General features: G+C 40.8%; 5 protein-coding genes and 1 long non-coding RNA gene across 9 annotated transcripts; 1 reads left to right on the top strand and 5 right to left on the bottom strand.

The window, feature by feature from the left end:
* Positions 1-3,207: 3,207 nt before the first annotated feature.
* On the bottom strand, positions 3,208-4,802 carry LOC145554325 (protein NLRC3-like). The gene has a single exon (XM_081613885.1). The coding sequence runs from the start codon at positions 4,720-4,722 to the stop codon at positions 3,208-3,210; it is 1,515 nt and encodes a 504-aa protein (XP_081470011.1). The 5' UTR covers positions 4,723-4,802.
* A 9,512-nt stretch (positions 4,803-14,314) lies between these two features.
* LOC145554135 (uncharacterized) lies at positions 14,315-41,380 on the bottom strand. The gene is made up of 14 exons (XM_081613524.1): positions 40,720-41,380; positions 39,929-40,060; positions 39,662-39,775; positions 33,544-33,622; positions 33,158-33,386; positions 31,220-33,014; positions 23,330-23,503; positions 22,952-23,125; positions 21,110-21,283; positions 20,732-20,905; positions 20,366-20,539; positions 19,723-19,896; positions 15,534-15,580; positions 14,315-15,386 (listed from the first exon to the last, which is right to left on the bottom strand). Exons 2-14 carry the CDS (start codon positions 40,015-40,017, stop codon positions 14,857-14,859), a joined length of 3,927 nt encoding a protein of 1,308 aa, XP_081469650.1. The 5' UTR covers positions 40,018-40,060; positions 40,720-41,380; the 3' UTR covers positions 14,315-14,856.
* An 18,808-nt stretch (positions 41,381-60,188) lies between these two features.
* Positions 60,189-88,519, bottom strand: LOC145554191 (NLR family CARD domain-containing protein 3-like). Of its 2 annotated transcripts, none has more exons than XM_081613685.1 (10): positions 88,469-88,519; positions 78,119-78,250; positions 77,846-77,965; positions 68,764-68,842; positions 68,375-68,603; positions 66,443-68,231; positions 65,810-65,983; positions 65,152-65,325; positions 63,603-63,649; positions 60,189-63,457 (listed from the first exon to the last, which is right to left on the bottom strand). In XM_081613685.1, the coding sequence occupies exons 2-10, from the start codon at positions 78,205-78,207 to the stop codon at positions 62,931-62,933; spliced, it is 3,228 nt and encodes a 1,075-aa protein (XP_081469811.1). In that variant the 5' UTR covers positions 78,208-78,250; positions 88,469-88,519; the 3' UTR covers positions 60,189-62,930. The 2 variants fall into 2 exon arrangements, with proteins under 2 accessions (XP_081469811.1, XP_081469810.1); XM_081613684.1 differs by lacking the exon at positions 88,469-88,519 and adding an exon at positions 79,991-80,140.
* A 1,632-nt stretch (positions 88,520-90,151) lies between these two features.
* On the bottom strand, positions 90,152-104,220 carry LOC103474020 (actin, cytoplasmic-like). Of its 2 annotated transcripts, XM_081613442.1 has the most exons (10): positions 103,890-104,220; positions 103,460-103,600; positions 93,497-93,621; positions 93,295-93,423; positions 92,923-93,033; positions 92,746-92,830; positions 92,503-92,664; positions 92,224-92,415; positions 91,924-92,105; positions 90,152-91,658 (listed from the first exon to the last, which is right to left on the bottom strand). In XM_081613442.1, the coding sequence occupies exons 3-10, from the start codon at positions 93,617-93,619 to the stop codon at positions 91,515-91,517; spliced, it is 1,128 nt and encodes a 375-aa protein (XP_081469568.1). In that variant the 5' UTR covers positions 93,620-93,621; positions 103,460-103,600; positions 103,890-104,220; the 3' UTR covers positions 90,152-91,514. The 2 variants fall into 2 exon arrangements, with proteins under 2 accessions (XP_081469568.1, XP_081469569.1); XM_081613443.1 differs by lacking the exons at positions 103,460-103,600; positions 103,890-104,220 and adding an exon at positions 97,926-100,950.
* A 3,634-nt stretch (positions 104,221-107,854) lies between these two features.
* On the top strand, positions 107,855-109,702 carry LOC145554102 (uncharacterized). The gene is made up of 3 exons (XR_014090143.1): positions 107,855-107,979; positions 108,907-109,031; positions 109,614-109,702. It is a non-coding gene; the product is annotated as an uncharacterized LOC145554102 (long non-coding RNA).
* LOC103474021 (actin, cytoplasmic-like) lies at positions 108,678-115,568 on the bottom strand. 2 transcript variants are annotated; one of them, XM_081613426.1, is made up of 9 exons: positions 115,458-115,568; positions 113,460-113,584; positions 113,258-113,386; positions 111,118-111,228; positions 110,941-111,025; positions 110,698-110,859; positions 110,419-110,610; positions 110,119-110,300; positions 108,678-109,839 (listed from the first exon to the last, which is right to left on the bottom strand). In XM_081613426.1, exons 2-9 carry the CDS (start codon positions 113,580-113,582, stop codon positions 109,696-109,698), a joined length of 1,128 nt encoding a protein of 375 aa, XP_081469552.1. In that variant the 5' UTR covers positions 113,583-113,584; positions 115,458-115,568; the 3' UTR covers positions 108,678-109,695. The 2 variants fall into 2 exon arrangements, with proteins under 2 accessions (XP_081469552.1, XP_081469553.1); XM_081613427.1 differs by lacking the exon at positions 115,458-115,568 and having other exon boundaries at positions 113,456-113,545.
* Between the last annotated feature and the right edge of the window lie 10,854 nt (positions 115,569-126,422).

Raw genomic sequence — 126,422 nt, 5'->3', positions numbered from 1 at the left:
TCTAAGACTCCAGGAATGATCATTTCCTCCAAATCTACAGTCTATACTGTTTCCTTTCCTCCTGATTTTTCTGTAACTCACTGATAAATAAACTCTTCCTCTCCACTCGACCTCCCAGTAACAGCGACCAGTCAGACCAGTTCTACACAACAGCTGATCCCAGTAATCAAATCTGTCTGGATGATCAGGATATGACTGAAGATCCTTCACATATGTCACCTTCCTGTTGTCTTCAGACAGTTTGAGGTATCTGCTCACTGTATTTGTGTCGATGGTGAGTTGACAGGAATCTGATGGAGAGAACAAACACAATCCAGCTGCAGTTATTGATCATTTATTGATCTTTGATGATGATCCTGAATGAGTGATGTGACAGTTGAAGATGGTTGAATGTGAGCTGCTTTGTTGTCATGAATCAGATGAAAAACACACTTACACTTCCTCAGACCTGGTGTCAAGATGGGACTCCAGCAGGCTCCACCCTGAAAGGAGGAGGGGGTCAGACCATCAGTCTCTTTCAGCAGCAAACATGGACATTACATGTCTCTCAGACACACACTGTCCTCCACTGAGTGAGGAACAGTCCAACATCTGGATTGCAAACTGCAGTGGATGTAGGAAGGACAGTTGTGCTGCTGCAGCACAACTCATTTCTCCAAACACAGGAAAAGCTCCAACAGAGAGGAGAAAGGAAATCCCTCAGTAACAACCTGAAGAAACTCACTGAAGCCTTAAAGGACATCAGGAAACATTTCTGGAAGCTCAACCTGATTTAATAATCAACATTAAATCCAATCAATCTAAACTGATTAACACCTGGATACCTGCTCCATCCTCACTCCCACACACAGATGAAGGAATGAAACATTAAACAGCCCTGCTGCTGAAAACCTGCTGTGGCCTCGCTGTAATATCCAGAAATACAAACATTAAAAAGGAGAAGCTGCATCAGATCAACAAAGAGTTCAACAAGAACCAAAGATTTGATCTCTGAGCTCAGACTCACAAACCAGGGAGAGGCTTCCATCATCACACACCTCTGACAAACACCTCCAACCTTCAGCACTTCATCTTCCAACCAGCACCACCAGGTGGCGCTGCACACATTTACAATGAGACCAAGAAGAAGAAGCAGCTTCCTGAATCAGCAGCTGCAGTAATGACTTGTGAAAGTGTCTAAGGAGAATCTGGAACCAGAACTAGCAGATCCAACGCTCCAACAGTCTCAGATTTCCAAGCTGCTCTGAGAGGAAATGACATAATCATTCTACTGATTATGTCACGCTCTGATGTCACTGACCAGGAGCTGCTGGATTTGTACATTCCAGCATGGATGACAGAGAAAGATTCAGCTCTGATGAGGAGCTGGCCTGCTTCAAACTGATTCAGGTCAAAGAACATTTCCAGATGAAGTCAGATTAAAATGTTGGATGTCCTGCTGCTGCAATCAGACAGAACAAGAAGCTTCAAGTTCTTCTCCTGTTCAGCTCCACATTCCTGTCAGAGACTTCAGCTCCTCATGAGGAGAACAACTAAAGCCTGGAACAGACTGACACCAACATCCTGACATCTCATCCTGAACAAAGCTTTGCAGCATCAAGGTGACTCTTAGCTCCATATATGGACAGATTTCCTCTAAAGGGGGCGGAGCCTGGATTGGAGGAACCAGCAGCAGCTTCCAGGAACAAACTTGGGAACCTCTGGAGGAGAACATGGAGATGAGATTCCTGCTTTAATCAGTGGATTCATTGGTAGAAAACATGATGACTGAAATATCTGAGAGCTGCAGCTCCATTTCTACCTTTTCCTCATCATTCACTGCCGTTATTCCTTCCTTCTGGAAACGGATTTCCATTCTCTCCCGTTCCCCTCATTCATTTCATAATTTTACCAGATGCCCTTCCCCAAATATGAATGGAGCTATATTTGGCCCTTGTTAGTTTCAAACAAAAATTTCAAATATCCATACTTGAGAGCTTCCAGTCTCCAGTCTGGATCCTTCCGTCCAGCCAACAGCAGCTTCACTCCTGAATCTCCTGGATGATTGTAGCTCAGGTCCAACTCTTTCAGATGGGAGGGGTTAAAGTCAGAGCTGAGCCAGACAAGCACAGCCTTCCTCTGAGACCAAACAGCCTGATAAGCTGCAGACACACAATTCACACATGATGAGAACATTGAGGTAGAGCCCAAGGTCTGAACTGGAGATTTATAGGAGAGGAAACTACTCAAGAAACTGGTGCTTAACCTGTTAATATAAAATATTAATAAAACCATATTTAATTTTGTAGGTAACATCAACATCAACATTTTCCAATTGATGGCCAAGAAAGTCTGACAACTGCTGGTTGGAAAGATCTGCAATAATGATCCTATGTTCAACTAGGATGCAAAAGTCTGTCAAGTATGTAGAGTTAAACTATCAGTCGAAGCCTGACCTCCATTTTTCTTAACTCTTCTTGGTTCTTTCAGCCTGCAGGAAATTAAAGTTAGCCTTTATGTGTTGAGATTTAGCAGGTTAACCATGTCACAGTCAGACACCAATTATTATAACGAATAATAATTAAATCATCTTTGAAAGCAGGTAAACAGAAATCTACTTTCACCAGGACTGAACATTTTACCTGAGAGTTTCCAGGTTACAGTTTGGACTCTTCAGTCCAGCAGAGAGAAGCTTCACTCCTGAATCCTGCAGGTTGTTGTTACTCAGGTCCAGTTCTCTGATACTGGAGGACTGGGAGCTGAGAACTGAGGATAGAGCTTCACAGCTTCTGTCTGAGAGGTTACAGACACTCAGTCTGAAGAGACAGGGAGAAAATATTAATTCTTCAAAATGTATGCTTTTTGTTCCAGTCAACAATATTCTTTTTCCACATCTTTATGATACATGTATTGTGAACTGGTTTATGCTATAGTTGGGCCTCCAGCCTTAAGACTGCAATACAGCAGCTAGCAAATAGGCTGGAAAAAGAAACATACATTTCCATAATGAACAGAATTAATCCAGTTTCAGCTTCAGCAGAAAAAAAATGATTTCTGCTGCTTGAACATGTCACCTATGAGAGCCTGTCTCTATTTTACTCATCATCTGGTAGTGGCCAACATTGAGGAGACAATAAACCAGTAAACAAACTGATAAAACATGACTCAATATTTACCTCATCACTAACAAATTTCTATCAAAACTAACAGCAGTAACAATGTGTGCCCTTACAGAGCTTTGTTGGAGGCTTTAACCACTGGCAGCAGCCTCAGAACAACCTCCTCTGAAGCAGAGTATTTCTTCAGGTCAAACACATCCAGATCTTTTCCTGATGACACTAAGATGAAACCCAGAGCTGACCACTGAGCAGGAGACAATTTATCTGTGGAGAGACGTCCTGAACTCAGAGACTGTTGGATCTCCTCCACTAGAGAACGATCATTCAGTTCATTCAGACAGTGGAAAAGATTAATATTTTTCTCTGCAGACACATTCTCACTGATCTTCTCCTTGATGTAGTGAACTGTTTCCTGATTGGTCTGTGAGCTAATTTCTGTCTGTGTCAGCAGACCTTGTAGGAGTCTCTGATTGGTCTGCAGTGAAAGTCCGAGGAGGAAACGGAGGAACAAGTCCAGGTGTCCATTTGGACTCTGTAATGCCTGGTCAACAGCTCTCTGATGTAGAGACTTTAGTTTAGGTTTATTAAATAATGAAGATTTTTTAGATGTTTGTGTTTCTTCCATCAAGTTGACTCCAGAGTTGATGAAGGTCAGATGAACATGAAGAGCAGCCAGAAACTCCTGAACACTCAGATGGACGAAGCAGAACACCTTGTCCTGGTACAGCCCTCTTTCCTCTTTAAAGATCTGTGTGAACACTCCTGAATACACTGAGGCTGCTCTGATATCGATGCCACATTCTGTCAGGTCTGGTTCATAGAAGATCAGGTTTCCTTTCTGCAGCTGATCAAAAGCCAGTTTTCCCAGAGACTCGATCATCTTCCTGCTCTCTGGACTCCAGTGTGGATCTGTTTCAACTCCTCCATCGTACTTGACCTTCTTCACTTTGGTCTGAACCACCAGGAAGTGGATGTACATCTCAGTCAGCGTTCTGGGCAGCTTACATCTCTCTCTGGTCTCCAACACATCCTCCAGAACTGTAGCAGTGATCCAACAGAAGACTGGGATGTGGCACATGATGTGGAGGCTTCGTGATGCCTTCATGTGGGAGATGATCCTGCTGGCCTGCTGCTCATCTCTGAATCTCTTCCTGAAGTACTCCTCCTTCTGGGGGTCATTGAACCCTCTGACCTCTGTCACCATGCCAATACACTTAGGAGGGATCTGACTGGCTGCTGCAGGTCGTGTGGTTAACCAGAGGAGAGCAGAGGGAAGCAGTTTCCCCCTGATGAGGTTTGTCAGCAGAACATCCACTGAGCTGGACTCTGTAGCATCAGTCAGGATTTCCTTGTTGTGGAAGTCCAGTGGAAGTCGACTCTCATCCAGGCCATCAAAGATGAACAGAACCTGGAAGTGTTCAAAGCTGCTGATTTCTTTGGTTTCAGTAAAGAAGTGATGAACAAGTTCCATCAAGCTGAACTTTTTCTCTTTCAGCACATTCAGCTCTCTGAAAGTGAATGGAAATATGAAGTGGATGTTCTGGTGGGCTTTGTCTTCAGCCCAGTCCAGAGTGAACTTCTGTGTTAAGACTGTTTTCCCAATGCCAGCCACTCCCTTTGTCATCACTGTTCTGATTAGTTGATCTCTTCCAGGTGGGACTTTAAAGATGTCTTCTTGTCTGATTATTGTTTCTGGTCTGTGTGGTTTCCTGGATGCTGTTTCAATCTGTCTGACCTCATGTTCATCATTGACCTCTCCAGTCCCTCCCTCTGTGATGTAGAGCTCTGTGTAGATCTGGTTCAGAAGGGTTGGACTTCCTGTTTTAGCGATTCCCTCAAAAACAGACTGGAACTTCTGCTTCAGACCAGATTTAAGACGATGTTGACAAACTGCAGCAGGATGTTCTAAATCAACACAAAAAGTAAAGTGAGAAACTAATTGAAACCGTCTTCTGAAGATGATTTAAATAAATGTGATTCAATTTGTTCAGACATCAGTAAATGTTTCATTTATCCATCAGATCAAATCTTTGTAGAAATCCTCTTACTGCTCTGCAGAAGGTCAGCCAGCTCCTCCTCCTTCATCTTCCTCAGGAAGTTCAATGTGATCTTCATCACTGCCTCTCTGCTGCTCCTCCTCTGCTCTTCATCATCACCTTCCAACACCTCATCATTCTCTCTCTGACTCTCTGAGCAGTCTGGGTTATCTGGACTCAGAACCTTCTGGATCTTCTTCAGCTCGTTCTTCACAAAAGTGACAATGTTTTCCTCCAGCAGCTGGAACAGAATTATAGATGAAGGAAACATCAGACTGAAATCATGGAGCCAAACACCAGATGGATGTTGGACAGACTGACAGTCCTCTGGTCTACAAAGTGCAGCATGGAAAAGACTGTGAACAGAACCATGGAAAAGTAGTTGTTGTTCATGTACAGACCATAAATATGGAGTCCAGCTGTGTTTGATGCTGCTGGGCAGATGGACCACTGGGAACCTCTGAGCTCTGCTGGTCCACTCTGTGGAGGAACCAGGAACAATCAGGAAGTCAGGAAATATTCATCCAGCAATATTTACTAATAAAATAACTAAGAGTGTCTGTGATGGCCAAATCCATGGCCACACTCTGAAGTCGGTAACTCTTTTATGCACAATTTGTTTTTCATTTAAACACAACACTTTTGTTTCAGTAAAACATTTATTAGTTGATTTGGATACATTTGTTCTTTATGTTGGCGCGCACATTTAGTTAGCATGTGTATTTATATCAACTTAAGTTTAATTTGTTTGCTTGAGACTGACCTTTTGTTTGTGTTTTGCCGGTATTTACTTGCCTTGGAGTGGCCAGACAAAAGATGGGGGCCAGGGCTCAGCAGGCTTAAATGCTGATTGGACTACACCACTAGTTCCTGCTGGCAGGGGAAATTTGTAGTTTCTTTGTTTAGATAAGTTTTGTATTTAAGTAAATATTAGTATTTAAACTTTAATATTTTTGATTTTCATTTTGAGAATCTTTGTGTTTGTAATTGTATTCTGTTTAGTTACCCCTATTGTGTCTTAATTGGTCTGATCAGCCAGTATATAAACCCCTGTGTGTCCTTTCTTTGTTAGGTCAGTTATGTTTGTTTGTGCAGCCAGTTTGTTTACATTTTTTGCCTGAGTTCAGTTTTGTTTCTTTGACCTCTTTTATGAGCTCAGTTCATCTTTTTCATTTTATAATCTTTGGGTTAAAATAAAAAACCCTATTTTTCTAATTAATATCCTGTGACTCCTCCTGTTTTAACTCGGTCCATCACAGTGTCACATTAAAAGCAGAAAACAGAGCATCACATGAACACAATACAAAGAAGTTAGAAAGAGGAAGATGAACTACAAGGATGAAGTTCAGTAACACCGCAATCACCAGTAGACATTTTAAAAAGTTGGTGCTGAACTTGGACTTCAAACTGTCCACACTGTCAGCAGCTCTATGATGCTGGTGGAGACAGTGTCCCAGAGCTTGAGGACAGTGGAAGTGAAGGCTCTGTCCACACAGGACTTCAGGACAGTATGGGACATCCATCAGGTTCTGATAAGTGGATCCTAGGTGATGTGGACATGGAGGAGCTCTGAGATATGTGGGTGTGTCCATGTGGGATCCTCTCCTGGATGTTCTAGAGGATTTAAAATGGATCTTGGAGATCCTGGAAGCCAGTGAGCTCACATTATATATGTCCACACAGAGACAATCAGAAGGTAAAGGTCCATGAAGTGATATCTGGATGTGAGCAGTGAACCAGATGATCCAAGTAGCTGAAAGATTTAATGTTCCTGCTGATCCCACTAAGAACCAGCAGAACCTCTGATGGTCCACATCAGCTCAGTCTGGTTGAGTTCCAGCAGATCTCACCAACCACATCATGAAGCTTTCCTTCCTGCTGAACTGATCTCACAATGCACACAGGAACCAAGTCCTGATGGACCAGACTGGTTTACCAGGCATTTCCCAGTGGGTGGTGGAAATGTGTCCCACTGACATGGAGCCAGGAAGCAGCAGAACATCATCAGTTCCACTGTCATCTCCACAGTAAACCAAACCTACTTGTATTACCCTGTTGTAAGTCTCACTTTCTCCTTGCCTCTTGTGATCCAACGCTTACCTGTCTGCCCTCCAATGCAGCCTCTTCGTCGGTCAAACAGTAACCCTGCACCTGAACCCAACCCTTGTAACCACAGTGATTCTTTCCCCCGGACAAGACCTACCACCACCCAAGTACGACACTGCCGTTTTCCACAATCCCTGAACTCACCATCTCTCTTTTTTACATTTCAGTCCTCCAGTGATTCAGATTGCAGGCTTTCCCCAGCACCCAATTGTTCATCATTATTTTGTGTTTACTATGAACTTATTTAACTGATTTCTGTTCTTCTCCTGGGGATGACACTCACACCCCTCCACAGTTCACATTTTATTTACGGAATTTAAGTGCCTGTTATCGCCGGACTCTGCCGTCCGTTTTACCACGGGTATTAGTCAGGCCCTGTCTCCTAAAACAGGACAAGGTCTCAGACCTTGCAGCACCAGGCTCCATCCACCTGTCACACAAAATTTTTGCGCTAGGATTTCGCTGTTCTACATGGATTTTGTGCTTTTGTTACAGAATTTAAGCGGACTCCGTCATCCATTTTACCACGGGTATTAGTCAGGCCCCATTACCTACACTACTTTTACACCCACCCATAAGCTACTCTAAGCAGGTCGGTTTTAAGTCGAGTTTTAAAGGCACTCACTGATTCAGCTTTTTTGTGCATGATGTGGTCCTGTTGGCTTCGTCAGAGCGTGATCTGCATCTCTCGCTGGAACGGTTCGCAGCCGAGTGTGAAGCGGCCGGGACGAGGCCATGGTCTTGAGCCGGAAAAGGGTAGAGTGCCCTCTCCGGATCGGGGGGAATGTCCTGCCCCAAGTGGAGGAGTTAAAGTATCTTGGGATCTTGTTCACGAATGAGGGAAGAAGGGAGAGGGAGATCCACAGGCGGATTGGTGCAGCATCTGCTGTGAAACAGGCGTTGTACCGGTCCATCATGGTGAAGAGAGAGCTGAGTCAAAAAGCTCTCTCTTCACAAACAGCACATGACCTCATCTATGGTCATAAGCTTTGGGTCATGGCTGAAAGAACGAGGTCACGGATATAAGCGGCCAAAATGGGTTTCCTCCGCAGGGTGGCTGGGCTCTCCCTCAGAAATAGGGTGAGAAGCTCGGTCATCCGGGAGGGCCTCAGAGTAGAGCCACTGCTCCTTCACGTCGAGAGGAGCCAATTCAGGTGGTTTGGGCATCTTGTTACCATAGAGACTTATATGTCTATGAATTCTATAGAATTCATATAGAATTCATAGACATGAATTCTATATGATAATTCTGTTATTCATTAGAATGAATAACAGAATTCATTCTAATGTTCAAATGACAACAGAACTTGGTATCATCACATGGCCACAATGACAGATATAAACAGTTACAGCAGTTAGAAACGGCTCACCTCCATGATGGTGGAGATCCAGGAGATTTAAAGTTAATGGGATCATGCTTTGACCTGTTGCTCCTGAAGGACACACAGCTGGGTTCTGGTTCTGGTTCTGGTTTGAGTGTCTGAAGGATCCTGATGGAAAAGCTCTCATTAAAACTTCCTGTAGAGTTTTGCTTTATTATTTTTAATGTGGCTCATTGGTAAATAAATACTTGTGAGATACAATATAACCAGACAGATCATTGATGATTTAAATGATTCCAATCAAAACCAGTCCAATCCCCCAACATGTTTCTCATCATTGATCCTCCTGAATAATCTTCAAGAGAGGTCTGTTTCTGAGACAAACATGTTGGTTTGAAGTGAGAGAACAGTTGGTGATTTCACTGTTGATCTTTGACATTTAGAAGAACCCAGAGTCCTTTCCACTCTGAACATCCAAGAAAAACCTGACGGAGCTTCACTCAGAAGAAAGATGGTCAGTTAGGCTGGGTTCACATTGCAGCCTGAAATTACCCGATTCCAACTTTTTGTCAAATCGGATATTTTTGGTGTGGTCGTTGATACTTCCAAATATATGCAACCTGTATGTGATCTCCATTGTGAACAGCAAATGACCTGAAAGTGTCCCGCATGCGCAGTAAAGGGCGCAATAATGTCTGTTTGCTGAGTGTTTTCCCAACCACAATAAAAAAAGTGCCTAATGTTTGTGGATGTAAACATAAATGCTAATGGTGGAGAATTACTTACACATTTGAAGTTGTTGTCCGAGTAGAGGCATCACATTAATAACATATTTCTCATCATAGTCTGTCATGTTTGTTGTTTTTCTTCCCGCTTTGGCATATCAGGATGCAGAATAGTGAGATTTGTCAAGTATCAATGACTTCAGGTCAGATGAATGCGACCTGACCGCTAGGGCACAGTTGAATTGGATACATATCAGATATGCAACATATGGGAGGCATTCGAAAAGAATTCGACCTGCGTTGTTCACTGTCATGAAAAGATCAGATACATGTCACATCATGTCAAAAAAATTGGAATTGGGTAATTTCAGGTTGCAATGTGAAAACAGCCTTAAACCACTGAGGACCGTTGCTAAATCATATCCACATGACATATTTTTTAGATTAACTGTAGAAATTGTTGATAATCAACCATGTTGAATGAAGTTTGAACATCAGAGATGAAACTGGAATCATTAATTCATAGAAACTTCTTTTTTTCAGCATTAATCTGCCTGTAGTCCAATTTAGAGAATGATTCAGATATCAACCTAGAAATTAGATTAACTTCTGTCTTTGTGTATTTGGGTTAATATTAATATTGTCAGATGGCCACAATGACAAATATAAATGGTTACAACAGTTACAAACAGCTCACCTTCCTGACGACGGGGATCCAGGACATTTAAAGTTAATGGGATCATGCTTTGACCTGTCACTCTTACAGGACACACAGCTGGATTCTGGTTCTGGCTCTGGTCTGAGTCTCTGATGGATCCTGACAGAAACATGATGATTAAAACTGAATCTGTTCAGTCTGGATGAAGCAGCAAAGAGGAGCAGCAGCAGCTTCATCACTACGTCTGTTTTGGCCTGATATAGTGAACGCTGTGTGAAGAGGGCTGTGGACAGTTAGAGATGGTGACCTCACCTCTGACCTTTGCTCTGGCTCTCATCTTCCCCACACAGAGTGGTTTTAGAGGGAGAGACTCCCTCCTCTCTGTCCTCACACTGATCCATGCTGCTGAATTCACATCAGCTCACACACACTTTCTAGCTTCACCTGCAGAGGAAACACACATCATTCATCTGCACATCAACTCTGATCATCCTTTACATCATTAGAGCTGGAAAAAGATCAGCTGCTCCTCCTCTGATTGGCTGTTCTTCTCTGCTTCATATCAGTGTCAGGTGAATGCAGTCAGACAGCAGAGAGGCAGAGGAAGCTGCCATCAGCTGTTGCACTTCTACTATCAGTCCACTAGATGGAGACATGGAGCAACATTTACATTCACTGATTCAACTTGAACAACAGGAAGGATTTTAGTTAGTTAAATATTAATCTCTACAAGTGGATTATCTGCTGCATCAAACTATTATAATAATTTGAACACATTTTAACAATAAGATTTAATAAAAAATAATATATAATAATTCATTTTGAAAGGAAGCAGCAAGAATCTTTTGTATCTGACTTTAACAGTTGAGTGTAGCATTTGATTCCTGGATGCAAGAACATGAAGCAGAGAAGAAAACAAAGAAACATCATCTGTTCACCATGTTGTTTGATTGTATTTCACTAGTAATCTAATGATGTTGTAAATAAACCTTCAAACAGAAGAGAGATTAAATTGAGCACACGCCAGAAATGAATTTGTTCCCTAAACATCAGAAAGCAAAAACATATAAGAAAGTTCCAGTTGACAAAGTTCATGTGGGAAACAAAGCAAACTTACAGTTTCTTCAAAAGGTTGAAAAAGTTGAAGAGCATCTGAACAACAAACTGAGACCCAACAGAAACACAATAGACTCAGACTAATGCCACACCTGTACAGAGACTACAGATGTGGACTTTAACCTGACCTGAACAACTCAAAGTTCAAGATGTTGCATAACTGATTATGTGACGGCTCACCTGGTTTGTAGTTTCTTCTTTCTGCGCAGCAGAAGGTTTGCAGTGAAACCAGAGGCAGATTGATAAAGTTTCCATGAGGAAATGAGTCCAAAGAAAAGAACAGCTGGTTTCTTTCTTCTGCAGTAACTGATCAAACTATAAATACAAACAGAAAATAAACATAAAAATTAAACAATCTAAACTGTAGTTCTTAACATCACTACGTTACTGCAGCTAAAACCACATGTTGTTATAATATAGATTATTAATATAGCTCCTATATAATCATTGATCATCATGTCAGTGAGGTGAGCAGAGTGAGGACAGTCTCTGGTTAAACCAGGATCAGCTGAGCAGGATCTGCAGATCCAGGTTGAAACCCTGATTTCATTTCAATCATCAACCTGAATCTAAAGTCAGATCAGCAGCAGAGAGGTGGCAGCTTGTTCCAGACTCATTATTTACACATGCAGCTGTTTTCCAGCTGTTCTCCACAGCTGGAGGGAGGGAGGGGGGATGTTTGGAGGAGAGAACCTGAACATTCAGCCTCCAGGTTTTACAGCTGGATTCTGACCTCAGCAGCTGGAACAACGACACAGATGAAACCAGAGACTCCTGGAAAATGGATGTTTGGATCTGATCAGGTCTGCAGATTCACTGACTGGGATTTATTCAGAAAATGTCTCAGAGCTGAGAAGAGCTGAGCTTCTTCAGACTGAATGCTGGGAAATCTTCACTCCTCACATTCAGTGATGTTCAGGTTCTGAACTTTAAAAACTAAAATCAGTCGGAATCATCAGGAATTTGGTCCATTAAAGTGTTAATAATAAAATCAAACCCTTCTGTTAGTTGAGTAAAGTCTGTTTTCACTAAGAACTGTGAGCGTTTCCTCCAGTCTGTGTTCGGTTTTAATCTCCTGCAGGAAACCAAACTTCCATGTTTCGACTCGAGTCGCCATGGCAACGCCTTTCAAACATTAGGATAGAGGGTTGAGACTGGATGAAAGTCGATGAGTTGTTTTTATTTAGTGGCAGAGCTGCATTCATCCATTCATCATCCCAGTTTTCCTGCCTGCAGATTAATCTCCACTAATCTGATGCTTGGAGACCAAAATGTCACAAACTGGGATTAAGAGAGTTGAGATGTTGAAATCTGCCACATTTAGAAAAGAAGCTTCATGATGCTGTGATTTGTTCATCTGAAAAGCTTTTTAAAAATATTTACTTTTTATAACAAATCAAACTGATTAGACATGTTATTTGGAACCAATAAGCTTCTGTTTATCTTTTAAATATTTTTAGATTAGCAAACTAATCTAAAAACATTTCTGACAGAGGAAAACTGGTGTATGGAGGAATAAACGTGCCTCAGTCAACATGTAAATAATCACCATTCATATCATAGTTATCGTCATAAGCAGATTAGCTAACGTCTTGTATTCCACATATGAAATGATTGTAATGTTTAGGTTGGAATCTATATTTGTCAGTTTTATTTGCTAGTTTCTGTTGTAGCAGAGGCCATCCTGAGAAAACATATGTAAAAATAAATTTACAAAATAAGTATCTGTCATCATGTGTGTGACATAATCATAATAAGAAAAGAGATAAAATAATTTCTCTGAGAAAATCTACCTGAAAACAACTGAGACGTAAGATGAAACTCAACATGGAGGAAGTTCTGGATGAGATCATTGGGGAGGTCAGAGCTCATCAAAATCCATCCATCCATCCATCCATCCATCCATCCATCCATCCATCCATCCATCCATCCATCCTCCCTCTGTCGCAGGGGCAGCAGCTTCAGAAGGGAGGCCCAGACTTCCCTCTCCCCAGCCACCTCTTCCAGCTCCTCCAGGAACCCCAAGGCGTTCCCAGGCCAGCTGAGAGATATAGTCCCTCTAGCTTGTCCTGGGTCTTCCCCGAGGCCTTCTCCTGGAGGGACGTGCCCGGAACACCTCACCAGGGAGGCGTCCAGGAGGCATCCTGACCAGATGCCCGAGCCTCAACTGGCTCCTCTCAACGTGGAGGAGCAGCGGCTCTACTCTGAGTCCCTCCTGGATGACCAAGCTTCTCACCCTATCTCTAAGGGAGAGCCCAGCCACCCTGTGGAGGAAACCCATTTCGGCCGCTTGTATCCGGGACCTCGTTCTTTCGGTCATGACCCAAAGCTCATGACCATAGATGAGGGTGGGAACGTAGATCGACCGGTAAATCGAGAGCTTCGCTTTATGACTCAGCTCTCTCTTCACCACGACGGACCGGTACAACGCCCGCTTTACGGCAGACGCTGCCGCAGTCTCCCTGTCGATCTCCCGCTCCCTTCTTCCCTGATTCGTAAACAAGATCCCCAGATATTTAAACTCCTCCACTTGAGGCAGGACGACCCCCCTGACATCAAAATGTGCCTCTAACTAAAGTGCAGTGAACCAGCAGGTGAAGTATTCAATGGACCTCATATCATAATAATAATCCATTCGTCCATTATTATCATATAATAATGTATACACCAGGAGCTTACTATAGGCTTTGTACATTGTCAATGCACTTCTACTAAATCACAAAATTTTAATGTTGCACTGTAAGTATTTTTCCCTTTCATGCATAGCAGTCACTACAGTTGACAGCTATATAAAACAGAACTGAACCCATATCTACATCTTCTTATATATGGGTTTTATGTTATAAATGCACACACACCACTAAAGTGGAAACTAGTGCGTCATACAATACACTGCCAACTACTGACCATCCATTGTAAGTTCAAGAAAATTTTGTTAAATCTAATATGGCCGACAGATTGTAAAAAATGCAGGGCAGCTCAGGATTATCCAGTCCTTCCTTCTACTTTAGTAACCCCTAAAGACTAAAACTACTGATGTATATTCCAAATAACTTTGTATTAGGAGAAAATTGCAACTGGTCACCTGATCTACAATATGCACCATTTCCGACAAATATTTTGGCTGTAAATAAACTGACACATTTTAGTTTTCATCTTGAAGACTTTATTTTTAAAAGCACTGTTATTTGAAATCCATCAACTGGTTTCAAGATGGCAATGGTTTAATGTAAATTACGAATTTATGAAAGAGTTGAGATGGGAAGAAAATTCTTTATTGATATTTAAACAGGCACAGAACAGGATGAGCAGCAAATGAAACAAATGCCAAAGAAGAACATGTATTGTTCACTAGAAACATGAAGTATATCTTAAGAAAATATACAAAAGGAACATTTAACATTTGTATACAAGACATATTTCAGACAATAAGAGCTGAGAGAAACAGAAATGTCCAGTATTGAGAAAAACTGGAGTAAATTCAAAGAAATCTGATGGATGAATGGAAGGAAAAGAAATCTAGAGAGAAACATCTTGAGATTCACTGTGAATCTTTGGCTGAAAAAGAAATAGCAAGACATGGATCCTATGAATAATCCTGGAATAATCCCAGCTTCCAAGGACTGGAAAAAGAAGACATTTCAAAAGAATCATGTAGAAGAGCTTCCCCAAGAAACAGTTTGCATACATGAAAACATATTTATGAATGAAACAGACGTATAAAGACTGAAGTATCTTTTAAGCAGTGAGTTTTTTTCTAACATTAGAAAAATCTTTAGACTCTTAAGACTCAAATCAGCACAGAAACACTGAGGAACCAGAACTCCAGAGCCTAAATCCAGGAATAAGAGGTTCAGTGAATGTTGTGTTGAAGGTGTGGAGGAGGATCAGTGAGTCAGAGGAGACTCTGTAGAAGGACAGAATGCCAGCAGGACAGTCCACATACACTGATACTCTGTTAGAGACAGAGAAGGAGGAGGAGAGTCGAGTTTGTCTGTTATTGTGCCAGACAGAGTAACCACGACTATCAGAGCAGTTCAGACTCCAGGACTGATTATTCCTTCCAAACCTACAGTCTTTACCGTTTCCTTTCCTCCTGATTTTTCTGTAACTCACTGATATAAAAACTCCTCCTCTCCACTCGACCTCCCAGTAACAGCGACCAGTCAGACCAGTTCTACACAGCAGCTGATACCAGTGATCAAATCTGTCTGGATGATCAGGATATGACTGAAGCTCCTTTACATATGTCACCTTCCTGTTGTCTTCAGACAGTTTGAGGTTTCTGCTCACTGTGTTTGTGTCGATGGTGAGTTGACAGGAATCTGATGGAGAGAACAAACACAATCCAGCTGCAGTTATTGATCATTTATTGATCTTTGATGATGATCCTGAATGAGTGATGTGACAGTTTGAAGATGGTTGAATGTGAGCTGCTTTGTTGTCATGAATCAGATGAAAAACACACTTACACTTCCTCAGACCTGGTGTCAAGAATCGGCCTCCAGCAGGCTCCACCCTGAAAGGAGGAGGGGGGTCAGACCATCAGTCTCTTTCAGCAGCAAACATGGACATTACATGTCTCTCAGACACACATTGTCCTCCACTGAGACAGGAACAGTCCAACATCTGGATTGCAAACTGCAGTGGATGTAGGAAGGACAGTTGGTGCTGCTGCAGCACAACTCATTTCTCCAAACACAGGAAAAGCTCCAACAGAGAGGAGAAAGGAAATCCCTCAGTAACAACCTGAAGAAACTCACTGAAGCCTAAAAGGACATCAGGAAACTAAGGAAACATTTCTGGAAGCTCAACCTGATTTAATAATCAGCATTAAAATCCAATTAATCTAAACTCTGATATCAACACCTGGATACCTGCTCCATCCACACTCCCACACACAGATGAAGGAATGAAATACTAAACAGCCCTGCTGCTGAAACATTAAAAAGGAGAAGCTGCATCACATTCAACAAAGAGTTCAATAAGAACCAAAGATTTGATCTCTGAGCTCAGACTCACAAACCAGGGAGAGGCTTCCATCATCACACACCTCTGACAAACACCTCCAACCTTTCAGCATGTCCTCTACCAACCAGCACCACCAGGTGGCGCTGCACACATTTACAATGAGACCAAGAAGAAGAAGCAGCTTCCTGAATCCAGCAGCTGCAGTAATGGCTTGTGAAAGTAAACTGGATCAGCACATCCAGAACTTGTGCACATCTGGATATGCTGATCCAGTTTGATCTTGTCTTTTTATCTTTCTCAGTAAATTTATCAGAACCTTTTATCTAAACAAGTATCTGCTCTCATTTCTACTTTTTTCACATCATTTACAGCAATTCTTCCTTCTTTCTGGAAAACAAGGGATTTCCTTACTTTGAAATGTTTAAAATGTTGGATCAATATTGGATTGATTTTAAAACAATACCACATTGTTTTAAAATCTTTTCTGTCCCCTGTAGATCATCATGGAAATCTAACTGCAAATATTGTTACAATGTGTAGTTAAAAACTGTAAATGAGCATTTGCTGCCATTTTAATGTACAAAAGTAATATTTCTCTTCGTTTGTGTATATGTTTTAATCCAATTTGCTGTCGGTGAGCATTAGTCAGCGAGTTGTTTTTTTACTCAGTGCATGGGTGGAACATGTCCAGGAGGTGATCAGACAAAACGAGCAATAGCTGGATAATCGTTGGGCTGGGAACAATAAAAGGTCACCCAAAATGTTACATTTTGTCACAAGTCATAATGCCTCAGATGTTGCAAGTTATGTGGGAGCATCCCATTGGCATTTTGGATGTAGGGATGTCCACTAGAGCATTAGCTGCATGGCTCAATGTCCATTATCGGACCAAACAGAGGACAATGAAGTTCTGGACTGGCCTGCATATTCACAAGAAATGTCCCCAATAGAGCATCTTTGGAGTGTTTTGGATAGGTGTGTCTGGGACCATGTTGCAGTTCCAGCTAATGTGGGTCAGCTCTGTGTGGCACTCTAGGAGGAATGGAATAAAATTCCACAGGCCATCATAGACAAACTGATCAACTCCATGTGAAAATGTGTTGCTCTGAGAGATGCAGTTGAAGGACACACAAGATCCTGGAAAATCTAATTCCTCAACCTGACTCCTATCATGTTCAAAGGACTGTCTATCTGCTACAAATGTCCATACCATCATGTTATCAATGCCAGTATAAAAATCAATAATTAATGAAAATATATTTTGAGTTTCTCTATACACTCCTGATCAAATCTTAAGACCAGTCAAAAAATTTGCAAGAATTTGCATTTTGCACTATTGGCTCTTAAGAAGGTTCTAAGAGCTTCACAATGTTAAAGGAAAAAATCAGTGCAAGAGACAAGAACTTTTGAGCAGGAAATTTTCTGAAAACTGCATTTACACTCAAACATGATTTTTTTCAGCTGATCAAAAGTTTAAGAACATAGTCTTTAAAAGCCAAAAGCTGTGCAAAAATCTGGATTCCATGTCATTTTCTGTCAAGTCTTTACACTGTCAAGACCTCCTGATGGCAAAAGCAAAAAAGCTCACCGACTTTGAACGTGGTAGGATTGCTGAGCTGCATAAGCAAGGCCTCTCACAAAGTGCCATCGCTGCTGAGGTTGGACGCAGTAAGACAGTCATTTTGCATTTTTTAAATGATCCTGAGGGTTATGGAACAAAAAAGTCAAGTGGTAGACCAAAAAAATTTCACCAGCTCTGAGCTGCAGGATCCGATTGGCTGTCCGTCAAGACACGGGATGATCCTCTACCCAAATTAAGGCCATTACTGGTGCTGACTGCAGCCCAATAACCATCAGACGGCATCTGCGAGAGAAGGGCTTCAGAAACAAAAAATGTCTTCAAAGGCCACGTCTTCTTCAACGCCACAAAATTGCCCGTTTGGACTTTGCAAGGGTGCACCAAACATGGGAAATTGAAAGGTGGAAGAAAGTTGTCCTCTCTGATGAGAAAAAAATGTAACCTTGATGGTCCTGATGGCTTCCAACATTACTGGCATGACAAGGAGATCCCACCTAAGATGTTTTCTACACGGCACAGTGGTGGGGGCGCCATCATGATTTGGGGTGCGTTTTTCTTCAATGGAACAATGGAGCTTCAGGTTGTGCAGGGGCGTCAAACAGCAGCTGGCTATGTGGAAATGTTGCAGCGGGCATCCCTCATGACTGAGGGCCCTCGTCTGTGTGGTAATGATTGGGTTTTTCAACAGGACAATGCTGCAGTTCACAATGCCCGTCTGACAAAGGAGTTCTTTCCAAGAGAATAACATCACTCTTTTGGACCATCCTGCATGTTCCCCGGATCTAAACCCAATTGAGAACATTTGGGGATGGATGGCAAGGGAAGTTTACAAAAATGGACATCAGTTCCAGACAGTGGCTGCCCTTTGTGATGCCATCTTCAACACTTGGAGCAACATTCCCACTAGCCTCCTGGAAACACTGGCATCAAGCCTAAACGATTGTTTGAAGTCATCAACAAGAATGGTGGAGCTACTCATTACTGAGTCCTTTTTTTGACACTTTGATTTCTGTTTGTGGGATTTTCAGGGTTTTTTGAACTATGGTCTTAAACTTTTGATCAGCTGAAAAAAATCATGTTTGAGTGTAAATGCAGTTTTCAATTAAATCCCCGCTCAAAAGTTTTTGTCTCTTACGCTGATTTCTTCTTTTAACATTGTGAAGCTCTACAGCATTGTGAAGCTCTTAAGGTTTTCTTATGATCCAATAGTGCAAATTGCAAATTCTTGCAATTTTTTGACTGGTGTTAAGATTTTGATCAGGAGTATGTATTGCGTAACCCAAAAGCTCATAAAATTATTATATTTGACATGGGCCGTTTATATTTTTGATTAGTGTACACAAAAACACAGTCATGCAACACAGAATCAACAACTGAAATATAACATTTAGTCAAGGGCCATTGTTAACTTCTTAATAGATGCCTAAAATGTGCAAGTAGGGGGCCATTTTGGGTCAAAAGGGAAAAATTTGGCCACTTGTTACTTTTAGACACTTCAAACTTTAAAAAACTCCACCTAGGAATTTAGAGCTATTGATTTCATTTTTGTTCAGTATGCAGTTAGGAGGTGGGGCTTTAAAAGTGATCAAAAATGTGACTTTTCATTAAAGGTTATCAAAACAATTTACTTTTTATTTATGTTCAGTGGTGCTACAGAGCTGCGAATTTGGCGTACTTGCCAAAGCAAATGAAACATTGTGGCACTCCAGGAGGAATGGAATAAAATTCCACAGGCCTCCATAGATCAACTCCATGTGAAGATGTGTTGCTCTGAGAGATGCAGCATTATAGAGATCTGTTTTTAATGGAATCATTCTTGCAAAGTTAGACAGTCAAATTCCTGGAAGCAAATGAGCACAGCCAATTATTGACAACAATAAATTGAGTTATTAAGCCGGACATAAAAGAAAATAAGAGGTTTAGAATGTTGTGTCATATTATCACCATGTTATTCATTCATATATAAATGAAATGGTTCCAAATTAAATATTTAATTAGCAAAGAAAACATTTATCTTCAAACTAAACGTTTTCCATCAGACTGACTAAAGTCGTTTCTCCTTTTCCTCCTCTATCAGACCTTCTCTGCTCCTGCAGCAGGTTCCTCCATACCTGAGAGCTTCCAGTCTCCAGTCTGGATCCTTCAGTCCAGCCGACAGCAGCTTCACTCCCGAGTCTCCTGGATGATTGTAGCTCAGGTCCAACTCTTTCAGATGGGAGGGGTTAAAGGTCAGAGCTGAGGCCAGAGAAGCACAGCCTTCCTCCGAGACCAAACAGCCTGACAAGCTGCAGACACACAATTCATCACATGATGAGAAGATGAGAACATTGAGGTAGGTCTGAAGTGGTCATCTATAAAAAAAAAACCTGATGCTTAACCTGGTAATCACATAAAATACTAAAAATAATATTTTATTCTGTAAGTGATGAAAATCAACAATTGTCTCATTTAGAATGGATGAGAAAGTCTAAACGTTTTGAGGAAGGATCTGCAATAATGCTCATTTGTGCACCTACAGCAATCTGTCAGCTACACTATCAGCCAAAGCCTGAGCCCGACCTTTCTAAATATCTCTCTTGTTGATTCTTTCAGCCTGGAGTAAAAAAAAACTACCCATATTTCTGTCAAGAGTTGTGATATGGTGCAGTAAATCATTGGTTGTTATTATTATAATCTAGTAGTGAAATAATACTTACACCATCTCTGAAGGCAACAGAAATAAATCTGGTTTCTCCAGGATTGAGGACATTTTACCTGAGAGACTCCAGTTTGCAGTTTGGACTCTTCAGTCCAGCAGAGAGAAACTTCACTCCTGAATCCTGCAGGTTGTTGTCACTCAGGTCCAGTTCTCTGAGACTGGATGATTGGGAGCTGAGAACTGAGGACAGAGCTTCACAGCTTCTCTCTGAGAGGTTACAGTTACTCAGTCTGAGGAGACAGGGGGAAAAAAAAATCATCATTAATAATTCAAAATACGTTTTTCTTTGCAGTCAACAATGTTCCTCTTGGAAAGGTTGAAAGAATGACCAACTGAATCTACTAATTAAATATAATTGCAATAATCTCTGATAGCAGGCAATGGACAAAAATCTGGTTTCACCCAAATTAAAAACTTTGTACCTGAGAGTTTCCAGGTTGCAGTTCAGACTCTTCAGTCCAGAAGAGAGAAGCTTCACTCCTGAATCCTGCAGGTTGTTGTCACTCAGGTCCAGTTCTCTGAGACTGGAGGACTGGGAGCTGAGAACTGAGGACAGAGCTTCACAGCTTCTTTCAGAGATGTTACAGCCACTCAGTCTGAGGAGTGCCCAGTTATTAATGACAGGGAGAAAAATCTGTCATTAAACCATCAAATGTATGTTTTTCTTTCCAGTCAATGATGTTTTTCTTGGAAAAGTTTAAAGAATCTACAACTACATATGTTACTAAAATAACATTAACATAATCTCTGATAACAGTGAATGGACAGAAATAGTTTCCCAAAAATTAGGAATATTTTACCTGAGAGTCTCCAATTTGCAGTTTGGACTCTTCAGTCCAGTAGAGAGAAGCTTCACTCCTGAATCCTGCAGGTTGTTGTTACTCATGTCCAGTTCTCTGAGACTGGAGGACTGGGAGCTGAGAACTGAGGACAGAGCTTCACAGCTTCTCTCTGAGAGGTTACAGTACCTCACTCTGAGGAGTGCCCAGTTATTAATGACAGAGAGAAAAATCTGTCATTAAACCATTAAGTGTATGTTTTTCTTTTCAGTCTATTATGTTTTTCTTGGAAAAGTTTAAAGAATCTACAACTACATATGTTACTAAAATAATACAGATCGTCAAAAACATTAGCATATTGTGATAAAGTTCATTATTTTCCATAATTTAATGATAAAAATTAAACTGTCATATGTTAGATTCATTGCACACCAACTGAAATATTTCAGGTCTTTTATTGTTTTAATACTGATGATTTTGGCATACAGCTCATGAAAACCACAAATCCCCGTCTCAAACATTAGCATATCATGAGAAGGTTCTCTGAATGAGCAGTTAACCTCATCATCTGAATCAACAAAGTAACTATAAACACCTGCAAAAGATTCCTGAGGCTTTTAAAAACTCCCAGCCTGGTTCATTACTCAAAACCGCAATCATGGGTAAGACTGCTGACCTGACTGTTGTCCAGAAGGTCATCATTGATGCCCTCAAGCAAGAGGGTAAGACACAGAAAGAAATTTCTGAACAAATAGGCTTTTCCCAGAGTGTTGTATCAAGGCACCTCAGAGGGAAGTCTGTGGGAAGGAAAAAGTGTGGCAGAAAACGCTGCACGAGTAGAAGTGACCGGACCCTGAAGAAGAATGTGGAGAAGGGCCGATTCCAGACCTTGGGGGACCTGTGGAAGCAGTGGACTGAGTCTGCAGTAGAAATATCCAGAGCCACCATGCACAGGCGTGTGCAGGAAATGGGCTACAGGTGCTGCATTCCCCAGGTCAAAGGTCAAGCCACTTTTGAACCAGAAACAGCGGGAGGAGGAAATGCCAAAAGGCCAGAAGTCCAGTGTCAAGTACCCACAGTCAGTGATGGTCTGGGGAGCCATGTCAGCTGCTGGTTTTGGTCCACTGTGTTTCATCAAGGGCAGGGTCAATGCAGCAGCTATCAGAAGATTTTGGAGCACTTCATGCTTCCATCTGCTGAAAAGCTTTATGGAGATGAAGATTTCATTTTTCAGCACAACCTGGCACCTGCTCACAGTGCCAAAACCACTGGTATTACTGACAATGGTATTACTGACCATGGTGTTACTGTTGGCCTGCCAACTCTCCTGACCTGAACCTCATAGAGAATCTGTGGGATATTGTGAAGAGAAAGTTGAGAGACGCAAGACCCAAAACTCTGGATGAGCTTAAGGCTATCGAAGCATCCTGGGCCTCCATAACACCTCAGCAGTGCCACAGGCTGATTGCCTCCATGCCACGCCACATTGAAGGCTGCAAAAGCATTCCTGACCAAGTATTGAGTGCATAACTGAACATAATTCTTTGAAGGTTGACTTTTTTGGTATTAAAACGCATTTCTTTTATTGGTCAGATGAAATATGCACATTTTTTTAGAGAAATTTTGGGTTTTCATGAGCTGTATGCCAAAATCATCAGTATTAAAACAATAAAAGACCTTAAATATTTGAGTTGGTGTGCAATGAATCTAAAATATATGACAGTTTAATTTTTATTATTACATTATGGAAAATAATGAACTTTATCACAATATGCTCATTTTTTGAGAAGGACCTGTATTTACATAATCTCTGATAACAGTGAATGGACAGAAATACTTTCCTAAAAATTAGGAATATTTTACCTGAGAGTCTCCAATTTGCAGTTTGGACTCTTCAGTCCAGCAGAGAGAAGCTTCACTCCTGAATCCTGCAGGTTGTTGTTACTCAGGTCCAGTTCTCTGAGACTGGAGGACTGGGAGCTGAGAACTGAGGACAGAGCTTCACCGTTTCTCTCTGAGAGGGTACAGTACCTCAGTCTAAGGAGTGTCCAGTTATTAATGACAGGGAGAAAAATCTGTCAATAAACCATCAAATGTATGTTTTTCTTTCCAGTCAATGATGTTTTTCTTGGAAAAGTTTAAAGAATCTACAACTACATATGTTACTAAAATAATATTGACATAATCTCTGATAACAATGAATGGACAGAAATAGTTTCCCAAAAATTAGGAATATTTTACCTGAGAGTCTCCATTTTGCAATTGGGACTCTTCAGTCCAGCAGAGAGAAGCTTCACTCCTGAATCCTGCAGGTTGTTGTCACTCAGGTCCAGTTCTCTGAGACTGGAGGACTGGGAGCTGAAAACTGAGGACAGAGCTTCACAGCTTCTCTTTGAGAGGTTACAGTTACTCAGTCTGGAGATACATGCAGAAAAATCTGTTAGTAAGCAATTCCTGAACATTTATATTTTTCTTTGCAAAGAACATTTTTCCTAGACAGATTGAATAAAATGTCATATTTTCACAACATTATTGTTAACTGGTTCATTCTATTCTTGGGCCTTCAGGCTTGAGGAATTGCACTACAGGGAACAAGGTGACTGGCAAGAGAACTATTAAATTCTACAATGAACTACATTAATCCAGTTTCAGTTTCAACAGAAAGAAGAGGATTTTTTGCTGCATTAACTTGAAGCATAAAGAATGGTCAACAATAGGCAGTCTCTCTTGTACTCATCACCCACAAAAAACATTGAGGAAACAATGTGTGGCACACAGGCCACTTTATTGAAATAGTCTATGTAAATTAATACTGTTTTGTGGGGTTTTTGTGTGTTATTAACTAGTTCTGTTGCAGTTTGACACAGTTGTGGAGGGGGTCAGTATCACTCAACCATTGCTAGGAGACAGGTTGGAACGAATGTGTCTTTTCCAATGGCGGTGTAGTGATACTGCTAACGGAGTTACTTTGTAACAATTATTAAATTAAAATGTTGCGACCTCAATCACAACATCTCGCTTGATTGTCACCATTACATTTTTGGCCAGCCAGGCCAGCCAGACAGGAGGAGTTTCAAATAAATGTAACTAATCCAAACGAGAAGAAACGAAGACGGAGAAGCTACCAATGGAACACCTTTGTGACGAAGTGAGTAGAACGCTGCTGATGTTAGAGAAGTCAGAGCTGTAAATGCATGAAGAGTAATGAACCTTCAGGAGGGTTTACTAGCCAAACTTGGTGTTCCCTAATCAGACTAGCAGAGAGAACACTGGACGATATCAGAAATGAGGAAGAACCTGAATTGTTTCAACAGTTTCTCCAGAATTTAATCACTTTCATGGAATCTTGGACGTTGGAGGATGCCGGAAAACCAGAAAAGACACAAGCTGATGAAGGTGAATTAAACTCACTAAAAGTCGAGTACAACAAATTACAGGAGGAAAATAACAAAGGCTCCATCACCTCAAATACCAGAAGTGACCCTCAGGTGGGAATTTTGGATTTGTGGACAGATTGGAGAAGCTGGTCAGAGGGATAAATTGTCCTATATGAGCCTTATCAACCAAATTGAATCTGTGCAGAGGAATGGTTATTCAGAAACTGAGATCGTGGAAGCAGTCCTGTGTGCCTTAAGCCCAGGGCTCCATCTGAGAGAGATGCTGGAAATCAAAAGAGGACTGACATTGTCCACTCTGAAAATTATCCTAAGAAGCCATTTTAAAGTTGACTCTTCCTCTGACCTCCCTTATCACCTGATGAACATTTCACAAGATACAGAAGAATCCGCACAGAAATTCTTGGTTAGAGCTATAGAACTGAAAGAACAAATGCTCTGGAAATCAAAAGAAGAGTATGAAAGTGAACAATTCAGCCCAGAACTGATACAAAGGAGATTTCTTCAATCCATTGACACAGGACTACTAAGCGATGCAGTAAAATTCCAACTAAAACCTTACCTGAGTAATCCTGCAGTATCAGATGAGGTACTAATAGAGCGGGCGAGTGAAGCTTCAAACTTGGAGCAAGAAAGACAGAAGAAGCTGAGGAAAGGTGCAGTGAATAGGTTCCCAAAAGTAAATGAACTGAGATCTGAAGGATGTTTATATGAGTTTCAACCTCCTTCCATGGAAGAACCTCCAACGAGAGGTGAGCTAGGGGACACAGTAATAACATAAGATGTACTGAGAGGGGCCAAGAAAAATCGTGAAACAGAACAGGAAGCAGGAACAACTAAACTCATCGAAGGCCTGAAGGCTGAAATGTTAGAGTTAAATAAACTTGTGTTGGAAACAGTGGAATTTACTAAGAAACATCAGACAGAATTTAGACTGGGTAAAGACTCACTCTCAGCAGAACGCCTGCTGGTACCATTGCTTGTGTCAAGTGACCCCAGTGTGGCACAACAACCAATAATTGGCTACAATGTTATAGAGCAGTTGTCCGGTCCGCCTCCACATTTGGTCCGGCCCCCTGAACAATACCAGAGAGCATTCAGATTTTTTTTCATATACCGTATTTTCCGGACTATAAGCTGTTTATATGTGGATTTTTCTTCAACCTCTGTAGCAGGAAGTGAATCACTGGAAGTCAAAATTTGAAATAAAAGAAGAAAGTGCCCATTAAAACGAAATTAGGTTTTAATGGGAATTTGAAATTTGAGAATGTTGATGATCAGTTAAATAGCATTTAGGGGAAAAAGAAGATTTTTCATTTCTTTTTAAATAATACTGGGATCATTATGAGAATTTGAGGTATAGATATTAGGATCCAGTAGATGGCAGTAATGGAACAATAATGGATGCAAGCTGCCATTGAAATCTGAAGAAGCAGAAGAAGAAGAAGCAGAAGAAGAAAGCACCCATTTTCATTTAGCACATGCTAGTAGCAGACACGAAGGATCAACACTTTCACTGTTGCAGTTACCATTCAGAAACTACCGTAATCAGTTCAGTTAATTCTAAACTTGGCAACTTTTCTTTTTCAACCATAATAAATGTGATATTCAATTGAACTGGTATGACTCTAATTTTGGGTGTCCGCCACCCTCTGCTGCTGCATTGTTGTGGAAAACCTGGAGCGCCAGAGATATCTGAGGCTTATATGTGTATGTTTACTGGTTTATTTAAAAAAAAAATTGGGGTTGTGGCTTATAGTCCGGTGGCTCATAGTTGGGGAAATGCAGACTATAATCCTTCCTGGATTTTTTCTGTGAAGAACCCAGAGAGGGTTATTCGGTTAATATTTATTTAATTAATAGTGTTATTATTTATTTCTGACTTGTTCTGTGAAGAACCCAGAGAGGGTTATTTGATTGTGCTTTCTGGAAACAATACATTTTTACATTTAAGCACTCCTGCAATCGTCACACTGTTACAAACTGACTCAGGCCCCCCCACTACAGAAGGGAAAAGTTATGTGGCCCTCACAGGAAAAAGTTTGGGGACCCCTGTTATAGAGGAAGTGCTTGGACAAAACACACCCTACCCTAATAGAAAACCTGAAGTCATCCAAAATGTGTGTGGAGCCTTTGCTGTAACTGTCCAGACTGCCCAGACAATGGTCAGCAACACCAATAAGTATAATGTTACTCTGCATCAGTGTGTAGTCCTGAGCCATCTAACGCAGTAAAGATAGCATATACTGTAAATGCACAACAGTCGAACATTACTGATGATGAACAACAAAAAGATGACACTTCACCCAGAACAAAGCCAGCTCCAACACAGTCTCTGATTAGCAAAAGCAAGGCAGAAAAACAGAAGCCAACACACTGGGATCCTCCAGTTGACCTCAGCCATTTAATGGAAAGCCAAAGACAGACTGTGAGTCAGATAGTGAGAGAAGAGTGTCATGTATTCACTTATGATGAAGATGACATAGGTTTAAATCACTCCCTGAAACTTCATTTTACTTTGCATGACACTATTCCATTGAAGAAAACAAATGTCAGTTCCCAAGCCATTACATCAGGAAGTTAAAGAATACCTTCAAGATCTACTGCATAGAGGCTGGATAACTCAGTCACATTCTCCATATACATCACCAGTGATGTGTGTGAGAAAGAAAGATGGGGCGCTGAGGTTGTGCTGTGACTACTGGGAATTTACCAGAAAATCTGTCCCTGACTGCCACCCCATTCCCCGGATTCGATACATGCTCGATTCTCTCCTGGTTCTCTGTATTAGATCAGGGGAAAGTGTACCATCATGGATTTCTGGATGAAAAAAAGTCAGCCCTTAACTGCTTTCATAATACCATGGCGTCTGTACCAGTGGATCAGAATCCCCTTCGGATTGAGTGCTGCCCCAGCAGAGTTCCAAAAAAGGATGGAGGAATGTCTGGTTGGCATTTCTCCAACCAGGAGGGATGTGATAAGGGATGTGATATGCCAGCCCTAAGGGATGTGATATGCCAGCCCTAAGGGATGCGATATGCCAGCCCTGGATCTGGATAATAATTTATTTCACAGCCCAAGTTTTGAGGATCATCTCAACCACATGAGAACTGTGTTGCAAAGATACCAGAAGCATGGAGTGAAGCTGAGCCCAAATAAGTGTGAGGTGTTCAAAAGAAAAGTGAGATTTCTGGGGCGTCTTGTCTCTGGTGAGGGCTATATGATGGATCCGGCAGAAGTGGCTCCAGTTCAAGCTTTGAAGGAGAGAACCCCCACAACTGTAGGAGATCTGAGAAAAATGCTTGGATTTTTCTCCTATTATTGAACAAACATACCAAACTTCTCCAGAATAGCTAAGCCCCTCTACCAGCTTCTGGTCAGTCCACCTGAAAATCAACCTGAAAATCCACCATCAGGAAAGCATAAGGCCAGGCAGAACATCAGCACTGCAAGAAATAAAGGTAACCTCCCATCAAACACTCCCATTCACTGGACACAGAACCATCAAGAGACAATAAACACACTTTTTGACAAACTCACTGAGCCTCCCATCCTTGGGTATCCCGACCTCACCCAACCATTTATTCTGTATGTTGGTACTTCCCAGGAAGGGTTGTTCTATGTCAAAGACAGAATAACAAAATGGTTGTCATCTAGAATGGTTGTCAAGATCAATATCCAGTGTTGATCTTGATCAAGATCTCACAAGATCAACACTGATCAAGATCAATGTTCTTGATCGGGTACAGATCAAGAACACTGACCCAACCTGAGAAAAATTATCACATGCATTCCGGAGAATTGGAATTTCTAGCCCTTAAGTGGGCAATATGTGAAAGATTCAGAAATTATCTGTATCATGCACCTCACTTTACTGTGTATACAGATAATAACCCCAACCTACATTCTCACCACGGCCAAGTTAAATGCCACAGGTGGGTTGCCCAACTTCCAGATTTCAATTTCATCATTAAATATTAACCAGGCAAACACAATACAGATGCAGATGGCCTCTCTCGCGTGCCACTGGACATAAATGACTTACTGCAGCAATGTACAGAGGAAGTGACTCAGGATGTGATTAGTGCATCAATTCAGGGAGTGACTGTGCTTTCCATCTGTCTGGATAACCACAGCTCACATCAACACACTGGACTTAGTAAGTGCATCTTCACCTACATTGCCTGCCCCACTAACACCAGAACAGATCAGAGAAAGTCAAAAGAAAGACCCCTCTCATTGAGCGAGTCATGTATTTTAAAAGTCAAGATCAATTCCCCCCCAGAGGAGTGGTGAAAATCAAGCCTGTAGATGTCAGGTTGCTCTTGATGCAGTGGCAAAAACTGTATATCAGTGATGATGGGATCTTGTACAGAAAAGCAGGAAATAAGTCTCAGCTAGTTTTTCCAAAAGAACATCATCTGTTAGTGTTTCAAGAATTACACAAAGAGATGGCTCATTTAGGGGTAGAAAGGACTCTGAATCTGCTTTGAGACAAGTTTTATTGGGTCAGAAATGCAGCAAGACACAGAACATTTTGTGACCCACGTGTGTGAGTGTCTAAAGTCAAAACAACCAGAGGGAAGCCAGAGCACCACTGATGCCCATTGTGACAACATGTCCATTTGAACTGTTGATTTTCTGCATCTAGAGGCCTATAAGCATGGTTATGAGTACATATATTCTGGTTATAATGGATCACTACACTCATTTTGCATAGGCCTACTCCACAAAGAGCAAATCTGCAAAAACAGTTGTGGAAAAAAACATTTGATGACTCCGGGAAGTCAAAGCCCTTCGCTTTGACTTCCCGGAGAAAATCCACCACGACATGGGGAAGGAATTTGAAAATCAGTTGATGGCTTAATTGCAGAAGTGTTGTCATGTGCGAGGGTCCCACACTACCACCCACAAAGTAACGGACAAGTGGAGCGCTTTAACAGAACCCTGCTGTCTATCCTCTACATGCTCACAAGTGTGCAAAAGGCTGACTGGCAAAAGTTGTTATGTAAGATGGTGCACGCATATAACTGCACCCGCAATGACACCACAGGCTTTGCTCCGTATTATCTCCTCTATGGACGATTCTCACGTCTGCCAATAGACCTCCTGTTTAACATACAGCAGAATGAAACACAGCAATGCTGAAACAAAGATATGCTGAGTATATTAAAGATTGGCAATGCAGAATGCAGCAGGCCTATGAGATTGCAAACAAAACCATCACCCGTGAATCAGAGGAAAAAAAGGATATGACAAAATAGTTAATGGAGCTGACCTGCAGCCTGGGGGAGTGTGCTTGTACGCAACTTATCATAGAGAGGAGGTCCTGGTAAGCTTAGATCCTTTTGGGAGGATAAAGTGCACATCATCACAAAGAGAAGAAGTGATATCAGCCCAGTGTATGAAGTAGTACCAGAAGGAGGTGGCAGAAGTTGTGTGCTGCATATGAACCTCCTGCTCCCCTGTGACAATCTGAAAATTGACAACACAGAAAGAGACTCAAAAATTACAAAAAGGACTTAAAAAAATGAAGCCAAATACAATGTTGTCTTTGTCAACGAGAAGACATTTCAGACAGTGAGAGGGATGAGGAAATTGAGCTAGTATGCCGGTTTCCTCCTGCTCACCACAGTGGTCACCGAGCTGTCAGTGTAAACCCAAATGCTGAACCATTTACACCAGACCTGCCTGACCAAGACAACGCACTGAAAGTGAATAAATCTCAGGCTAAATGGATGGGCAACATACCAGAGGAAGAATATGGGGGCAAGATATGGAGCTGCACCCGGATCTTCCTGAGCCATCTGCAGAAACATCTTCTGAGGAAGAAGAGGATCTAGCTGTCCCACCACCTGCACCCGGCTACCCAAAGAGAGAAAGTCGCAGTCCCAGGATGCTGACCTATTGTGCTTTGGGTGAGCCAACCATGATGGGGTGTTAAAATCTACCAGTGAGTATGATCCCAACCGGTAAAGAACTTTGGCAAATCTGGGTAATTCCAGGTGTTTAAGTACCAAGTTAGAGACATTGTATATAGGTTCAAGAACTGCATTCAAAAGAGAAAGATTATATGAACTCTCCAAAGAAAATGTATTGACTGCCCCTTCAAGACAAAAGACTGGTATCAGAACAAAAGAACTGTGGCCGAAATTAAGTTTCTGTTTCACTAGAGAGACGATCTGAACAGATGTGGAATTACTTATAATTGGAAATTTGTAATCCAAGTGATAACACCCTCCATTAGTGTTGGACACTATTACGTTAATATGAGGGTAATGAATGTCGTTAAGTATCTTACTTATAAATTTACTTTCAGTAAAGGGTCAATAGGTGATGTTAAATGCTCTTTTAAATGTCATAGACAATTTCTTAAATGAGGGGGAGAGTGTGGCACACAGGCCATTTTGTTGAAATAGTTGATGTAAATTAATACTGTTTTGTGTTTTTTGTGTGTGTGCCATTTACTAGTTCTGTTACAGTTTGACGCGGTTGCGGAGGGAGACAGTATCAATTCACCGTCGCTAGGAGACTGGTTGGAATGGATGTGTCTTTTTCCAACGGCTGTGTAGCGATGCAGTTAACGGAGTTACTTTGTAACAATTATTAAATTAAAATAATTGTTTATTATTTTATCACAACATCACGCTTGTGATTGAGCGAGATATTGTGATTGTTGTCCTTACAGACACACAGACACATTGTTGTCTGTAAGGACAACAATCTGTGTACTTGCAGAGCTTTGTTGGAGGCTTTAACCACTGGCAGCAGCCTCAGTAGAGCCTCCTCTGAAGCAGAGTATTTCTTCAGGTCAAAAACATCCAGATCTTTTCCTGATGACACTAAAATGAAGACCAGAGCTGACCACTGAGCAGGAGACAGTTTATCTGTGGAGAGACTTCCTGAACTCAGAGACTGTTGGATCTCCTCCACTAGAGAACGATCATTCAGTTCATTCAGACAGTGGAACAGATTGATGCTTTTCTCTGCAGACACATTCTCACTGATCTTCTCCTTGATGTACTGAACTGTTTCCTGATTGGTCTGTGAGCTACTTCCTGTCTGTGTCAGCAGACCTTGTAGGAGTCTCTGATTGGTCTGCAGTGAAAGTCCCAGGAGGAAACGGAGGAACAAGTCCAGGTGTCCATTTGGACTCTGTAAGGCCTGGTCAACAGCTCTCTGATGGAGATAGTTTAGTTTAAGTTTATTAAATAATGAAGACTTCATACACATTTGTGTTTCCTCCATCATGTTGTCACCAGAGTTGATGAAGGTCAGATGAACATGAAGAGCAGCCAGAAACTCCTGAACACTCAGATGAATGAAGCAGAACATCTTGTCCTGGTACAGCCCTCCTCTCTCCTCTCTAAAGATCTGTGTGAACACTCCTGAGTACACTGAGGCTGCTCTGATATCGATGCCACACTCTGTCAGGTCTGATTCATAGAAGATCAGGTTTCCTTTCTGCAGTTGATCAAAAGCCAGTTTTCCCAGAGACTCGATCATCTTCCTGCTCTCTGGACTCCAGTGTGGATCTGTTTCAACTCCTCCATCATACTTGACCTTCTTCACTTTGGTCTCAACCACCAGGAAGTGGATGTACATCTCAGTCAGGGTTCTGGGCAGCTCTCCTCCCTCTATGGTCTCCAACACATCCTCCAGTACTGTAGCAGTGATCCAGCAGAAGACTGGGATGTGGCACATGATGTGGAGGCTTCGTGATGTCTTCATGTGAGAGATGATCCTGCTGGCCTGCTGCTCATCTCTGAATCTCTTCCTGAAGTACTCATCCTTCTGGGGGTCATTGAACCCTCTGACCTCTGTCACCATGCCAACACACTGAGGAGGGATCTGATTGGCTGCTGCAGGTCGTGTGGTTATCCAGAGGAGAGCAGAGGGAAGCAGTTTCCCCCTGATGAGGTTTGTCAGCAGAACATCCACTGAGCTGGACTCTGTAGCATCAGTCAGGATCTCCTTGTTGTGGAAGTCCAGTGGAAGTCTACTCTCATCCAGGCCATCAAAGATTAACAAAACCTGGAAGTGTTCAAAGCTGCGGATTTCTTTGGTTTCAGTAAAGAAGTGATGAACAAGTTCTACCAAGCTGAACTTTTTCTCTTTCTGCACATTCAGCTCTCTGAAGGTGAATGGAAATATGAAGTGGATGTTCTGGTGGGCTTTGTCTTCAGCCCAGTCCAGAGTGAACTTCTGTGTTAAGACTGTTTTCCCAATGCCAGCCACTCCCTTTGTCATCACTGTTCTGATTGGTTGATCTCTTCCAGGTGGGACTTTAAAGATGTCTTCTTGTCTGACTGTTGTTTCTGGTCTGTGCGGTTTCCTGGATGCTGTTTCAATCTGTCTGACCTCATGTTCATTATTGACCTCTCCAGTCCCTCCCTCTGTGATGTAGAGCTCTGTGTAGATCTGGTTCAGAAGGGTTGGACTTCCTGCTTTAGCAATCCCCTCAAACACAGACTGGAATTTCTTCTTCAGACCATATTTAAGTTGATGTTGACAAACTTCAGCAAGATGTTCTAAAATAACACAAAAAGTAAGATCAGGAATGAAACAAAACCATCTTCTGAAGATGATTTATATCAACGTGCTTCCATCTCTTCAGACAATAGTTGATGTGTTATTTATCCATGAGGTGAAATCTTTGTAGAAATCCTCTTACTGCTCTCCAGATGGTCAGCCAGCTCCTCCTGCTTCATCCTCCTCAGGAAGTTCAGTGTGATCTTCATCATGGCATCTCTGATGCTCCTCCTCTGCTCTTCACCCTCATTTCCCAACACCTCATCATCCTCTCTCTGACTCTCTGAACATTCAGATTCATCTGGACTCAGAACCTTCTGGATCTTTTTCAACTCGTTCTTTACAAAAGTGACAACGTTTTCCTCCAGCAGCTGGAAAAGAATAATAGATGAAGGAAACATCAGACTGAAATCATGGAGCCAAACACCAGATAGATGTTGGACAGAGTGACAGTCCTCTGGTCTACAAAGTGCAGCATGGAGACGACTGTGAAAAGAACCACGGAAAAGTAGTTGTTCATGTACAGACCATAAATATGGAGTTCAGCTGTGTTTGATGCTGCTGGGCAGACGGACCACTGGGAACCTCTGAGCTCTGCTGGTCCACTCTGTGGAGGAACCAGGAACAATCAGGAAGGCAGGAAATATTCATCCAGCATGATTCTAATACTAGACCTGAACAGAGGAAATCACCAAGAGTTTCACAGTAAAAGTCATTTAAGAAAACAATCATGGTGTCACATGAGCACAATACAACAAAGTTTGAAAGAGGAAGATGAACCACAAGGTTCAAGGTTATATCTGTCCACACAGAGACAATCAGAAGGTAAAGTTCCATGAAGTGATATCTGGATATGAGAAGTTAACCAGATGATCCAAGTAGCTGTAAAGATTTAATGTTCCTGCTGATCCCGCTAAGAACCAGCAGAACCTCTGATGGTCCACATCAGCTCAGTCTGTTTGAGTTCCAGCAGATCTCACCAACCACTTCATGAAGCTTTCCTTCCTGCTGAACTGATCTCACAATGCATACAGGATCCAAGTCCTGATGGACCAGACTGGTTTACCAGGTATTTCCCCATTTGGTGGTGGAAATGTGTCCCACTGTTAGTTTGACATGGAGCCAGGAAGCAACAGAACATCATCATCTTGTGAAGATATATCTTCCCATATATATCTTCACAAGATATCTTCCCATATCTTGTGAAGATACATCTTCGCGATAAGGAACAGGCCTAATCCTGTTACTTATCGCGACAGGATTAGGCCTGTCGCGATAAATCAATTAATCGCACGATAAATTAAACCTATTGACCTCATTTTAATTATCGGCTTTATCGTCTCTTCCTGCCTTTTTTTCCCTTTCTATTGATGACACTGAGTGAAAAAAGGCTCAGCTCCAGTGCTCTCCACTGACCCTCCCTTCCTCATTTCCTTACTGTAATGTCCAGCTCACACTACACAAGTTGTTGGCCGATTGTTGGCCCATTTTCTAAACCTGAAAGACCACACATTAGCCGACAGAAATCCTAAGTATAATGGTTCGATCGGGTTCGATGGTGCCTTGTGGTGTCCAGCCACATGGGCACAAAATGATGGCTACAAGTTCAGTTAACTAATTTTAAATCCAGGCATTAATCAATGCTTTACTAAAATCTACCTTTGATGCATGCGGCTTGAGTCATGAAAATCATTATAACCTATTTATGTCACGTTAACAAAAAGCAGCTGAAAAGTTACCGGGTTTATCAACTGTAATTTGGTTCCAACTCCTCTCCTGGTCATTTCTATATTCTTTGCACAAAATGTTGAATAAATATTAATGTTGTTTCCACTTATCATCTCCAATGTCCGCTGGACTTCGTGTTGTGCCGTGTTAGCTGTTTGTGAATCCTCTCCGTAATATCCTCTCAGAAAGCGTGGAGGAGAATCCACGCTCTGATTGGCTACCTGTCACATTCAGCGTTAAGCTCCCAATCGGGAAAAAATCCTGATTTAGATCGGAGTGGCCACGACGATCTACCATAACCCACCACACACTGCAGGATGATCGGTTACGAAATCACTAGCGAGAATCTTAGATCGGCCAACGATCTAAGATTATCTTAAGGGGAAAATAGGGGCAAAAAATCATGTAGTGTGAACTACTGCATTAGGTGGTCGGATGTGCCCATCTTCTCTATTTAAATGTAGTGATTACTGAAGGGCAATAGTATACAGACTTCATAATCTGCACTCTTTTGGTTGAATGCAGTATTTATTTCCACTTTGGCTTTATGTTGTTTAGTTTTTATTCAAGTACGCTTTTTGTTAATGGATACTGAGAATCCATTTTATTTTTGTTTTTGGTTGTTTTGTTTATTTAGTTTATCAGTTCCAGTGTTATGTGTTCTTTTGAAAATAAAGTGTATCTATCTATGGCAGGAAATTGCAGGCATTATTAGTCATTTCCATTAAATCAGTGTCAAAAAGTATTGAAACAATATTATCGTTTATCGCAATAAATTTTTAGACAATTTATCGTCCAGCAAAATTTGTTATCATGACAGGCCTATATGGGATATCTTCATATCTTCACATATGAAGATATGTGAAGATATGATATCTTATTTTCATTAGAACAGATCAGCCGATTTCTGTAGCTAATGGATCAAACATCTGTAAATATAAGTTGAAACATCTGAATGCTTACTGTTTCAGTTTCCACATTTAATTCAAAATTCAATCTTCAAATTCAAAAATACTTTATTAATTTCAAATGGAAAATAAATGTGGTGACTCATTAAGTCTTCAAAGTGTTTATGTATATTGTAATGACTTTTTGCAGGAAAGATCTCTTGTGGTGGTCTGTATTACAGTAAATCTAAAGAAGTCGGTGACTTAAGATGCTCTGCCTTCCTAATACAATGTGATGAAGAGGATGGTAAGGATTGTCCATAATTTTCTTGATTTTATGAAGAATACTCCTTTGCATCAACATCTCCGCAGGTTCCACAGTCATCCCCAGAATAGAACCAGCATTCTTTATCATACTTTTAAGCCCTTTTAGGTCCCTACTCTGATGCTGCTACCCTACCATCTGAATGAGATCCGCATTAGACATTATTTAAACTAAAAATGTTTGATAATCCATCATGTTGGATGAAAGAAGAGTCATAAAAATGAAGTTATACTTTTTTATTTCTGTTAACTAGATGGACCTGGAGAAGCTCTGGGTAGGGATTTAGGATCTAAACTGACCTGTTTTACTCACTGAAGATCTTTAAGTAGACCTTTAAGGTCTTCATTGGAGACAATGAAGTCCAACTTCAGTGGACTTTATTGGAGTCATTGGAGTCCAATGAAGACAATATTACCATGTCGATTATCTTAAGGACCATCTAACATGTTCTAAGAAGGAACATGTGGATTATTAGAACATGTTATTGATGTATGACATATTAAAATAAAATAATCTAAAGCCCAGTAGATGATTTTTTGCCTCGATTTTGCCCCTACGACAATCTTAGAATGTTCAGCATTCTAAGATTGTTGCCTGCGATAATCTTAACCAATCATCATGTAGTGTGTGGTGTGTTATGACTGATCGAGTCCAGTAGAATGTCAGGATCGCTCCCATTTGAGATCGAACATATTCAACATGTTGTTTTAGCCGATTGTCGCAGGGTGTGGAGTTTTCCCAGACTGGGAGCGAGAACGCAGCTTGTTGAATATGACAGGTAGCCAATCAGAAAGCAGCTCTCCTTTCTGAGGGGAAAACACAAAGGGAAATCCCAAACAGCTAGCACGGCGCAACCCGAAGTCCAGTGGACTTTGGAGATGATATGTGGAAACAACATTAATGTTTCTTAAACATTTCGTGCAAAGAATATAGAAATAACAAGGAGAGTAGTTGGAGCGAAATTACTACCGCAGTTGATTCCGGTAGTTTTTCAGCTGTCCATCTTTAACGTAACATAAGTATAAGTAGGTCCTAATGATTTTCTTTCAGTCAGCTTGACGCTTACTCGTAAAACATTACTTAATGCCTAGTCTTAAAAATGTATTAACTGGACTTGTAGCCATTATTTTGTGCCCATTGTTCTCAATGTAATTGTAAACATTAAAACAGGAAATACTAATTAACCAATCAAGCATAAAGAAACAACAGAACAGAAAGCAATCTAAACACACAAATGGTAAAAACGAAAAAACGTAACTTGCCTTGTAAAATTCAGCTTGATTTAAAGCGGAACTCACAATACACTCAAGGGGGATATGTCACAGGCATCAGGTAAAATATATTACACCATTTAATTTGACAAGAAAATAAATAGCCAACCACTGAATAGGAAATTGTGTTGACTTTTAGCAACAATGATTTAATACAAAAACCACAAACTAAGAAATAATAATAGTTATCCTGATAAATAGATCAGTAACCAAAAATTACTCCATAATAATATAGGGTTAGATTACTTAAATTACTCAGTTTATGTCAGTAAAGAAACCCAAATGGTTAAATGTCCAAAAATTCCCGTTCCTTTTAAATGCGAATATTGTCCAGAAAAGAGTTCCATATAATCAAAAAAACTAAAAGTCCCGGTAGTGACTCTTCATCTTAATCCAAAGTCCCAATCCAAAATGAAAAATCCAAAGTGTCAGCCCCCCCCCCATTAACTGAGAAAAAAAGAGTGGTACCACCCAAAAATCCCCCCCAAAAAAAGTCCAGATCTCACCGGGAGTGTCTTTCTTTCCAGACTGCATTCCAGACTGCATTTTCTGTCTGGAATCTGAACGTCGGTGAGAAATCAGTTCATGTGAGATGTGTTGCTCTTGCCCTCTTACACTGAACGATCAGCCCCGATCGAATGGTTTATACCTACAATTTGATCCGGCTAGTGAGTGGTCTCAGGTTTTGAAAATCCCGTAGTGTGAACTGGGCTTTATATTTAGTCTAATGTTCCCCTGGTAATAGAACCCAACATAACTTATCGTCGCATGGCCACAATGACAGATATACAGGTGCTTCTTAAAAAATGAGCATATTGCGATAAAGTTCATTATTTTCCATAATGTAATGATAAAAATTAAACTGTCATATATTTTAGATTCATTGCACACTAACTGAAATATTTCAGGTCTTTTATTGTTTTAATACTGATGATTTTGGCATACAGCTCATGAAAACCCAAAATCCCCGTCTCAAAAAATTTGCATATTTCATCCGACCAATAAAAGAAACGTGTTTTAATACCAAAAAAGTCAACCTTCAAATAATTATGTTCAGTTATGCACTCAATACTTGGTCAGGAATCCTTCTGCAGCCTTCAATACGGCGTGGCATGGAGGCAATCAGCCTGTGGCTCTGCTGAGGCGTTATGGAGGCCCAGTATGCTTCGATAGCCTTAAGCTCATCCAGAGTTTTGGGTCTTGCGTCTCTCAACTTTCTCTTCACAATATCCCACAGATTCTCTATGGGGTTCAGGTCAGGAGAGTTGGCAGGCCAACAGTAACACCATGGTCAGTAATACCATGGTCAGTAATACCAGTGGTTTTGGCACTGTGAGCAGGTGCCAGGTTGTGCTGAAAAATAAAATCTTCATCTCCATAAAACTTTTCAGCAGATGGAAGCATGAATGGCTCCAAAATCTCCTGATAGCTGCTGCATTGACCCGGTCCTTGATAAAACACAGTGGACCAACACCAGCAGCTGACGTGGCTCCCCACACCATCACTGACTGTGGGTACTTGACACTGGACTTCTGGCCTTTTGGCATTTCCTTCTCCCCAGTCTTCCGTCTTCCTCCAGACTCTGGCACCTTGATTTCCGAATGACATGCAAAATTTGCTTTCATCTGAAAAAAGTACTTTGGACCACTGAGCAACAGTCCAGTGCTGCTTCTCTGTAGCCCAGGTCAGGCGCTTCTGCCGCCGTTTCTGGTTCAAAAGTGGCTTGACCTTTGACCTGGGGAATGCAGCACCTGTAGCCCTTTTCCTGCACACGCCTGTGCACGGTGGCTCTGGATGTTTCTACTCCAGACTCAGTCCACTGCTTTCGCAGGTCCCCCAAGGTCTAGAATCGGCCCTTCTCCACCATCTTCCTCAGGGTCCGGTCACCTCTTCTCGTTGTGCAGCATTTTCTACCACACTTTTTCCTTCCCACAGACGTCCCTCTGACGTGCCTTGATACAGCACTCTGCAAACAGCCTATTGGTTCAGAAATTTCTGTGTCTTACCCTCTTGCTTGAGGGTGTCAATGATGGCCTTCTGGACAGCTGTCAGGTCAGCAGTCTTACCCATGATTGCGGTTTTGAGTAATGAACCAGGCCGGGAGTTTTTAAAAGCCTCAGGAATCTTTTTCAGGTGTTTAGAGTTACTTCGCTGATTCAGATGATCAGTTTAACTGCTCGTTCAGAGAACCTTTTCATGATATGCTAATTTTTTGAGACATGGATTTGTGGTTTTCATGAGCTGTATGCCAAAATCATCAGAATTAAAACAATAAAAGACCTGAAATATTTCAGTTGGTGTGCAATGAATCTAACATATAAGACAGTTTAATTTTTATCATTACATTATGGAAAATAATGAACTTTATCACAATATGCTAATTTTTTGAGAAGGACCTGTATACAGATCAGTTACAGCAGTTAGAAACAGCTCACCTCTCTGATGGTGGAGATCCATGAGATTTAAAGTTAATGAAGTCATCCTTTGACCAGTCGCTCTTAAAGGACACACAGCTGGGCCCTGGTTCTGGTTTGCGTCTCTTACGGCTCCTGACAGAAACATAATGATTAAAACTGAATCTGTTCAGTCTGGATGAAGCAGCAAAGAGGAGCAGCAGCAGCTTCATCATCACGTCTGTTTTGGCCTGATATAGTGAACGCTGTGTGAAAAGGGCTGTGGACAGTTAGAGATGGTGACCTCACCTCTGACCTTTGCTCTGGCTCTCATCTTCCCCACACAGAGTGGTTTTAGAGGGAGGGACTCCCTCCTCTCTGTCCTCACACTGATCCATGCTGCTGAATTCACATCAGCTCACACACACTTTCTAGCTTCACCTGCAGAGGAAACACACATCATTCATCTGCACATCAACTCTGATCATCCTTTACATCATTAGTGCTGGAAAAAGATCAGCTGCTCCTCCTCTGATTGGCTCTTCTTCTCTGCTTCATATCAGTGTCAGGTGAATGCAGTCAGACAGCAGAGAGGCAGAGGAAGCTGCCATCAGCTGCTGCACTTCTACCATCAGTCCACTAGATGGAGACATGGAGCAACATTTACATTCACTGATTCAACCTGAACGACAAGAAGGATTTTAGATAATTATTAATCTCTACAAGTGGATTCAACTATTGACTATTTAATAATCTGACTGAATCGAACACTTTAACATTAATATTTCATAATAATAATAACATAATGTTTTATTTTGAAAGGAAGAAAGTATTTTTGACGTTAATGTTGAGATCAGACATGACAACAGGAAATAAAATCATTATGGTGTTTGTTTAGAGAAGAAAAGAAACCGCTTGTTCATCATGTTTGATTCCAGATCATCGATAAAATAAAATCCTGTAGATCAACTTTCAAACAGAAGAGAGATGAAACTTTGAACTGAAAACAGAAGTCAACCTGTTCACCAGATATCAGAGAACAGAAAAAAACAGGAAATTTCCTGAGTACAAAGTTCAAGTAGGAAACAAAGCAAACTTACAGTTTCTTCAAACGATGTAAAGAATTGAAAAATAACACCAGAACAACAATTAAGCCATTTTCGCGCTGCAAGGAACGGCATTGTACGCTTCGGAACGGTTCCACCTACCGTAGCCCTGTTGTGTTTACTTATAAATGATGGCGGCATCGAAGCTGTATCTGACGTCATTATTTTTTAAACTAAATAATGGTTCCGATGTAGCGACCGAAGCCTTTTCCTCGGAGATGCGGCGGAAAACTTTCTCTTTCCTCGTTCACTGATCTAGTTCGTTCTGCACTCATTCATCAGGGAGTAAGCGGAGAAAATAAAACCCTCATCATGGGACCAGATAACAGCAGAATATTGGGAGGAATTCATTGCAAATTAAAAATAATAACTATTAAAAAGACCACTCTTTACAAAATACAGTAAGAACAGTTTAGTGAGAGCCAGCTAGAACCGATCAACGGCTGACAGCAAAACAACCAACAGCTGATTCTAAACCAATCAGCTGCTGACTCTAAGCAGCCCGGTTTGGAACCACAGCTCCTGTGGTTACAAGGAGCCGGGTGGAACCGGGTCGGAAGTTCTAATGCAAACACGGTCGGCCCTACTTTGAACCCGTGCCGTTCCGTTCACTTCCTTGCAGTGCGAAAACACATTAGAGACACGACTGGACCCACGGCTTACCAGGTGAGTTCAAAGTGAAAGTAAATGTGACGGATGTTGCGTAACCGATGACGTAACAGCTCACCTGGTTTGTAGTTCTTCTTCTTCTTCTTTTGTTTTTTATTGGCGGCTGGCATCCAACTTAAGGTGCATTTACCGCCACCTACCAGACTGGAGTGTGGTCATCAGAGATCTCAGAGGGAAAATTTTTTTTTTTTTTTTTCAATGATGTGTAGGATGTGCAAATCCACATCCTAACACACTCATTAATACATGAATTAGTGCATGAGCATGCACTGGCATACACACATACTTGGCCATATTCTAAATACGATTCATTAACCCAGTGTTATTTAAGAACCTAAATAAAAGATTTCTAACATAATTTGATTTATTATCTAATAGATTAATCATAGACAGTCCTATATTCTTCCTGCTTAGTGACAACTTTAAAAACTGGCGTTCCTCTAAGTATTTATCACATTCTAACAAGACATGCTTCACTGTTTCCACCTGATTGCAATAACTACAAGCCCCATTCTCATGCTTTCCTATTTTAAAGAGCGAACTATTAAGTCTTGAATGTCCAATTCTAAGTCAAGACATAACTACTTCCTCTTTCCGCCTTCCACTCAGATAATTACTATCTCCAACATTCCTTTGAATTGTATATAATTGTCTCCCATTTTCATGATTATCCCATAGCTCCTGCCAAATCTTAATAATTTCTTTTTGAATAATAGATTTACCCTCATTTTTACTCAAAGGAACATTCAGATGAACAATATCTGATTTCAAGGCCTGCTTAGCTAAAATATCTACTTCCTCATTTCCTTCTATACCTACATGAGCAGGAATCCAGACAAATTTAACCACGCATTTATTGTTATGAAGATGAACTAATAATTGGTATATTCTTAATATTAAATCTAATCTGCAGGATTTGCCAGATTTAATACTTAATAATGCTGCTTGACTATCTGATGCTATGATAAATGTACTTACTTCCCTAGTATCAGTATCAAGCAACCATTCTAAGGCCAATATAATGGCTGATAATTCAACTGTAAAAACAGCTAAATGATCAGCTGCTCTTCTCTTAATCAAGGCTTTATGGTGTGGGATATTCACTGCTGCTCCAGTTCTACCACTATTTGGATCTTTAGATCCATCTGTATATATAATTATGTTGTCTTTATATCTTTCAAAATATTTATTAACTACAACCCATTCTGGAGTCTTTCCCTTTTTAAGAGTTTCACTTAATTGAAGATCAACTTCTGGAGTTAGAAATAACCATGGAGGAATTTCAGATTGAGGAACTGTAGCACTATACTGGAGCATATTTAAACCAAGATGTTTTGCCTTTATTTCCCCAATCCATCCAAAACTATTACAATTTAATTTATGATGTTCCCAACAGTCCTTCAGCACCATCTTAGTTCGATGATCACACTTATGTCCTTGTAGGTTCACCCAGTACATGAACATTAATTTCAACCTTCTTCATCTTAAAGGAAGCTCACCAGTTTCTACTTGTAAAGCAGCTAAAGATGATGTTCTGAAAGCTCCACAACAAATCCTCAATGCTTTTGTTTGCTCACTATCAAGCTTTCTCAAATGGCTGTCAGCAGCTGCCATATATGCTATACTCCCATAGTCCAAGGTAGATCTCATGAGCGCCTGATAAACTCCCAACAATGCACTTCTTGAAGCTCCCCATTCCTGTCCTGAGAGACATCTTAACAAATTATTCACTTTTTTACATTTATTTTGAACTGCTTCTATTTGATATTTCCAAGTTAAGCTTTCATCGAAAATGACACCTAAAAACTTCACTATTTTCACTTGTTCAAGTTTATGATTATAAAGGTTCAACTTAATTTCCTTATGTCTTCTATAAAAACAAATTACTTGAGTCTTTGCAATTGATATCCTAAAACCCCATGTATTAGCCCACCCTTCCACTTTCAAAATGGCAGCCTGCATCTTTTTCTGCAAGTATACCTGATTATGTCCCCGAATCCATAGAGTACCATCATCTGCAAATAAAGATTTGCCTATACTACTATCTATCTCATCAAAAATATCATTAATCATAATATTAAAGAGAATTGGGCTACACACACTACCTTGGGGGGTACCATTTTCAACATCATATCTAGAGGAGAAATTCGCCCCAACCCGAACTTCTATTTCTCTTCTATTTCTCTACAAAAACCACTCTGGAATGAACAAAATTTATTTTTACGCTCAATAAAATATGAAAGCCTATCTGTAACAATCCTCTCCATTATTTTTCCTAATTGGGATGTAAGAGCTATAGGTCTATAATTTGATGGGTCTGTTGCATTTTTACCAGGTTTTAATATGGAAATTATAACTGACTGTTTCCATTCTGCCGGAATTCTTCCAGTCATCCAAATCAGATTAAATAACTTTAATATAACAGTAAGAGATGAATATTTAAGATGTTTGAGCATTACATAACACACTCCATCCTTCCCCGGAGTTGATTGCTTAGCATTATTAATAGCTTTTTCTAACTCATACATAGAAAAGGGCATATCTAAATCCTGGTTTGGGACTTCTCTCCTAGTAGTAACTTCTGGATTTTTATCCAATAAATCTAATTTATTACTTTTCATTTCTTCAGATAAATTTTCTGAACTATGTACTTTAATTAACGTTTCTGCTAATAATTCAGCTTTTTCTTTATTACTAATCGCTATTTTCCCGTTTAATTCTAAAACCGGTAAGGAAAAACTCTTTTTAACACCATTCATTTTCTTAATAACTCTCCATACCTCTGACAATTTGGTCTCTCTTCCAATGGAATTACAATACTGTCTCCAACAAGCCTTCTTAGCTTCTCTAATGGTCTTCCTAACTATAGCTTGTGCTTTCTTATATTGAATTAGTGCCTCAAAGGTATGACATCTTTTTAACAATTTAAAAGCTTGATTTCTTCCCCTTATAGCAATACTACATTGCTCATTCCACCATGGAGTAGACTTTCTATTTCCTCTTCCCTTTGATTTAGAAATTGAACTTTCAGCTGCATTAATAATGACAGACTTAATCATTGAATAGCACATCTCCACATCACAAAACATATTCTCACCCAGTTTATTAAATTGACTATCAACTAAATTTTTAAACAACTCCCAATTAGCGTTACTTAACTTCCATCTTGGAATATATCCCTCATCTTCTTTTATCACTTCAGAACCAACTGAAACTAGAATAGGAAAATGGTCACTGCCCATTGGAGAGTCACTCATCACCTCCCAAGAAGTTATTCCAGCTAATCTATTTGAAACCAATGTTAGGTCTAAAACACTCTTTAGATTCCTACAGCATTCATATCTAGTAGTGCTGCCATCATTAAGGCAAACCAGAGAATGTAACTCAAGAAATTCTTCAATAGCCAATCCATTTGCATCTGTATTAAGACTCCCCCATATAACATTATGAGAATTGAAATCACCACACCATACAGTCTTACCTACATTTTGATCATTTACTTCATTAAGATTTTGAATGGACAACTTCTTGTTAGCATTATAAAAATTTGTCACCAACATTTGATCATTTTCTATCCAAATCTTAATAACTATTGATTCATAATTCTTCCCTATTGATTCCACTTTATATCTTATACTGTCTAGAACAAAAGTTGCTACTCCCCCTTCTTGTCTTTCTGTTCTATCATTCCTAATTGATGCATACCCAGAAATTTTGAAATCCAGACGAGGCTTAAGCCAGGTTTCTTGAATGCAAATCAGGTGAGGTTTAACTGTCAAATCTGAAATATATTTCTTAAACTCTAGACCATTACTAATAAGACTTCTTGCATTCCACTGGAGAATAATTAACATGACGAAGAAGGGCCGCCACTGCATGATTGAGGTTGAGAAGATTGTGTCTCATTTAATTTTTCCTTAATTGATTCCCAATTAACATTTTTACAATCAAGATACTTTTGGGCTGCCTTCACTATTATTTGGATTTTTTCCGTTTTCCTTTGTGTTTGAGCAGTACAGTTAACAACTTCTACCATGAACAATACAAAATCCTCCTTTGTCATGAGTAGAGTGTCACCTTTAATCTTGGAGCATTCTGAACATTTAGATCTTTCTTTTTCTCCTCCAGACACTTTCTTTGGATATAATATTGGTTGAACAGGAACTTTTTTCATTGCTTCCGCATAAGTAATGCCAGTAGTGACTTTGATTTTCTGAACTTCCTCAGCTCTTTTACTAGCTGTGCATCCTCTAAATCCTGAACTATGCCCACCTCCACAGTTACAACATTTCAGCGGAGCTCCTTCCTCACATTTCCCATACTCATGTTCCCCAGCACATCTCCCACATTTCTGTTTCCCCTTACACACTGCAGCGACATGTCCAAACTTCTGGCATTTAAAGCATCGCAGGGGCGGAGGAATAAATGGTCGGACATCATAGCTCATGTATCCCACAAACACTTTATCTGGCAAACTGTTCTCTTCAAATTTTAACATGATAGAAAAACTATCACTCCTCTCTCCATTTTTATTTCTTTTCAATCGTTTGGCTTCCACCACTTTCCCTCCTGAAACATTAGACTTGATGTCATCAACTGGTACATCAGGTGGAATCCCCGAAATGACTCCGCATACATACTTTTTGTTATCCAAAAGTCTTCCTCTCACATTCTCACCCAGGATTCTTTTTGTATTCATCGCCTTTTCTTTCTGTTTAATATCATTACAGATAATCAACAACGATCCATCTCTTAATACTTTAACAAATTTCACCTTTCCAACCAGTGAATTGATTTCTTCTGTAAGCTTTATTGGATTCCAATTTCCAAAGGACACACCCTCTTTGACAAACTTCAGAATTACTTTAACTTCTGTCATCTTAATAGCTTCTCCTTCATCCTCGGAAACAGATGATTCTATTTGTTGCCTTGATTTTTTCCGTTTATGCTTAGCTTTTTGAATCTGCCAAGGTCCTTCATTTTCCATATCATCAGCACCCTCTTCCATTTCCGCACAATCACTACCTGTCACATTTCCCTCTGACATCCTTCCAACCATTCACAGTCTGGTCGTACCTCTTCCGCCAACCAGTCGACCCGGGTCCGCCAAAACTCTCGTTTTTAAACGTGCTTTTTAAGTCCATATGATGTTCCTTACTAATCAGGCTGGTTTGTAGTTTCTTCCCTAGACATAATATAAGGATAGATGCCTATTGTCGCTGACGAGATTTAGGGCGGCCATCTTGGAGCGGTCCACCACTCCACTCAGCGTTATGTGTTTAGCAGCACAATGACGTATCAGCGCATTTAATCGATCATAACACGCTTTTTTGTTACTGGAAACCATATTCAAACATCTCTCAAAGCTACATTTATAAACAATTGTATTTTTTAAGTATTTTTTTCATTTGCATTGATACAAAGTTCAGCATATTTAAATATGCTTATAAATATATAAATATACAAACACAAATAAATTATGATTAATATTGACACAAATAAATAACGATTAATACTGAGTAATTAGATACATGTTTACGCATATAAACATGTACAACGTAATATATATTATCTGTCGGCTGTTTTCCAGCCGATGAGTTCAGCAGTTGAGATTGAGTCCAAAATCCGATGCGAGATTCATCTGTGCTGAAGTGAATCCGTCTCTCTTTAAAGATATTTCTATCTTCTTCCTCACATCGTGTCTTTAGTAAACCTTCAAAAACAAAAACGGAAGATTTGGGATGTATCTTACTTTTGACAGAGTGGAAAATATTACATATAAATAATAGTATTTACCACCTGTGTAAACTTTGCTGGTGAATGTTTTATAACACATAAATTTTATTATATGTTACAATGTCACATTTCTAATGTAGGCTCTTGTGTCAGATAATCTAAGCCAATGGTAGAGAATCATTATTTTTTAGATTTACGGTTAACCTTCATAGCGCAATATTAGTTGGTATCTCACCGGTGGACATAAATATATTAAAGTAATATTCTAATCACAAAATCTAAACAATAATATGTTCAACTTACTTGTGAAATGTTGTCTGTGGAGTCCTCACATCAAGAATCCATAGATCCGAAAAACAATATCCCTCAGTGCTGAGGCATCTTCTACTGTTTGGGTTGAGCAAAGTAGGAGGGACGACCGCTCCAAGATGGCCGCCGTATTTCCTGCGTCGGAGCAGCCAATGTGGGGTCTACTCTTATATTATGTCTGTGGTTTCTCTTCTTTCAGAACACCAGAACCAGGAAGTAGAACATCTGCAGTGAAATCAGAGGCAGGTTGATAAGTCTTCATGAGGAAAGAAAGAAGTTCTGATGAAAATGAGGGTGTACTTACTTTTGATCAAGAACTCTTAAGGGGTTTATCAAACTTACGGATTCATAGTAAAGATACAACAAGAAAGCTTTTGTATATCAATTTATGGTGTAAATAAATCAGAAGTTAAAACAAAGTAAAAATTTAATACAATTTAAAATCAAATATAAGGAGGTCATTTTCACTAGATATAGAAATATTGGTCAGAGTTAGAACTAATGTGTTCATGTAAATTGTGGCTAAAGCATATGAGTGTGTGTGGGTATAGATGTACGGATGCATATCTTTAGACATATTTAAACCCAGATAAAATGGAAAATTAATTAATTAATGTTTATTTTTTATGTTTTTAATTTGATTTAATAATGATTTAATAATAAGGGTGCATTGAAAATTTGGTATGAGTTTATTGGGTAAGAGTTCATAAGTTTCATACTTCTTCTTTTCGAGAATGCTATTATTGTACAAAATATGTGGCTCTTGCATTCCTTGTTCATGTATGTGATTTTATGCTAATATGTTCAAAATAAATAAATTATTATAAAAAAATTAACAATACTTCAGTTTATTTGGCATATAACAGAGAAAAAAATGTTTAAATGCATAAAACTAAATGTTTATTTAGCCTGAAAATAAACAATTATTTTTCTAACTAAAAACTTATTTTCCAAACTAAACAGTTAATTTTCAAATTCAATGTTCATTTTCAAAACTACCATTTAATTATTTTCATTTGTCATGTTTTAATTTTTTTCCACTATTCAGCAACAGTTGGTGAACAGGTTTATAGCCTTTCTTGCTACTAGCAGCAGAATGTGCATCAATATGTAACATTGATCTTTATTCAGTAAATCCTTGGTGTTTCTGTCCATCAGAAACAGAAGTGGCTCCATGGGGACATCTGTCCTTAGAATGTCCTCAACCTCCTGCTTCATTTCCTCCAGAAGGTCTTTATTTGTGCTCAGTCCCAGAAGACGTGTGTGATGACCGACCATTCCACAGATTCCTCCAACATCTATCTGTGGTTGGATCCTGGAAATGAAAGTTTTTAAAGGACTTCTGCTTAAAGGTTTGTCTAACCAAATTTATTTCCTCCAGTTAATTGGGTCGACTCTATTCTGCAAGCATAAACGTTTCATTTCAGCTGTTTGGTTCCTGTTGCCTCCAAGCTGAACGTTGATCCACATGGATGTTTTCCTCCAGTCCCATGAACCTGAGCAGAGACATTTATGACCTTTATGTTGAGTCCGAGCCTGAAGAGGAGAGGCTGCCGTTGTCGCCGTCTCACGTTCTGATGTCTCCAACCAAACACTTGACCCTCAGCATCAACGCTGGAGAAACAATAGTTTTAAAAATACTGAAGGAAAGATGTTTACCTACTTTCACACTTGGAACAACTGATGAAACTATTATCATTAATATCATTATTATTGTAATAACAGTGATAGTAATAACAGTGTTATTGTAACTCCAAGCTGCTGTTTCATATAATCAACGTTTCTCTGTCAGACTCCCTCAGGTCTCCACAGCAGAGAGATGAATCACGGCTTTTCCTCTTCCTCCTCCTCCTTCTCCTCCTCCTCCTCCTCCTCCTCCTCCTCCTCCTCCTCCTCCTCCTCCTCCTCCTCCTCCTCCTCCTCCTCCACCTCCACTGAGTTCTGATGGGTCGGTTCAGATCGTCTCTGAAGATCAGACACCAGAACAGAGGCGGATTAGAACCAAAGCCAGCAGCTCTGCTGAAGCTCAGGAGAACTCTGAGTCCAGATGTGGACCCTGGTCTCCTCCAGAACCTCCTCTGTTCTGCTGTGGAGGAGGAACTGTGTGGCTTCAGTTCTGCAGCAGGACCTTCTCAGCTGCAGCAGCAGAAGAAAGGACTTCCTGTGTTCAGGTTGGATAGAAACCTGCATCTTTTTCTAGCTTGTGGCTCTGCTTCCAGCGTAGATGTTCTCCAGGTTCTGGTCTGGATCTAGTGGACTGTAGAGCTCATCAGGTTTCCTCTCATCACTCTGAGATCTTCAGCTTCTTTAGATTCAACCTGAAGCTTCTTCTGACAGCTGCAGCTATTATTTAGCATGATGTTTATTATTCTAGCCTCAGTGTTTCTGTTCTTCATGTGACTCCACTGAATCCAACTCTGATGTCGTCACTTCACAAGTGATGAAGATCCATTTTTCTTTCACTTCCTGCTCATTTATTTCCAAAGCTCCATGTTTTCCAGGAGGAGCTTCAATGTTCTCCAGCTCTCTTTAGATGATGAAGGAACTCAGACTGACTCCACCCGGCTGGTGCTGCAGGTGAGCAGAAACAAACAAACCCTAAAGTCGTCCCTGCAGACCAGCTTTAGATTTGGATCAACTGAACATCAAGCTTCAGTAACATCTCAGTTAAAGTTTGTTTTCCAGATCTGAGGTCAGAAAGTTCTGGTTTCCATCATGTCCCAGTTTTTAGTTCTGCTTTTTTCTGCTTCTTTTTCTCCACCTGACAGAGACGAGATGATTAAAATGCTTCATAGAAACGTTCTCAGATCTCAGATCCTCATTGAACCTGATGTCTGTAGTTTTAGTCAGAAGCTCCCAGATGGTCCAGATGAGAAGATCTGAGCATCTGGTTTGGTGGATCCAGAAGGTTCTGGACTCATCCAGAAACCCAGAACAACTGGACTCCAGTCACACCTTCAACAGAACATTCTACTCTAAATCCAGACTGGACCGCTTGATTTCTTTGGACCTGAAACATAAAGTGCTGTGAAAAACTATTTGCTCCTTTACAGATTTCTGCTGTTTTGCCTTTTTGTCCTCCTGAAATGTTTCAGATCATCAAACTGATTTTAATATTTGATGAAGAAAAACTGATTAAATACAAAAAACAGTTTCTAAATGAGGATGGATGAAAGATCTCTGAAAGCAACACATCATTTAAACAACTCAGAACCAGCAGAAAAACAAAGTCCCTGACATCTATCAGTCTGGAAACAGTTCCAGAACCATCTGTAAGGCTCTGGACTCCAGAGAACCTCAGTAGAACCAGGATCCAACATGGAGAACATGGAACAGTGGAGAACCTTCCAGGAGAGGCCGACCCACCAGAACCATTAAAAGCTCATCAAGGACTCATCAGGAGGTCCAGAAGAACCAGAACCACATCTGAAGCTCTGCAGGCCTCACTGCCTCAGGTAAGATTAGAGGTCATGATTCAGCAATAAGAAGGAGAGAAATTATGCATAAATATTTATTCGAGACATTTTTAATAGTTCCTTCAGATTCAGAAGTTTCCATCCATCTTCTCTGGTTTTGGTAGAATTTCCTTTAACCCATCTGAATTTGGGTCAAATGTTCTGGTTTCCTCCACAAGGTTCTCATGATACTTTGCTGGAGTTCTGGTCCATTCCTCCTGACGGAACCAGTGGAACTGGGTCAGGTTCGAAGGTCATCTTTGTAAAAAATATTTTTTATGACCAAATAGATAACATGAGTTATCTTCAGAAGGCCTGTTTTTTAGGTCAGAGAAGCAGAATATTTTCCTCTCTTCCTTCTCCAACATGGTGGATGACATTAAACTGAACCACGTTTTCTGTTGGCAGCAGCAGATAAAACATTCATTTTTATTGTCAAATTTATATTTAAAATTTGAATTTTGCAGAAATGCAGCGATCAGAGCATTTCTGTCCAACACTGATCTCCAGTTTTCATTCTGCTCTCTGATCTTCCAGTTCCTGAGATTTTTTTTCTCCAAGGTGAAAAATGTTCTGCAGGTTCTGAGATTCAGGTAGAAGTTCTGAAAAAACAGAAAATATTAAGATTTTCTCCTTTTAACTCTTCAAATCACCACCATTTGACCTACATCAATTGGTTTCAAGATGTGAATGTTTTAATAAAAAATAGGAATTTATGAAGTCTGAATTGAGATTGAAAAAAAATTTTTTATTGAAACTTAAACAGGAACAGAGCAGGATGAGCAGCCAATGGACCAAATGCAGAATAAAGAACTGCTTTTACTGTTCACTAACATTGTAAGGATTTACTTTTTCTCTGGGTTAAGTTGGGTTTTTGTGTGTCGTTTCAGTTTGAGTCTCCATGTTGTCCTGTCTACCCCTTTGTTGTTCCCAGCTGTGCCTTGTTGTGTCCCATGTTCTTTGCCGGGTCCTTGTCAATTCCGTCTTGTCGTGCCTAGTCTGTCGTCTGAAGTCTCTTGTTTTCCAGTTGCTACCAGTTTTGAGCTTTTGCTTTCTACTCATCTGTGTTGCCTGGATTTTTGGAATTATACTCATCATTGAAATCACCATTTATTTCACTCCAACCTGGGTCCTCAGCGTCTGCCTCACCACCTCCACTACTGCATTTCATGACAAACATATGTGAAGTATAGTATAACTGCAGCAAATACACATAAGGATCATTTAACATCTGAATCCAAGATGTAGTTAAGAAAATAGGAACTGACAGACAAAATGTCAAGTGAGAAAAATTGCAGTGAAATCTAAGAACTCTAACTGAAGAATGACAGAGAAAAAGATCAAGAGATAAAACATGACATCCTGACATTCATTGACATTCATTAGAAAATCTTTGGCTGGAAAAAGAAAAATATGTGGATCCTGGAATAATCCCAGAATAATCTCAGCTTCAATCTTTTAAGGACTGGAAGAAGAAGACATTTCTGAAGAATCGTGTAGAACAGTTTCACCAAGAATTAGTTTGGATCCATGAAAACATGTTTCTCAATTAAACAGACAAGGGAGACTGAACTATTTTTAACCCTTGTGCGTGCAAGGACTGAGGCAAACGTAGAAGACTGTGGCACATGATACAAGTTTTATGGGTGTTTGGTCAGTTGAACCCCATTAAGAAGAGTTAAACAAAGGCATAGATCCATCTTACTATTAGGGGAACATAAACTGGTAATTTTTTAACAGCAATTTTGGGGGGGATTGGCAAAGTTACAGTGAAATGTAATGTATAATATGGTTTAAAAAAGGTTCTAAATAAAAAGTTTTAATGAGTGACTCAACTTAATAAAATTTCTCATGAATATTGATTTATTGCACTGGCTCTTAATACAGGTTATGGGTTATTTAAATTATAACTTAAGTTGTTTTAAGCTTTTTTGAGGTTTGGGGGCATTTCCATGTCCTGGTGGACAGCTACCATGTCGCTCCCAGGTGGAAACCAGGTGGTTTCTACAGATGAATATGTAGAAATTGAATCTCGGGGAAGTATCATAACTGAAACTTAAGACTCACTTCCACAGTTTTTCTTTGTGGTTTTAAAGGCTCTATGTTGAAGAAAATAAGAAATATAGGCATACTTTGTTTTAGTCCATCCATCCATTTTCTCACACCCTTGTCCCTTAGTGGGTTCAGGAGGTGCTGGTTCCTCTCCAGCTATCATGAGAGGTGGGGTCACCCTGGACAGGTCACCAGTCTGTCACAGGGCAACACAGAGACACACAGGACAAACAACCATGCGCACACAGCTAGGGAGAATTTAGAGAGACCAATTAACCTGACAGTCATGTTTTTGGACTGTTGGAGGAAACCGGAGTACCCGGAGAAAACCCACGAGAAAATGCAAACTCCAGGCACAGACCGGGGCTGGGAATCGAACCCAGAACCTTCTCGCTGCAAGGCAACAACTCTACCATCTGCGTCTGCAATAGTTCCTCTGCTCTCGACTCCCATTTAGAGCTGTCGGCTAGTGGTTATGCTAAGCCACTCCCTCCTTTTCAAACTCTTCTTATTAAAGTAAGAGTTAGAGAGATAAATATAATTTAAATATTGGCGACATTTGACAGAAAAATAACTAAGTCTATTAAAATAATGTAGCCAGTTTAGCTATTTTTGATTTCCAATTTTGATTTTTGCTCTTGTGGCTGTTTTTCATGATTGAGCCAAAGTAATGAAATAATGAAGTGTAGTCTGATTTTTATTGTTAATATGTGTCACCAGATTGTGCATTGAAAGTAAATAAAATGTGTAATATGTCTCTTGCTTTAAGTATTTACTTACTGGAGGGTTTTATATTTGTCCTGCAGAGCCACAGCAACAGCTAGCTCTGCTCTTTAGCAGCTCTACTGTTCTGTACTGTTGTACTGTTGCGGCTGTACTGTTCACCACAACTGTTGCTTCTCCTACACATTATACTGAAACATTATTCTAATCATGGTGTGGGGGACCTAAAAATTTGTTCTTATTTTTTTCTTAGTTGTATGGCAGATTTATTTCGTTCTTTGTTTCAATTGCCTTTTCATGTTGACATTGTTTAAATACAAGGATTTCTTTTATGATTTTTTGGAAGCAGGGATGTCAAACTCCAGTCCTCAAGGGCCACTGACCTGCAGTTTTTAGATGTGCCCCAGGTACAAACACTGGTACGAAATGGCTTAATTACCTCCTCCTTCAGTAGATACGTTCTCCAGAGCCTTCATGACCTAATTATTCTATTCAGGTGTGGTGAAGCAGATGCACATCAAAATTGCAAGACAGTGGCCCTTGAGGACTAGACTTTGACACCTGTGTTTGGAGGGGGTGACCATTCAGGACTTTTCCAAGATTGGTGGGTTTAAAGTTTCTCTAACTGGGAAAACCGCTCCACAGAGGACACCATCGCCATCGTGCTCCACACATTGCTGGAGTATGTAGAGCACAGAAACATCTACGTTTGTCTCCTCTTTGTGGACTACAGTTCGGCATTTAACACCATTCGGCCCTGTTGATTTTGCCACAAACTCCACCAACTGGGACTTAACACCACCCTGTGCAACTGGATTGTGGACTTCCTTACCAAACTTACACAGAGAGTCAGAGTGGGCAAGAACATTTCTTCTACTGTCTCCATTAGCACCGGCGCACCCCAGGGGTTTGGGTTAAGCCCTCTGTTCTATTCCCTGTTCACCCATGTCTGCTCTGCCTCTTCTCCCTCCAATATGATCGTCAAGTTTGCAGACGACAAAACCATCCTTGGCCTCATCACCAATGGCAAAGAGAGGGACTACAAGACAAAGGTGCAGCATCTGGCCTCATGGTGTCAAAGCAACAACCTGGCTCTAAACAACAAAAAGACCAAGGAAATGATTGTGAACTTCAGGAAAAAACAACCCAAACATCACTGTTCCCAAACATCAACCTCTCCATTGGTCCAGAGGCGGTGGAGAAGGTCAGCACTTTTAAATCACTCACATCAGTGTTGTGGTCAAGACCACCAAACCCAAGACCAGAGTGTTTGAGACCGAGAGAAGACCTAGACTTTTAGGGTCCAAGACCAAGTCAAGACCAAGACCAGCGCCCCACGCTACATGACACGATAAAATGTGAAATATGATCAAAATTACTTCTCAAATTGATCTGAAAGATCCATATGCTCATAAAAACACCTAGATATTAAACACTTACTGAATTTTACCAATATTAAAAGCAACAAACTATTTGTTGTGCTTTGCTTCCATCTCTGTATTTCCCTAAAAATATAACGCCCTGGTTGTTTGCCCATATTGCTCATGTCAGAAACCACCACTCTCTGCACCATTAAACATAGCAATTGAGGCAATGCCCTGACAGTAAATAACGCTCAAATATGAAACCTGAGCAAGGAGCAACAAGCAAGAAGCAGCCAAACAGAAGGTGCTCATCGTGACTGTTTTCACTCTCTCTCCTGGTACATCAGGGGTCGCCAAAGTGGGTTCTCGAGGGCCGACATCCTGCATGTTTTAGGTCTCTCCCTGGTTTAACACACCTGGATCAAATGATGGCTCATTAGAAGGCTTAAGAAGAACATTGACAAGCTGAAAAGGTTGTTAATGCCACCAGGGAGAGAACTAAAATGTACAGGATGCCAGCCCTTGAAGACCAACTTTGGTCACCCCTGCGCTACATGAAGCCAGGCAGTCTGAAACCGTGGCATACATTACAGCTGCCACTTTGAAAGAAAACAATCAAAGAGCAATGAGCATGCTCTGCGTGCGCCTTTAGTTCTTGTGTTTTATTTATTTGTTAATTTAAAAAATAGCAATGTACATGATTAAATAAAATGAGAGCTACTGGAGTGTAAGCTGAGCATTACAAGAACAAAGAACAGTGTTCTGTCAGGTCAGCATACGCTGTCAGATCGTCATACACTTAGCACAAACTCACGGCTATCTCTGTCAGACACGTCATTACCATATGATTTTATTTAATCAGCAACATAGAATCATGACTTAGATCATCATAAACTTTGTTGTTAACAGTTGCATGGCATCCTGACTTAGCGGTTAAGTAAGTTAATGAGTTTTACACGGGTGTGTGTTGTAGTTGACTGCAGCTGCAGCCAGACCCTGCTTTAAATACACTTTGAAACCACGACAATGCATGTATATCTATACAGTTATCATTGAAAACAATTTAATGATTTATTTTTGTCATAACTTGTTGCATAGGGTGAACTGAAAACTCCTCTGACAGTCGGACTTCTTAATGCGCAGGCATGGTACTCACTGCATGTATGCTATTCTGACATCGTATGGTAATCTGATACAACAATGGCTCTCAGTGACACTCAAGTCCTATCTAATAAGTAAAGAGACAAGCAGATGAATCAGACTGTTTCTGAATGTCACATCACAATATTGTAAACTTTTCTACACAGCGATGTCCCATATGTGCGACAAGTCAGTCAACATCTCCGCACAATAATTCAGCGCAGCGAGTGGCTTTTTTTCATCACAATGCTATACAGTTACGATCATTGGACTCAACTCAGTACAGAAACACTGAGGAACCATACCAGAAGCAGACACCAAATCCAGGAATCAGATGTTCAGTGAATATGGTGTTGAAGGTGTGGAGGAGGATCAGTGAGTCACAGGAGACTCTGTAGAAGGACAGAATGCCAGCAGGACAGTCCACATACACTGATACTCTGTTAGAAACGGAGGAGGAGGAGAGACAAGTTTCTATTTTGTTGTGATAAACAGAGTAACCAACATCATCAGAGCAGATCAGACTCCAGGACTGATCATTATATCCAAACACACAGTCTTCATTGTTTCCTTTCCTCCGGATTCTTCTGTAACTCACTGATATATAAACTAATCCACTCCACTCGACCTCCCAGTAACAACGACCAGTCAGACCAGTTAAACACAGCAGCTGATGCCGGAAATCAAATCTGTCTGGATGATCAGGATATGACTGAAGCTCTTCCTCATATGTCACCTTCCTGTTGTCTTCAGACAGTTTGAGTTTTCTGCTCACTGTGTTTGTGTCGATGGTGAGTTGACAGGAATCTGATGGAGAGAACAAACACAATCCAGCTGCAGTTATTGATCATTTTATTGATCTTTGATGATGATCCTGAATGAGTGATGTGACAGTTTGAAGATGGTTGAATGTGAGCTGCTTTGTTGTTATGAATCAGATGAAAAACACACTTACACTTCCTCAGACCTGGTGTCAAGAATCGGCCTCCAGCAGGCTCCACCCTGAAAGGAGGAGGGGGGTCAGACCATCAGTCTCTTTCAGCAGCAAACATGGACATTACATGTCTCTCAGACACACATTGTCCTCCACTGAGTGAGGAACAGTCCAACATCTGGATTGCAAACTGCAGTGGATGTAGGAAGGACAGTTGGTGCTGCTGCAGCACAACTCATTTCTCCAAACACAGGAAAAGCTCCAACAGAGAGGAGAAAGGAAATCCCTCAGTAACAACCTGAAGAAACTCACTGAAGCCTAAAAGGACATCAGGAAACTAAGGAAACATTTCTGGAAGCTCAACCTGATTTAATAATCAGCATTAAAATCCAATCAATCTAAACTGATCAACACCTGGATACCTGCTCCATCCACACTCCCACACACAGATGAAGGAATGAAACACTAAACAGCCCTGCTGCTGAAAACCTGCTGTGGCCTCACTGTAATATCCAGAAATACAAACATTAAAAAGGAGAAGCTGCATCACATTCAACAAAGAGTTCAACAAGAACCAAAGATTTGATCTCTGAGCTCAGACTCACAAACCAGGGAGAGGCTTCCATCATCACACACCTCTGACAAACACCTCCAACCTTTCAGCACTTCCTCTACCAACCAGCACCACCAGGTGGCGCTGCACACATTTACAATGAGACCAAGAAGAAGAAGCAGCTTCCTGAATCCAGTAGCTGCAGTAATGGCTTGTGAAAGTAATCCTCCCTTCACTGCATAAATTCTGGATGTGCTGATCTTGTCTTTTTTATATTTCCCAGTAAATTAATCAGAACTTTGGATCTGAACAAGTTCCTGCTCTCATTTCTGCTTTTAACTATTAAATTCACTGCAATCTTTCTTTCTTTCTTTCTTTACTGAGTCCATTCATATGTTGCCCCATGGTGGAGGTCAATAAACCAAATGGACAGAATTACTAAATCTTGTAAATTTCTCTCTTTGCCATTGGAATAGTTTTTTTTTCACTTTTCACATATCTTATACATTATAATGGTGTTTGATCTTGTGAACAAATTGCAGGGATTTTTCTAAAGAGCCAGAGATGCCTTCCAGTTGGTCAAGTAGAGATACGCCTTATTTGAATACATTAAGAGGAAATCACGCCTACAGCTATAAAAGTTTGTGCACAAGGGAAACAATTCAGAAAAAAGCTGATTTATTTTACTTCTGCACCAGCTCTTTCTCCAAGGACGTCCTTGATATTTCTTTGTCTTCTTGTCTCAGGTAACAATGTTTGTATCTGTGTTTCTCCAGTTTCCTGTTCTATCTTATACATTCTTCTGATTGGATTAAATTCTGTAATTCTGTGACGTCAATACACATTGTTGTGTTTTTGTCCCCACACGTGGCCACGCGAGAGAACCCGGGATCAACAGGAAGAATCAGAGCCAGATTTCATTGCTAAATTTAATTGTATAAAAATTCTTTCTTAACAAGGTGTAACCATTACTTAGTTTAATTAGCAATAAACTCAACAGTAAAGTTACTTTTGTTCTAGGGTCACACAGGAGGATGATAAGCAAATAAATCCAGTTTATTTTTCTTTCCCCACAAAAGAATAATAATTCAGGTGACACTAGTTACCTTCATAAAGATAAATAAAAACTAAAATTGTCCACCCTTAGAAAAAAATAAAATATTCAGAAAAATAAGGGTAGGTTTTCTAAGCTATAGCTTAGGAAAGCTCATTTCAACAACCGCTTCTTTTCCAAGAGAAAAAATTACATATTCCTGTTAGTCCTTCAAAATACAGTTCAGTCAGTCAGTTCAGTCATTGTGCCCATAGATTGTCAGTTTTTGTTGAAGAACAAATAGTTTGTGGAATGAAAAAACTAATTTGAAGTATTGGGGGGCCCCCCTTTTTGTTCAATAAGCTTATCTGTTGTCCAAGCAAAATATCCAGCTCCAGCCGCACAGTCCCTCCTCTTTCCAGGCTTCAGTCCAAGTCACAAAGATGGTGGCGGGGCCCTCCTGCTTCTGGAACTCCACGGGCTCGTTCAGATGTTGGCCGTTCAAAAAAAACCTACCTGCATGCAGAGCGTTAACCGATCATGCAGGTATACGGAAATCAGCAAGATTTTTCAATTAGTTCTCATAGAAAAAAAACTATTTAGCGTTTCAAATAAACCTAAAAAAACGCTCAGTAATAAAGAACTTGCTTAACATCACTTCACCATAAAACAGTCTAATTTCACAGAACCATGCTACTTGCAGAGTGACACAATATACTCCGGTTATTTTTTTTTTTTGTTGTTCGGAAAAACTGAGCAACATTAGCTCCAGCTAGGTAGCCAATCTGCATAAATAAGCAGCTGAAAATAAAACAACAGACTCACTGGAGAAATCCTGGAACAGAATGTACATCATCCAGTTCAAAATAAACAGATTTATTTCGTATAACAGCAGCACTTGTGAGTAGTGACTTCTCTACTTTTGCTGAAACGTGCTTAGTCTACATAGTCTGCCATTCTCATTTCCCTCATGCCTTACTCTTCTTCTTTACCGACACAGGAGAAATTTGGGTCTAGTGCCCTCTACAGGACAACTAATAAGACAACACATTAAGCATACAGACAGATCCGCGTAGTTTATGGGGGTTACATAGGTTTGCGACACAGCACTAGAGATCTGTGTTCTGAATCATCTTTTACCTTTGTTAAACATTTTCTTTCTCAAGTCAGATTACATTTGACTAAATAAAACATTTCTATTTAATCATCATTGAATCAGAGTACAAGATTACATAAATTGGATAACATTCATTACATGATAATGCTGAAACAAAAATAAAACTTTTTAATCACTTTTAATCAGAATGCAAGATTACTGTCCCACTCTCAGATTTCTTGAAGACCTGTTTTCTGCGAGTCCTGGAAGATCTCACCCAGTCCTAGCCAGGTTTTACGACAAAGTCTAGACTAGCGGTTCTCAACGTGGATGGTACCGCCCCCAGGGGGCGTTCAGAGGACGGCAGGGGCGCTGGCAGAAATTTTACAAAAAGGGGCGCTGGGATTCCTTTGGGGGGCGTTTGATCGAAGGTAAACTTTACACCTGATATGCACAACAATGCCAGTTTAGACTTTGAGCAACTTGGTAAAACTGTATTGTGTAACATTAAATCATGCTTGGCTGCAACGTTATCAATGGCAGCTCTTCTTCTATTCAGTGTTTGTAGCTCCTTGCCGCAGCTCCGCTCCTGCTAGTAGCTTCTCCCCATCAGTTCAGCGTTACACCGGCTGATGACGCTGCTGTGATTCACTTTGTCTGGTATTTTTGTACATATGTTTTGGCAGTTCTGTGATCATGTCAAAGCAGCAACTTGTATTAAAAAGTGTTTTATTTCCGTTTGAAGGCTGAATGGTTCCATGGAAGGACAACAGAAAATAAACATGTAATTACTAAAATCATGATACCCTGACTTTGTATCCCTCTGAAAAATGAATCCATTTAAATAAAGAAATCCCTTCATGGGTGATACCACGATAGAGAGCGTTCATTTTATAGCGTTAACACTGGTGCTGTAAGTGGTCCGGTATGAAATGGGTTTGATGGAACAACACAGTACTTTTAAATTTCAATAATCAGAATACCAAACGTATTTCCATTGTTTTAAAAGGTTTATGTCAGTCTGCCTTTTCCCCATCAATACGTTTCCCGAACGCTGCGCACCATGCAGTGTTAAAAAAAAAGAAGAGAAAAAACAACGACACGCACATTGCGCAAAACTCTGAAACAGAAGAAGCGGGACATAAAACGAAGCGATGAACTAGATGTGAATTATGCCATAAAAACAGAATCCGACTCTGAACAGTGAAAAATCAACACGATATGAAACACATGACAATTAGTCGGCGCAGCAGGTGATGAGTGAAAATTACTGATGGTGAGTGTCATGATAAAATAAATCTAGCAACAGGAAAGAAACTAAAGTGGACATAGCAATAAACCAAGAGAGGATAATACTAATGCAGCGGTGATCAATCCTGGTCCTGGAGGTCCAGTGTCCTGCAACTCTTAATGTCTCCCTGGTCCAACACAGCTGGATCCAGTAGCTCAATCACCTCCTCAGTGTAGTCAGGTTCTCCAGAGACCTGCTAATGACCTCATTATTTGACTCAGGTGTGTTGAAGTAGAGATGCACCTAAAAGTTGCAGGAGACCGGCCCTCGAGGCCTGGAGATGCCCACCTCTGTACTAATCAAAGGAAACTAAATGGAAATGAAGAACAAAATGCAAGAATAAACTAAGAAACTAAAGTAAATACAGAGGAATAAACTGGTATGGCAAGACCTTTCCAGCAATAATTAATACAGAGACTGTATGGCAAGAATAAACGGACACTATTTCCAGATAAAAGGTAAAATAATATTGTTGAAGTGCCATGGGTTTGTTGAGACCACATCTAGTACTGAGAATAAATATATCTTACAGACCATAACAGTAAAGAACTGATCACTTATTTATGTTTTTAATTAGATTTGATATATTTATTTCTTCAATATTATTTTTTCATGTCAATGTTGATGTCATGAGGCTGATGACTCCATGACACTTTCAATTTGACTCATTAGGATTTGATTAAGAACCAGATTTGTTCTTCGTAATTTCTGTCCAGTAAAACTATTAATCTATAAATCAATAGACAGGTCTATATAAAGATATAAACCATGTTTCTGTCTCATATTTGTATGGCATTAAAAGGACCTGGAACTTTTGTGTTTCCACTGAAAGCTCTGGTTTGCACAATAAATGCCATGTGGATGAAATTTTATGGATGATACTCTGATGTCCCATTCTCCTGAAGGCAGCACAGAGCTGCACCACCAGAAACTGACAGAAACACTGAAGAGAAGAAGAGTTATGATTAATGTAGTTACAGTTCTATCCATGTTTTAATGTTGCAGAGCTCAGTCGTTTCAAATAGTTCAAAGTTTAAACTGGCATGTTGTACATCTTTTATCTGGTCATTTTGTGGAATATTTAACAACTAGAAAATGGCACAAAATAAGAATATTTTTTCCACTCTGACTGGCTGCTGTTAGACCTACCAATTTTAACTTGAATGTTCATTGCATTTTTCATAGACACCTGTGAAAATAATTTCTATTCACATGGCTTTTTTGTTCTCTGGGAAATAATTTTTGATGATAAATACAGAAACAAGCATAAAAATCAAAACATCTACAATAGTGATAGTAATATTAATGATAAAATAATAGTCAGTGCAAAGTAGCCTGCAAATTCTTTGGTGGGGGGCAGTGAGGGACCTGGATAAGGGCTAGTGGGGTGCTCGCCCAAAAAAGGTTGAGAAACATTGTTTTAAAGGTTAATTTTCAGGATTATTAGATTAGTGATGAACTGCAATCAAACAACATAAACAGATGATGTTTCTTGTTTTCTTTTCCTGAACAAACTGCTTAATATGTCTTTATCTTGAATTCAAACTTTGAGAGCTGTTTTACAAAACAAGAATAGCAGATTAAGCCAGTATTTTTCAGATATCCTGGCTTAATAAAGCCTTGGTTTTGTTTCCCAAAAGCAGTGAGGGCGGTGAGGGACCTGGATAAAGGCTAGGGGGCGCTGGCCCAATAAAGGTTGAGAAACACTGATTTAGACGGAGACATTTTTGAACAACCGTGTGTTAGAGTTTCACAAAGAAACAGTGGATCCATGAAAAAATGTAGAGACTGAACTGTCTGTTCAACTGTGAGAGAGTTTTTCTCAGAGGAGGAAAATCTTTAGATTCACATCAGCACAGACACACTGAGGAACCAGCACTCCAGAGCTTAAGTCCAGGAATCAGAGGTTCAGTGAATGTGGTGTTGAAGGTGTGGAGGTGGATCAGTGAGTCAGAGGAGACTCTGTAGAAGGACAGAATGCCAGCGGGACAGTCCACATACACTGATACTCTGTTAGAGACTGATGAGGAGGAGAGACGCGTTAAACTGTTATTGTGCCAGACAGAGTAACCTTTATTATTAGAGCATCTAAGACTCCAGGAATGATCATTTCCTCCAAATCTACAGTCTATACTGTTTCCTTTCCTCCTGATTTTTCTGTAACTCACTGATAAATAAACTCTTCCTCTCCACTCGACCTCCCAGTAACAGCGACCAGTCAGACCAGTTCTACACAACAGCTGATCCCAGTAATCAAATCTGTCTGGATGATCAGGATATGACTGAAGATCCTTCACATATGTCACCTTCCTGTTGTCTTCAGACAGTTTGAGGTATCTGCTCACTGTATTTGTGTCGATGGTGAGTTGACAGGAATCTGATGGAGAACAAACACAATCCAGCTGCAGTTATTGATCATTTATTGATCTTTGATGATGATCCTGAATGAGTGATGTGACAGTTTGAAGATGGTTGAATGTGAGCTGCTTTGTTGTCATGAATCAGATGAAAAACACACTTACACTTCCTCAGACCTGGTGTCAAGAATCGGCCTCCAGCAGGCTCCACCCTGAAAGGAGGAGGGGGGTCAGACCATCAGTCTCTTTCAGCAGCAAACATGGACATTACATGTCTCTCAGACACACACTGTCCTCCACTGAGTGAGGAACAGTCCAACATGTGGATTGCAAACTGCAGTGGATGTAGGAAGGACAGTTGGTGCTGCTGCAGCACAACTCATTTCTCCAAACACAGGAAAAGCTCCAACAGAGAGGAGAAAGGAAATCCCTCAGTAACAACCTGAAGAAACTCACTGAAGCCTTAAAGGACATCAGGAAACATTTCTGGAAGCTCAACCTGATTTAATAATCAACATTAAAATCCAATCAATCTAAACTGATCAACACCTGGATACCTGCTCCATCCTCACTCCCACACACAGATGAAGGAATGAAACATTAAACAGCCCTGCTGCTGAAAACCTGCTGTGGCCTCACTGTAATATCCAGAAATACAAACATTAAAAAGGAGAAGCTGCATCACATTCAACAAAGAGTTCAACAAGAACCAAAGATTTGATCTCTGAGCTCAGACTCACAAACCAGGGAGAGGCTTCCATCATCACACACCTCTGACAAACACCTCCAACCTTTCAGCACTTCCTCTTCCAACCAGCACCACCAGGTGGCGCTGAACACATTTACAATGAGACCAAGAAGAAGAAGCAGCTTCCTGAATCCAGCAGCTGCAGTAATGGCTTGTGAAAGTGTCTAAGGAGAATCTGGAACCAGAACTAGCAGATCAAACGCTCCAACAGTCTCAGATTTCCAAGCTGCTCTGAGAGGAAATGACATCATCATTCTACTGATGATGTCACACTCTGATGTCACTGACCAGGAGCTGCTGGATTTGTACATTTCCAGCATGGATGACAGAGAAGATCTCAGCTCTGATGAGGAGCTGGCCTGCCTTCAAACTGATTCAGGTCAAAGAAACATTTCCAGATGAAGTCAGATTAAAATGTTGGATTGTCCTGCTGCTGCAATCAGACAGAACAAGAAGCTTCAAGTTCTTCTCCTGTTCAGCTCCACGTTCCTGTCAGAGACTTCAGCTCCTCATGAGGAGAACAACTAAAGCCTGGAACAGACTGACACCAACATCCTGACATCTCATCCTGAACAAAGCTTTGCAGCATCAAGGTGACTCTTAGCTCCATATATGGACAGATTTCCTCTAAAGGGGGCGGAGCCTGGATTGGAGGAACCAGCAGCAGCTTCCAGGAACAAACCTTGGGAACCTCTGGAGGAGAACATGGAGATGAGATTCCTGCTTTAATCAGTGGATTCATTGGTAGAAAACATGATGACTGAAATATCTGAGAGCTGCAGCTCCATTTTCTACTTTTTCCTCATCATTCACTGCAGTTCTTCCTTCCTTCTGGAAAACGGGATTTCCATTCTCTCCTGTTTCCCCTCATTCATTTCATAATTTTACCAGATGCCCTTCCCCAAATATGAATGGAGCTATATTTGGCCCTTGTTAGTTTCAAACAAAAATTTCAAATATCCATACTTGAGAGCTTCCAGTCTCCAGTCTGGATCCTTCCGTCCAGCCGACAGCAGCTTCACTCCTGAATCTCCTGGATGATTGTAGCTCAGGTCCAACTCTTTCAGATGGGAGGGGTTAAAGGTCAGAGCTGAGGCCAGAGAAGCACAGCCTTCCTCTGAGACCAAACAGCCTGATAAGCTGCAGACACACAATTCATCACATGATGAGAACATTGAGGTAGAGCCCAAGGTCTGAACTGGACATTTATAGGAGAGGAAAACACACAAGAAACTGGTGCTTAACCTATTAATATGAAATATTAATAAAACTGTATTTCCTTTTGTAGGTAATAAAATCAACATTTCCCACATGATGTTTGAGAAAGTCTGACAACTGATGTTTGGAAAGATCTGCAATAATGCTCCTTTGTTCAACTATGCAACAATCTGTCAAGTACACATAGTTATACTATCAATCGAAGCCTGACCTCCTCTTCTCTTAATAAATCTCTTTTTGGTTCTTTCAGCCAGGAGGAAATGAAAATTAGCCTTTAATATGTTTTGAGATTTAGCAAGTTAAGAATGTCACAGACATTTATTATTATAACAAATTAGAATGACATCATATGTGAAAGCAGGTCAATGACAGAAATCTGGTTTCACCAGGACTGAGAACATTTTACCTGAGAGTTTCCAGGTTGCAGTTTGGACTCTTCAGTCCAGCAGAGAGAAGCTTCACTCCTGAATCCTGCAGGTTGTTGTTACTCAGGTCCAGTTCTCTGAGACTGGAGGACTGGGAGCTGAGAACTGAGGCCAGAGCTTCACAGCTTCTCTCTGAGAGGTTACAGCCATTCAGTCTGAGGAGACAGGGAGGAAGATATTAAATAATTCTTCAAAATGTATGTTTTGACTTTCAGCGATGTTCTTTTTGCACATATTGGAAAAACGTCATATTTTTTACATCTTTATGATTTATGTATTGGGTACCCGTTTAATTTATAGTTGGGCCTCCTGTATTAAAAGACTGCAATACAGCAGCCAGAAAAGAGGCTGGTAAGAGAAACATTAATTTCTATAATGAACTGCATTAATTCAGTTTTAGCTTCAACAGAAAAAAATTATTTCTGCTGCTTGAACATGTAGCATTATGAATAGTCACCTATGAGAGCCGGTCTCTCTTTACTCATCATCTGCTAGCGGCTAACATTGAGGAGACAAGGAACCAACAAACAAACTGATGAAGCATGACTCAATATTTACCTCATCACTAACAAATTTCTTTAAAAAATAACAGCAGTAACAATGTGTGTCCTTACAGAGCTTTGTTGGAGGCTTTAACCACTGGCAGCAACTTCAGAAGAGCCTCCTCTGAAGCAGAGTATTTCTTCAGGTCAAACATATCCAGATCTTTACCTGATGACACCAAAATGAAACCCAGAGCTGACCACTGAGCAGGAGACAGTTTATCTGTGGAGAGATGTCCTGAACTCAGAGACTGTTGGATCTCCTCCACTAGGGAACGATCATTCAGTTCATTCAGACAGTGGAACAGATTGATGCTTTTCTCTGCAGACACATTCTCACTGATCTTCTCCTTGATGTACTGAACTGTTTCCTGATTAGTCTGGGAGCTACTTCCTGTCTGTGTCAGCAGAACTTGTAGGAGTCTCTGATTGGTCTGCAGTGAAAGTCCCAGGAGGAAACGGAGGAACAAGTCCAGGTGTCCATTTGGACTCTGCAAGGCCTGGTCAACAGCTCTCTGATGGAGAGACTTTGGTTCATGTTTATTAGATGATGAAGCCTTCTTAGAGGTTTGTGTTTCTTCCATCAAGTTGACTCCAGAGGTGATGAAGGTCAGATGAACATGAAGAGCAGCCAGAAACTCCTGAACACTCAGATGGACGAAGCAGAACACCTTGTCCTGGTACAGCCCTCTCTCCTCTCTAAAGATCTGTGTGAACACTCCTGAGTACACTGAGGCTGCTCTGATATCAATGCCACACTCTGTCAGGTCTGATTCATAGAAGATCAGGTTTCCTTTCTGCAGCTGATCAAAAGCCAGTTTTCCCAGAGACTCGATCATCTTCCTGCTCTCTGGACTCCAGTGAGGATCTGTTTCAGCTCCTCCATCATACTTGACTTTCTTCACTTTTGACTGAACCACCAGGAAGTGGATGTACATCTCAGTCAGGGTTCTGGGCAGCTCTCCTCCCTCTCTGGTCTCCAACACATCCTCCAGAACTGTAGCAGTGATCCAGCAGAAGACTGGGATGTGGCACATGATGTGGAGGCTTTGTGATGTCTTCATGTGGGAGATGATCCTGCTGGCCTGCTCCTCATCTCTGAATCGCTTCCTGAAGTACTCCTCCTTCTGCAGGTCATTGAACCCTCTGACCTCTGTCACCATGCCAACACACTGAGGAGGGATCTGATTGGCTGCTGCAGGTCGTGTGGTTATCCAGAGGAGAGCAGAGGGAAGCAGTTTCCCCCTGATGAGGTTTGTCAGCAGAACATCCACTGAGCTGGACTCTGTAGCATCAGTCAGGATCTCCTTGTTGTGGAAGTCCAGCGGAAGTCTACTCTCATCCAAGCCATCAAAGATGAACAGAACCTGGAAGTGTTCAAAGCTGCTGATTTCTTTGGTTTCAGTAAAGAAGTGATGAACAAGTTCCACCAAGCTGAACTTTTTCTCTTTCAGCACATTCAGCTCTCTGAAGGTGAATGGAAATATGAAGTGGATATTCTGGTGGGCTTTGTCTTCAGCCCAGTCCAGAGTGAACTTCTGTGTTAAGACTGTTTTCCCAATGCCAGCCACTCCCTTTGTCATCACTGTTCTGATTGGTTGATCTCTTCCAGGTGGGACTTTAAAGATGTCTTCTTGTCTGATTGTTGTTTCTGGTCTGTGTGGTTTCCTGGATGATGTTTCAATCTGTCTGACCTCATGTTCATCATTGACCCCTCCAGTCCCTCCCTCTGTGATGTAGAGCTCTGTGTAGATCTGGTTCAGAAGGGTTGGACTTCCTGCTTTAGCAATCCCCTCAAACACAGACTGGAACTTCTTCTTCAAACCAGATTTAAGTTGTTCACAAACTGCAGCAAGATGTTCTAAAGTAACACAAACAGAAAATTCAACAACTAAACAAAACAATCTTCTGAAGTTGATTTAAATAAATGTGATTCCGTTTCTTTAGACATCAGTAAATGTGTCATTTATCCTTCAGGTCAAATCTTTGCAGAAATCTTCTTACTGCTCTGCAGACGGTTAGCCAGCTCCTCCTGCTTCATCCTCCTCAGGAAGTTCAGTGTGATCTTCATCACTGCCTCTCTGCTGCTCCTCCTCTGCTCTTCATCCTCACCTTCCAACACCTCATCATCATCTCTCTGACTCTCTGAGCATTCTGGGTAATCTGGACTCAGAACCTTCTGGATCTTCTTCAGCTCGTTCTTCACAAAAGTGACAATGTTTTCCTCCAGCAGCTGGAACAGAATAATAGATGAAGGAAACATCAGACTGAAATCATGGAGCCAAACACCAGATGGATGTTGGACAGACTGACAGTCCTCTGGTCTACAAAGTGCAGCATGGAGATGACTGTGAACAGAACCATGGAAATATAGTTATTGTTCATGTACAGACCATAAATATGGAGTCCAGCTGTGTTTGATGCTGCTGGGCAGATGGACCACTGGGAACCTCTGAGCTCTGCTTGTCCACTCTGTGGAGGAACCAGGAACAATCAGAAAGTCACGAAATATTCATCCAGCAATATTTACTAATAAAAATAACTAAGAGTGTCACATTAAAAGCAGAAAACAGAGCATCACATGAACACAATACAAAGAAGTTAGAAAGAGGAAGATGAACTACAAGGATGAAGACCAGTAACACCAGAATCACCAGTAGACATTTTAAAAAGTTGGTGCTGAACTTGGACTTCAAACTGTCCACACTGTCAGCAGATCTGATGCTGGTGGAGACAGAGTCCCAGAGCTTGGGGACAGTGGAAGTGAAGGCTCTGTCCACACAGGTCTTCAGGACAGTGTGGGACATCCATCAGGTTCTGATGACTGGATCTGAGGTGATGTGGACATGGAGGAGCTCTGAGATATGTGGGTGTGTCCATGTGGGATCCTCTCCTGGATGTTATAGAGGATTTAAAATGGATCCTGTAGATCCTGGAAGCCAGTGAGCTCACATTATATCTGTCCACACAGAGACAATCAGAAGGTAAAGGTCCATGAAGTGATATCTGGATGTGAGCAGTGAACCAGATGATCCAAGTAGCTGTAAAGATTTAATGTTCCTGCTGATCCCACTAAGAACCAGCAGAACCTCTGATGGTCCACATCAGCTCAGTCTGGTTGAGTTCCAGCAGATCTCACCAACCACATCATGAAGCTTTCCTTCCTGCTGAACTGATCTCACAATGCACACAGGAACCAAGTCCTGATGGACCAGACTGGTTTACAAGGTATTTCCCAGTGGGTGGTGGAAATGTGTCCCACTGTTAGTCTGACATGGAGCCAGGAAGCAGCAGAACATCATCATCATCACCCAGAGATAAAGTTATTGAGGTGTTTTCATTAGAACAAAGCAACTGGGTTGTGCTGTGGTGTCTTTGGGGTTAAGCACAAGACACATATGGAGGCCTCAGTCCTCAACGCAGCTGTTGCAGGTTCGATTCCTGGTCTGGTGACCCTTTCTGCATGTCTTTGCCCTTTTTTATTATCCTCTTTCCTGTCAATTCACTGTCAAATAAAGGCCTCTGGAGCCAATTAAACCATTAAAAACAACAAAAAAAACAGCTGATTTCTTTAGAAAATGGATCAAACCTCTATAAATATAACTGGGAACATCTGAGTTCTTACTGGTTCAGTTTCCACAGTTACAGCATTTAGAAACAGCTCACCTCTCTGATTGTGGAGATCCTGGATATTTAAAGTCAATGGGTTGATCCATCGATTTGCCACTCTCAGAATACAAATGTAATGATAATTTTACACGTCAACAAGGCATTACAAAGTGATTGTATCAGAACAAGAAGAAGAATCAGAACAGCTGGGTTCTGATTCCTCTTATCTGATTCTGATGGGTTGTGATGTCTTCTTTTAACATTGTGAAGCTCTACTTAGAACCTTCTTAAGATCCAATACTGTAAAATGCAAATTCTTGCAGTTTTTTAACTGGTCTTAAGATTTTGGTCAGGAGTGTATAATTGTAATGTGACCGATTGTAATACGCAGTGCTTTGAGATCTGAATGACTGAGAGACGTTTGGTGATGTTAGTGTTGATCTCTGACACGGAGAAGAACCAGGAGTTGTTTCCACTCTGACCACCCAAAGAGGATCTGATGGAGCTTCACTCAGAACCAGATGGTGTATTTAAAACCACCACCAATGTCTGGTTGGTTCGCCATCACCATTTTGTCTGTCTGGATCTGGAAGTCCCTCCGGATCTTAGCTCGGTCATTCTCCACCACCTTCTGGGGTGTTCCCCCCTTTGACCTCGGGGCTTCCAGTCCATATTCTGCATAGCTGTTTTCTGTACACTATGCCCGCCACATGGTTATGTCGTTCCAGGTATATCGATATCACAAAATCGATATTACAAAGCCCTACTATATATATATATATATATATATATATATATATATATATATATATATATCTATCTCGAGATATATCCGAGATAGATATATCTCGGAAATATCTATTTCCGAGATATTTCTTCTCGGAAAAAGAAATATCGATATCACAAAATCGATATTACACAGCCCTACTCTATATATATATATATACTCTATATATAGAGAAGAAAATCGATACTCATCCGCAAGTATCGTAACATCCAACTGTCACCTTGCTCACTCACTGCTTGCTTCGCCGGGAGAGTGATTAGGTCATCAGGCTTAGAGTAGGTACCGGCAGAGATGCTCTTTCCACTCAGGAATGTCATAGGTCCTAAGTTATGGAATGACTTGCCTTTGCAGGTCAGAGAGGCCCCTTCACTGTCCACTTTTAAAGTTCGTCTTAAAACCCATTTATTTTACTTGGCTTTTAACTCCTGCGGGATCTAGTTTTAGAGTGTATGTTTTTGTTTTTAAACTGTAAGAGTTTTTATTTTTTATTATGCTGTGTTTTAATGTACAGCACTTTGTATCAGCTGTGGTTGTTTTAAAGTGCTTTATAAATAAAGTTGGTATGGTATGGTATAGGAATGGGAGAGAACCCATGCTGATCACAGACAATGCCCTTCCCACCATCAAAAGTCCTTTTCAGAATATTTTTTTTCCAAAAGCAACACTGCTGTGTTAAAGTTCATTGACTTTAGTTTCCAACGATACCAGTTTTATTTATGTTGAAGTAAATAAAACACTTTAAATTTCCCAGTAATTTTCATAATTTTTTTAGAAAAGCCGCATTATTTATGCTAATTCGAACGCCCCTCCTGAAAGGCGCTGAAACATTGTCCAAGAAAATCGGTTCGGGCGTCACGAACACATGACCAAATGAGCCAACAGTGATATCATATTAAACCTTAAACTATAGGCTTTCTATACATACCCGGTTTGTCAGGGGTTATTTTTTTTTTTAGTTTTTGTTTTTTTGTAAATCATAAAAGTATCAAAACTTCGTCAAATAGCGAACGAATTATAAAAAATAAACCCGACAAAATAGGTATAAAAATAAAGATTAATTTGTTAGCTTTAATATAATACTGGAACCACACTTGCAGAATCAATGTGCGTGACGCCCCACGCGTATCAACATACTAACGGATCTCCCCGAGTCGCCCCTTCCAGCTTTCGTTCCTTCTGTAAGCTAAATGTGGCTACGTGGTGAAGTTAGCTAAAAACGAATAACCAGAGTTTTAAGCCTCCGGTAGTTCTAAGAGCGGATCGAGTGAACCCCTCCTGAGCTTTTTACCGTGTGCACGGTCTAGCGGGGACGCTGTTTTAACATATGTTTTGCGATTTTGCAAACTGAAAAGCGGAAGAACCGCCCGGCTGTCTGATCCTGACATCTACTGCGCTATGCCGAGCTCCACAGCGTTATAGCGCGATCTGCCGGAGCGCCGCACAAAGACTGCGGGAGGAGTTAAATCTAAAGTTACATCTAGTCGAAACTTTTATAAAAGAGGAGAAACTAACCAAACATGGTCCCTTCACCTCCTCACCTGAACGTGGGGTTATTCATCCTCCTCCTCCTCTTCCACAGGTATGCTTTGCTTCCCTCCCTGTCCTTATTATTTAATAATAATAAAAAAGCAGATTAGATCCTCTGTTTTTATGGGCCATGGGAAATATGCATGATGCCCTGTATTTGTGTGGTTTAGGTTTATGCTGATTTTGTGCAACAAGCACATGAAGCGTGTTAGCAGACGTGCTCAGTGGCGGTTTCTGATATGGGAGGCATGGGCAACCGCCCAGAGCATCGTTATGTGGGTGGCGCCATGATGAAGTGACTGTATCTATGTTGAAGTTATAAATTCTAGACAATTTTTATGATAAACTGTACTTTCTTTGGCACTTTTTCAGATGGTCTGTAGAAGGGAGTTTTCCATAAAGAAAGAAATCTAAAAAAAACACTATTTTCTGCCAACAATATTAAAAAAAACTACTAAAGATAACCATAAATAAATGTTTTTATATGATGCTGCAGCCTAATTGACATCTAGGAAGGAAGTTTCAATGAAATGCATAAACAAATAAACATTTTGGTGCAAGTCAAAAATTCTCAAAAATTTGATTTTTTTTTAAAACAAACAAAAAATCCCTATTTCCTACCAGCAATATTAAGGAAACTATTAAAGGTGGCCAAAAATGGATGCCTTTATGTTATTCAGCAGCCTAATTTATCTGTAGTAGAGAAGTTTTATTGAAATCTGATGACAAATACATGTTTGGGGAGTGGTCAAAAAATACTTAATTTTGTCAATTTTTGAACATTTTTTCCGTCGGTCAAATTAGCTTTGGAAACAGCTTTGCGGCCTAATAAATCTTTATTGAACAGTCCCAGACCCCTACAAAAATTGAGCCTGTTAAGACCACGTAGCAGGACGAGCAAAATAGTTTTTGGGGCTTGGTTTCAACATATATTTTTTAATATCATATCCCAAACATGCCATCTCTGCTGTCAGGGTAAATATTGAAATTTGTTTTATTTTTAAAAATTACATATTTTAAAGAACCTTCATTTTAAAAGAAAACTATTTATACTGTACACATTCATGTTTTTCATTATGGTTTATTTATATTTAAAGGATGTCATTACAAATAAGTGTCAAATTTATTTTTTAACTAATTGACTTTCAAAAACCCCATCTTTTTCTACTCAAAAGTGGGTTTGTGGCAAGGTACACCTACCCCCCAAAATTTTGGAAACCGTTAGAGATAATGGGCTGAAATTATTTCTGCTCTTTTATGGTAATACACTTAATAGAAAAATGCATTCAGAGAAGAAAAAATATAAAGAAAAAAAATTGGTTGCCGGTACCTACTTAGAGTGATTCCTTCAGATGTTCAATGTCAAAGTTAAAAAGGTATCAAACTATTCAGAACAGGGTACTTGGTGCACTTTATTTACTTAACAAATGCTTGTAAACTACAGTTTGTACTGTTTCAATTAAAAGAAACATGTTTTCTCACCACTTCTCTGATTCATTTTGTCCAGCTGTCTTCGTTAAGTCTGTGTCCATGTCCAACCAGAGCCAGGTATTGTCTAGTTGGTTCAGTTAAATTAATTCAATCCAACTCTATGACAGTCACAAAATGTCACCAAAATCACTCTGTCCCTCTAAAATCTTTCAGAAAATCGCAAAAGTGTATTGAATTGTATCGTTTGCTGAATATTGCAATATATATCTTATCGGGAGCAGAATATTGTGTATCGTATCATGAAATTATTGCATCACTACAGCCCTAATAGATAAAGTATATATACTCTAATCTCCGGAGTATATACAGTACAGATCAAAAGTTTGGACACACCTACCCATTCAATGAGTTTCCTTTATTTTCATGACTATTGACATTGTAGATTCACACTGAAGGCATCAAAACACATGTGGAAATATATACTAAACAAAACTGTGTAAAACAAGTGAAAATACGCCTTATATTCTAGTTTCTTCAAAGTAGCAACCTTTTGCTGTGATTACTGCTTTGCACACACTACAATCTCTTGATGAGTTTCAAGAGGTAGTCACCTGAAATGGTTTTCACTTCACAGGTTGTCAGGTTAATAAGTGGGATTTCTTGCCTTATAAATGGGGTTGGGACCATCAGTTGTGTTGTGCAGAAGTCAGGTGGACACACAGCTGATAGTCCTACTGAATAGAGTGTTAGAATTTGTATTATGGCAAAACAAAAGCAGCTAAGTAAAGAAAAGGAGTGGCCATCATTACTTTAAGAAATGAAGGTCAATCAGTCTGAAAAATTGGGAAAGCTTTGAAAGTGTCCCCAAGTGCAGTCCCAAAAACCATCAAGCGCTACAAAGAAACTGGCTCACACGAGGACCGCCCCAGGAAAGGAAGACCAAGAGTCACCTCTGCTGTGGAGGATAAGTTCATCCGAGTCACCAGCCTCAGAAATCGCAGGTTAACAGCAGCTCAGATTAGAGGCCAGGTCAATGCCACACAGAGTTCTAGCAGCAGACACATCTCTGCAGCAACTGTTAAGAGGAGACTGTGTGAATCAGGCCTTCAAGGTAGAATAGCTGCTAGGAAACCACTGCTAAGGACAGGCAACAAGCAGAAGAGACTTGTTGGGCTAAAGAACACAAGGAATGGACATTAGACCAGTGGAAATCTAGGCTTTGGTCTGATGAGTCCAAATATTTAATCTTTGGTTCCAACCACCGTGTCTTTGTGCGACGCAGAAAAGGTGAACGGATGGACTCCACATGCCTGGTTCCCACCGTGAAGCATGGAGGAGGAGGTGTGATGGTGTGGGGTGCTTTGTTGGTGACACTGTTGGGGATTTATTCAAAATTGAAGGCATACTGAACAAGCATGGCTACCACAGCATCTTGCAGTGGCATCCTATTCCATCCGGTTAGCGTTTAGTTGGACCATTGTTTATTTTTCAACAGGACAATGACCCCAAACACGCCTCCAGGCTGTGTAAGGGCTATTTGACCAAGAAGGAGAGTGATGGGGTGCTGCGCCAGATGACCTGGCCTCCACAGTCACCGGATCTGAACCCAGTCGAGATGGTTTGGGGTGAGCTGGACCCCAGAGTGAAGGCAAAAAGGGCCAACAAGTTCTAAGCATCTCTGGGAACTCCTTCAAGACTGTTGGAAGACCATTTGAAGTGACAACCTCTTGAAGGTCATCAAGAGAATGCCAAGAATGTGCGAAGCAGTAATCAAAGCAATTGGTGGCTACCTTGAAGAACCTAGAATATAAGACATATTTTCAGTTGTTTCACATATTTTTAAGTATGTAATTCCACATGTGTTAATTCATAGTTTTGATGCCTTCAGTGTGAATCTACATTTTTTATAGTCATGAAAATGAAGAAAACTCTTTGAATGAAATGGAGTGTCCAAACTTTTATTATTTATATATATAGTTGAGGAAAAATGATTATTTGTAGTGTTTAATACAGTTTAATCTTTTTTGAACGGGGTGACGGAGGAGCCGTCACGAGCCGGGACTTAATTATGAGTCCGTGTCAACATGCGCACACACATAACACACAATCGTTAACTTACTTCTGTTGCAGCTTAAACTGACGGGGTTCATCGTGGGTGCACACGCAACGTTCCTGCTTTAGTTGGCATATCCATCCTAACTTGTTTTCAGTTCCAAATAGTTTCCCGGTTTTGTTTTCAAGCAGAGTTATTTCCGGATTGTGGCGCTCCAGGAGAGAGTCCTGTGATGACGCAATGACGTCATCGGAACATACGGAGTCTTTTTTATTAAATTGAGTATTGTATTTTTGATTCCAAGTTTGTTTGTTTTTTCCCATTATTTATTATTATTTATTATTATTTTGTATACTTTAAGAATTCATTTGAGTTGGAAGTAATTTTGTTGTTTTGGCTTTGTTTGCTCCTTCTGTGGGCGGAGCATGTGGCTTTAAAAGCAGGGCTCTGCGCCACAGGGAGGCAGTCTGTGGCTAGACTCCTGCCAGACCACAGTGAAGGTGATGGACTCTTACATCAAAGGTCCTGCTGTTTGTCTGTTTTTAAACCTGCCTTGGACATCCTTGTATATATTTTGCACCTGCCATCTTTGTTCACTTGAAGAGCTAAATAAATTTCACTAAAGTGATCTCTGGCCTTGGGCAGTCTTTTTTTGTTTGTGCAAGTCATAAGAGAACCCCATCACAAACAGATTTCTTAATTTTGAACAGGTTTCTGTTAGTGATTTAAAACTAAACTATTGTTGGGTAAGTATTGAAATAATGGAAAAGGAAAATAGAGATCTGCAGGAGAACTTCCACTGGGACCCCTGTGGAGTTATCAGAGAGGACAGGAGGCCATAAAATTAACATATGCGGGAAGGCGGAAGGCAGTATCACTTGAATTACTCTGGGAAAGAGAGGTTTGGCCGGTTAACGCCGTCTGGATGAAAAAAAAACAAAAAAAAACGAACTCCATACGCTGGGTTTTTACCTTAGAATGGCCAACTCTCTCTTATTCCTATGTCAATTTGATACACTAGGGGCTTCTGCACTTCCCATATCTGTGTCCTCTGTCACTTTTATCAGCAGTTAAAACTATTTTATCCATTGCCAACATGTGGTAACCTGTTTTTCCGAGCCGCCTATAAACGCAACATGAGCGCAGGAGAAAAAGTTTGGGAACCACTGCAGTATAGTAATATTATAATCACGACAAATACACACAATAATATGTCCATCTTACTTGCGAAACCTCTGTCGAGCCCTCACGTCAGTAGTCCGTCGATCCTAACAACAATATCCCAAAGTGCTAAGACATCTTCTGCTGTTTTGGTTGAGCAAAGGAGGAGGGACGACCGCTCCAAGAGCGCATATGCGCCGGAGTAGCCAGTCGGCGGGGTCTACTCTTTTATTATGTCTATGCTTCGAAGGATCTATTTCTCAGGGCCTTTGAAAAGATGCAGAGCCTAAATTCGGACACAGCTGTTTTTTTGTCCGACTACCCCTAGTGGTCTGGAGCACTTCGTTTTCAGCACTTTTTGTTTGCATGTCTCCTTTTGTTTGCTGCATTTCATTTATTTGTTTTTTGTTTTTTTGCATTTTTTTTCTGTCGCTGCGCGTTTGCACCTGTCGGCCACCGTAGAAAAGTTAGATTCATCAAATGTCATTTTAAATATGGTGTCAATAACTACTCAGTAGGGAGCAGTATCACTACATGATTGATGTAGTTAAATTGATCTCAGGGAAACAGAACAGTTTTTGAGACTTCTGTTAAATGTTTAGAACCTCTAAGTAAGAACTATTGATCTAAACGGAGGTGTTTTGTTCTTTTAAGTTATTTAATTAAATATTTTAACAGATTCATCAAGTCCAATGCAGTTGACCTTAATGGAGACAATAAAGTTAAACTGTTAACATGTTCCAATAAACAGGTAACTTATTGGAACAGGTTACCATTATGTAATTAATATAAAAAGAAAATAATCTGAAATTCATTCTAATGTTTCCATGACAACAGAACTTGGTATCGTCACATGGCCACAATGACAGATATAAACAGAACAGTTACACAATTAGAAACAGCTCACCTCTCTGATGGTGGAGATCCAGGAGATTTAAAGAAAATGAGCGCATCCATTGACCCATCACTCTTAAAGGACACACAGCTGGGTTCTGGTTCTGGTTCTGGTTTGAGTCTCTGATGGATCCTGACAGAAACATGATGATTAAAACTGAATCTGTTCAGTCTGGATGAAGCAGCAAAGAGGAGCAGCAGCAGCTTCATCACCACGTCTGTTTTGGCCTGATATAGTGAACGCTGTGTGAAAAGGGCTGTGGACAGTTAGAGATGGTGACCTCACCTCTGACCTTTGCTCTGGCTCTCATCTTCCCCACACAGAGTGGTTTTAGAGGGAGGGACTCCCTCCTCTCTGTCCTCACACTGATCCATGCTGCTGAATTCACATCAGCTCACACACACTTTCTAGCTTCACCTGCAGAGGAAACACACATCATTCATCTGCACATCAACTCTGATCATCCTTTACATCATTAGAGCTGGAAAAAGATCAGCTGCTCCTCCTCTGATTGGCTCTTCTTCTCTGCTTCATATCAGTGTCGGGTGAATGCAGTCAGACAGCAGAGAGGCAGATGAAGCTGCCATCAGCTGCTGCACTTCTACTATCAGTCCACTAGATGGAGACATAGAGCAACATTTACATTCACTGAATCACTGACTGAACATCAGGAACTGAACATCCATCCATCCATTTTCTTTCACCCTTGTCCCTCAGTGGGGTCGGGAGGGTTGCTGGTGCCTCTCCAGCCAACGTTTCGGGCGAGAGGCGGGGTCACCCTGGACAGGTCGCCAGTCTGTCACAGGGCAACACAAAGACACACAACCATGCACACACACTGTCACACCTAGGGACAATTTGGAGAGGCCAATTAACCTGACAGTCATGTTTTTGGACTGTGGGAGGAAACCGGAGTACCCGGAGAAAACCCACGCATGCACAGGGAGAACATGCAAACTCCATGCAGAAAGACCCCAGGCCGGGAATCAAACCCAGAACCTTCTTGCTGTAAGGCAACAGCTCTACCAACTGCGCCACTGTGCAGCCCACTGGAACTGAACATGTGCTCCATAAATACTTGATGATGTGATTGAATGAAACACATGTTGGCAGCTATTCTGGCCATTGAGAGGCTGCCTGGTTCATACAACAAAATGTCTTGCTGTGAACACTCGGCCTCAGATGCTATGTGAACAGAACCAAACAGGAAGCGACTTTTGTAGAGAACCACAGCTTGCCAGCATGTTCCTGAAACTTGCTGGCAGGAAGGAACAGACCTTGGAGAAGTTGCAAGCTCAGATCGGAAAGATTGACAATTAGTTTGGTTGTCTGGAGTCATTGAAATGTAACAATAAGTCTTTAAAGCAGATGTGAAACTTAACAGATTTGGCCTGATCCAAAATAAATTATTGTCAATCAAAATCAATCAAATTTTATTTGTATAGCACAATTCACCAGCAAGGCATTCCAAAGTGCTTTACATCATCAAAAACACAGAGTCATGCTACATATAATCAACAATCAAAACATTACATTAAGTCATTAAAAACTTAACAAATTTTGTTTCAAAGCAACTCTAACCAGGTGGGTTTTTAGTCGAGATTTAAAGGCACTCAGTGTTTCAGCTGTTTTACAGTTTTCTGGAAGGTTGTTCCAAATTTGTGGTGCATAGAAACTGAATGCTGCTTCTCCATGTTTGGTTCTGGTTTCCACTAGATGGAGACATGGAGCAACATTCACATTCACTCTGACTTCTCTACTACTTTGTTTCACAATTAAACTCTCCAAGTGAATTATCTGGTCCATAAAAGATGACAATTTATTAATCTCACTGGACAAAATACACATTTTAACAATAATATTTAATTTTGAAAGGAAGAAGCAAAACAAAAATGGCAAAGATCAGAGATTGATTTTAGGAAAAGATAAACATGAAGCTGTGGGGGTTTTTTCACATAAGAAAACAACCATCAGCTGTTCATAATGTTGTTCAATTCCAGTTATCATTAATTTAATAATCCTGTAGATTAATTGCCATTAACAGATTAAACTTTGAGCTAAAATCAGAAGTGAATGTTTTCTCCAAACATCAGAAAGCAGAAACAAACAAGAAAGTTCCTGAAGATGAAATTAAACTAGGAAACAAAGCAAACTTACAGTTTGGTCAAACGATCCAAAGAGTTGTAGAATAACAGACTGAGACCCAACAGAACCAGACTGGTGTCACACCTGAACAGGTGAGTTTAAACTGATAGTGTTATGAGAGAAATGAGGACAGATCTGCTGGTGTCTTTTTGCAACTAGTCAGACTGGACTGGTTGCTCATATTGACTTAGACTTCTGCTGCTGTCTGTAAACATAAACCCTTATTATCACTCCCAGTTTGTACTGTACACAAACTGCTCCTGTTATTCTGGGGATTCAGGTTCTGTTCAGCTGTACTGGAACTAAAATATGTTTAACTTTGAACCAACTGGACTCTTGAATTGATTTTTCTTCCTATGGTGCTGAAAATATAACCTGCATTATGAATGATTATTAAACACAGATTAAGCATTTTTAAATTATCTCAATATGTCAGTGATGGTAGAGAGAGATCAGAACTTGAAGCTTTTTGTTGTTTTTACCTCAGATTTGCCAACAGTCCTTTATTCCTATTATCAATTTGATAGGTACAGTAGTAGGGGCTCCCGCACTTCCCATATCTGCGTCCTATTTTTCAGCAAGTAAAAACTGTTTAATCCGTTGTCAATGTCGTAACCTGTTTTTCCGAGCCGCCTTCAAACGCAACATGAGCGCTATGACACTCACGCTGGGTTTACACCTGTACAGGTGTGTATTAGAATCATGGAAATAAACCAGCAAAAAGCAAACAACTTTTCACATCCCCCCCCCAAACTAACCGATTGAGTTGTTAGATGCAGGTAATGTTAGCTAAATTATGACTAGCTAATATTAATACAGCACCGTAAGCTTGTGAACAAGTAGCCTGTAGGTCTATGTTCAGCTACGTCGATGCATTTTGCCCCCCCAAAATAAGTCGATGCCCCCCTGTTAAATTTGTCTGGAGCCAGAGCTGCTGTGAACACTCAAGACTCAGATGCTGTGTGGGAAACATTCAGGAAGTGATTCTTGTTGAGAACCACAGCTCAGTTTCAGTTCCTGAAACTTGCTGGAAGAAAGGAACAGACCTCGGAGAATTTACAAGCTCAGCTTGGTGAGATTGATCATCAGGTTGGTTGTCTGGAGTCGCCATTGAAATGTAACAGTAAAACTTTAAGGCAGATGGGGAACTTAACAGAGCTGGCCTGATCCAAAATAAAGTATTGTCAATCAAAATCAATCAATCAAAATTTATTTTTTATAGCACATTTCAGCAGCAAGGCACTTCAAAGTGGTTTACATTATCAGAAACACAAAGTCATGCAACATGGAATCAACAATCAAAACATTACATTAAGTAGTTAAAAACGTAATTGATTATGTTTAAAATTCAACTCTAACCAGGTGGGTTTTAAGTTGAGATTTAAAGGCACTCAGTGTTTCAGCTGTTTTAAAGTTTTCTGGAGGTTTGTTCCAAATTTGTGGTGCCTGAATTTCCTGAATGCTGCTTCTCCTCGCTTGATTCTGGTTCTGGGGATGCAGAGCAGAACCAGAACCAGAAGATCTGAGGGGTCTAGATGGTTGGTACAACAATAACAGATCTTTAATGTATTGTGGTGCTAAACAGTTCAGTGATTTATAAACTAACAACAGTATTTTAAAGTCTATTCTCTGAGCTAGAGGGAGCCAGTGTAGGGACTTTAAAACTGGTGTTATGTCTCTATCTTCCTGGTTTTAGTCAGAACAAGAACAGCAGCATTTGGATCAGCTGCAGCTGTTTGATTTATTTGTTAGTCAGACCTGTGAAGACGCTGTTGCAGTAATCAATACGGCTAAAGATAAACGCATGGATGAGTTTCTCTAGATCGCGCTGAGACGTAAGTCCTCTAATCCTGGAGATGTTCTTCAGGTGATAGAAGGCCGACTTTGTGACTGTCTTAATGTGACTCTGAAGGTTCAGGTCAGAGTCCATCACTACTCCCAGGTTTTGGGCTGATTGTTAGGTTTGGTTGTCTGAATCTGACTCCCCCTGTGTCAGTCATGGAAGGCTGGCTATCTCAAATTCTCCAGGATGTTATGAACAAGATGCTCTGCTCCCACTACCTGCTCCTTTCTCCATGACATCTATGGACCTGAACCAGAGCTCTACCTGTGTCAGCTGATGACCGCTCTATCACTTATCAAGTACTGTGGCTGGGGGGCGATGGACAGTGTTCACTGACTTACCTACAAACACACTTCAGAGTAGCGATAAACACACACTGTAAACTCACTGCCTTTGCTGACCCCGTCCCTCATCATGTCCCTGTACTGCAGCCTCAGCTGCTGCAATGAACCAGGCAGCTGCGTCGCTCATTGGGCTTCCTGTGCTGGGACCCGCCCACCACCATCACCCTCTTCTCTCTCACTTCTCCTGCTCCTGAACCACATGTTCTGTTTTTATGTTGGCAACATAAACAACTTGTCATGTGCAGGGTTTTTTTCCAACCTCATTTCTGTATTTAGACAAACTTACAACAGCAAACAGTGGATCATTTTAAAATTGGTAATAGCATTTTCTACCATCATAATGTAAAAATACAAGTAGTACATGACTGAATACCAATAACAATTTGCAGTATTTTAATGCAGAGTGAAAAAAAAGACCAAAATATAAGAAGGTGGAATCAATGGCGCTATGGTTTCTGATAGGTGTGAAGCACCAGGCTTAACTAATTATGAATGTTTGTGATTTGGAGCAGGCTAGTTGAACAGGATAAAACGCTATTTCAACCAATGTGCTACTGCTTTTGGGAAACAAAATCAAGGCTTTATTAAGCCAGGATATCTGAAAAATACTGGCTTAATCTGCTATTCTTGTTTTGTAAAACAGCTCTCAAAGTTTGAATTCAGGATAAAGACATATGAAGCAGTTTGTTCAGGAAAAGAAAACAAGAAACATCATCTGTTTATGTTGTTTGATTGCAGTTCATCACTAATCTAATAATCCTGAAAATTAACCTTTAAAACAATGTTTCTCAACCTTTTTTGGCCCAGCGCCCCCCTAGCCCTTATCCAGGTCCCTCACTGCCCCCCACCAAAGAATTTGTAGGCTACTTTGCACTGACTATTATTTTATCATTGATATTACTATCACTATTGTAGATGTTTTGATTTTTATGCTTGTTTCTGTATTTATCATCAAAAATAATTTCCCAGAGAACAAAAAAGTCATGGGAATAGAAATTATTTTCACAGGTGTCTACAAAAAATGCAATGAACATTCAAGTTAAAATTGGTAGGACTAACAGCAGCCAATCAGAGTGGAAAGAATATTCTTATTTTGTACAATTTTTTAGTTGTTAAATGTTGCACAAAATGACCAGATAAAAGATGTAAAACATGCCAGTTTAAACTTTGAACTATTTGCAATATGACAGTGCTCTGCAACATTAAAACATGGATAGAACTGTAACTACATTAATCATAGCTCTTCTTCTCTTCAGTGTTTGTCAGTTTCTCGTGGTGCAGCTCTGTGCTGCCTTCAGGAGAATGGGACATCAGAGTATCATCCATAAAACGTCACCCACATGGCATTTATTATGCAAACCAGAGCTTTCAGTGGAAACACAAAAGTTCCAGGTCCTTTTAATGCCATACAAATATGAGACAGAAACATGGATTATATCTTTATATAGACCTGTCTATTGATTTATAGATTAATAGTTTTACTGGACAGAAATGACAAAGAACAAATCTGGTTCTTAATCAAATCCTAGTGAGTCAAATTGAAAGTGTCATGGAGTCATCAGCCTCATGACATTAACACTGACATGAAAAATAATATTCCATCCATCCATCCATTTTCTTCCGCTTATCTGGGGTCGGGTCGCGGGGGCAGCAGCTTCAGAAGGGAGGCCCAGACTTCCCTCTCCCCAGCCACTTCTTCCAGCTCCTCTGGAGGAATCCCAAGGCGTTCCCAGGCCAGCCGAGAGACATAGTCCCTCCAGCGTGTCCTAGGTCTTCCCCGAGGCCTCCTCCCGGTGGGACGTGCCCGGAACACCTCACCAGGGAGGCGAACAGGAGGCATCCTGGACCAGATGCCCGAACCACCTCAACTGGCTCCTCTCAACGTGGAGGAGCAGCGGCTCTACTCTAAGTCCCTCCCGGATGACCGAGCTTCTCACCCTATCTCTAAGGGAGAGCCCAGACACCCTGCGGAGGAAACCCATTTCGGCCGCTTGTACCCGTGATCTCGTTCTTTTGGTCATGACCCAAAGCTCATGACCATAGATGAGGGTGGGAACGTAGATCGACCGGTAAATCGAGAGTTTCGCTTTTTGGCTCAGCTCTCTCTTCACCACGACGGACTGGTACAACGCCCGCTTCACGGCAGACGCTGCCCCAATCCGCCTGTCGATCTCCCGCTCCCTTCTTCCGACATTCGTGAACAAGATCCCCAGATACTTAAACTCCTCCACTTGAGGCAGGACGACCCCCCTGACCCGGAGAAGGCACTCTACCCTTTTCCGGCTCAAGACCATGGCCTCGGATTTGGAGGCACTGAGCCTCATCCCGGCCACTTCACTCTCGGCTGCGAACCACTCCGGTGAGAGCTGCAGATCACGTTCCGATGAAGCCAACAGGACCACATCATCCACAAAAAGCAGAGATGCGATCCTAAGGCCACCAAAACGGATCCCCTCAACACCTCGGCTGCGCCTAGAAATTCTGTCCATAAAAGTAATGAACAGAATCGGTGACAAAGGGCAGCCTTGGCGGAGTCCAACTCTCACCGGAAACGAGCCCGACTTACTGCCGGCAATGCGGACCAGACTCTGACACCGGTCATACAGGGACCTGACAGCCCGTATCAAAGGGCCCGGTACCCCATACTCCCGGAGTACCCCCCACAGGGCCCCCCGAGGGACACGGTCGAACACCTTCTCCAAGTCCACAAAACACATGCAGACTGGTTGGGCGAACTCCCATGCACCCTCCAGGACCCTGCTGAGGGTGTAGAGCTGGTCCAGTGTTCCACGACCAGGACGAAAACCACACTGCTCTTCCTGAATCCGAGGTTCGACTACCCTCCTCTCCAGGACCCCTGAATAGACCTCACCAGGGAGGCTTAAGAGTGTGACCCCCCTGTAATTGGAGCACACCTTCTGGTCCCCCTTTTTAAACAGGGGGACCACCACCCCAGTCTGCCAATCCAGGGGAACTGTCCCCGATGTCCATGCGATATTGCAGACTCGCGTGAGCCAACACAACCCTGCAACATCCAGAGCCTTAAGGAACTCTGGGCGGATGTCATCCACCCCCGGGCCCTGCCACCGAGGAGCTTTTTGATCACCTCGGCGACCTCGTCCCCAGAGATTGGAGAGCCCAACCCAGAGTCCCCAGGCTCAGCTTCCTCAACAGAAGGCATGTTGGTGGGATTGAGGAGGTCTTCTAAGTATTCCGCCCACCGGCCCACAACGTCCCGAGTTGAGGTCAGCAGCACACCATCCCCACTATAAACAGTGTTGGTGCTGCACTGCTTCCCTCTCCTGAGATGCCGGATGGTGGACCAGAATCGCCTCTAAGCCGTACGGAAGTCTGTCTCCATGGCCTCTCCAAACTCCTCCCACGCCCGAGTTTTTGCCTCAGCGACAACCTGAGCCGCATGCCGTTTCGCCCGCCGGTACCCATCAGCTGCTTCTGGAGTCCCACAGGCCAAAAAGGCCCGGTAGGACTCCTTCTTCAGCTTGACAGCATCCCTCACCGAAGATGTCCACCAACGGGTTCGAGGGTTGCCGCCGCAAAGGGCACCAACAACCTTGCGGCCGCAGCTCTGATAGGCCGCCTCGGCAATGGAGGTACGGAACATGGTCCACTCATACTCAATGTCCACCACCTCCCCCGGGACGTGCTCGAAGTTCTGCCGGAGATGAGAGTTGAAGCTCCGTCTCACAGGGGACTCCGCCAGACGTTCCCAGCAGGCCCTCACTACACATTTCGGCCTGCCAGGTCTGACCGGCTTCCTCCCCCACCACTGGAGCCAACTCGTCACCAGGTCGTGGTCAGTGGACAGCTCCGCACCTCTCTTCACCCGAGTGTCCAAGACATACGGCCGCAAATTCGATGAGACGATGACAAGGTAAATCATTGAACTGCGGCCTAGGGCATCCTGGTGCCAAGTGCACATCTGTACGCCCGTATGCCTGAACATGGTGTTCGTGATGGACAATCCGTGACGAGCACAGAAGTCCAACAACAGAACACCACTTGGGTTCAGATCGGGGGGGCCGTTCCTCCCAACCACGCCTCTCCAGGTCTCACTGTCATTGCCCACGTGAGCGTTGAAGTCCCCCAGTAGAACAAGGGAGTCCCCAGGAGGGGCACTCTCCAGTACCCCCTCTAAGGACTCCAAGAAGGGTGGGTAATCTGAACTGCCGTTTGGCCCGTAAGCACAAACAACAGTCAGAACCGTCCCCCCACCCGTAGGCGGAGGGAGGCTACCCTCTCGTTCACCGGGGTGATCCTCAACATACAGGTGCCCAGATGGGGGGCAACAAGTATGCCCACTCCAGCCCGACGCCTCTCACCGTGGGCAACTCCAGAGTGGAAGTACATCCAGCCCCTCTCAAGGAGACTGGTTCCAGAACCAGAGCCATGTGTCGAGGCGAGGCCGACTATTTCTAGCCGGAACCTCTCAGCCTCGCACACTAGCTGGGGTTCCTTCCCCACCAGAGAGGTGACGTTCCACGTCCCAAGAACCAGCTTCTGCAGCTGAGGATCAGACCGCCAGGGTCCCCTCCCTCGGCTGCCGCCCATAGCACAATGCACCCGACCCCTTTGGCCCCTCCGGCAGGTGGTGAGCCCATTGGAAGGGGACCCACGTCTCCTCTTCGGGCTGAGCCCGGCCGGGCTCCGTGGGTAAAAGCCCGGCCACCAGGTGCTCGCCATCGTGCCCCACCTCCAGGCCTGGCTCGAGAGTGAGGCCCAGATGACCCGCGTCCGGGCGAGGGAACACCAGATCCAAAGTTTGTGTCCATCATAAGGGGTCTTCGGGCTGCGCTTTGTCTGGTTCCTCACCTAGGATCTGTCTGCCTTGGGTGACCCTACCAGGGGCATAAAGCCCCAGACAGCATAGCTCCTAGGATCATTGGGACACTCAAACCCCTCCACCACGATAAGGTGGCAGCCCAAATAGAGAGGGCTTCAATAATATTGAAGAAATAAGTATATCAAATCTAATTAAAAACATAAATAAGTGATCAGTTCTTTACTGTTATGGTCTGTAAGATATTTATTCTCAGTACTAGATGTGGTCTCAACAAACCCATGACATTTCAACAATATCATTTTACCTTTTATCTGGAAATAGTGTCTGTTTATTCTTGGCATACAGTCTCTGTATTAATTATTGCTCGAAAGGTCTTGCCATACCAGTTTATTCCTCTGTATTTACTTTAGTTTCTTAGTTTATTCTTGCATTTTGTTCTTCATTCATTTCCATTTAGTTTAATTTGATTAGTATTATCCTCTTGGTTTACTGCTATGTCCACTTTAGTTTCTTTCCTGTTGCTAAATTTATTTTATCATTTATCCATTATAAGACGAATAATATAAGACGAATAATCTTCACTCATCACCTGCTGCGCCGCCTAATCTTCATGTGTTTCACTTCATGTGTTGATTTTTCACTGTTCAGCTTCGGATTCTGTGTTTTTATGCCATAATTCACATCTAGTTCATCGCTCCGTTTTATGTCCAGCTTCTCCTGTTTCAGAGTTTTGCACAATGTGCGCGTCTTTTTTTTTTTAAGCCCCTAAGGTGCAGGGCGGTCGGGAAGCGTATCGATGGGGAAATGGCAGACTGACATAAACCTTTTAAAACAACAGAAACAATTTCCGCATTCTGATTATTAAAATTTAAAAGTGCTGTGGTACCGTTGTTCTATCCACCCCGTTTCATACCTGACCGCTTACAGCACTGGTGTTAACGCTATAAAATGAAAGCTCTCTATCGTGGTATCACCTTTGGAGGGATTTCTTTATTTCTTTATTTAAATTGGTTCATTTTTCAGAGGGATACACAGTGAGGGTATCGTGATTTTAGCTACCATTTGCAGGAGAACAAAGCTGCGCCAAGAAGCTAACGGAAGCTAACAGAAACTAACAAACACTGAATAGAAGAAGAGCTGCCATCAATACAGTTGCAACTAAGCATGGTTTAATGTTACACAATACAGTTTTACCAAGTTGCTCAAAGTCTAAACTGGCATTGTTGTGCATTTAAGGTGCAAAGTTTACCTTCGACTAAACCCCCCCCAAAGGCATCCCAGCACCCCCCTTTGGTAAAAATGTCCGCCAGCGCCCCCTGCCGTCCTCTGAATGCCCCCTGGGGGGCGGTACCGCCCACGTTGAGAACCGCTACTTTAAAAGGAAGAGAGATGAAACTTTGATCTGAAATCAAAAGTGAATCTGTTCTCCAAACTTCAGAGAGAAAAAACAAACAGGAAAGTTCCTGAAGACAAAGTTTAAGTAGGAAACAAATCAAACTTACAGTTTGTTCAAACGATCCAAAGAGATGAAGAACATCTGAACAACAGACTGACTTTAAAACTGAAAGTAAATGTGAGGGATTTTGTGGCTGATGATGTCAGAACTCACATGGTCTTTAGTTTCTTCTTTCAAAGCAGAATAACCAGAAAGTAGATCTGATATGAAATCAGAGGAAACAAAATAAAATCCTCATGAGGAAGAAAAGAAGTTTTGATGAAAATAAAGGAATCATGAGGAGAAACGAGCCCAGAAAACAGAACAGCTGCTTTATTCATTCTGCAATAACTGGTCAGAATATAAATACAAACAGAAAATAATCAGAAAAGTTTAACTAAACTGTAGTTCCTATATAATCATTGATCATCATGTTAGTGAGGTGAGCAGAGTGAGGACAGTCTCAGCTGAACAGGTTCTGCTGATCCAGGTTGAAACCCTGATTTCATTTCAAACATCAACCTGAATTTAATGTTTTGTCTCTGTGTGAGAGCTCTTGTAACTGAGTCTAGATCTATAAAAGCAGAACTAGAGGTTTGTTTCTGATCAGACTCCTTGTTTCTCTTATTTCCTGTTTTGTTTTTTTTAGTGAAAGTCCAACTGAAACGGTTTCCTCCAGTGAGCTGAGGGTCCGTTCAGACCTGAGCTGTTCGTTTTTAGCTGTGACTTTATAATCATCTGATGTGTTTGATTGGCTGTTCAGTTCAGTGAGGTGGGTCTTCCAACACCTTCCTCTAGTTACTGGACAGATTCATTCTTTGATAGCAGAAATTTCCTCAACAGACTAAAAGACAAATCTCAGTCCTGGTTTCTGAAACATTTAAAATCTGTGATAATTTTATAAACAGATCTAACCAGAAATTCAGGATACATTTTTCAGATGAGCTTCCTCTATTGCAGAAACATTTCATAACTCACAAACATTTCAAAATTTGGTTTCTCAAATATGGAGGGACTCTGATTTTATAGCACATCTTAGGTAAGATTTTCTACACAGGTTCAGAATAAAGTTAATACCAAGAAATTGCATCAGTTTAAGTGTTTTAAATGTGGAGATGATTAATTTTATACTGACTCAGATTTATAGTCCTATCCTAATGTCATGTGGCCTGTTCAAGTCCATAATATAAAGTTATAGTTTAGAGCCTGATGTGACTTACTAGACATCTGGCTCCACAGTAAATATTCATTTACTGTCAGAGCATTTACACTGTCTGCACAGCAGCAGCATTTGTACCAGATGCTGGTACAAATGCAGCATCTGGTACAAATGCTGCATTTGTACAAATGTAGGTTGTATATTTTACAAATGTACAACCTACATTTGTAAAAAGGTTGACCTTTTTACAAATGTAGGTCAAGTGCAATAGTTGGCAAATTGACCACTAGATGGCAGCAGAGAGCCTCCTACTATAAACTATTGCATGGAGCAGGAGAGTTTAAGGGCCTGAAGCCCCTCAACTTTTAATCTGGTCCCTCTTCCAGAAAGGGTGACAAGGGGAGAGTTAAGAGTTGAGTCCTGCTAATGGAGCTGATTTTAAGTCAGGCAAACAGACTAGAGTACTACAACTCACCACTTTTACTGCAGGCAGTGGGATTGAGCTGATTGAGCAAACTTCATAAAGTTTGAGCAAAAACTGATTTTAGACAATCAGAGGGTAAAACAAAAACCAAGAAAACAACTGGAGTACCATGTGTAAGCATTTTATTTCAGATCATGATGTTACAGTGATTTAATGCTGTGTAGAGTTTCAGTGGCTTTAATGTATTCAGTCTACAGACAGTTGATTGTTCTGATGTTGGACTCATCCAGGTGGTGAATCTGAACAAACTGGGTCATGATTGAAAATTTCACTGTCCTGAGTTCATGTCAGGCTCAACTGCAACCACTGCTGGTTGATCTTGTTTGGGGATTTTTGAGACTGGAAAAATGAACCTGTTGCTCGTTGTCACCTCTCGTCTCCCAGGTTCATTGATGCCGTGTGTAAAAGTGAAACCAAGACAACAATCACTGTTCAACTTCACAATCAACTAGAATTTATTCAAACAATCAAGTGGATAAAATCACACCAACAGCCTAACATATTCCTCAGAAACCAAAGCCACAAAGAAGAAATTAATTACCTTGGAAACATATAAAAATACAAAGACCCGTCTCCAGAGAGCGCTGTGTGGTTAAAGCCCAGGGATCTGATTGGCTGTTTTAGCTCAATTACTTTTTTATCAATGTGTGTTTTTACTGTCTGATGCATTCTAATGTTTAGAGTTGGTCTCTGCCTGTGTACAAACAGCACCATGTCATGAAGTGCTACCTGTACGCCAGCGACCCTGCAGGTGTTACCAAGGATGAATTCATCGCCGTCTAATCCTCCCTGCATATTTTCCCAGGGTAGGAACAATTAATGTTTTCATTTCATAAGGAAACATTTTTCTCAAGAAAATGGGCCGAAGTTTATCAGCTATCTGTATTTTACATTCTTCCAAACTGCCTCAAACTGGTTCCTGAACCGCACAGAGCTCTACAGACCTCTGACCTCTGACCCAGGGCATCAAACAGCAGATTCTGATCATAAAAATTGGCACACATTTCTTATAATATCTTTAAACTCTTATAAAACAGACATTAACAGCTTCAATACCAAAACATCTGTTACACTTAACATTTTCTGGTTAGTTTTCAACTTCTTTGGTTATAATGAACTAAAACATTTTCAGATGAATATATGACTTACACACTTGTTAAGACTGTGGTTTAATATAAAAAAAGACCTACTGATTAGAGTAATTTTAATCAAATGTTGCTCATTATAACTAAGAAATATTTTCTACTGATCAGATTATTGATTAAATCATGAATCTAAATCTAATCGAAATTGAGGCCTACTCAAAACACTCAGGATCAATCTAATATTTCTACAAGTGCTATGGTTAAACATCACTAAAAGAATAATCAAACTAAAATGTCCAACAGGATGTTTGAGCCGCTTCCACCAGATGAACCAGACGATGCAGCAGCTGAAAATCAGGCGCCTCTCTGGGACAGGGAGGACGCTTCAGAAGCACTTGTGGTGGACGATAGCTGGACCGGACTCATTGTACTCCTGCCTGCTGATTAACATATGTTGGAAGGTGGAGAGATTGGCCAGGATGGAGCCGCCAATCCAGACCGAGTACTTCCTCTCTGGTGGATAGGTGATCTATTCACAATGAAACGACAAGGTCAAGAAAAACATCCAAGTTTGAGAGGAAATCTTCAATAATCCATGTTCTAGATTTCCATCAAGATTAAAGTCTGCAGGTTTGTTGTTGGTCAAGTTTCATTTCTCAATCTCTGTAGGACATTATCAACTTGTTTCAAAATAACCAACTGCAACAGCTGTATTAGGTTTCTGGATTACCTTTGACCTGTGAACTCATCCAGGTATACTGCAGCAGGTCAATGGGCACAAAGGACCTTCATACCTTGATCTTCATGGTGGATGGAGCCAGGGCAGTGATCTCCTTCCTCATGCGGTCAGCGATTCCAGGGAACATGGTGTTACCGCCGGAAAGGACAATGTTGGCAAACAGATCCTTACGAATGTCAACGTCACACTTCATGATGCTGCTGTAAGTGGTTTCATGAATACCTGCATAATCCATTCCTAAAGACAACAGGTACAGGTCACTGAAGTTTGGGACCAGCAACAAGTTCACTAAATGCTACTGTAGAGATATGAAGTGCATTGGATCTTAGGGTTTGATCATTGACTCATTACAGACCGATGAAAGACGGCTGGAAGAGCGCCTCTGGGCAGCGGAAACGCTCGTTGCCAATGGTAACGACTTGGCCGTCAGGAAGCACATAGCTTTCCTCCAGGGAAGAGGAGGAAGATGCCGTCTTCATCTCCTGCTCAAAGTCCAGAGCCACATAGCAGAGCTTTTCCTTGATGTTGTGCACAATCTCACGCTCAGCTGGAGATCAGAATAAAAGGTCATAGCAGAATACAAGGTCAACAAGGTCAAACCTTAAAGGCTGGTTTAATTCTGACTGAGCTGTACAATTGGTAGTGTAGATGTAGCCTCTCTCTGTGAGGATCATCATCAGGTAGTCTGTCAGATCTCTGCCAGCCAGATTCTGACGTAGGACGGCGTGAGGAAGAGCGTGGCCTTCATAGATGGGCACAGTGTGGCTGACACCATCACCAGAGTCTATCACTGTGCCTGGGAGATTAAAGTGCAAGTCAGTAAACAAAGCCATCATGAGTCACTTCAGAAGCCAACTCTGTTTCATAATTCCCTGACCTGTGACACAACCGGAGGCATACAGCGACAAGACAGCCTGGATGGCCAAATACATGGCAGGAGAGCTGAACGTCTCAAACATGATCTGGAAAAGGAAGAGGGTTCGTCTCACTTCTCTTTACAGATAACGAAGTAGAAGAAAGTCTCTCCTCTGAACTGGGTCGGGTCAGAACTCACCTGGGTCGTTCTCTCCCTGTTGGATTTGGGGTTGAGAGGAGTTTCTGTCAGTAGGACCGGATGTTCCTCCGGAGCGACACGGAGCTCGTTGAGGAAGATGTGATGCCAGATCTGAAGAGTTCAGGTTGACCACAAATTAAGACGGTACGGCCATTATGAAGGACAAAATGCCAAGATTTTAATGGCTTTAAATTAGGGCAGCAGTCTTTATATCAGAACTTTCAGAGCAGCTACTGAGCTTTAAGCCTAGACACATTTTTCTGCATTAGTTACTGATAAACCCAGAGCATCAGAAGCAAACTTTAAGTTCACTGTTGGAACCAATAGCCTCATGTTAACAGGTATGTAAAGTAAATCTCAGCTTTAACTCACCTTCTCCATGTCGTCCCAGTCGGTGATGATCCCGCGCTCGATGGGAGACTTCAGGGTCAGGATGCTTCTCTTGCTTAGGGCCTTGTTTCCCACAAAGCTGTCCTTCTGGCACATTTCCACCATCACACCCTGCACACAAACTCAGTCAATCAAACTGCTACATCATCACACCTGAGACTGATGAAGGTGGTGCAGTTCCTACCTGGTGTCTGGGTCGCCCAACAATGGAGGGGAAAACGGCACAAGGAGCATAATCCCCAGCAAACCCAACCTTGAGTATACCGGAGCCGTTGTCAACAACGAGAGCAGCAATATCATCCTCCATTTCTGAAGAGAAACAAGACAGACTGTCTTCTTCCAATAAAACCTCAGCGGGGTTTAGCTTGAAGTCAGACAGGATGTGAACAGTGATGAAAGTAGGAAAACCTGCCACCACACCCAAGTGGACTTACAGCTAAGCTAAAAGCGAACCCTTTCCGTTTGCTGCTTCCCTCCATATTGCTTGCTAATGTAGAATGCATTTTATTATCATTATACAAGTTAACAATGAAATTAAAAGCCCTTTTTCCAGTGCAGACATGTACATTAAAAAGAAGAAATGCACGTAAAATGTATAGACAAAAATTTACCAAATTTAAAAATACAGAATATGAATACGTAGAAAATATATATAAATATTGCACAGAGACAGTGTTGTTGCACAGTGTAAATATTGCACAGTTAATATCACAAGTGATTATACTGTAGGTAGGTACTGGGGAAAGAGGGGAGAGGGAGAGGAAATAAATCAGTGCATGTGTGAATTTAGGATTGTTACAGCTGTAGGGAAGAAACGGTTTTTGATTTTGTTTGTCCCCTGCCAGCATGCCTAGGTGGACCCCATCTGGGGGAAAGGAGGGCTGATATATGGATCCCATATGGGTTTGTCCACGGGTTCCATGGTGGCCCTACATGGGCCCACATGGCTATGCCCATTTAGAGCCCATGTATGGCCCATGTAGGTTGTGCCCCAACATGGGCAAACCCATGTGGGGCCACAGTGGAACCCTCAGACAAACCCACATGGGACCCATATATCAGCACTCCTTTCCCCCACTTGGGGCCCACCAAGGCATGCTGGCAGGGTCCTTGTCCTAAAGCACCTGTAGCACTTCCCGGAGGGCAGTAGGTCAAACAGTTTGAAGACAGGGTGGGAGTTGTCCTTCAGGATGTTTTTTGCTCTCTTAAGGCACCATGAGGTGTACATTTCCAGCATGGAGGGGAGAAGGCAGCCAATGATTCTCTGTGCTGCTTTGACAACCTTCTGAAGCCTCTCCCTGTCTGCCACGGTGCAGCTACTTTCTCATGCTGCGATACAGTATGTCAGCAAGCTCTCAATGGATGAGCGGTAGAAGATCAGCAGCAGTTTGGGGTCCAGCCTGTCAGTTGGGGTAATAAAACCTCCAACATAATTTCTTTGAACACTGGTTCAAGGAAATGAACCAGTGTTCAAAGGTTTTGAGAATGATTGAAATGTTAATTTTGACAAAGTCTACTGCTTCAGTTTTTATAATGGCAATTTGCATATACTCCAGAATGTTATAAAGAGTGATCAGCTTAACAGCAATTAATTGCAAAGTCAGTATTTGCCTAGAAAATGAACTTTATCCCCCAAAACACATTTCAACTTCATTGCAGCCTTAAAAGGACCAGCTAACACCGTTTCAGTGATTGCTCCATTAACACAGGTGTGGGTGTTGATGAGGACAGGGCTGGAGATCAATCTGTCATGATTAAGTAAGAATGACACCACTGGACACTTTAAAAAGAGGCTGGTGCTTGGCATCATTGTTTCTCTTCTGTGAACCATTGTTATCTCTAAAGAAACACTTGCAGTCATCATTGCACTGCACAAAAATGGCCTAACAGGGAAGAGTATCGCAGCTAGAAAGATTGCACCTCAGTCAACAATCTATCGCACCATCAAGAACCTCAAGGAGAGAGGTTGCAGTGTTGCCAAAAAGGCTCCAGGGTGCCCAAGAAAGACCAGCAAGCGCCAGGACCATCTCTTAAAAGTGTTTCAGCTGCGGGATCAGGCTACCAGCAGTGCAGAGCTTGCTCAGGAATGGCAGCAGGCAGGTTTGAGTGCATCTGCACGCACTGTGAGGCGGAGACTCTTGGAGCAAAGCCTGGTCTCAAGAAGGGCAGCAAAGAAGCCACTTCTCTCCAGGAAAAACATCAAGGACATACTGAAATTCTGCAAAAGGTACAGGGGAGTGGACTGCTGAGGACTGGGGTAACGTCATTTTCTCTGATGAATCCCCTTTCAGATTGTTTGGGACATCTGGAAAACAGCTTGTTCGGAGAAGACGAGGTGAGCGCTACCACCAGTCTTGTCTCATGCCAACTGTAAAGCATCCTCAAACCATTCATGTGTGGGGTTGCTTCTCAGCCAAGGGAGTCGGCTCTCTCACAGCCTGGCCTAAAAACACAGCCATAATTAAAGAATGGTACCAGAATGTCCTCCAAGAGCAACTTCTCCCAACCGTCCAAGAGCAGTTTGGTTATGAACAATGCCTTTTCCAGCATGATGGAGCACTTTGCCATAGAGCAAAGGTGATAACTAACTGGCTCAGGGAACAAAACATAGAGATTTTGGGTCCATGGCCTGGAAACTCCCCAGATCTTAATCCCATTGAAAACTTGTGGTCAATCATCAAGAGACGGGTGGACAAACAAAAACCTAGGAATTCTGACAAAATGCAAGCATTGATTGTGCAAGAATGGACTGCTGTCAGTCAGGATTTGGTCCAGAAGTTGATTGAGAGCATGCCAGGGAGAATTGCAGAGGTCCTGAAGAAGAGGGGTCAACACTGCAAATATTGACTTGCTGCATTAACTCATTCTGTCAATAAAAGCTTTTGTTACTCATAATATAATTGCAATTGTATTTCTGTATGTGATGAAAACATGTGACATACACACATGAAAACCAGAGGGCAGCAGATCATGTGAAGATATATTTGTGTCATTCTCAAAACTTTTGGCCATGACTGTACTGAGCCCCCTGCTGTTTAAACTGATGACCCACAACTGTCTTCCCAGATTTAACACCAACCACATCATGAAATATGCAGATGACACAACAATTATGGGTAGCCAAGCGATGACATTTCATTTCCAATTTTACTTTTGTTTCTTTGTGCAATGACAGTAAAATAAGTCTAAGTCTAACTTCTTGCCTGGGTCCTTCAGTCAGAGCTGCTGAATGGTACCAGCTGGGCAGAGGAACCCACACTCCATTCATAACATATCAATTTTGACCAGTCAAACTTTATTTTCAGATATCTCCAAATGAATTAGATCTTGAATTACACGGCTTTTCTATTTAAGATATCTTAAATGATCATTCTGACTAGTCAGAGTGACGTTACTCATATCTTGAACATGTTTTGTATAGTCAAAATGTCCCTGACATTTATTAAGTTTAATAAAACAATAAAAAGTAGAAAAAAGGGAAACATGTTTGAAAACGCACCGCATTCATGTTGAAAATTGGTTGACAGCACTATTAAGATTTTCAAAGCTGTTTGATGTTCAGAGCATTCGGTTTGCTGGAAATGATTCTGAAGCAGTCTCAAAATCCATGATGTTTTGCGTTCTCCGCATATCCAACATTGCCAAGTTCTTTCAAAGTTGTGGCTTTTATTGACAATTTTGTGCAGGAAACATAAAATTCTGCAAACAACTGTTTTGAGAGCACGAAGGGGCTTCCACACAATTCTTAAATCAGATATCTAAAAATTTAATTTAGACTATTCATAAGTTAGATATATATTAGATTGTAATAATTAATATGTGTCACTTCAAATGACAGATTCAGTGACACCATTTTAGATATCTTGAGGGGAATTTTCATCCATCCATTTTCTTCCGCTTATCCGGGGTCGGGTCGTGGGGGCAGCAGCTTCAGAAGGGAGGCCCAGACTTCCCTCTCCCCAGCCACTTCTTCCAGCTCCTCCGGGGGAACCCCAAGGCGTTCCCAGGCCAGCTGAGAGACATAGTCCCTCCAGCGTGTCCTGGGTCTTCCCCGAGGCCTCCTCCCGGTGGGACGTGCCCGGAACACCTAACCAGGGAGGCGTCCAGGAGGCATCTTGACCAGATGCCCTCAGCCACCTAAACTGGCTCCTCTCGACGTGGAGGAGCAGCGGCTCTACTCTGAGTCCCTCCCGGATGACCGAGCTTCTCACCCTATCTGTAAGGGAGAGCCCAGCCACCCTGCGGAGGAAACCCATTTCGGCCGCTTGTACCCGTGATCTCGTTCTTTTGGTCATGATCCAAAGCTCATGACCATGAGGGGAATTTGAATTTTGAGGGGAATTTTGACTTGTCAAAATGTAATTGAAAAAATGGTGAATTACGTTTCTTACTATTCAGAATGTAAATGCAGGTATCTTAAATTACCATCCTGGATAGTCAAAATGTAGTTTTATCTAGTAAAAATGCATTTTTAGATATCTGGAATGTAATTACGGATAATCAGGCGAAAACAAATTTATGATAAAACGGCCTGCCATAGAGCAGAACCAGAACCAGAAATCAGCACGTCTGATTTCCATAGGCATAATAAAAGAGTAGACCCACATTGGCACAGTTTATTCAAATGATCCAAAGAGTTGATGAAGAATATCTGAACAACAAACTGAGACCGATACAGAACCAACAGAACCATTGATGTCACACCAGAACAGATGAGTTTAAACAGAAAGTGTTATGAGGAGAAAAGAGCCCAAACTAGTCTGACTGGTGAGTCTGACTGGAATTCAGGGGTAAGTTTATCTGTTGATTAATCTGACTGATTGAACAAATTTCAACATTAATATTATACAATCATGTGTAATAATGTTTTTTTGAAGGAAGCAACAGGAAATTGTTGTGTTTGACTTTAATGGTGTAGATCAGAGTTTGATACCAGGAAATAAAATCATGAAGCAGTTTGTTCAGAGAAGAAGAAAAGAAACATCAGCTGTTCGTCATGTTTGATTCCAGTTCATCAGTAATCTAATAATCCCTGTAGATCAGTGTTTCTCAACCTTTTTTGGGCCAGCGCCCCCCTAGCCTTTATCCAGGTCCCTCACCGCCCCCCACCAAAGAATTTGTAGGCTACTTTGCACGGACTATCGTTTTATTCTTAAAGTTACTATCACTATTGTAGATGTTTTGATTTTTATGCTTGTTTCTGTAATTATTATCAAAAATAATCACCTAATCGTCATGTCTCACATCATGTGTTGATTTTTCATTTTTCAACGTCAGATTCTCCGTTTTTATGCCATAATTCACATCTAGTTCGTCGCTCCGTTTTATATCCCGCTTCTCCTGTAACAGAGTTTTGTGCAATGTGCGCGTCGTTTTTTGTTTTTTTTAAACCCCCTAAGGTGTGCAGTGGTCAGAAGAGTATCGATGGGGAAAAGTCAGACTGACATAAACCTTTTAAAACATTGGAAACAATTTCGGCATTCTGATTGTTGAAATTTAAAAGTGCTGTGTTGTTCTATCACAACTATTTCATACCGGACCACTTACAGCACCGTGTTAACGCTATAAAATGAACGCCCTCTATCGTGGTATCACCCATGGAGGGATTTCTTTATTTCAATGGGTTCATTTTTCAGAGGGAGACAAAGTCAGATTATCGTGATTTTAGCAATTACATGTTTATAAGAGCCATTTTCTGTTGTCCTTCCATGGAAGTGGGCAGCATCCAAATAGACAATAAAACACTTTTAAATATAAGTTGCTGCTTTGACATGATCACAGAACAGCCAAAATATATGTACAAAAATACCAAACAAAGTTAATCTCAGCAACGTCATCAGCCGGTGTAACGCTGAACTGATGCGGCGAAGCTACCAGTAGTAGGAGCGAAGCTGCGCCAGAAGCTACTAACACTGACTAGAAGAAGAGCTGCCATCGATACAGTTGCAGCCAAGCATGTTTTAATGTTACACAATACATTTTCAGCAAGTTGCTCAAAGTCTAAACTGGTATTGTTGTGCATTTAAAATGTCAAGTTTACCTTCGACCAAACGCCCCCCAAAGGCATCCCAGCGCCCCCCTTTTGTAAAAATGTCCGCCAGCGCCCCCTGCCGTCCTCTGAACGCCCCTGGGGGGCGGTACCGCCCACTTTGAGAACCGCTACTGTAGATTAACCTTCAAACAGCAATGATTAAACTTTGGTCTGAAATCAGAAGTGAACCTTTCACTTCTGATTTAAGAGAAAAGAAACAAGAAGAATGTTACTGAAGACAAAATTCAAGTAAAAAACAAATCAAACTCAGTTTATTCAAACAATCCAAGAGTTGGTGAAGAATATCTGAACAACAAACTGAGACCGATACAGAACCAACAGAACCATTGATGTCACACCAGAACAGATGAGTTTAAACAGAAAGTGTTATGAGGAGAAAAGAGCCCAAACTAGTCTGACTGGTGAGTCTGACTGGAATTCAGGGGTAAGTTTATCTGTTGATTAATCTGACTGATTGAACAAATTTCAACATCAATATTTTACAATAATATGTATTAATATTTTTTGAAGGAAGCAACAGGAAATTGTTGTGTTTGAATTTAATGGTGTAGATCAGAGTTTGATACCAGGAAATAAAATCATGAAGCAGTTTGTTCAGAGAAGAAGAAAAGAAACATCAGCTGTTCATCATGTTTGATTCCAGTTCATCAGTAATCTAATAATCCCTGTAGATTAACCTTCAAACAGCAGAGATTAAACTTTGGTCTTTGGTCAGAAACTTTGGTCTTTGGTCAGAAGTGAAAGTGAACCTTTCACTTCTGATTTAAGAGAACAGAAACAAGCAAGAATGTTCCTAAAGACAAAATTCAAGTAAAAAACAAATCAAACTCACAGTTTATTCAAACGATCCAAAGAGTTGATGAAGAATATCTGAACAACAAACTGAGACCAATACAGAACCAACAGAACCATTGATGTCACACCAGAACAGATGAGTTTAAACAGAAAGTGTTATGAGGAGAAAAGAGCCCAAACTAGTCTGACTGGAATTCAGGGGTAAGTTTACCTGTCGATGACTGTCGTTGGCATTTTGAAACAAACTCATGGGTTTCATAGATTTTAGTGCAACACAAATATTTTCTCTAAACTGATCTCAGAGCAGCTTCTGGTCCTGCTCTGGTTCTGGTTCAGAAGCTGCTCTGAACCAGAAGTTGATTTTTGCTCTTTTCCAGCATCTGGAAGATTTCAGCTCCACAGTTCACAATGTTGCATCAAAACGGCACCAGGAAATAAAGAGGGTGTACTTACTTTTGACCATGACTGTAGAGAAGATTGATGGTTAAAAGAATTAACAGTATTAGTTTAATTAGCATGTCATAGAGGAAAAGTGCAAATTCATTTTCAGAGGTATTTTCACCATACCTCTGAAAATACCTCAGAGGTATGGTGAGGTATTGTGCTCACCATACCTCTGAGGTGCTGTGGATTCTAAAGGAATGATAGTTTCTGTGAGGTTTTACAGCCCCTGGACTTTCTTAAAAAAAAAAAATAATTAAAAATTACGCTAATGTTTATATGTCTCCAAGCATGTCCAACCTGGATAGGCACATACTTAATGTTCCACCAGAAACCCGTGAAAAAAAAGGTTGAGGTCCAGCGGACCTCAACCTTTATATATATATATATATATATATATATATATATATATATATATATATATTATATATATATATTTATATATGTATTTATATATATAAATATATATTTATATTTAAATAAATATATATATTTAAATAAATATTTTAAATTTATTTAAAATTTAAAATAATAAATTTTAAATAAATTTATTTATTTTTAAAATAAATAAAAAATTATTTTTAACTAAATATTTATTTTCCAATCTAAAATTTTTAATTTTCTAAGCATTTTTTATTTTCCACATTACATTTTTTTTTTTCATTTGCAGTTAAGCAGTCGGACGCTCCATCATGTTGCCATGTTTCAGTTTCTCCTCCATTCAGCAACAGTTGGTGAACAGGTTTAATCCAGTTTAGTGTGATTGTGTTTCTTGCTACTAGCAGCAGAATCCCAAGTAAAAAAAGTATACTTTAATCGATGTACTTAAACTGTACTATTTCGGATCAACTTTTTTGTGCTTAACATACTTTAGTAGCATTTAAATAGTATTAAATTGCAACTAATAGTATACTTTAGTATAATATGTGTACTTTTTTGGAACAACTTAAAGTGTACTTAGTGTACTTAAAAGTATACTTTTTAAATATAATATTTCAGAACTTATTATATTTTGATATAATTATATTTTGAGTGTAATAATTCTGTCATAGAATTATATTAAAAATATTTATTTAATATACTTCAAATATATTTTAAATATACTATTAATATATTAGTAATGTATTTAAATTACACTTAATTTTTATTTTTGATTTCCTGCTATTGATAATAAACTACAAGTTTAATTACATATAATTTGTCATTATTCCTACGTACATATTTTGTACTTTACATGCATAACTACACTGCAGTACTTACATTGTTTTAGGCTACAATTACATGGAAAGATTAATTACACAAGATGCCCAAGGTAATTCAAATATTTTGTTTTATTACTAACATTTTAAAATTGTCCAATTTTACTCACAAATTTATTAACTTTACATAAATGATCAGTTTACACATCAAAAGTGAACACATGAACATGAAAATTTAAGTGTGACAATAAAACATGAAAGTGAGGATCAACGACAGAACATTCCCGTTCACTGCACCTTACAGGAACCTACAAAAAAGAACAATAGAGCAATTAAACAGAGAAAGCATTTGTATTTAAAGAGAACAGAAAAATGGCAAATAAAAAATAATACTTAAAATTTTAAGATGTGGACTCGCCATATATGTGACATTGGGACCCGATGCCTGGGGTGGAAAAACATTTCTGGGTGTCTTCTTTGCCTGTTTATGTTAGAAGTAGAAAAAAAATAGACAGCAATGTCACAGAGTCAGTTGATGTTGGTGTGACCGGTGGACTTCTGCGTTGTGTGTGGTGATCAGACAAACCACAAGACATCAAGTCTGGGTTTGGAGGCGGTCTCCGTTTATTTAATCTGTCAATCAGGAGATATTAGCATTAGCACCTAGCATGTGCTCCAGTTCTCCAGCCCGATCTATACAAAATAATAGTTAGCATGCATCAAATGATATAAAGGTGTAATAGCAACTCAAAGGTAAATTTACAAACACTTATCATTAATACAGAAGGAAAAATAAACATTTGAACAATATAAATGAAAGGATTACAATAGATTATAAAACTTGCCTCTCCCCAGTGGAACAAATAACAAAAGGGGAGAGGAAATTAATAACTTAATATTTATAATAGTCCTGGAGGACCCTGAACAAAAGAAGAAGAAAATAAGGCGGAGTTGGAGGACCAAACCCCTTATAGTAGACACAGAGGAACACAACAACAGTCAAGTAGAAGCAGGCAAATACATGAAAGAACACATTTTGTGGAAATATACAACTATTACTATAGACCCAGTTACATTGGCATTAACTATGAAGCTGTTTTAAGTGTGGACTTAAGAAGACAAACTACCTTAAAATCTTTCCATCCATGATCTGAACACGCTGATCCTTGCAGGGTGGTGAGGGGGACTGGTGGTGCCCATCTCCAGCAGCCATCAGATGAGAGGCAGGGTTCACCCTGGACAGGTCACCAGTCCATCACAGGGCCCTGAACATCAACAACAAATAAAATGTATGAAAGATAAATGTTAGATTAACAAGAAGAGAAAAATTCTTTCCAGTTACCTTTAAATCTAATCATGTTTATTAAGCACTTGGTGTTGGTAACACAGCAGTTTTTGTTGTTGAAAATGTAGCTAGCTCCTCATTGAAAAAACAAACTTACGTGAGGGTGCTGTAGTAACGCTGGGGCAAAGCACAACCCATGTATTGAGGCCTTAGTCCTCATGCCGGTGGTCGCAGGTTCGATTCCCAGCCTGGTGACATTTGCCGCATGTCTTCCCCCTCTCTCATAGCCCTCTTTCCTGTCAAACTACTTTCAAATAAAGGCCACTAGAGCCAAAAAAAGTGCTAATGGTGGAGAACAACTTAAAAAAAACTTACATCATGAAGACGATGTGGAGGTTCATCCTCGGAGCTGGTTGGGGATCTGGTGGAGTCAGAGCTTCGTCTGAGACAGGAAAGTCTTTAGGTTTTCTAACACCTGATTTCTCTGGCTTCATCTTTCATCTTCATTTGCTTAGACTGCAAACATATGTTGAAGATAAAATCATTGATGAACGTCTTAGAACACAACCACCTCACAATATCAAAGTCTCTTTGTCTTATGGAGCTCAATTAAAACCAGGTTAGTTTATGAGTCGCAGCAAACAGCCTCCATGCAGTTATAATATGAAGCTGAATGATTACTATAGTAATAATCATACAAGTCACAATAAAATTGATAAAATAATTATTTAAGAAACCAACGTAAGTTATTTATCTTTACTGCACTGTTTATAATTAAATGAAGATAATTAATAAGCAAACTTACCACCAGCTAGCAACACTTGGCAGCCTTCATCCCCCCGGGCTCCTTTTGTGACACACATTTCATTTTCATCGGTTGTTGTCCCGTTGTGTTGTCGTCTAACTCAGATTAGGACGTCACCCGCTTGAATTTACCAAAATAAGTAACTATTGTCAAGGCCCTCTCTACTTTTAAGGCAATATTATGCAAGTAAAAATAGTGAATTTGAACAGCGTCTGTTATCTTCCTTGCTTCAAGTTTTTTCTTCTCTTTGTGGCGTTTTTTTTAAATAAATGGAAGTGTGCAATACCGCCACCATCTGGTCTGGAATATGAACTGGAGCTAATGCCATTGATTATAAGGTTTTACATCACACATCGGAAAATTGATTGGATACTTTCTTAAAAATTACATCATGATTATCATTTTTTTATTAGTAAAAGATTATTAAGGCACTTAAAAATTCATACATATACATCCATATTTTGTTCACTTAAAGTATACTTTTATTTAATATATTAAAAGTGTATTTTGGTACAATTATTTTAAGTGTATTTAAAGTTCTAATTTCGAAATTGGTACAAGGGTATTTTTAGTATACTTCAGATATACTTATAGGTAGTGCACTTAATATTTAGTATACTTAAAGTGTACTTTCACAAATTTGAAGTATACTAAACTATACTTTTTTTTCACCTAGGCAATCATAGTGGAAAAAATATTCTTGTTCTGTGCCGTTTTCTAGTTATTAAATTTTGCACAAAATGACCAGATAAAAGATGTAAAACAATGGCAGTTTGAACTTTGAACTATTTGCAAAACGACTGAGCTCTGCCACATTAAAACATGGATAGAACTGTAACTACATTAATCATAACTCTTCTTCTCTTCAGTGTTTCTGTGAGTTTCTGGTGGTGCAGCTCTGTGCTGCCTTCAGGAGAATGGGACATCAGAGTATCATCCATAAAACGTCACCGACATGGCATTTATTGTGCAAACTAGAGCTTTCAGGAGGGGCATCACTTATCATTTATTGACGCTCACCACCAGTAATCTTCACTCATCACCTGCTGCGGCGCCTAATTGTCATGTGTTTCACATCACGTGTTGATTTTTCACTGTTCAGCGTCGGATTCTCTGTTTTTATGCCATAATTCACATCTAGTTTGTCGCTCCGTTTTATGTCCCGCTTCTTCTGTTTCAGAGTTTTGTGCAATGTGCACATCGTTTTTTTTTTACCCCCCTATGGTGCGTAGCATTCGGGAAAACGCTTGTTGTTTTAAAAGGTTTAAAACAACAAAAGGTTGTTTTAAACCTTTTAAAACAACAGAAACAATTTCTGCATTCTGATTACTGAAATTTAAAAGTACTGTGTTGTTCTATCACCCCCTTTTCATACCGGACCACTTACATCACCGGTGTTAACGCTATAAAATGAACGCTCTCTATCGTGGTATCACCCGTGGAGGGATTTCTTTATTGAAATGGGTTAATTTTTCAGAGGGATACACAGTGAGGGTATCGTGATTTTAGCAATTACATGCTTATAAGATAAGTTGCTGCTTAACATGATCACAGAACTGTCTAAACATATGTACAAAAATACCAGACAAAGTGAATCACAGCAGCGTCATCAGCCGGTGTAACGCTGAACTGATGCGGCGAAGCTACCAGTAGCAGGAGCGAAGCTTCGCCATTAAGCTACAAACACTGAATAGAAGAGGAGCTGCCATCTATATTGTTGCAGCCAAGCATGTTTTAATGTGACAGAATACAGTTTTAACAAGTTGCTCAAAGTCTAAACTGGTATTGTTGTGCATACAAGGTGTAAAGTTTACCTTTGACCAAACGCCCCCCAAAGACATCCCAGCGCCCCCTTTTTGTAAAAATTTCCGCCAGCGTCCCCTGCCATCCTCTGAACGCCCCTGGGGAGCTGTACCGCCCACGTTGAGAACCGCTAGTTTAGAATATGGATGAATAAAGGCTTAAAAAATAGGGGCCTATATAGTGAAGGAGTTTTGGTGTCCTTTGAACAATTGGTAAATCAGTACAGTCTGCCAAAAAAACATTTTTAAAGTATTTACAGATTAGAAGCTGTTTTTGCATCACTGAAATCTACGACTGAACCTCCACTCTCTACCATAGAAAATAGAGCCGTTCACCATAATCAGAGTACGGCTCTACTTTCCACATTCTATAATATTTTACTTCTAGCTTAAAAATAAAATGGTCTCTCATATTTACAAGCCTGGAAAACTGAAAACCAAGGATGAATGGAATAACTCATGTCTATTGGCACAAATCAAACTATTAACACAAGGTTTAGACTATTACAATACAAATAGTTATTTAGAACGAATATCACTCCTGTAAAACTTCACCATTTCAATTCACATATTCCTGATGTTTGTGTTAAATGCAATATAGATAATGATTCTCTTTTCCATTGCATGTGGCAACATATAGAGCTTCAACCTTTCTGGAAGGAGGTTTTCATGTTCATCTCTGGTTTGATTGAACAGGATGTTCCAATGGACAGTAAACTTTGCTTACTGCACATTTTTCCAGATGGATTTAAAGAACCTATGAAGAGAAAGAAGCTTTTGAGTTTTTGCCTTTTGCAAGTTAAACATTTGATTACTCTGGCAATGGAAAAACTGACTTATATAACAAAAGGAAAGCTTGAAGACTTTAAGGATATTTGGTTTCACTTCCTACAACTTGTCCAACACTGTGACATGAAAACTTCATTTTTGTTTTCTTTTTGCGTAGATAGAGTGAGCCCTGGGGTTGTGTGTGTTTTTTGGGCGGGAGGTGGGGGAGGGAATGCACTGTATGTTAATTTTTGTTCTATATTTCATATTTTCTTGTATGTCCGTATAGCAGAAAAATCTAATAAAAATATTTGGGGGAAAAAACACTTAATCTATTTTCAATAACCAGACATCATGTAGGTAAGATTTTCACCACCAGAGGGAGGCAAACTCCACTAATGAAGAGTTCAGTTGGTCAACAAATGTTCAATCCATTTGTTGACGCCTATCTGCATAGACTGGTCGAACAATTTCACACTTATTTTGACTCAGTAGGTCACATGACCTAGAAGCTATTGAAGAGAAATATTAAATAAAAACTAAAAGAAATAGGTAACAAGAATAAAAATAGAGTTAAAATTAATAAAAATGCATGTGCCTCATTTATACAGTTTGGTACAACAATTACACACTGATTTCTAGTCAATGTGGCACACAATATGGAAGCTATTGAAGAAAACATATTATTTAATATTAAAATTATTTAAAATATTGAATATGACTTGACATTTTAACAGAGGGCAGTGTGTGTTATATAAAAGCATGAATTACCACTTTTTTGCCAGTTGGTCACAAGGCAAGGCATTTATTAACATTTGTTTGACAGGAGTGTTTGGTTCGGAAATTTGTTGACAGTCCCTAACTGAACCTCCGGTCGCTGAGGAGGGAGCTGGAGAACGGCTGGCCGAAATTAGCGATCATACATCGGATCAACCTTGAGCTAAACGCCGCTCTTTCGGCGGATATTGGAATAACTCGAAACTAACTTCACTGCAGTCGGTAACACAATAAAACAACCGGAATGAAGTTTGTTATGATCTGTGGGCTGTAAAGAGCGACTGAGCGACTGAGCGGGACGTAAACGCCCCACAACGTCTGATGTCCACAAGGCCAATAAGCTCTATTGGCCAATAGGAGAGGAGCTGGACAGAGAAGGCAGCTCTGCTCATTAACATAAAGATGCCGCAGAAATAGGCGAAGCAGGAGGCAATTACAGAAAGAGGGATTGAATAAGGAAAAGACAACAAAATATCTACTTTTCTTGACAAAAACGCATGTTAGGGGAAATTAAAAGGAAAATATATACATTTCTTGACATGTGTAAGGACAAGGAAAAACTAAATATATATTTAGGCTTTTATTTCTTATTATGTCAGTCTTGGTCCTCCATACCTGTGTTGCCCCAAACTCTGCCAGCTTATTTAAAGCCTCCAACCTGTTTCCACGGTGATTGTGGCTTGTTGTTGGCGTCTTCCTCACAAACTGATGCAAATCTGTGAACCTACTGACTTGATTCCTTGGTGAGTTGGTTATCTGATAGCAGTATTACTTTAGCAGGTGAAACTTCTGCTCGATTGCTCATTGGAGTATTATTTTATTAGAGTTATTGCTCATTACAGCGTTAATTTATTAGAGTTATCGGCGCTGCTTTCCTGGACCGTTAACTAAATTGATCAATTTAGTTAAATTGATCAATTTAACTAAAGTTTGTTGCAGGAAGTTTGAACCTCTGCAACAAACTGCATTTTAATCACAACCAGCTGCTGATTTTACTGAGTTTTGGGATTTCCAGTTAAATCCTTTATTTTCCGGTTTGGGTTGAATCAGGTGTGGCCCACGTTGGGCTGTGGTGGGTCATATGCATGTTGGTTTATTCTCAGATAAAAATAGGTTTACTGTAACATCATGATTATTTCAGATCATGATGTTACAGTGATTTAATGCTGTGGAGAGTTTCAGTGGCTTTAATTTATTCAGTCTACAGACAGTTGATTGTTCTGATGTTGGACTCATCCAGGTGGTGAATCTGAACAAACTGGGTCATGATTGAAAATTTTACTGTCCTGAGTTCATGTCAGGCTCAACTGCAACCACTGCTGGTTGATCTTGTTTGGGGATTTTTGAGACTGGAAAAATGAACCTGTTGCTCGTTGTCACCTCTCGTCTCCCAGGTTCATTGATGCCGTGTGTAAAAGTGAAACCAAGACAACAATCACTGTTCAACTTCACAATCAACTAGAATTTATTCAAACTATCAAGTACATAAAATCACACCAACAGCCCAACATATTCCTCAGAAACCAAAGCCACAAAGAAGAAATTAATTACCTTGGAAACATATAAAAATACAGAGCGCAGTTAAAGCCCAGTGATCTTATTGACTGTTTTAGCTCAATTACTTTTTTATCAATGTGTGTTTTTACTGTCTGATGCGTTCTAATGTTTAGAGTTGGTCTCTGCCTGTGTACAAAAAGAACCACGTCATGACGTGCTGCCTGTACACCATAGACCCTGCAGGTGTTACCAAGGATGAATTCATCTCTGTCTAATCCTCCCTGCACATTTTCCCAGGGTAGGAAAAATTAATGTGTTCATTTCATACGGAAACATTTTACTCAAGAAAGAGGGGCTGAAGATCATCAGCTATACGTGTTTTTCATTCTTCCAAACTGCCTCAAACTGGTTCCTGAACCGCACAGAGCTCTCCTGACCTCTGACCTCTGACCCAGGGCATCAAACAGCAGATTCTGATTATAAAAATTAGCAAACGTTTCTTATAATATCTTTAAACTCTTATAAAACAGACATTAACAGTTTCAATACCACAGCATCTGTTACACTCAACATTTTCTGGTTAGTTTTCAACTTCTTTGGTTATAATGAACTAAAACATTTTCAGATGAATATATGACTTACACACTTGTTAAGACTGTGGTTTAATATAAAAAAGACCTACTGATTAGAGTAATTTTAATCAAATTTTGCTCATTATATCTAAGAAAAAATTTCTACTGATCAGATTATTGATTAAATCATAAATCTAAATCTAATCGAAATTGAGGCCTACTCAAAACACTCAGGATCAATCTAATATTTCTACAAGTGCTATGGTTAAACATCACTAAAAGAATAATCAAACTAAAATGTCCAACAGGATGTTTGAGCCGCTTCCACCAGATGAACCAGACGATGCAGGAGCTGAAAATCAGGCGCCTCTCTGGGACAGGGAGGACACTTCAGAAGCACTTGTGGTGGACGATAGCTGGACCGGACTCATTGTACTCCTGCCTGCTGATTAACATATGTTGGAAGGTGGTGAGCGAGGCCAGGACGGAGCCGCCGATCCAGACCGAGTACTTCCTCTCTGGTGGAGCTATGATCTATGCACAATGAAACAACAAGGTTAAGAAAAACATCCAAGTTTGAGAGGAAATCTTCAATAATCCATGTTCTAGATTTCCATCAAAATTAAAGTCTGCAGGTTTGTTGTTGCTGCAAGTTAAGGGTCAAGTTTCATTTCTTCTTCCTCTGTAGGTCACTATCAACTTGTTTCAAAATAACCAACTGCAACAGCTGCATTAGGTTTCTGAATGACCTTCGACCTGTAAACTCATCCAGGTATTCTGCAGCAGGTTAATGGGCACAGAGGACCTTCATACCTTGACTGTCATGGTGGATGGAGCCAGGGCAGTGATCTCCTTCTGCATGCGGTCAGTGATTCCAGGGAACATGGTGTTACCGCCGGAAAGGACAATGTTGGCAAACAGATCCTTACGGATGTCAACGTCACACTTCATGATGCTGCTGTAAGTGGTTTCATGAATACCTGCATAATCCATTCCTAAAGACAACAGGTACAGGTCACTGAAGTGTGGGACCAGCAACAAGTTCACTAAATGCTACTATAGAGATCTGAAGTGCATTGGATCTTAGGGTTTGATCATTGAGTCATTACAGACCGATGAAAGACGGCTGGAAGAGCGCCTCTGGGCAGCGGAAACGCTCGTTGCCAATGGTAACGACTTGGCCGTCAGGAAGCACATAGCTTTCCTCCAGGGAAGAGGAGGAAGATGCCGTCTGCATCTCCTGCTCAAAGTCCAAAGCCACATAGCAGAGGTTCTCCTTGAAGTTGGGCACAATCTCACGCTCAGCTGGAGGTCAGAATAAAAGGTCATAGCAGAATACAAGGTCAACAAGGTCAAGCCTTAAAGGCTGGTTTAATTCTGACTGAGCCGTACAATTGGTAGTGAAGCTGTAGCCTTTCTCTGTGAGTATCTTCATCAGGTAGTCTGTCAGATCTCTGCCAGCCAGATTCTGACGTAGGACGGCGTGAGGAAGAGCGTAGCCTTCATAGATGGGCACAGTGTGGCTGACACCATCACCAGAGTCTATCACTGTGCCTGGGAGATTAAAGTGCAAGTCAGTAAACAAAGCCATCATGAGTCACTTCAGAAGCCAACTCTGTTTCATAATTCCCTGACCTGTGACACAACCGGAGGCATACAGCGACAAGACAGCCTGGATGGCCAAATACATGGCAGGAGAGCTGAACGTCTCAAACATGATCTGGAAAAGGAAGAGGGTTCGTCTCACTTCTCTTTACAGACAAAAAAGTAAAAGAAAGTCTCTCCTCTCAACTGGGTTGGGTCAGAACTCACCTGGGTCATCTCCTCCCTGTTGGCTCTGGGGTTGAGAGGAGTTTCTGTCAGTAGGACTGGATGTTCCTCCGGAGCGACATGGAGCTCGTTGTAGAAGGTGTGATGCCAGATCTGAAGAGTTCAGATTGACCACAAGTTAAGACGGTACGGCAATTATGAAGGACAAAATGCCAAGATTTTAACCCTCCTGTTATGTTCGTTTCTGAGGTACAGCAATAATGTTCGTGGGTCAATTTGACCCAGGGAGTGTTTTATCATGCAATAGTGTCAGGAACCAAAAAATTCCTCCAAAACATTTTTTTATCTGATTATTAACTCTAATACTAACCATCTCAATCAAAATTTGTGTAATTATGTTTTTTATTTCTCAGAAATTAAGGATTAATGACGACAACTTACTCAATTACTCATTTGGACATAAAAAATGGGATTTACATTTTTTATGTCCACTGAAAAAAACCTAGACACAAAAAAACAATAATTTCCTTGAAAGTGATCTTTGGTAAATTTCTTTATGTTACATTTAATTTTTTTTTTCAAAGGGTGATCTTTATAATTGAATTTGAGACACACATACTGTTCCGGGTCAAATTGACCCGCCAATTAAAATCAAGATAAATGAGTCATACAGAGAGTATTTATGTTCCCCTCCACTTCTACTGAGTGTCACTCAGTGTGGGTGGAGTTTGTCCACTCAGTGTGGGTGGAGTTTGTCCACTCAGTGTGGGTGGAGTTTACCCACTCAGTGTGGGTGGAGTTTACCCACTCAGTGTGGGTGGAGTTTGTCCACTCAGTGTGGGTGGAGTTTGTCCACTCAGTGTGGGTGGAGTTTACCCACTCAGTGTGGGTGGAGTTTACCCACTCAGTGTGGGTGGAGTTTGTCCACTCAGTGTGGGTGGAGTTTACCCATGGGAACAGAAAAGGTTCCCGTCAAAAGTTGTATGAACACCTGCTTTCTCGGAGTTCATTGTGAAGTAAAGAGAGTAGGGAGAAAGTGGGTTTGTGTGTGTCTGCGTGTGTGTGTGTGTGTGTGGTGTGTTGTGTTTGTGTGTGTGTGGTGAAATAAGGTTCATAGCTGTAAGGAAACAAACAGAATTGGACATTTTTAATCTTTTTTTGCACTTTAACTTGACTGCCGGGTCAAATTGACCCGAACAGTATCGATGTAACAAGTAGACCCAGGGGGGGCTGCAAATGTGTAAAATGAATACATTTTCAATTTATATGTAGAGTTCACCTATTAAGACAAATAGAAAAAGTTTCATGCAATAAAAATACTTGCAACTATTTAAAAAATATTTTTAAACTTTGAAACGGGTCAATTTGACCCGCAACATAACAGGAGGGTTAATGGCTTTAAATTAGGGCAGTAGTCTTTGTATCAGCACTTTCAGAGCAGCTCCGTTAGGGTTAGTCAGGGTCGTTATGACTCAAGTCATAACGATGTGACGTGAGTCGTTCAGGGCTCTTCTCCTGACTGCGCTCAGTGAGACGGGTCTTCGAACACTTTAGATTCAAATAAAGAAACTTAAAGACAAAGATTAATCTTTCTCTTATTATTGAAACAGCTTCTCATTTTTTGATAAATAACATTTCCATAACATTCATTAGCATGTGAAGGTTTAATTTAAATAAGAAAATTAACTCCAAGTTAAGTACATTCATGTTTAAAAAAAAAGAATCCTCAAGCTATGATTACTTGATTATTTTAAAAACTCCATTTCAAACAAGAATTTATTTAGAGACATTAACACGCAACAGGACATTTACACCCTTATAATCTGAAAATTGTACTTTGATATGCACACTTGGTTGCTTCCCTAAGGTGAGCTAAGTGTGGCCAAGTGATGGGGAATGTCACTCTATTTGCTCCAATTTGTGTGACTTTGTAACAGAACATTTTCAGCATTAATGCCTGTTTTATACTTAAATCTAAGTATTTCTTAATTAAAAACACTGAGGGGTTTTGGCCAGGTCCTGGAACTAGTAAACAGGTGAACAGAAGGTAAAATGGGTTAGAGTACAGGTTTGCTATAGTCACTGATAAACCCAGAGCATCAGAAGCAAACTTCAAGTTCACTGTTGGAACCAACAGCCTCATGTTAGCAGGTATGTAAAGTAAATCTCAGCTTTAACTCACCTTCTCCATGTCGTCCCAGTCGGTGATGATCCCGCGCTCGATGGGAGACTTCAGGGTCAGGAGGCCTATATTGCTCAGGGCCTCGTCTCCCACAAACCTGTCCTTCAGGTCCATTCCCCTCATCACACCCTGCACACAAACTCAGTCAGTCAAACTGCTACACCATCACACCTGAGACTGATAAAGCTGGTCCAGTACCTACGTGGGGTCTGGGTCGCCCAACGATGGAGGGGAAAACGGCACGAGGAGCATCATCCCCAGCAAACCCAACCTTGCACATACTGGAGCCGCTGTCAACAACGAGAGCAGCGACATCATCCTCCATTTCTGAAGAGAAAGAAGATTGGTTGTTTTCTTCCCATGAATCTCATCTGGATTTAACCTGAAGTCAGTCAAGATGTGAGCAGTGCTGAAAGTAAGAAAACCTTCCACCACGCCCAACTTCCTCCCTGGTTCCTCCAGTCAGAGCTGCTGAGTGGAACCAGCTGGGCAGAGGTGCCTACACTCAATTCAGAACATAAGATTCATTTTATACAGTTCATGTAATAGAAAATGTAGTTTTTATCCTTATTTTGATCTGGAAATTGTCTTAAAGGACTGTCATGCGTGGAATGTAGTTTGTACCTTGTTTGACCTGAACCCATGACTAACTGACAAAGAAGAATTAGAAGTTTCTCCTGAAATCCTTATCAGTTCTCTTTCCTGCCATAAAATCATTCCTTCCGAGAGGTGAGGGACAGTTCATGAGGTGGGGGTCAGGATTGTCTCTGGTAATAAAGACAAGATCAGACTTTGGGTGGTTATTCTCCTTGCTGTGACGGTATAACGATGTGACGTGAGTCGTTCAGGGCTCTTCTCCTGACTGCGCTCAGTGAGACGGGTCTTCGAACACTTTAGATTCAAATAAAGAAACTTAAAGACAAAGATTAATCTTTCTCTTATTATTGAAACAGCTTCTCATTTTTTGATAAATAAAATTTCCATAACATTCATTAGCATGTGAAGGTTTAATTTAAATAAGAAAATTAACTCCAAGTTAAGTACATTCATGTTTAAGAAAAGAATCCTCAAGCTATGATTACTTGATTATTTTAAAAACTCCATTTCAAACAAGAATTTATTTAGAGACATTAACACACAACAGGACATTTACACCCTTATAATCTGAAAATTGTACTTTTATATGCACACTTGGTTGCTTCCCTAAGGTGAGCTAAGTGTGGCCAAGTGATGGGGAATGTCACTCTATTTGCTCCAATTTGTGTGACTTTGTAACAGAACATTTTCAGCATTAATGCCTGTTTTATACTTAAATCTCAGTATTTCTTAATTAAAAACACTGAGGGGTTTTGGCCAGGTCCTGGAACTAGTAAACAGGTGAACAGAAGGTAAAATGGGTTAGAGTACAGGTTTGAGTGTCTTTAATGTTTTTATCTTCACTTTTTCTCTATTTCTTAATTTAGTTGCTTATGCCTAAAGTAGGAATGGAGTGCAGGTTTTAATAATGTTTTGCCCAGAATAATGTTTTGACTTTTTATCTATTTATTCATTTCTTTTTCTTCCTCTTTCTCACCGTTTACGATTCTTGGAGGTTTAGAGTCGTTGTCAAATTGCGTTTTGACTAAAATGCCAGAGGTTTAAAATTCTCGTTGACGGTGTTTCAACTAAAATTCTTGGAGGTTTAAAAGGGGTGTGGACTTTAATGTTTCTATCTTTCTCTTTCCTACTGTTCATTCAATGTTATATGACTGTGTTTCAGTTTATTTTTAATTATGTAAAGCACTTTGAAATGCCTTGCTGCTGAAATGTGCTATACAAATAAAATTTGATTGATTGATTGAACTGAACAAATGTCAACATTAATGTTTTACAATAATATGTAATAAAATTTTCTCTTTGAAGGAAGCAACAGGAAACTGTCGTGTTTGACTTTAACTGTCGTGTTTGACTTTTTGATACCAAAACTGTCGTGTTTGGTATCAAACTTTTCCTGAGTTTGATACCAGGAAAAAATAACACAACATCTGCTGTTCATTATATTTGATTCCATTTCATTAGTAATCTAATAATCCTGTAGATTAACATTCAAACAGCAGAGAGATTAAACTTTGATCTGAAACCAGAAGTGGTTTCAGAAAGCAGAAACTATCAGGAAAGTTACTTTAGATAAAGTTCAAGTAAAAAAACAAAACAAACTCACAGTTTATTCAAACGATCCAAAGAGTTGATGAAGAATATCTGAACAACAAACTGAGACCCAACAGAACCACAGCAGAACCAGACTGGTGCCACACCTGAACAAGTGAGTTTAAACTGAAAGTGTCATGTGAAGAAATGAAACCAAACTGGTCTGACTGGAGAGACTGACTGGGAATCAGAGGAATGTTTACCTGTTGACGTCATTTGGATTTTGAAACAAACTCATGTTTTATAATTTCAGATTTTAGTGCAACACAAAAAAAAATTTCTAAGCTGATCTCAGAGCATGTCACAGACTGGTGACCTGTCCAGGGTGACCCTGCCTCTCGCCCGGAACATTAGCTGGACAAGAGTGTACAGAAAATGAATGAATGAATGAATGAATGAATGAATGAATGAATGAATGAATGAATGAATGAATGGACTCAGAGCAGCTTCTGGTTCAGGATTAACGGTTCTGGAACGTTGATTTTTGCTCTTTTCCAGCATCTGGAAGTTTCCAGCTCCACAGTTCACATGTTACATCAAAACAGCAGCAGCAGATCAGGAAACAAAGAGGGTGTACTTACTTTTGACCCTGACTGTAGAGATGATTAATGGTAAAAATAATTAACAATATTTTAGATTATGTGACATTTTAATCTGCAGAGACTCACACAGAGAAAAACCAGCAGAAAGTTTAATTGACCCAAAGTTCTTTGGCGCTTGGACACTGGCAGAAGACTTGCGTGCTGAGAATTGCCGTGAGCTTTGATGATCGGCTCAGGGCAAAGCTCAGGGTAGTCTTCCCCCCAAAAAAGGGTGCCGAGCCGAGGCCTGACCGGGTCTTGCAGTCTGATGGAGTCCTGTTAGGGGTGATGACAACCGGGGTCTGAAGGCACAATAAGCCGTGCTAGGCGCAGCTTGATGGGCGAGGCCTGGTGGCTGATGGGGCCTGAGATGCTGAAGGAGCTGGCGCAGCTGATTATCTGGACTGAAAGGAGCTGAAATAGCTGAAACACTCCATCACCAGTCAATTGTTGTGAATGCAGAGCAGAAACTTCAGGAGACAGGGATGATAGCATTCAGAAACAAGCTTGCTGACTTGACCCTTGTGCATGTGAGGATTGAGGCACATGATACAAGTTTTATGGGTGTGGGGTCGGTTGGACCCCATTTCTAAAAACAAGGGTTAAGAGCATGGTGAGAAAATGCCAGATGCAGGACCTGAAATGACTCTTTGAGCATTCTGAAACTAATTTACTAGGATGGGATGTGAACAGAGAGCTGCTGACTTAAGCTACATTAGGTGATGGATTTAATTGTCGTTTTTACCCATCATTCATCAAGGAGAGATTTTTATTTAAATAGAACATTTCTGGCAACGAGGCAATTCAAAGAGCTAGGGAAAGGCTAAAGTAAAGTTCTAAACTAAACATGGATTCCCCCAAAATAAGTCCATAGTTCCTCAACTTACAGGGGGTAGAGAAAGATTCCATTGAAGTGCCAGGTAGCTGAAGGTAGTGATGATTGAACAAAAATTGAATGTTAGGTCCCTGTCAGAAGGTTTACGAGCTGCGCAGAATTTAGTTAAGGTGCGCCATGCCAAGGCAAGGGATTTGGGAAATAACGTTGATTGGATGTTGGAATGACCTGCAGGGATACCAGAGTTAATGGTGGCTGCTAGTGAAGCGACAAGAAAGGCTTGGCTCAATGGTGAACAGTAGCTTTAAGATCGTATTGCCCAGGCAGAGCAACGGCGATGACTGCAGGCTGATCAAGCCTTGTTAGGCACAACGGCGGTGGGCCTTACTGAGGTCTCCACAGCAGAGACATGAATCACGGCTCTTCCTCCTCCTCCTCCACTGAGTTCTGATGGGTCGGTTCAGATCATCTCTGAAGATCAGACACCAGAATAGAGGCGGATCAGAACCAAAGCCAGCAGCTCTGCTGAAGCTCAGGAGAACTCCGAGTCCAGATGTGGACCCTGGTCTCCTCCAGAACCTCCTCTGTTCTGCTGTGGAGGAGGAACTGTGTGGCTTCAGTTCTGCAGCAGGACCTTCTCAGCTGCAGCAGAAGAAGAAAGGACTTCCTGTGTTCAGGTTGGACAGAAACCTGGATCTTTTTCTCACTCGTGGCTCTGCTTCCAGTGTACCAGTTAACCTCTCTCAACTGGTTTTAAGGTGGAAATGTTTTAACGTAAATGTAGTGGTATAGACGTGTACCTAATTCCACCCAAATAGTTTCCAGATGAGAAGCTCCAGTTGTTAAAGTGGGCGTGGTATATACAGAGCTACTGCGTTCATCCAGCATGTGTTGTTTTCCTTGTGCTCCCATTGTGTGGCCCGCGCCCTGATGAATGAAAGCCCTGTCCATTTTATGTAGGGGGAACATATTATTTCAGGTGGCTGAAAGAGCTAAAATATTTGGTTCCCCCATCCTAACTTTGGCACAAAAAGAGCACATGTTATGAAAATCTCAGGATTTCTTGTTGATGATGAGGGGAATTAACACAGTAAAAGACTTTGCAGGTAAATTAATTTGTTTCCATTTTAGAGAGGGGGAACAGATTTTACCAGGCGGTTAAAATACTTTGTTCCCCCATCCTAACTTTGGTAAAAAAGGAGCAAATGTTTTCAAACTTGCAGGATTTCTTTTTGATAAGAGGAATTAACACAGTAAAAGACTTTAACCTTAGAAGATAGCAGATTTTCACAGGGGAACAGAATTTCTCACAAGACCCTGTACACTGCGGCCTCCAGTCGGCCTTCTAAAGCCCAAGCCCGGATCTCTTCATCCTCTTCCTCCCTGGCGGACCATCATCTTCATCACCAGTAAGAACCTGATTGTTTTCACCAGCATTATTGTGACTGCTCCACTGCCCACTCACCTCTCCAATTACTCTGCTTCCAGTGTTCCTGTCTTCCCCAAGTCTCCAGTCAAAGAAAACCCACAGAAGACCCATCATCCTTAACAGTTTATTTATTCAATAAAACTTTTTCACTTTTCATTTTGCCTCCCGAGAGTTTTCAAATGATGATTTCATTTATTTTAGGAAAAAATCTCCAAACCAGCCTGGCTCCATGTGAGAAATTATTCACACTCCTTTGTTAAATCATGAACTAACTGTGATTAAACCTTTTTTTTTTTAGAAAGTTGAGCTAAATCCCCCAGTAAACCCAGACCTGATTATTACCTGACCTGCAGATCCAATAAATTACTTTAACTGACCCTCTGATGGATGAAAGATCTCTGAAAGCAACACATCATCTAAAAACCTCAGAACCAGCAGAGAAACAAAGTCTCTGACATCTATCAGTCTGGAAACGGTTCCAGAACCATCTGTAAGCTTCTGGACTCCAGAGAACCTCAGTAGAACCAGGATCCAACATGGAGAACATGGAACAGTGGAGAACCTTCCAGGAGAGGCCGACCCACCAGAACCACTAAGAGCTCATCAGGAGGTCCAGAAGAACCAGAATCAGCTAAGTTCAGAGGTATACATTTATTTATTTATTTTTATGTAATTTGAACTTTTATATACACATCAAAAAAGAAAAAACACAGTAAAAAACAAGTATAGAAATAAACATTTAAATTCTCGTCAATGGCAGAAACACAAAATGTGCAGTTGAAAAAAGTTTAGGTAGGAGCACAAACTTATCAAATCTTCACTTCGTTATACATAAATCATCAAAATCAAAACAGAAGAGTCTTTCCTGTATATTTTTCTAAAACATCTCCAAAAAATATCAGCTAAATTTGTAGAAAACTCATAAAAAACATAACTGTATACCTAATCGTATGCAGTTATAATAGCTGTTTTCTGGAGATATATACAGGTTCAGTGTTTGTTTTATAAAATAAAATAATTACCATAAGGACTATAACTGCACCAAATATACAATAGAAGCATTTAACATTTGAATCTGACATATTTAGAAAAATAGGAGCCGACAGAAACATAAAATATCCAGTGATTGAGAAAAACTGATCAACATTTCACTCAAATCTAACTGATGAATGAAAGGAAAAAAATAAGAGAAAGAACATCTTGATATTTAGTGCAAAGCTTTGACTGGAAACAAATAGAAAAACACATGGACCCTGGAATAATCCCAGTTTCCATCTTTAAATGACTGGAAGAAGAAAAAGCTTCCAAGGACTCAATCAGAAAAGTTTCACCAAGAAATAGATTGTAGAGATGAACTATCTGTTCAACAGTGAGAGAGTTTCTCTGACTGGAGGAAAATCTTTAGACTCTTTAGACTCAAATCAGCAAAGAAACACTGAGGAACCAGAACTGGACCACCAGAACCCAAAACCAGGATAGAGAGGTTCAGTGAATGTGGTGTTGAAGGTGTGGAGGAGGATCAGTGAGTCAGAGGAGACTCTGTAGAAGGACAGAATGCCAGCAGGACAGTCCACATACACTGATACTCTGTTAGAGACGGAGGAGGAGGAGAGACGAGTTTGTCTGTTGTTGTGCCAGACAGAGTAACCATCATCATCATCATCATCATCGGAGCAGATCAGACTCCAGGACTGATTACTCAGACGGTCTTCACTGTCTCTTCTGTAACTCACTGATATATAAACATAACCTCTCCACTCAACCTCCCAGTAACAGCGACCAGTCAGACCAGTTCTACACAGAACCTGAGGATAATCAAATCTGTTTGGATGATCAGGAAATGACTTCAAACATGTCACCTTCCTGTTGTCTTCAGACAGTTTGAGGAATCTGCTTAGTGTGTTTGTGTCGATGGTGAGTTGACAGGAATCTGATGGAGAGAACAAACACAATCCAGCTGCAGTTATTGATCATTTATTGATCTTTGATGATGATCCTGAATGAGTGATGTGACAGTTTGAAGATGGTTGAATGTGAGCTGCTTTGTTGTCATGAATCAGATGAAAAACACACTTACACTTCCTCAGACCTGGTGTCAAGAATCGGCCTCCAGCAGGCTCCACCCTGAAAGGAGGAGGGGGGTCAGACCATCAGTCTCTTTCAGCAGCAAACATGGACATTACATGTCTCTCAGACACACATTGTCCTCCACTGAGACAGGAACAGTCCAACATCTGGATTGCAAACTGCAGTGGATGTAGGAAGGACAGTTGGTGCTGCTGCAGCACAACTCATTTCTCCAAACACAGGAAAAGCTCCAACAGAGAGGAGAAAGGAAATCCCTCAGTAACAACCTGAAGAAACTCACTGAAGCCTAAAAGGACATCAGGAAACTAAGGAAACGTTTCTGGAAGTTCAACCTGATTTAATAATCAGCATTAAAATCCAATCAATCTAAACTCTGATCAACACCTGGATACCTGCTCCATCCACACTCCCACACACAGATGAAGGAATGAAACACTAAACAGCCCTGCTGCTGAAAACCTGCTGTGGCCTCACTGGGATATCCAGAAACACAAACATTAAAAAGGAGAAGCTGCATCACATTCAACAAAGAGTTCAACAAGAACCAAAGATTTGATCTCTGAGCTCAGACTCACAAACCAGGGAGAGGCTTCCATCATCACACATCTCTGACAAACACCTCCAACCTTTCAGCACTGGGCTGTAGGAGCCATTTAAGAAGGTGGAGTTCACTGATTGAAGAGTGCTATCAGTGAGCTCATGTGTCAGCAGAGGCTGATTGAAGCGAGAATAAAAGGAGCCTAAATGGAAGGAGAAGGATGAAGACCGATCCTAGAACTGACTGAGACAGATACGCTGCCGAGAAAGGGGCGGATGGAATCCCCACGCCAGGCACAGAGCATTGGGAGGTGGGCCGACGGCCCAGTACAGAGGATCAGGCCTGAAGGTAGTGCTCCATTTCGATCAGAGAGTATCGGCAGGGAATGCATCTCTCGACGGAGTATTGGTGTGGGGATGCTGGCGTCTTCCTGCTTCTTTCTTGTAGCTGGATTGGTCTGAAAAGGGGCGTGGCACACCGAAGAGTGGGGCAGTGCTGGAGCGTCGTGGAGTCAGCTGGGGACGGGCTAGCGATCACGCTGCGGGCAGATCGCCTTCTCCTGGAGCAGCATGATGGGCGGACCCCAACTGGTAGACTTTGACTGGTGACTTTCTTTTAAAACAATTATTGACTCTTGGATCCATTTTAAGAAAAGTGACTTTATTTGTAATAAAATATCTTGGACCTGATTGCCTTGTTGTTTGGGTTTTGAGTTGTTTGCTCCCCGTTGTACCAAGGACGAAGTGTGGGGCCATATTGGTCACAAAAGTAATTGTCCTTTCACTCCAGAAGTTCTGGATGTGCTGATCTTGTGGACGTGACTTGTGTAGTTATTAAAGACTGTATTGAATTTCCTATCTATGAAGTAGTTTAGGTTAACGAGGGTCTAGTGAACTCAACGTAGGAAAAAAAAAGAACGGAGCAATGGGATGATGTGAAGAAGGGAGAAGAACACGGTAGACGATAAGGAGGAAGCTAATAGAGACCGCTGCTAATCAAAGGTTGAGGTGGGAGCAAAAACTGGACTGTTTTATGCACGTTCTGCACAAATAAACTTGCACCCGGTGGGTAGGATACCTGCAGAAGTGTTTTGTAGTGAAGAACTGCGAAGGAGAACTGCGGCTGATCTGAGGTGGCTAGAGGAACATGTCAACATGGCGACGCTAGCTTTAGCATGATTGAGGAGGAGTCCTGCAGCTCATGTGGCAGAGTTCTAACAGAAATTGGACTCGCAAGGCAACCTTGACGGAGAGGACATCGGCTGAGTGAGCAGGTCTGCGTATGTTTCATTGCTTAAACGAGGAGAAGAGGATTGTCGTAATGATGTCTCACCCTTATGAGAGGCCCCAAGGGCCAAAACTTACATACTCTCTTACACGTAATATCAAACTCTCTCACACGTACTATTAAAGTCTCTTACATGTACAATCAAACTCTCACATTCACTATCAAACTCTTACACGTACTATCAAACTCTCACACATTCACTATCAAACTCTTACACGTACTATCAAACTCTCACACATTCACTATCAAACTCTCTTACATTCACTGTCAAACTCTTACACATACTATCAAACTCTCACATTCACTATCAAACTCTTACACGTACTATCAAACTCTCACATTCACTATCAAACTCTTACACGTACTATTAAACTCTCTAACATTCACTAGCAAACTCTTACACATACTATCAAACTCTCGTACATTCACTATCAAACTCTCTTACATGTACTATCAAACTCTCACATTCACTATCAAACTATTACACGTACTATCAAACTCTCACACGTACTGTCAAACTCTCTTACATTCACAGTCAAACTCTCTTACACGTACTATCAAACTCTCTCACACGTACTATCAAACTCTCACATTCACTATCAAACTCTTACACATACTATCAAACTCTCTCACACGTACTACCAAACTTATACATTCACAGTCAAAGTCTCTTACACGTACTATCAAACTCTCTCACATTCACTATCACTCTCTTACATGTACTATCAAACTCTCACACGTACTACCAAACTCTCTTACATTCACAGTCAAACTCTCTTACACTTAGTATCAAACTCTCTCACATTCACTATCAAACTCTCTCACATGTACTATCAAGCTCTCTTACATTCACAGTCAGTCTCTTAAACGTACTATCAAACTCTCTCACATTCACTATCAAACTCTTACACGTACTATCAAACTCACACGTACTATAAAACTCTCTTACATTCACTATCAAACTCTCTTACACGTATTATCAAACTCACATTCACTATCAAACTCTTACATTCACTATCAAACTCTCACATTCACTATCACTCTCTTACACGTACTATCAAACTCTGTTACATTCACAGTCAAACTCTCACACGTACTATCAAACTCTCTTTCATTCACAGTCAAACTCTCTTACACATACTATCAAACTCTCCTACGGAGTTTGATTGCAACGGAAGTTAACTTAAAATTTCAGTTTCTGATTATACCCCAGGCAGGAGTAGGCGGGACAAAAAAAAAGCTGAGCGGCAGCGACAGCACAAGTTATGGCGCTCTCTTTACAAAATAAAAGCGCATCTCCGGTTTATGTTTGATTCATGTTTTTCTTCTGCGGCTTTAAAAATGTAAAACTTTGTGTTTATTGATTAGCTAAAGGAAATCATGTATCTGAAAATAAATTATAATATATTATGTGGGCAAAAAATTCTGTAAACCACAAACACTCCTGATCAAAATCTTAAGACCAGTCAAAAAATTGCAAGAATTTGCATTTTGCACTATTGGATCTTAAGAAGGTTCTAAGTAGAGCTTCACAATGTTAAAGGAAAAAAATCAGTGCAAGAGACAAGAACTTTTGAGCAGGGAATTTTCTGAAAACTGCATTTACACTCAAACATGATTTTTTTCAGCTGATCAAAAGTTTAAGAACATAGTCTTTAAAAGCCAAAAGATGTGCCAAACTCTGGATTCCATGTCATTTTCTGTCAAGTCTTTACACTGTCAAGACCTCCTGCTGGCAAAAGCAAAAAAGCTCACTGACTTTGAACGTGGTAGGATTGTTGAGCTGCATAAGCAAGGCCTCTCACAAAGTGCCATCGCTACTGAGGTTGGACGCAGTAAGACAGTCATTTTGCATTTTTTAAATGATCCTGAGGGTTATGGAACAAAAAAGTCAAGTGGTAGACCCAAAAAAATTTCACCAGCTCTGAGCCGCAGGATCCGATTGGCTGTCCGTCAAGACACGGGATGATCCTCTACCCAAATTAAGGCCATTACTGGTGCTGACTGCAGCCCAATAACCATCAGACAGCATCTGCAAGAGAAGGGCTTCAGAAACAAAAAACGTCTTCAAAGGCCACGTCTTCTTCAACGCCACAAAATTGCCCTTTTGGACTTTGCAAGGGTGCACCAAACATGGGACATTGAAAGGTGGAAGAAAGTTGTCCTCTCTGATGAGAAAAAAATGTAACCTTGATGGTCCTGATGGCTTCCAACATTACTGGCATGACAAGGAGATCCCACCTGAGATGTTTTCTACACGGCACAGTGGTGGGGGCGCCATCATGATTTGAGGTGCGTTTTTCTTCAATGGAACAATGGAGCTTCAGGTTGTGCAGGGGCGTCAAACAGCAGCTGGCTATGTGGAGATGTTGCAGCGGGCATCCCTCATGACTGAGGGCCCTCGTCTGTGTGGTAATGATCGGGTTTTTCAACAGGACAATGCTGCAGTTCACAATGCCCGTCTGACAAAGGAGTTATTCCAAGAGAATAACATCACTCTTTTAGACCATCCTGCATGTTCCCCGGATCTAAACCCAATTGAAAACATTTGGGGATGGATGGCAAGGGAAGTTTACAAAAATGGACATCAGTTCCAGACAGTGGATGCCCTTTGTGATGCCATCTTCAACACTTGGAGCAACGTTTCCACTAGCCTCCTGTTAACACTGGCATCAAGCCTAAACGATTGTTTGAAGTCATCAACAAGAATGGTGGAGCTACTCATTACTCAGTCCTTTTTTGACACTTTGATTTCGGTTCTGGGGGGTTTTCAGGTTTTTTTGAGCTATGGTCTTAAACTTTTGATCAGCTGAAAAAATAATGTTTGAGTGTCTCTTAGCTGATTTCTTCTTTTAACATTGTGAAGCTCTACTTAGAACCTTCTTAAGATCCAATAGTGCAAAATGCAAATTCTTGCAGTTTTTAAACTGGTCTTAAGATTTTGATCAGGAGTGTATGTGCTCCCTCTATCAAAATTGCTGACATTTGACATGCAAAAAATCCTTCAGATTACATAAACAATAATTCTCTCACTTCAGGGTGATGCAGGGACACCTGTAAGACCAATTTTAACTGAGGTTAAATTTTTTCAGATACATAATGTCGTTTTGCAAATTAATTAACACAAAGTTTTAGCCTCTTATAGCCGCCGGAGAGAAACTTGATGTGTGAATCAAACATAAACCGGAGATGCGCTTTTATTTTGAAAAGAGAGCGCCATAACTTGTGCTGTCGCTCACAGTAAAATCGAGTGCAGGTTGGTTTTATCCCACTGATAGACGGGGTTTCTCATGCTGGCTGTCGGCTTCTAAACACTTCTGATAATGCTGACATTACCGTAGGAGCGCTAACAATGTCATTTAAAATATTATTTGCCTCTGTGAGTCGCTGCCGCTCAGCTATTTTTCTGTCCGTGAAACCCGTCTACTCCTGCCTGGGGTCCAATCAGAAACTGAAATTTTAAGTTAACTTCCGTTAACTTAAAATGGGACTCTTACAGAGTTTGATAGTACGTGTAAGAGAGTTCGATAGTACGTGTAAGAGAGTTTGATAGTGAATGTAAGAGTTTGATAGTACGTGTAAGAGAGTTTGACTGTGAATGTGAGTTTGATAGTACGTGTAAGAGAGTTTGATAGTGAATGTAAGAAAGTTTGATAGTGAATGTAAGAAAGTTTGATAGTGAATGTAAGTTTGTAAGTTTTGGCCCATGGGGCCTCTCATACACCCTAGCTTCATCAGGCCTGCAACAAAAACTTTAACCGGTACCGGACAGTGTGTGAGCGCCGCCCCCTCCAGACGGGGTTTTGACGCCCCCTCTGGTGCAGCGCCCCTATGCATTGCATGCGCTGCATACTCACTTTTTGAACCACTGTATTTGACCAGTCGTGATTTTTGTCATATATATCTATCTATCTTTGGCATAGTTGTATTGTGCGTGTTTTGGACTTTTAACAAGTAGCTGAGCACAGGGGCGCCCGCAGCTGTACCGCTGTACGTACTGTGTGTACCTTCTTGTACGTAGCGAGTCTGTGAATCTGTGGAGATGCGCGCAAAGCCTAAATGGTATTAGTCAGTTTACTTTTGTAGATGACTTGCTGCTTTGTCTGTAAGCTAAAAATGAATGAGCGGAGTATGATTCCTCCCATAGTTCTAAGAGCGGTTGTTTGAATCCTGCCAGAGCTTTTCTCTGGCACTTTTTTGGCGAACTGAATAGCTGACAG

Source organism: Poecilia reticulata, chromosome 12 (assembly GCF_904066995.2).
Source record: "Poecilia reticulata chromosome 12, P_reticulata-male-v2, whole genome shotgun sequence".
Taxonomy (NCBI): Eukaryota; Metazoa; Chordata; class Actinopteri; order Cyprinodontiformes; family Poeciliidae; genus Poecilia; species Poecilia reticulata.
The sequence above is the reverse complement of the archived record's forward strand: the minus strand, read 5'-3'. Positions and strand labels throughout refer to the sequence as shown.

Coding starts and splice junctions, on each gene's coding strand:
- LOC145554325 (XM_081613885.1), bottom strand. CDS start 4,722: ATGACAAAGGGAGTGGCTGGCATTGGGAAAACAGTCTTAACACAGAAG.
- LOC145554135 (XM_081613524.1), bottom strand. CDS start 40,017: ATGGATCAGTGTGAGGACAGAGAGGAGGGAGTCCCTCCCTCTAAAACC. Junction 33,623..39,661: donor GGATCTCCACCATCAGAGAG/GTGAGCTGTTTC, acceptor GTTCCTCCACAG/AGTGGACCAGCAGAGCTCAG. Junction 33,387..33,543: donor AGCTGAACTCCATATTTATG/GTCTGTACATGA, acceptor ATTCTTTTCCAG/CTGCTGGAGGAAAACGTTGT.
- LOC145554191 (XM_081613685.1), bottom strand. CDS start 78,207: ATGGATCAGTGTGAGGACAGAGAGGAGGGAGTCCCTCCCTCTAAAACC. Junction 77,966..78,118: donor AGCCAGAGCAAAGGTCAGAG/GTGAGGTCACCA, acceptor TGTTTCTGTCAG/GATCCATCAGAGACTCAAAC. Junction 65,326..65,809: donor TGCAACCTGGAAACTCTCAG/GTAAAATGTTCT, acceptor GTGTGTCTGCAG/CTTATCAGGCTGTTTGGTCT.
- LOC103474020 (XM_081613442.1), bottom strand. CDS start 93,619: ATGGAGGATGATATTGCTGCTCTCGTTGTTGACAACGGCTCCGGTATA. Junction 93,034..93,294: donor ACTGGGACGACATGGAGAAG/GTGAGTTAAAGC, acceptor TGAACTCTTCAG/ATCTGGCATCACATCTTCCT. Junction 92,831..92,922: donor ACAGGGAGAGAACGACCCAG/GTGAGTTCTGAC, acceptor TTCCTTTTCCAG/ATCATGTTTGAGACGTTCAG.
- LOC103474021 (XM_081613426.1), bottom strand. CDS start 113,582: ATGGAGGATGATGTCGCTGCTCTCGTTGTTGACAGCGGCTCCAGTATG. Junction 111,229..113,257: donor ACTGGGACGACATGGAGAAG/GTGAGTTAAAGC, acceptor TGAACTCTTCAG/ATCTGGCATCACACCTTCTA. Junction 110,611..110,697: donor CTACAGCTTCACTACCAATT/GTACGGCTCAGT, acceptor TCTGACCTCCAG/CTGAGCGTGAGATTGTGCCC.